The 144,179-nt window shown below is 37.7% G+C and overlaps 2 protein-coding genes, 1 long non-coding RNA gene and 1 other non-coding gene across 5 annotated transcripts; 3 read left to right on the forward strand and 1 right to left on the reverse strand.

The window, feature by feature from the left end:
- The first annotated feature begins 22,610 nt into the window (after positions 1-22,610).
- Positions 22,611-25,416, forward strand: LOC113927855 (THO complex subunit 5 homolog). The gene is given in 4 exon segments (XM_035728326.1): positions 22,611-23,223; positions 23,226-24,448; positions 24,450-24,751; positions 25,401-25,416. Coding segments are annotated over 4 exon segments (2,154 nt in total).
- A 7,323-nt stretch (positions 25,417-32,739) lies between these two features.
- Positions 32,740-62,690, reverse strand: LOC113927385. 2 transcript variants are annotated; one of them, XR_003521607.1, is made up of 4 exons: positions 62,632-62,652; positions 52,786-52,836; positions 46,579-46,618; positions 32,740-33,055 (listed from the first exon to the last, which is right to left on the reverse strand). It is a non-coding gene; the product is annotated as an uncharacterized LOC113927385 (long non-coding RNA). The 2 variants fall into 2 exon arrangements; XR_003521608.1 differs by lacking the exon at positions 46,579-46,618 and having other exon boundaries at positions 62,632-62,690.
- Positions 43,562-44,040, forward strand: LOC113927384 (40S ribosomal protein S11-like). The gene has a single exon (XM_035728638.1). It carries the CDS (start codon positions 43,562-43,564, stop codon positions 44,036-44,038), a length of 477 nt encoding a protein of 158 aa, XP_035584531.1. The 3' UTR covers positions 44,039-44,040.
- Positions 62,691-84,168: 21,478 nt separating the features above from the next.
- On the forward strand, positions 84,169-84,273 carry LOC113928121. The gene has a single exon (XR_003521804.1). It is a non-coding gene; the product is annotated as a U6 spliceosomal RNA (small nuclear RNA).
- The last annotated feature ends 59,906 nt before the right edge of the window (positions 84,274-144,179 follow it).

Consider the following 144,179-nt stretch of genomic DNA (forward strand, 5'->3'; position numbering starts at 1 on the left):
GACACTTGCTATGGAAGAATGTTACTTGCTGTATATTTGAAATATTTCATAACTAAAATAACTGCACTAAAAACAATAAACTGGAAACAATTCTTCAAAAAAAAAAAAGGGTTTCGGCAGGGGCTTTATACAGGGTGGAATTGGATTAAAATATTTCACTTCCTGCTCTAAAAACCTGGGGCCGTCATTTTAAGGAAATCACATTCTTATCTTAACCTCAGTCTTCTGGATAAAAGTTTAGGTCTGTTTTCCCTGACTTTCTGAATTTTTCCAAATGGGATCTTTCAGCAGTAAGGATCCAAGGGTCTTATGATAGCAGCAGAGTCTTCAGACAATGTGATCATTAAGGGAAGGTGAAATTGAGAAGTCAGAGAAAAGATTTCATTAGATTCAAACCAAAGTTTGGATATATATTAAGGAACAAACAAGCCATATATACATACATACACTGTGTGACTGGGGGGAAAAGTTTGTACTTTTATTTATTTATTTATTTTTAGCTGTTTCTGGAGAAGACTTTAAAAAGAACTCTTTATAGTCTCTTTTGAGCATTTTGTTTTCTTCTTTTTTGGGGCATGGTTAACAAATTAAAAAGCCTATTTCCTCTCCACAGCTGTGCGTCATTACCTTGGGGACTATTATGGGAACAGATTCTAAGGGAGTTCGTTCTGCCGTCTAGCAGCAAGAGCTTTTAACATAAACAAGCCTGCGACCTTCCCGATTGTTCCTGCTGGCTACTCCGACTGTCCTGTCAGCTGCCTGGGGTGCAATTCCCTGATAGCAGACTCCCGCCCTATGAAGTCATGGTGCCTGAAGATACCGGATGCAAGGACAGGTCTGAAATAAATTCAGTGAGTTTGCTTACCGATGAGGTCCTGAGGAGGTCATGGCTACAGCATCTGGGAGTTATGGGAAACTGGACTGTTCAAGGAGATTGTATTTTAAGCCTATAGGTATTTGTTAATTTTTACTATTTTCATGAACATGAGAAACTAAAACTAATGTGTTTTTTGGGAGAAAAAAATCAATATTTTCCGGTAGGGAAAATTACATATTTTAAAGTTCTGACTTCTTAAATAGCCAAAATAGACATGTTTTACCAAAGATCCACCCGTGAAATGAGAATTTTATAAAGATTGTTTAAGGTTAACAACGCAATAATGAAGCTGTTGCTGGCTTTGTTTGTAATGTACTGAAGTAATGAGTTTGACTTCAAATATTTAAATTTACTTTGTTTGCTAGACATCTTCACCTTATCAGAATTTACTTAACAAGACTAATTTGGAGAATTGAGAAAGTAAGACGTTGGGAAATGGGACAAGGGCAAGGACAATGTAATTTTCTAGTATATTAACCATTTGTCTGCTTCAGACACAAACAGAATGATGTGGGTGCTTACTGAGGATGAACTTGACTGTGCATAAAAATAATAAAGCATAGGTCCTCCCTCTAACTGACTTGCAACAATAAAAGAATGTTGGTAAATGGTGCTGGCATATGGTCATCTCCAGCTGAGATCACTGAGTCTTGGACTTTTAGAGTTGGAGGAGTTTTTATATCAATAAGGAACTGTGGCTCAGACAGGTTAATGGACTTGGGCAAAGCCACACATCACAATGGTCTAGGTATCCCTTTTTTTTTTAAGATTTTATTTTTTTAGAGCAGTTCTAGGTTCACAGAAAACTGAGAGGATGGCACAGAGATTTTCCATATACTTCCTGCCCCCACACAGGCACAACCTCTGCTATTATAAAATCCCCCACTAGAGTGGTAATTTTTTACAATTGATGAAGCTATATATCGTAATCACCTAAAGTTTATAGTTGACTTTAGGGTTTTTTTCTTGGTGTTATACCTTCTGTGGGTTTGAACAAATCTATAATGACATGTATACATCATTATGATATCATACAGAGTATTTTCACTGCCCTAAAAATCCTCCGTGCTCTATACTCTGACTATTCACCCCCCCTTCTCCCCCTTCCAACCCGCGACCACTGATCTTTTTACTGTCTCCACAGTTTTGCTATTACCGGAAGGTCGTATAGTTGGAATCATACAGTATGCATCCTCTTCAGCTTGGCTTCTTTCACTTAGTAATATGCATTTTAAGTTTCCTCCATGTCTTTTTATGGCTTGATAGCATGATGAGCTGAGTAATACTCCACTGTTGGGATGTAGCACAATTTATCCATTTAGCTTCTGAAGTATATCTTGGTTGCTTCCAAGTTTTGGCAATTATGAATAAAGCTTCCATGAAACATCTGTATACAGGTTTTTTGGTTTTTTGTTTTGGGTTTTTGTTGTTGTTGTTGTTGTTTGTCTTTGTTTTGTTTTGTTTTGACATAAGCTTTCAACACTTTGAGGAAATACTAAGCAGGGCAATTGCTGGATTATATGGTAAGAGTACATTTACTTTGTTTCTTTATTTCTATAAAACTGTCTCCCAAAGTGGCTGTACCATTTTGCATTCCCACAGTAATGAATGAGAGTTCCCGTCGCTCTATGTCCTCTCCAGTATGTGGTGTTGTTAGTGTTCTGGACTTCGGCCATTCTACTGGACGTGTAGTGGTATCTCGCTGTTGTTTTAATTAGCATTTATCTGATAACATATGATGCAGAGCATCTTTTCCTACACTTAGTTGTCATCTGTGTATCTTCCTTAATGAGGTGTCTGTTAAGGTCTTTGGCCCATTTTTAAAGCAGGTTCTTATGTGTTTTTACTGTTGTGTTTCTTTGTATACTTTGGATAATAGTCCTTTATCAGATGTGTCTTTCATACATATTTTCTCTCAGTCTGTGATTTATCTCTCATTCTCTTGACATTGTCTTATGCAGAAATTTTTAATTTTAATGAAATCCAGTTTATCAATTACTTTTGACATGGATCATGCCTTTGGTGTTGTATCTAAAAAGTCATTGCCACATCCAAGGTCATCTAGGTTTTCTCTTCTGTTATCTTCTAGGTGTTTATAGTTTTGCATTTTACATTTATGTCTATGATCCATTTTGAGTTAGTTTTTGTGAAGGGTATAAGGTCTGTGTTTAGATTCTTTTTTTGGGGGGCGGTATGGATATCTAGTTGTTCCAGCACCATTTTTTGAAAAGACCATCTTTGCTCCATTGTATTGCCTTTGTTTCTTTGTCAAAGATCAGTTGAATATGTTTATGTGTGTCTATTTCTGGGATCTCTATTATATTATGCTGATCTATTTGTCTATTCTTTCTCCAGTGCTACATTGTCTTGATTACTGTAGCTTTATAGTAAATCTTGAAGTCAAATAATGTCAGTTCTCCACCTTTGTCCTTCTCCTTCAATACTGTGTTGGCTCTTCTGGGTCTTTTGCTTCTTCATATAAACTTTAGAGTCAATTTGTTGATATCCATAAAACAATCTTCCGGGATTTGGGTTGGGATTGCGTTGAATCTGTAATTAAGTTGGAAAGACTTAACATCTTGACAATATTGAGTCTTATCAGTGAACATGAACTATCTCTTCATTTATTTAGTTCTTTGATTATTCATAGCCTCAGTCTATTTAATTTCTTTTGTGTCCGAGTCATGCCTTGATTAAATGATCCTTTCAACCTGAGACCGTAAATAATGCCCTATTAAAGAGGTCTCCCCAAAACTCTTCTAGAGTCATTCTGAGAGCTACTTTATCCAAACCTCCAAAATTCTTAGCAAGTTAATTGAATAAACTTTTCTTTAGAAATTCAATATGAAAGATATTATGCTCTGTGCTGGAAGTAAAACAAAATAAATCATTGTTCCTCAAGAAGTTAATCTTGATGTTGTAGATGAGAAACTTGTAGAAACCTACCCAAACATTTTTAGGGGTATTTGTGCTCAGGAGATATTGGGAACTTGATTTTTCCCATCTCCTATTGTCTTGAAACAAAGTTATTACAGCTGAACTACAGAGGGATTATTTGTTATTTGAATAAGCACTGTGTCCACATTACATTATCCCAAGTGATATTACCTAAGATATATTAAGGAAGGGTTTTATAATGGGTGGCATCTTGGCTTTGCCTATGGTGCTTTCCTTAATATCTTGGCTGGCTTAATAATCATTGTCAGTTCCTATATTAAATGGTTTATCCTACACAAATAAAGACCTAAGTAGTGCTGGATATACATTATCATTATCTCTTTTTTGGTGTGTGTGGTTGTTGTTGTTGTTGTTTCCTCTACCGTCTTAGGCAGAAATCTGTTCCAAATTAAGATAGACTTCTGACTAATCATTTGGAAAATGGCCTTCTGTTTGCCAAAGGTTTATTCAGATTCTTTTATTGCAATATTATTACCATTTCCATTTTTTTCTCTATAATCCATATATTAAGATTAAATTTACAAAATAGGGGGTTATCCTTGAACTATTAAAAAAGGAAAAAATCCAAAATCCAAGAACATGATTATAACTTGGTCTAGTCATGAACATTCATGCTTCCAACCCACACACAAGACAAAATTTTATTAGTGTACAGTTTGTACTGTATGCTCTCACATTTCAGTCTGTCATGCCCTAAAAATGCTTTTTTACTTGGATAAGTAATAAAATTCACCCAATGGCTAAGGTTGTTTTGTGTCTGATTTCCACTGTGTGGCTGTACAACTTTTGGGAATGTCTGATCAGTGCCAAACAAGAGCAAAATTTTACCAATTGTAGGTCTGTTAGCAGAGTGTTCAGTGTTTGGGCTCTGTCTCCCACTCAGAATTTTATCCTTACATGTAGTTTGTCTAGTTTTTATTTTACAAGTCCAAGTAAAAATTTTATTTTGGCCTAAAGCACACTTTTTTTTTGTATGTTGTAGTAGTTTTCTTAGTGTTCCTTTTGAGAAGACTTTAATGAACCTACAAAAAGTTGATTTAAATTAAAATATACACAACAAAACAATAGTCTTCTAGATATTCAGAATCATGCATTCAGAGGTGATCTGGTTGGTTCTATCACTGAGTAGCTCCCCTGCTTAAGAATTTGCCAGCAGATACCAGGTCTTCTGTTCCTCATTACCATGTAATTCGCTAAAGTTAGAGTCCAAAACCTACACACACAAAGTAAACACTTTTCAAGCCACATAGGTACAAAATTTAAATTGGAAAACCTAGGGGCGCCTGGGTGGCTCAGTTGGCTAAGCCACTGCCTTCGGCTCAGGTCATGATCCTGGAGTCCCGGGATCGAGTCCCGCATCGGGCTCCCCCTTCTCTGTGGGGAGCCTGCCTCTCCCTCTGCCTCTGCCTGCCACTCCCCCTGCTTGTGCTCACTCTGTCTCTCTCTCTCTCTATGTCAAATAAATAAATAAAATATTAAAGAAAAAAAAATAAATTGGAAAGCCTAAATGTGTCATCAGACAATTGCCTTAACCAAGCTCATTACTAGAAAACAGGCAGTATCTTACCAAGTCAATTTTAAACTTCCTGGATATACAAATTCCTTTGAAAGAACTAAAGTACAATATCTTAGGATATGTGAAGAATAGACAGGGCATTATTCTTACATGCACCTGACTAAACACAATCCAGTCTTCTCAGGAGCTGCTTTGCGAGAGGGAGTCCCAGCTATAGGTTGTCAGCTTGGAATCTTCTTTTCCATGAGTACTTTACTCTGCCAGTGGGTGGGCAGCACACGGCAGTTGCTGAGTCAAGTGTGAAGCATACAAAGAAAGACCTTTCTCCAGCGCCAGTCTCAGGCCCCGCGGACAAGAATGGAGCTGTCCCATGGGTGTCCAGCCTCTCAAGGTCATCCTCCATCTCTACTTATGGTAGAAATAAAGTTTGGAAAGCAGTGTGCTTGCTTTCAAGGCTCTTTTTTCCTCTAGCAAATAGATAAACATGTTCGTCTAAAATAACATCTTTTTTCTTCACTTTGCAAACTTGCTATTTTATTTCTAAAATTCTAGGATTTTGAAAACAGATTTAAATGGGGATTTTCTAGCTCCGGCAGCAGACTTAAGAAGAAGTAAAACCCATGGCATCTAACGGGATATATATTTGTGAATAAAAACTGAATGGCTGCTGCTGATGAAAAAGTTTATTAATATGTATTTACAAAGTTGACTGTGTTGCTTAATTAACAATATGGTATTCAAAATTCAAAGACAGGAGGTCATATACTGTGACACGACTTAAAAGGCAAAACCTGAGGAACATCCTTACGCAAGAGTGCAAAGAAGGAGAGCCCAAAGAGACAGAAAAAGACTGCCCAGAGAGGAGATGTAATAGGAAAATTAAGAGATTGGTAAGGGCCATTGATTGTTACAAGTAGGATCCCTTTTCCAGTGACTTAAGATGTGATAAGACAATGAGAAAGAGAGTCAGTATGTACAAACACTTCTTCAAAAAACTATTTGGCTGTCAAAGGGAGGAAAGAAATAGAGTAATAACTAGGGGAGAAAGTGTAAATTGGAAAGATCTTAAAAATGGAAGAGGCTTGTATACTTTTAAAATACTGATGGAAAAAAATCCAGTAGAGAGTAAGGAACTTTAGTTACAGGAGGGGAGGTAGGCAATGAATAGAGTAAATTCCCTGAAAGCAGTTGGGGGTGCTGGGACCCAGACAATGAATGAAAGAATTAGCTTCAGATGGAAGGAGAAGCACCTCTTACACTGGGTGTGTGTAGACATAGATATAGATATGCATATACATCTATTTATCTCTCTACATATGACAACAAGATGGTTTGCAAACGCAGATACGTACGTAATTTTGTTAGTGGGAAGTTCTCATCTTACCAGTAATTTTCATTTTATATCATGATATTTAAAAATCTATCCATAGCCAAGCCTCAATATGATTGTCATTCATACATCTGGTTTTACAACTAATATTTTTATTTAATGTAATTAATGTAATTAAATGAATTTCCTTCTGGATAATTTTTAGAATTTAGCATATTTACAACACTGTTTTAAAATATAAAGTACCCAGGTATATAAACACTTTTCATCACATATAGAATTTTTATTTCTACTTTATGCAGTTTCTATCTTTATAGTATACACTTATTTGGCATTAGGATTTCCCTCTAGTGGATGGAAAATAATTTTTAAATTTTAGCTGTAGCTTTTAGATTTAGATGGTAGTCTGTATAAATAACTTAAGGCATGTAGCTTAAGGAATAAAATAATCGGAAATTCAGGCAAAAGTGTTTGCAAAAGGATGTTTATTGTATCATTCATAAAAAATACATAGAAAAATTGGATACAATCTAAAATTCAATCATAATGGATGAGTATAATTAATAAAATATATACCCATTTATATTATTCACAAAAACTTAAATAATATCAATGTTTATATGACAGTGATTGATAAACAGCATGCAAAATTTATAAATGTAATTTCTTTATTATGTTAATATAACCATGCATTGAAAAAGTATAGATTATTTGATAAGTTGTTATTTGTTTGGATTCTTTGTTTTTTCTACTTCCCTATGTTCTCAAAAATAGAAATGTAGAAGTTTTATAAGCAGAAAAAATTAATATATTTTGAGAAACATGTTATTAGATTGTTCTATTTTGAGGAAAATATGTTTACATTGTTTCTAATCACTAAACTTTTAGATGATATGCCCATCTTGTAATAAAGCTGTTGTTTCATCTTAAGTGTCACACTTGATATTTACCTCGATATCCATTTCTATTTTGTGTTATAAAAATGATGTCAATTACACTTCAATAAAAAATGTTCTTTTTCTTCTAAATTTGCCATCATCTTTTTTTCCTGAAAGTTAAAACATTTGCATATAATAAAGGGAATACAGGCTAAATGCAAATGCAAAAAAGAGTCAAGTCCATTCCATTTAAGATTTGTTGTAGTTAACATAAATCATCTCTCTCTGCCTTTCCTCTAGGTCTTTCCAGCTGGACATTTTTACTTGGTCTGTGCCTTAAGTCAGAGGACAGTATGTACTCTACCTGTACCGGAGCATTTTATTATTTGTTAGAATTTTTCCTAGTGCTAGGTCATTTTGGGCAAGAAGTCATTACCACTTAGAAAAGAGGCAGAAGGCAAAGCAAAAATAATGTACTCTAAAAAGGACAGTACTTGCAAGTTGCATATAACTGTGTCATTTTAAACCAGCAAGAGTTGGGTTTAGTGGTGGCAGCCACATCTATCCTGGAGCTTGTCATTGAAGAGAACCAGGTATTACAGGAACCACAAGCAGACTGTACAATTAGGGTTAGGTGAAAGGATTGGGTAATCCTGCAATAGTCACTGTTACATAACACTTCAGTGGCTGCCCAGGGATATGAGTGGTAACAATATTATAGCGGGAACTGTTAGCTTTGACGAAGCCAAGGGTCACTTGTTGTTTCCATTATAAACCTTGTTTTGGAGTTAGTTGGTTTATAACCCAGACAGTTTAATTCACATCAGGCCAAAACCTGGCATTCAAATTAAAAGCCCAGAGGCACTTTTTTTCCCAATAATAGAATTTTGAGCTAGAAAGAACCAGAGAAATCATTTAGTCCAACTTCTATTTTATAAATAAGAAGACTGAAGCCCAAAGAGGGAGCAAACTGTGCATAATATCATACAGTGACCAAGAGGCAGAGCCAAAACCTATGACAGGTTTTTCTGCCTTCCTGATTAAAATAAAATATAACAAAACAAAATGAACCTTTACTACCCTATGGTAATATAATTTCTTTGTAATGTAGCCACAGGGAACAGGTGCTGGTAATCTTATATATACCAGGGCTCCCCCTTGACATGTTGAAGTGACTTGCCCAGAGATACACAGCATGTTGAATGGCAGGATAGAAAAGAACTCAGGCCTCTTTTGTGACTATTTTGTATTTTTAGATTCTTTTTGCCCCAGTCTTATCAACTGATACTCCGTTGACTCATTCAACATTCCCAAAGAAATGACTGTTAAACCGCTAAGTGGAGCATGAGTTTACTATATTCTCATGGCCATAAAATGAATCAAAAATTGAATTGGGGGACAAAAAGAAGGTTATGAAGCCAGGATCATGTTTCTATAAAACCACAGTTAGTTGAAAAGTGAGTTTAATCAGTCAACTGAACAATCGTTTTATCTCCATAATATCAAAAGGAAATTTTTGTGGTAGATTGTTTTTCTTTCATAAATTTCAACAATTATTTTGTCAATATTAAAGTCAGACTTTTTGATGTAAATAGAGTAAATGGCATTTTCTTGAGCGATGTATTACATCCAGTTGGCTGGAGTTAGATATATACAGCTTGACTTCCTGCATAGCTGGCTTTCCTGAAATCCAACCCAGAAAAACATCCTACATCATTATACCATGGCTGAATATTTAAAAGTGACCTTCTCAAAAAAAAAAAATTTAAAAAAAAAATAATAATAAATAAATAAATAAAATAAAAGTGACCTTCTTTCCCAGATCTGGAAGCCCATTCTACCAAGGCAGTGGAATAGGACTTTTTAAAAGTTCATGGCATAAAATTAGCATTCAAACGTCAAAACATAGTTTTAAACCCAGAATGCAGTTAGTACTCCCACTTCTCTATATCTTCACCTCTTTGTTTACACCCATGACTCCTGAACCTTTTTGGAAAAGGTCTTTTTCCTCTTGTATATGGTAAGTTTTTTTGAGTACAAGGACCATGCATTATTTTTCATATTTACATACACCATAACGTGTGTGGATCCATTTTGCTTTTTGTCTGTACGATCAAAATTTGTATTATTCATGATATTATTTACTTGGAGATATACTTGTGCAAAGTATACAATTATTGAATTAACAGTGGTCATTTCCTGTAGAATATGGTGAGAAATTGAATTAAGCCCAATTTAGAAGAGGAGAAAGGAAAATGCTATGGAAACGGAGACTTTGACTTTTGTTTATGAGAAGTCAGAAAGGAGTTGGAAGATAGAATTCTCAGAGTATAATTCGATAAATTTAACCCAACCAAGAAAATTTATCTCTTGTTTCTTGTACATTTTTCAGTAATTTTGTGTTCTTTTTCACTTTTATTCCCCAAACTAAGATACTGCATTATGATTACATTTTGTTTATACATTCTGTCTGTGGTCACTGTTCTTTAAGTTTATGATACCAACAGCCTGAAATTCCCATAAACTAGGAAAACCATATGGAGGAAGTAGGTGGTAATTGGCAAGAGGAAAGCATAATATGGAGAGAATTAGTCAAAGGCTGTTGTAATAATTTGGCTCAGTTAGGGGAATCATTTCTTTTGCAGTTCTTGTCCAATATATTATAACATTATTGGAGATGACTTCATAGGTCAAGTGTCACTAAGAAACCTCATATTTTTATTTAGCATGAAGAGATCCAAACTTGCCAGAAAGTCAATATTTATCAGGGTCACTTCATTTAATATTTTTATTTTCTCCATAACCTAATCCCAATTTCTGGAGTTGACAACGTTAGTCAGTGGTTTAGCTTTCCACATTTTGCTGGAAATCATGTATGCCACCAACCTAGCTTCTTGTTACTAAGCAGTGAGACTAGGCTAAAGGTGCTTTCTCACTGAGTAGCACGTATCTGTGGTTTGAAAGCATGGGTATTAGCGGACTTCCTGGAACTACTATTGGGTTTCACATATGTTTGGGGGACTATCTTAGGAGTTTGGGGTCATCAAGTTGAACATTTATATCTTGTAGGAAGCACATGTCTTTATGAAAAATCCATGTGCAGACACTCAAATTGCATAATAATGAAAACCTAAGTGTATTACAGAGAGCTTGACAGACAAATGAAATTGTGCTGTTTGGTTATAAAGTCACTAAAAAGGAAAATTGAGTTGAGATGAAATGACAACAATGCAGAATCCTTGTTTCATGTCTGAACTTAAGCCAACCCTTGAAGAAGCTGGTAAAACTGACCCATGTTCTCTAATGACCTTCATTGGTCTCTTGTGTATAACTACCCAAGCATTGCTTACCTATAATCACAGAAGTATCAGACCATGTATGAAACTCCATGCTACCCGTGTTTCTAGCCTGAATGAAATTGCATCTTGTAACTTCTAGGAACCTATGTGATTTCCACAATGCTGAGAAGTAATTCCATAATAAAAGGTGTCTTCTGAAAGAGAAAGTGACTTAGTCAAATTAGACAACTCAGCTCTTCAGTCAGATACACACACATGGACATCCTCACATCTTTATATATTAGGTGAACATATTTGTCCCAATTTTCTGTCCGAATATGTAGAATTCTTCCATTGTATATTATATTCCACTACCTATTACTAATGCCACCTTATATGTGTGTAGTAGCTTAATAGCCAAAACACTTTCACATCCATAACCCAATTTTCATCTCTTTTTGCTTTTCATTCTGGGAGATTTTCCTTGATGTGACTAGGTTCCTCTACCAGGACTATTCTTTTATTCAATCTCTTTATGAATTGTTTTATTTCCACAATAATGGCTTTCACATATTTTTAGAAGCATAGTTTTAAGTTCCAAGAAAGCTTTTGGTTCTCTGGCTTTTCTTCTCATAGCAACATATTTTTGTCTTATTGATAAAATATTCTCCAGAATCTTGTGGAGGATGATTTGTTTAAACTCCCCTTTGATAAAAAATCTTTCTTTTGCCTAGAGTATCAGTATCCTTCTTTGTTCTTTTGGTTTTCTCTCAATACCTGGTGATCTATAGTGTTGGTGTTTGTGTTTTCATTTTTTTTTTATGTATACGAATGAAAGACAGAAGGGAAAGAGAAAGATAAGAAAATAGTATGTTGACTTATCCATTGACCAGGTTCATTATTCCTCCCAAAATTTACATGGTGCTATTTTAATGCTATGGTTCTAAATTTAATGCTAAATACAAAATTTAATACTACAGTATGTGAGAGAGGAAAAATTATGCTTCATACCTGTGGGTGCAGTCTAAAGTAGATTGACTTGACCACCAAAATCTGTATACTTTGATTCATCAGTTTTATTTCTAGAAATTTACCCTAAGGAAATAATCAAGGCTATATTTACAAAGGACTAAGTGCAAGAATATTAATCACAGCCATAACAATGTAAGAATGCAATGTCAATGTCAAGACTGGTGTGCTGGGTAAATAAGTTACAGTGATTAAGATAATGGAGCCCTTAGAAGTTCTATCTTGAAGCACTACTTAAGAAAAAGAGGAAATGCTCACAATGTTTGTAAAAAGAGAAAATGTCTAATAGTCTAAATAATATGATACTATTTAAAAAAATAAAGTAAGGGAAACATTGTGTGTGTGTGTGTGTGTGTGTGTGTGTTTGTGTACTGGAAGGAAATACAACAAAATAGTAACCAAGGTTATCATTGATGGTGAGAACATTATAGTTGTTGTGTTTTGTTTCATTGTAATAATATTGTTCCTCTTATTTGTAACACAAAACTTTTAAAATTTTTATTATATATATAGTGTTTAATATACATAACATATATGTAACATATGTGTAAGTTCTGAAGGATAATAAAATAAACAACAATCAATTTCTAGATTTATAAACTATAAACTAGTTCCAACAACTTTGGAACTACCTGTGTATACTAGTATATTTTTTCATATCATATCTTCCTGTCCCAAAGGTAATCACTCTCCTGAATTTTGAATTTATTATTCATTTTTTAAGTTTTCCAAAATATATTCCTAGTTTTTCTTAGAGTCTTACAAAATTGAATCATATATATAATGTTTTATCATTTTATCCCACATGTGTTTAAAGCCTCACTATTTTCACTCCTGTATAATATTCCAGTTTATCACTATAGCCCTATTTATTTATAATGTCTTCTGTTCATGATTATTTAAGTTTCAAGTATTTTTATTTTTATTTATTTATTTTTAAAGATTTTGTTTATTTATTTGTCAGAGAGAGAGAGAGAGAACACAAGCAGGGGGAGCTGCAGGCAGAGGGAGAGGGAGAAGCAGGCTCCCCACTGAGCACAGAACGTGATGCAGGGCTCAATCCCAGGACCGTGGGATCATGACCTGAGCTGAAGGCAGATGCTTAACCAACTAAGCCACCCATGTACCCCCAAATATTTTTAGAATATTGTTGTTAGAAAATTATTATACTTGTCTCAAGATCCAGAGGTAAAAATGTTACTCTAGACGGTAAATTGTGGAATAGCTGGGGATACTGACATCTGTATAATAGGAAGTCTTCTTTGAACATGGCAAAGCTTTAATTTATTTAGATCTTCTTTAATGTCTCTTAATAATATTTAAAGGTTTCCTCCATGAAGGCCTTACACATTTTCATTGGATATATTTCTATGCATCTTGTACTCTAAGATGACAGAACAAAATGGTATCTATTTTAAAATTTCATTTTTAACACTTTATTGCAACTATATACAGGTTTCTACATATTAATTTTTTCCAAGTACCTGGCCATATTGTCTCATTAATTCTGTTGATCCTTTGGGGTTTTTTTCATCTATGAAGTTATAAAGATTTTAGTTTCTTTCCCCCAAATTTTAGAACTTATCTTTCCTTTTGTCTTACTTGACTGTCTTAGACTTTCATGTTCAAAGGAATATTTTGTCTCAAAGGCTGATGTTTAATATAGGTTTTCTGTTGGCCTCTTTTATCAGATTACAGAAATTCTTTTATTTCTGGTTTACTAAGTTTTTAAGATCATAAATAATTGAATTCTAGCAATTGTTGTAGCTACTGAGATGATTATATGTCTTTTTATTTTATTTTTTTAAAGGTATTATTTATTTATTTTAGAAAGAGAGAGGGAGAGAGAATGGGCATGTGAACAAGGGGAGGGGCTGAGGGAAAGAGAGAGAGAGAATCTCAAGCAGACTCCCTGCTGAGTATGGAGCCCAAGATGGGGTTCAATCTCATGACCCTGAGACCATGACCTGAGCTGAATCAAGAGTCGGGCTCCCAACCTACTGAGCTACCCAGGTGCCCTTATATCTTATTCTTCTAACATACTGAATTACATTTATATTTTTCTAAGCTATTCAACAATGTTGAATTTCTTTTTTTTTAATTTTTTTATTGTTATGTTAATCATCATATCTTACATCATTAGTTTTTGATGTAGTGTTCCATGATTCATTGTTTGTGCATAACACCCAGTGCTCCACGCAGAACATGCCCTCTTTAATACCCATCACCAGGCTAACCCATCCCCCTACCCTCCTCCCCTCTAGAACCCTCAGTTTGTTTTTCAGAGTCCATCGTCTCTCATGGTTCATCTCTCCCGCTGACTTACTCCCCTTCATTCTTCCCCTCCTGCTATCTTCTTCTTTTTCTTTTTAAATTTTTTATTGTTATGTTAATCACCATATATTACATCATTAGTTTTTGGTGCAGTGTTCCATGATTCATTGTTTGTTCATAACACCCAGTGCTCCATGCAGAACGTGCCCTCCTCAATACCCATCACCAGGCTAACCCATCCCCCCACCCCCCTCCCCTCTAGAACCCTCAGTTTGTTTTTCAGAGTCCATCATCTCTCATGGTTCGTCTCCCCCTCTGACATACTCCCCTTTTCTTCCTCTCCTGTTATCTTCTTCTCTTTTTTTTTTTCTTAAAATATGTTGCGTTATTTGTTTCAGAAGTACAGATCTGTGATTCAACAGTCTTGCACAATTCACAGCGCTCACCATAGCACATACCCTACCCAATGTCTATCACCCAGCCACCCCATCCCTCCCACCCCCCACCACTCCAGCAACACTCAGTTTGTTTCCTGAGATTAAGAATTCCTCATATCAGTGAGGTCATATGATACATGTCTTTCTCTGATTGACTTATTTCACTCAGCATAACACCCTCCAGTTCCATCCATGTCGTTGCAAATGGCAAGATCTCATTCCTTTTGATGGCATAATATTCCATTGTGTATATATACCACTTCTTCTTTATCCATTCATCTGTCAATGGACATCTTGGCTCTTCCCACAGTTTGGCTATTGTGGACATTGCTGCTATAAACATTGGGGTGCACATACCCCTTCGGATCCCTACATTTGTATCTTTGGGGTAAATACCCAATAGTGCAATTGCTGGATCGTATGGTAGCTCTATTTTCAACTGTTTGAGGAACCTCCATACTGTTTTCCAGAGGGGTTGCACCAGCTTGCATTCCTACCAACAGTGTAGGAGGGTTCCCCTTTCTCCACATCCCCGCCAACATCTGTCATTTCCTGACTTGTTAATTTTAGCCATTCTGACGTGTGTGAGGTGGTATCTCACTGAGGTTTTGATTTGGATTTCCCTGATGCCGAGCGATGTTGAGCACTTTTTCATGTGTCTGTTGGCCATTTGGATGTCTTCTTTGGAAAAATGTCTGTTCATGTCTTCTGCCCATTTCTTGATTGGATTATTTGTTCTTTGGGTGTTGAGTTTGATAAGTTCTTTATAGATTTTGGATACTAGCCCTTTATCTGATATGTCATTTGCAAATATTTTCTCCCATTCTGTCGCTTGTCTTTTGGTTTTGTGGACTGTTTCTTTTGCTGTGCAAAAGTTTTTTATCTTGATGAAATCCCAATATTTCATTTTTGCCCTTGCTTCCCTTGCCTTTGGCGATGTTTCTAGGAAGAAGTTGCTGCAGCTGAGGTGGAAGAGGTTGCTACCTGTGTTCTCCTTTAGGATTTTGATGGACTCCTGTCTCACGTTTAGGTCTTTCAACCATTTGGAGTCTATTTTTGTGTGTGGTGTAAGGAAATGGTCCAGTTTCATTCTTCTGCATGTGGCTGTCCAATTTTCCCAACACCATTTGTCGAAGAGACTGTCTTTTTGCCATTGGACATTCTTTCCTGCTTTGTCAAAGATAAGTTGACCATAGAGTTGAGGGTCCATTTCTGGGCTCTCGATTCTGTTCCATTGATCTATGTGTCTGTTTTTGTGCCAGTACCATACTGTCTTGATGATGACAGCTTTGTAATAGAGCTGGAAGTCCGGAATTGTGATGCCGCCAGCTTTGCTTTTCTTTTTCAACATTCCTCTGGCTATTCGGGGTCTCTTCTGGTTCCATACAAATTTTAGGATTATGTGTTCCATTTCTTTGAAAAAAGTGGATGGTATTTTGATGGGGATTGCATTGAATGTGTAGATTGCTCTAGGTAGCATTGACATCTTCACAATGTTGGTTCTCCCAATCCATGAGCATGGAACGTTTTTCCATTTCTTTGTGTCTTCTTCAATTTCTTTCATGAGTATTTTATAGTTTTCTGAGTACAGATCCTTTGCCTCTTTGGTTAAATTTATTCCTAGGTATCTTATGGTTTTGGGTGCAATTGTAAATGGGATCGGCTCCTTGATTTGTCTCTCTTCTGTCTTGTTGTTGGTGTATAGGAATGCCACTGATTTCTGTGCATTGATTTTATATCCTGCTACTTTAGTGAATTCCTGTATGAGTTCTAGCAGTTTTGGGGTGGAGTCTTTTGGGTTTTCCACATACAGTATCATATCATCTGCAAAGAGTGAGAGTTTGACTTCCTCTTTGCCGATTTGGATGCCTTTGATTTCTTTTTGTTGTCTGATTGCTGTGGCTAGGACTTCTAATACTATGTTGAATAGCAGTGGTGAGAGTGGACATCCCTGCCGCGTTCCTGACCTTAGGGGAAAAGCTCTCAGCTTTTCCCCATTGAGAATGATATTCGCTGTAGGTTTTTCATAGATGGCTTTTATGATATTGAGGTACATACCCTCTATCCCTATACTCTGAAGAGTTTTGATCAAGAAAGGATGCTGTACTTTATCAAATGCTTTTTCTGCATCTATTGAGAGGATCATATGATTCTTTTTCTTTCCTTTGTTAATGTATTGTATCACGTTGATTGATTTGTGGATGTTGAACCAGCCTTGTAGCCCAGGGATAAATCCCACTTGGTCATGGTGAATAATCCTTTTAATGTACTGTTGGATCCTATTGGCTAGTATTTTGGTGAGAATTTTTGCATCCATGTTCATCAAGGATATTGGTCTGTAATTCTCCTTTTTGATGGGGGTCTTTGTCTGGTTTGGGGATCAAGGTAATGCTGGCCTCATAAAATGAGTTTGGAAGTTTTCCTTCCATTTCTATTTTTTGGAACAGTTTCAGGAGAATAGGTATTAATTCTTCTTTAAATGTCTGATAGAATTCCCCTGGGAAGCCATCTGGCCCTGGGCTTTTGTTTGTTGGGAGATTTTTGATGACTGCTTCAATTTCCTTAGTGGGTATAGGTCTGTTCAGGTTTTCTATGTCTTCCTGGTTCAATTTTGGTAGTTGATACATCTCTAGGAATGCACCCATTTCTTCCAGGTTATCTAATTTGCTGGCATAGAGTTGCTCATAATATGTTCTTAGAATTGTTTGTATTTCTTTGGTGTTGGTTGTGATCTCTCCTCTTTCATTCATGATTTTGTTGATTTGGGTCATTTCTCTTTTCTTTTTAATAGGTCTGGCCAGGGGTTTATCAATCTTGTTAATTCTTTCAAAGAACCAACTCCTAGTTTCGTTGATCTGTTCTACTGTTCTTTTGGTTTCTAGTTCATTGATTTCTGCTCTGCTCTTTATTATTTCTCTTCTCCTGCTGGGTTTAGGCTTTATTTGCTGTTCTTTCTCCAGCTCCTTTAGGTGTAGGGTTAGGTTGTGTATTTGAGACCTTTCTTGTTTCTTGAGAAAGGCTTGTATTGCTATATATTTTCCTCTCAGGACTGCCTTTGCTGTATCCCAAAGATTTTGAACAGTTGTGTTTTCATTTTCATTGGTTTCCATGAATTTTTTAAATTCTTCTTTAATTTCCTCGTTGACCCATTCATTCTTAACTAGGATGCTCTTTAGCCTCCATGTATTTGAGTTCTTTCCGACTTTCCTCTTGTGATTGAGTTCTAGTTTCAAAGCATTGTGGTCTGAAAATATGCAGGGAATGATCCCAATCTTTTGGTACCAGTTGAGACCTGATTTGTGACCTAGGATGTGATCAATTCTGGAGAATGTTCCATGGGCACTAGAGAAGAATATGTATTCTGTTGCTTTGGGATGGAATGTTCTGAATATGTCTGTGAAGTCCATTTGGTCCAGTGTGTCATTTAAAGTCTTTATTTCCTTGTTGATCTTTTGCTTAGATGATCTGTCCATTTCAGTCAGGGGGGTGTTAAAGTCCCCCACTATTATTGTGTTGTTGTCAATGTGTTTCTTCACTTTTGTTATTAATTGCCTTATATAATTGGCTGCTCCCATGTTAGGGGCATAGATATTTACAATTGTTAGATCTTCTTGTTGGCTAGACCCTTTCAGTAGGATATAGTGTCCTTCCTCATCTCTTATTACAGTCTTTGTTTTAAAATCTAATTTGTCTCATATAAGGATTGCCACCCCAGCTTTCTTTTGGTGTCCATTAGCATGGTAAATGGTTTTCCACCCCCTCACTTTCAATCTGGGGGTGTCTTTGGGTCTAAAATGAGTCTCTTGCAGACAGCATATTGATGGGTCTTGTTTTTTAATCCAATCTGATAGCCCGTGTCTTTTGATTGGGGCATTTAGCCCATTTACATTCAGGGTAACTATTGAAAGGTATGAATTTAGTGCCATTGTACTGCCTGTAAGGTGACTGTTACTGTATATTGTCTGTGTTCCTTTCTGATCTATGCTGCTTTTAGGCTCTCTCTTTGCTTAGAGGACCCCTTTCAATATCTCTTGGAGGGCTGGTTTCATGTTTGCAAATTCCTTTAGTTTTTGTTTGTTCTGGAAGCTTTTTATCTCTCCTTCTATTTTCAATGACAGCCTAGCTGGATATAGTATTCTTGGCTGCATATTTTTCTCGTTTAGTGCTCTGAAGATATCATGCCAGTCCTTTCTGGCCTGCCAGGTCTCTGTGGATAGGTCTGTTGCCAATCTAATATTTCTACCATTGTAGGTTACATATCTCTTCTCCCGAGCTGCTTTCAGGATTTTCTCTTTGTCTCTGAGACTCATAAGTTTTACTATTAGATGTCGGGGTGTTGACCTATTATTATTGATTTTGAGAGGGGTTCTCTGTGCCTCCTGGATTTTGATGCCTGTTTCCTTCCTCACATTAGGGAGGTTCTCTGCTATTATTTGCTCCAATATACCTTCTGCCCCTCTCTCCCTTTCTTCTTCTGGGATCCCAATTATTCTAATGTTGTTTCATCTTATCGTATCGCTTATCTCTCGAATTCTGCCCTCATGATCCTGTAGTTGTTTATCTCTCTTTTTCTCAGCCTCTTTATTTTCCATCATTTGGTCTTCTATATCTCTGATTCTCTCTTCTGCCTCATTTATCCTAGCAGTTAGTGCCCCCATTTTTGATTGCACCTCATCAATAGTCTTTCTAATTTCGACTTGGTTAGATTTTAGTTCTTTTATTTCTCCAGAAAGGGTTTCTCTAATAACTTCCACGCTTTTTTCAAGCCCAGCTAGTATCTTTAAAGTCATGATTCTGAACTCTAGGTCCAACATCATACTAATGTCCATATTGAGTAGGTCCCTGGCTGACGGTACTACCTCTTGTTCTTTTTGCTGAGGTGATATTTTTTCGCCTTGTCATTTTGTCCAGAGGAGAATAGATGAATGAGAGAACAAAATGCTAACAGGTTAACAACGTCCCCAGCAAATACACTGTATACAAATCAGAAAAGACCTGAAACCAGGGGAAAAGAAAGGGAAAGAAAGAAAAAAGAAAGAGAAAAAAAAAGAAAAAAAGATAAAAACAAAAACAGAATACAAAAAAAGCAGAATATGATCAAATATGATCAGGCTAGTGCATAGATCAGTGCCACACACTAGATTTTGGGTGTATTTTGGTCTGTTAGGAAAAAGTGCCTCCTAAAATTTTAAAGGAAGAAAGACATATATGTACAAAATAAGTGTTGATACAATGAAGGGATGGAAGATGACTGTAAAGATGAAAATTATAAGAGATTTTATAAAAGGAATTGATAAGTTGTTTGAAAAAAGAAAGAAGAAGATTTAAAAAAAAAAGAAAAAAGGGAGAGAATGTGATCAGGCAGGAGACTAGAACAAAGCCATACACTAGTGATTTAGGGTATATTTTGATCTGTTAGAAGAAACTGTATCTCAAAATTTTAAAGAGAGAACAACTTACATATATATATATATGCCAAAAATAAGGGTAACTACTATGAAGGGATAAAATATGACTCTAAAAATGAAAAATAAAAAATGTTTTTTTTTAAAAAGGGGATTGATAAGATGTTGGTTGAAAAAGGGAAAAAGAAAAATTAAAAAAAAAACAGTTAAAAAAATTAACTTTGATGAACTAATGAATCATGGTAAAAAAAAAAAAAGCCATGAATTCTATGTGCAGTATTCCCCTAGCGCTGGAGTTCTCCTGTTCTCCTTGATCAGTAAACTTGGTCTTGGCTTGCTGGCTGTTCGTGCTGATCTGGGGGAGGGGCCTGTTGCCATGGTTTCCAAATGTCTTTGCAGGAGGCTGAATTGCCCCGCCCTTGTCGGTCCGGGCTAAGCAGGCTGCTCCGGTTTGCTCTCAGGAGCTTTTGTTCCCTGCAAGCTCTCGGTACAGCTCTGGAGGACCAGGGCGAAAATGGTGGCCTCCCAATCTCCACCCAGAGGAGCTGAGAACTCGGGGCCCGCTCCTCAGTGCGCCCCCAGAGAAAAGCAGTCACTCCCGTCTCCCTGGTCTCCGGCTGCACTCCGTGCTCACCCGGCCTGTGACCGAGCATTTCTATGTCTGGCACCCGACCCCGTGTGGAGTCTCCAAACCCAGCAGATCCCTGTAGTGCGCTCCCGCGCCGCTCCTTCCAGGGGAGGAAGGGGAGTCTCCCCGGCTCTGCTGCTTGTTGGGTCCCTGCTGGAGGAGCAGTGGCCCGACTGGGCCGCGGATCACAGTTTATGGCAACCCCGAGCTGAGAGCCCGCGCCTCGGCTCCGTCTCCGCAGCCAGCTTCCCCGCTCCGATACCTGGGAGCTCTGCCGCACTCAGGCTCCCCCGGTCTTTCTGTGACCCCGAGGGTCCTGAGACCACACTGTCCTGGGAGGGTTCCACCCCCCACTTAGCCACTGCAGCGACGTCCCTCAGCGGACTTCTAAAAGGTCCGATTTTGTGCTCCGTGGCTCTATCACTTGCCGGAAGCAGCCGACGGAGGCCCCCCTCCCCCGCCATCTATCCTCCCGAATATTGCCTCGGATTCACTTCGCACGTCCTACCTTCCAGTAAGTGGTCGCTTTTCTGTTCAGAGAGTTGTTGCTATTCTTCTCTTCGATCTCCTGTTGAGTTTGTAGGTGTTCAGAATGGTTTGATCCCTATTCAGCTGAATTCCTGAGACCAGACGAAATCTAGGTCTCCTACTCCTCCGCCATCTTGCTCTGCCACAACAATGTTGAATTTCTTGATCATTATATGATCATGGATTAAGATTCCCAAAATCTTCTTTTGCTAAAATACTGTTTTAAAATACTTGCATATAGGGCCGCCTGGGTGGCTCCGTTGTTAGGCATCTGCCTTCGGCTCAGGTCATGATCCCAGGGTCCTGGGATCGAGCCCTGCATCGGGCTCCCTGCTCAGCAGGAAGCCTGCTTCTCCCTCTCCCATTCCCCCTGCTTGTGTTGACTCTCTGGCTGTCTGTCTCTCTGTCAAATAAATACAAATCTTTAAATAAAATACTTACATATAGGCACACCTGGGTGGCTCAGTCGGTTGAAGGTGGGACTCTTTGACTCAGGTCATGGCCTCAGGATTGTGGGATCGAGCCCCTCTGTGGGCCTTTGCACTCAGCGTAGAGTCAGCTCAAGGTTCTTTCTCTCCCTCTCCCGTTGCCCCTCCCCCCACTCACACACATGCGCAAATGCACACTCTCCCTAAAAATAAACAAAATCTTTTTTTTTAAAGATTTTATTTATTTGACAGAGAGAGACACAGCGAGAGAGGGAACACAAGCTCGGAGAGGGAGAGAGGGAGAAGCAGGCTTCCTGCTGAGCAGGGAGCCCGATATGGGGCTCGAACCCAGGACCCTGGGATCATGACCTGAGCGGAAGGCAGACGCTTAATGACTGAGCCACCCAGGCGCCCCATAAATAAATAAAATCTTAAAAGAAATACTTGCATGTAAGTTCATGACCTCTAGTTTTCCTTTCTCATATTTACTTGTTATGCGTGGTAGGCAGAAAAATGACCCCACCCACCAAATGATGTCCACATCCTAATCTCTGGAATCTATGTTACTTGGGAAAAGGAACTTTGCAAATGTGATTAACATTAAGGATCTTGAGAAGGGAAGGTTAGTTTTGATTACTCAGGTGGACCCAATCTAATCCCTTCAGTTCTTAAAAGCAGAGAACATTCCCCAGCTGTGGAGAAGCAGAGACAGTGTGAGAACTCAGCCCACCATCCATGCCTTTGCAGATGGCGGAAGCCATAAGCTTGTAAACACAGGTGAACTCTAAGCCCCAGAAAGAAACAGCTTTGCTCACACCTTGATCTTACTCTGGTGAGATCTGGGTCAGGCTTCTGAACTCTAGGACTCTAAGATAAAAATGTGTGCTGTTTTAAGCAACAAAGCTTGTTGTAATTTGTTACAGCAACAACAGACAGCTAATATATCTGGTTTTATTATTAAGATAATATTTGACTTAGCTTGCTGTGACTGGTTCGGGGCTCTGAGCGGTCTCTGATGTTTCCTCCTGACCTCACCAAACAACCATGTCATCAGAATCAAGCAAAGAACGGAAGACCAAAGTGATCCGAAGTGATGGAGCTTCAGATGAAGGGAAGCGTAACCGTTCTGACACAGAGCAGGAAGGTAAATACTACAGTGAGGAGGCTGAAGTACAGCTGTGGGATCCTGGCAGAGACTATGAACTGTACAAGTACACATGCCAGGAGTTGCAGAGGCTCATGGCTGAGATCCAGGACCTAAAGAGCAGAGGAGACAAGGATGTGGCAGTTGAGATAGAAGATCGGAGGATCCAGAGCTGTGTGCATTTCATGACTCTAAAGAAGCTTAATCGATTAGCCCACATCAGGTTGAAGAAAGGAAGAGATCAGAACCATGAGGCCAAGCAGAAAGTAGACACTTATCAACTGCAGCAGCAGAACCTGTTGTATGAGGTGATGCACCTGCAGAAAGAGATCACCAAATGTCTGGAGTTTAAGTCAAAGCATGAAGAAATTGATCTGGTCAGTTTAGAGGAATTTTATAAGGAGGCTCCTCCAGATTTTAGCAAGGCTGCAGTCACCATGGGAGACCCTCACCAGCAAACCCTTGCACGTCTGGACTGGGAGCTGGAACCGTGGAAAAGGCTGGCAGAGAAGTATTGGGGTGCCTGTCCAACAAGGAGAAGATCCTTAAGGAGATTGAGGTGAAGAAGGAGTACCTAAGCAGCCTCCAGCCTCTCCTCAGTAGCATCATGCAGGCTTCCCTCCCCATGCAAGAGTACTTGTTTATGCCGTTCGGCCAGGCTCACAAGCAATATGAGACAGCTAGACACCTGCCACCTCCCCTCTATGTCCTCTTTGTCCAAGCCACTGCATATGGGCAGGCCTGTGATAAGACCTTGTCTGTGGCAATTGAAGGCAGTGTGGACGAAGCCAAGGCTCTGTTTAAGCCTCCTGAAGACTCCCAAGATGACGAGAGCAACTCGGATGCTGAGGAGGAGCAGACCATGAGACGCCGGCGACCCACACTGGGAGTTCAGTTGGATGACAAATGCAAGGAGATGCTGAAGAGGCACCCGCTGTCTGTCATGCTGGACCTGAAGTGCAAAGATGACAGCGTGCTTCACCTGGCTTTCTACTACCTCATGAACCTCAACATCATGACGGTAAAAGCCAAAATGACGACTGCCACGGAGCTGATCACCCCCATCAGTGCAGGTGACTTGCTGTCTCTTCACTCAGCCCTGAGCTGTTTGTATCCAGGGGACCACGGAAAGAGAACTCCAAATCCAGCCAATCAGTATCAGTTTGATAAAGTTGGCATCCTTACTTTGAGGGACTACGTATTTGACCTAGGTCACCCTTATTTGTGGGTACAAAAGCTGGGTGGCCTCCACTTCCCCAAAGAGCAGCCCCAGCACACGGTGACTGCTAACCACTCACTGAGCACCAGCCACATGGAGACCACCATGAAACTGCTGAAGACCAGGGTGCAGTCCCGCCTGGCCCTTCACAAAGAGTTTGCATCCCTGGAACATGGCATGGTACCAGTTACCAGTGATTGCCAGTACCTCCTCCCTGCAAAGGTTGTTTCCCGCGTGGTGAAGTGGGTGACGATTGCTCATGAGTATTACATGGAGCTGCATTTCACCAAGGACATTGTGGTGGCGGGACTGGCTGAGGACACCAATCTCTACTACATGGCACTCGTGGAAAGGGGCACAGCCAAACTCCAGGCTGCTGTGGTGCTAAACCCTGGCTACTCCTCCATCCCACTCATTTTCCAGCTCTGTTTGAACTGGAAAGGGGAGAAAACCAATAGCAACGATGACAACATTCGGGCCATGGAGAGCGAGGTCAACGTGTGCTACAAGGAGCTGTGCGGGCCCCCAGCCCAACCATCAGCTCTTGATCAACCGGCTGCAGCGCCTGTGTGTGCTGCTGGATGTCTCCCTGGAGACTGACAGCCACGATGACAGTGTGGAGGGGCCCAAGGAGTTTCCCCAGGAGAAGATGTGTCTGCTGCTTTTCAGCAGGATGAAGCCATTTAAATATAACCATCCTCAAGGATTCTTCAGCCATTGCTGTCCTCCCACTCAGACTGTTGTTTCCCCCTATGCCCGAAGTGCTGTGCCTCTATTTTCTGCTTTGGCCCACGTGTGGCTCTTGATATTCCCCAAAGACAGGTTTTTTTATTTTTTATTTCTAGCCTATCTATTAAAGTGTCACTTGACCAGGAAAAAAAAAAGATAATATTTGACTTATATGATGAAATGGGGTTCTTTTCCTTCCATTTACATTTTCTGGAAGAGTCTGTACAAGACTGTAGTGATATTTTAAAAGACTTAATAAAACTTAAAAAAATTATCTGGGCATGCTACTGGCCTTGTAAAAGTTTTTCAAAAAATACTGGTTCACATGAGAGACTGTGGCCTCTGAAAAACAAACTGAGGGTTCTAGAGGGGAGGGGGGGTGGGGGATGGGTTAGCCTGGTGATGGGTATTGGGGAGGGCACGTTCTGCGTGGAGCACTGGGTGTTATACACAAACAATGAATCATGGAACACTACATCAAAAACTAATGATGTAATGTATGGTGATTAACATAACATAATAAAAAAATTGGTTCAATTTTAAATTGTTGTAAGATTTGGAGGAGAAGAAAAGATTTTCCTTGACCTTCTTAGGGTCCCTGGCTAAGTCTGAAAATTTAACTGACCAAGACAGATTAGCAGGAGAAAACATACAAATTTATTTAATATAAATTTTATGTGACATGGGAGCCTTCATAAAGAGATGAAGATAAAAAAATAAGAATTGAGTGCATTTATTCCAGGTTTGATGAAGAGTAGGCAGTAGCATAGAAATATGATAGGTTAAAGAATCTGAAGAAATTGTAGTAAACTGGGGAAAACAGTAATTCCTGTGTTTGGATTCTTCCTGGCATTCTTTTGTCTTTGGAGATAAGGATGCTTCTTTCCTCTCCGTATAGGGAAGGCACATCCCACGTGAGGGTTTTATGACCCATTTGGGGGAGAAGGGAGGGTATGTCAGAGAGACTGTCCCACTTCTGCCATTTTCTCAAGCTCCTTCAGCTTAAAATATTTAATATGCCAACATGCCATATTTTGGGGTAGAATGTCCTAAAGCCCATCAGATTATTCTTAACCTTATTATTAAATTCTTCTTATTATAAGATTATTCTTTTGTTGTGCAACTTTTTTCCCCAAGAATTTAAAATTTTCTTCTATTTAAAGGTTCATAGAGGGGAGCCTGGTGGCTCAGTCATTGAGCGTCTGCCTTCGGCTCAGGTCATGATCCCAGGGTCCTGGGATCGAGCCCTGCATCAGGCTCCCCGCTCAGCGGGAAGCCTGCTTCTCCCTCTCCCACTCTTCCTGCTTGTGTTCCCTCTCTCGCTGTGTCTCTCTCTGTCAAATAAATAAATAAAATCTTTAAAAAAAAAGGTTCATAGAATTCTGATATTATCTTTTTAATCTTTAATTATGTTCTCTTTTCCACTACCAATATTATTTAGCCCTATCTCCTTTTTATTTTTCTTGAATAATTCAGTAGCTTGACTATTTTGTACACTTATATTTGTGCAATTTCTTTACTTTTATGCATATTTGATCTTCCTTTTGAAGTAATTTCCTTTTATGTTGAAGAACACACCTTAGAAGTTGGCTTACTGAAATTCTGCTAATGGTAGAAACTCTTAGTTCCTATTTATGCAAGTATGTCTTTATTTTGCCCTTGTTACTGAAGAGAGTTTGGCTGGTTATCTAATTCGAGGTTGACAATTTTGTCATTTCACTCTGTCCTGGCTTCTGTTATTTCTGTTAAAAAGGCATTTACTGTTAGTTCAATTTTTTGTTTTTGAGAAAATCTGTTTATTCTCTCAAGTTGCCTTTATGAACTTCTCTTTGTCTCCAGAGTTCTAAAACTTTCATGAAAGATACATAGTCATAGATTCATTTTTATTTATGCCATTTGGAATGCACTATACTTCCTTTGTCTATAAATTCTTATCTTTCATCATTCCTGGAAAACTGTCATTATCTTTTCAAAAGTTAGCTCTGCTCCATGACCTCTATTCTTGTCTCAAACTCTGATAAGACAAAGTTTAGGTCCTTTTATTCTACTTTCCCTATCTCATCACCTAAGAAATTTTCATTTTCTTTTGCCTTTGTGCTGCATTTTTCAGTGTTTTTGTGATGAAACTTTCAGTTTACTTATTGATTTTTCATCTGTGTTAATCTGATCATCCCATAATTTTTAATTTGAAGGTGATATTTTTATTCTTTGAAGTTGTAGTTTGTTGAAATCCACCTGCTAGTTTAAGAAATATTTTACCCTCAATTTTTAAAATATTTTATACATGTCTTACATCTCATAATTTTCATATCTGCAGTCCATGAGATCTATATTGTTTGTTGATTCTATTGACTCTCATCAATGCCAGTTAGTTCCATTTTGCTGTGATCTTTGATCAGAGGTAATATTTGACAGACATAAATAAATAAAAATCCTGAGGACCTGAATTTAAGTCAGAGTGGATTAATAAAATAATAAAGTCCTGTTTTTACCCAATTAGTTGAGTAAAAATTTTAAGTGAGAATACCTGTTACTGATACACATTTTTCTATAGGGGAAAAACTTGAATAGTTAATGCTCGTTAGAATTGAATATGTTAGGGCACCTGGGTGGCTCAGTCGGTTAAGCATCTGCCTTCGGCTCAGGTCATGATCTCTCTGGGTCCTGGGATCGAGCCTGGTGTCAGGCTTCCTACTCAGTGGGGAGTCTGCTTCTCCCTCTCCCTCTGCCCCTCTCTCCTGCTCATGATTTCTCTCTCTCTCTCAAATAAATAAAGAAAAATTAAAAAAATAATTGAATATGTTAAATAACAAAATTTGTTTTAAGAAAGATTTGATAATAGTAGAAAGCTAAACAAAAATTCTTAGTGTGAGGGTGACTGGGTGGCTCAGTGGTTAAGCTTCTGACTCTTGACTTCTGCTCAGGTCATGATCTCAGGGTCGTGGGATCAAGCCCTGCATTGGGCTCCTCGGTCAGTGGAGAATCTGCTTGAGATTCTCTCTATCCCACCGCCCCTCCCCCCCCCCACACACATGTATGTGTGCTCTCTCTCTCTCAAATAAATAAATAAATAACTTTTTATTTTAAAAAATTCTGTGTTTTTGATGCTACTAAGTTCAAGCCACTACCAAGGCAGTTATGAATAAATGAGTGAGGTCTTAGAGTGAGTTAATTATTATGTCCAGTGGGTAACCTCAATCTCATACAAGAAACATAACTAAAAACAAGGGAATACAGTGTTTTACAAGAAACATTAATAAATGTACTATCCTATTTAAAAAAATATACTTGGAATTATAAGTGAAAAGTCCTTAGAATCTCTTAATAAAGAAAAAAAACTTTGTCCTTTTTAAATAAACTTTAGACAAAAACTCAAATTTCATAATGATGAGATACAGGCTAAGTGTAGACTTTTAAATTTTATGGAAACAAGCATGTAAATATTTCCTAGCCTTCTCTCATTGTCCTGATAAAATATAATGGTTATATGAGAGCTTTTTCTTTTCAAAGCAGCTATATCAATGGTCTAACCATTACATTTAAGGTTTTTTATTAAATTTGCTATAGACTGAATGTTTGTGTCCCTCCAAAATTCATATGTGGAAACCTAATTCCCAATGAGATGGTATTTGGAGGTGGGACTTGGGGAGGTGCTTCGGTCATGAAGATGAAGCCCACATGAATGGGATTAATGCCCTGATAAAATGAAACATGGAGAACTCCTTTATCTCTTCTAGCATGCGAGGACACAGTGAAGAGTTGACTATCTAGGAACCAGGAAGTAGGTCCTCACCAGACACCGAATCACTCAGCGCCTTGACCTTGGACTTCCCAGTCTCCAGAACCATGGAAAATAAATTTGTCATTTATAAGCCACCAGTCTGCTTTTCTCATAGCAGCCCAAAGGAACCAAGAAGTTCTAATTAAATTCTATAGTTTCTGTGTTCAGTTACTTTTCTAGGAAAGATTAAAGAATATGAGGCTTATCATTTATTTTTTTTCCACATTAGGAGTGAGTCATTCTTGGACACACCTGTTCAAAATGTTACTATTAACAGCCTCTTGGTCTAGAAAATAAGCAAAATATGTTAAATTAAATACATCTATTCCTACCTAATCATTCCACCTGGGAAATTATCCAATAGAAATGAACAATACATAAGGAATATTACAGCAGCTGGTACTGCTTTTTTTTATTATGTTATGTTAATCACTATACATTACATCGTTAGTTTTTGGTGTAGTGTTCCATGATTCATTGTTTGCGTATAACACCCAGTGCTCCATGCAGTACGTGCCCTCCTTAATACCCATCACCAGGCTAACCCATCCCCCCACCCCCCTCCCCTCTAGAACCCTCAGTTTGTTTTTCAGAGGCCATAGTCTCTCATGGTTCATCTCCCCCTCTGATTTCCCCCCCTTCATTTTTCCCTTCCTGCTATCTTCTTCTTCTTTGTTTTCTTTTTAACATATAATGTATTATTTATTTCAGAGGTACAGGTCTGAATTCAACAGTCTTACACAATTCACAGCGCTCACCATAGCACATACCCTCCCCAATGTCTATCACCCAGCCGCCCCATCCCTCCCACCCCCACCATTCCAGCAACCCTCAGTTTGTTTCCTGAGATTAAGAATTCCTCATATCATTGAGATCATATGATACATGTCTTTCTCTGATTGACTTATTTAGCTCAGCATAATACCCTCCAGTTCCATCCATGTCATTGCAAATGGCAAGATTTCATTCCTTTTGATGGCTGCATAGTATTCCAGTGTGTGTGTGTTTGTGTGTGTGTGTGTGTGTGTGTGTGTGTGTATTTGTATGTGTATACACCACATCTTCTTATCCATTCATCTGTCGATGGACATCTTGGCTCTTTCCATAGTTTGGTTATTGTGGACATCACTGCTATAAACATCAGGGTGCACACACCCCTTCAGATCCCTATGTTTGTATCTTTGGGGTAAATACCCAGTAGTGCTTTTTAATAAAAGAATGGCTACAAATGGGGGAGTGGAGAGTGGGAAGTTGAATACATTTAAGTACATCCAAACATGGAATGTGTTGGGAAACAATTTTCCATGGGTCTCACCGTTTGAAACATCTTAAGAACAGAGGCATTGATTTTTTTCTTCTGGACTATCTTTTTAAGGATGTTTGTATAATGAACAACTTTGACGAATAGAGATAGTGTTTTCCCCTGGAACAAATTGCAGGCATGCTTACTGTCTGCTATAATAAAGATAATTATCTCCTTTTCGATTAAAGAGCAGACATGCTTACTGCTCATTATAAAAATTGACATTCTTTATGCTAAGTGTTCCTCACCAGGAATGCAAAGTACTGCATATGTAGGCTACATCTGGGCCCATCTCTGTCACCTCCCTAGGGCTTGGGAGCAAAAGGAACTCTCAAAAATAGGTTGATGTTTGTGTTGCTTATCATGCTTATCAAGGTATCCCTTAGTCTCCTCCATCAAGGCCCCAACCCTCTGGTCCTACAAGAATATTACCCCTATACCCACCCCATACAAATTCTAACTTGTTAACTTGCAAGTAAGAGAATATATCAGACCCTGCACAATTCCTTAACAGTTTTGTTTACAAGGATGGGATTCTGACTTCTGGAAGAGAAAGGACATTCCCAGGTCTGGGAATGTGACAAGACTCTCTAGGATCTGACAGCAAATGCTGGGCAAGGGGGAGGTGGTGTGGTAAAGCCCCTCCTGTCTTGCCTGTTAATAAATGTTTAGAGCAGTGAGAGGTAGAATTGAACCAAGCTACCCAAATGGTGTCTTGGTTATTGCTCACTCTCCTCTGGGAGGGTAGATGAGCTAATGTTACTATGACAATGGGACAGCAAGGACTACAGCCTCAGCTAAAAGGTAATGAGGCTACAACTGATGAAACAAAGAGGCACCAAAGCCAAAAAACTGGTGTCAGCACTGAGGACTTTGCTTCTCGACACAGAGCTTTGGGCAGACCAAACTCATTAGAAGTTCTTTTTATTGAACTATAAGCTAGTACGTGCTTAAAACCTGCTCAAATTGAATGCAATACTTTTTTTTACTGGCATGGAGCCTCTTTATCCCTCCATACCCTCTGATTACTCTTTTCCTTTCTGTACTGATCTCAGCTGCTATACAGAGAGGTCTTCCTGTCCCCAAAAGAGGCCAAAGATCATACACATCAGTCTCACTCATTATACTGGGGAACTCTGCTGGATACAACTGTCCAAGTCACTATCTTACCCAGTCTTGTGGAGTGAGTGGGCACCCAGCTTCAGTGAATGGAGTTTGGGCAGGTTTCACAGTGGGAAAAAGAAGCTAATAGGACTTTGGATGTGGAGAAATTTGGACCAATTCAGTGTACTGTTCTTGTTGCTTTTATATCTGAATGCACGTCCTCATCCCAAAAGTGCTACGGGGATTCTCCCAATCATGGAAACCACATATAGATAAGTGTTGATAGAACATACCACCCTAATGACACCTTTGAGCTCAAGTTTCATTGACAAGTTTCAGGCAATTGGGGTTTCTGGCAAAGGGAGGCAGCCTCTATCCTGAGGGACACTGGGGTTTCAGACTCATCACCCCTGTGGGATAGCTATCAGGTATGGCTTTTTGAAACCAGTTACAGCTTGCTACTGGGCTTTTGGCAAAGCTGAACACTGGATCCATGGAAGCCTTGTGACTCTCTGGCTTGATAGTCTCACTTTTTGGGTGGGTCAACTGGAACTCAATGACTCACATGGTGAGAATGGCCTAATTAGCCAAGTTTGTCAGGTGAAAATTATATATTCAGGAGCACAGTCAGCCTGACCTGGCTACCACTCAGCTTGATATGAGGGGAAATTTCATTTCCCAGTTGCTTTCCAAAGTCACACCATTGGTTCAAAGGGGCCCTCAATTCACAGAGGTTCTCCTAAATGCCTGGTCTGGTACCCTGATGGTGAATCTATATACATTATGTTTTGACCTAAGTAATTCAATTTCTAATAATTTAGAGTACAAGTATGTTGATATGTTTGCATACAGTTATGTCTGTAGGGATGTTTATTGCAACATTGTTTCTTATAGCAAATGACAAGGAACTATTAAAAAGTCTCTAATTTAGGGACTAGACAGATAAATTAATTGTTCCATACAAACCATGTCAAATTATCCCAAAACATGACAGGTAAAAATAATGTTAGTAACTTTTTGTTTTTATAGACAGTATTTTCTCAGTGTTATGTAAAGTGTGAATAAGAACATGGTTCATAACCTTTTCCATTTATTGATCAGCTACATACAACCTAACAAATAACAGTGTGCTTGCTTAGACAGGCAACCTTAAGGCAAATCCCTTCCACTCCTCCCTCAAACCCCAAGCCCTCTGGTCCCCCAACAATATCACCTCTATGGTCCCCCATACAAATTCTGGTTTCAAGATTTATTGTTACATAAAAAGGCAAGGCATTGAAAAAACATAAAATTTATCATTTTCATGCAAAAATAGCACATATAAAGATGTTTGTGTGGACAACCTGTGAAAGAAAACACAAGACACTGGTAATAGAGTTGCCTCTGAGAAGAGACCAGGGGAACCCTGAAAAGTCTTTGGTGAAAATAAGACTTATTTTCATTGCTATGTATGAAGAATCACACTTAGGTTAAGAAGTATTATCTCTGGGTGGTGAAAATCCAAAAGACGATTTATTTACTGCCTGTAACTCATTTTGCATTATTTATACAAGGAACTTAAATTTATTCCAAAGACCAGAAAAATTAGAAATATTTTGATTATGTTTAAAGAAAGGATATACCCATAATTTGGTAGCTGGGAGAGCAACAAAAGTTGTTGTAATCTCTGTTGCTGAAAAGAAAAATACAATCCTGAGTCTAAACCTGGATGCTGACATTAGAACAGGGAAGAAGTAAGAATGTCACACAATTAGTAGGCAAAAGGCTGGTAGAAAAAAAATAAATCTAGATGCAAAATTACCTATAAGAAAATTGCACAGATTATATGACCATATGAAAATTCAAAGACCAATCCAACAATATCTTGCTTTTATTATTTATTTTGATGTCTTCTTAGGTCCAAGGATATGACCAATCGAAGAAACAAACAGTATTGTAACAAGAAAGTCTCTGTTCCATTCATTAGGTTTCAATAGCTGAGTTTCTCCCAGAATCCTATCTGGACTAGCCTCAGTCATTACCATACCATACAGACAGACAGATCTCTCTGGGGCTTTTGGCGGGGATTCTTTTATTTCCACAGCACTTTGAAGGATTTGAGATGGAGAACGCTGTACCATTGCCTTTGCACGTCTTCCAGACAGTGGAGAATGTGTTTGGGAGCAACAGATTGAAGTTCATCTTCTGGGGCCTGTGAAAATATCTTTTGCTTTTGTAGGTTGGTGAACCAAAAGAAAAAAAAAATACCCTCAGTCATTGGATTGGTATTATATACTACCAGTACTCTTCTCATGGTAATGGTCCCACACAAACCAGTTTATAAAACTCCAAGAATGTGAGATAGATCCTTCATCTTTTAGGAAAACAGCATCTCTTAAAACAATTATTTTATTTCATCCATGGGTTGTTGCTAATGGCAACAGAAAGAATGCACTGGAGTGTCATAATAATCCTCCATTAAATCCCTGGTGTTTAAATTTTAATGCTATAATTCAAGAGCTGACAAAAGCCCATTGAGTGCGTCTATGGAGAGGAAAACAGGCGGGCCCATTTTCTCAGGGGTGATGCTATAGCAACATGGAATGAATTTGGGGTCAGGGAACAAGCAGTCTCCAAGCTTTGTTTGCATTTCCTGGCTAAAAGTAGAATTCAACATTATAAATTTTACCCAACTAAGCAGTTATTTTGAGCAGCAGGAAGATAGCTCCCTTTGCACCGCTGTTTACATTGAAAACAGAGAGAAGGTAACAAAACCAGAACTGGAAGAAAGACACACCGACAAATATATTATGAAATGACTCTCAAAGTGGCCACTTTAGAAACCCCAAAACCCCCCTATGCTTGATGCCCAACCCTTCCTTCTCCCCTGGACAAATGATGCTTTCGAACATGGAAAAATATCACAGTTCCCAAAATACCTTTTAAAATAAGAAGACAAAAAAGTCTGACCAGCAGTTCCTGAATGGGACCCCCTTCCAGTCATGCAAGACATGGCAAAGTAGGGTGCTGTTGATTACATCTTGCTCTTTATAATGGTACTTTTGTTTCAGTGGGAGGATTTTTTTCCATCAGAATAAATAAATATACTTGAATCACAACTGCCTTTTGTACAACATTAGGCAAAAACAAACAAATAAACAAACAAAAAACACTCTACCTAATTCCCAGAGGTTTGTGCTGCCAACTTTTCTTTCCCTAAGCATCTGTGTTTTCACTTTTGGTTTTAGTGTTACACATTAGCCTACTGAGTCAATAATATAAATTAATATGTTTGAGGTGGTCATCCAATAAAGGTGTATCTGGTTACAGACTCTATTTAAATGGCTCACGATATGTAGGAATGAAGAATGTTAAGTTTTCAAGTGCTACGTCATAGACAAATACACCTGTAAACCATGTAGCTCAACAAAACTCAAAGCTGTTCCTTCCTTTCCATCCCCTTGTCGAGGCCCTCCCTGTCTCACCTCAACAATGAAAACTCCTTGCCCCTCCCAAACTCTCATGACCTCTAGTACCCACCTCTTGCAATTCATCCTATGCCAATATTAATCATCTTCTTAAAACAAAAAAATTCTCCCTTATTCAAAAATCTTTGATGCTTATGGAATCAAATTCACACTCCTACAGATGAACTCTGCTGTTTATTATAAGTAAGGAAAACTGTATAACTTGCTGTTCCACTAATATGGCTTAACTTTCCTCATAATATATTTAGTTAATGGACCCTGCCTAGAATTTCTCTAGCATAACTCTGTTCACCTTTCAAGCTCAATTTAAATGTCATCTTTTCCAGAAAGCCTTTCAGGATCACTCTGTCTAGAAAAGATTTCTTCTTCTTTTTTCTCCAAGTTCCCATAGCACATGTAGAATTGTCTTTCAGAATTTTTTTACTTTTTTCTAATAAACTGTCTGGATATTATTCCCTAAGGACAGGGACTATATATTCAACTTGGAAGGAAAAAAAAATTTTTTAAAGATATTCCCTAAGCTGCATTGCTTACCCGGTTTTGCCTATTAGGTACACCAAGTATAGTCTTATCTTTGAGAGGAAGCTATGAAATAAAAAAAAATATTAATAAGTAATACATTATTATCAAGTATCTTCAATGAAAGAATGGCTTAGCATAAAAAGCAAAATAAAGGATTAGTTTAGGTTACTCTACATGAATAAACAACCTTAATATCTGAGAAGCAGATCATGATAAAAATGAATTTTTCTCATGTTACCCACCCATCGAACATTGGCAAAAAGATTCTGCTCATCATAGTCATTGAGGGATCCAGACTGGTGGAATCTCCTTCTCTACACATGCTTACACAATCACTAAGTCAGAAGAAGGGAAACTGGCAAGCTACAACACACTGGCTTTGAAGATTTCTGCCCCTAAGTGACATACATCTCTTCTGCTCACACCATAAGCCAAAGCACGTAACACAGCCAACCTGACTTCCAGGGGACAAGGAAGTGCAATCCTACATGTATTCAGAAATGGAGATATTTTGAAATGTTTGGAGAGTAGCATTTGTGAAGACTGCCCCATATTTTCCCAAGAGTTGAAGAAAAGCAAAAGCAATAAATTTCAAAATTTACTTAAAATAGCAAAATACTAAAAGTAGGAAACTCTCTAAGGTTGTTTAAAGATATCTTTCAGTAACCTAGGAAACTGTTTCCCTATGGTGAAATTTTAGATATTTTCCCCTTAAGATTAGATTAAAGATAAAAATGCTTATTATCCTTGCTTTTGCTCAATACAAACTGCAAGTCCTGGCCAAGACAATAAGACATAAAAAAGAAAATGAGGTACAAACTTTGGAAGAAAAGAAAAAACCTTCCACTTCCAACAGTACAATATCAATTTGTTGATACTGCTTATCTTGATTTTTTTGGATTTTTCTATCAGAATAATTAATAATCATGAGCAAATTTAGCACAAAAATTACTTTAAAAATCAAAAGCAAAACATCAGTGACCTGTACAAAAGCAGCAGATGAACTAACAGTTGTGTAACTGGAGTCTTAGAAAGAGAGGAGAAGAGATAGTATGGGGCAGAAAAATTATTTGGGGAAATATTGGTTGGAAAATTTCAAGATTTTATTTAAAAATCCACCCATAATTATAAGAATCTAAGCAACCACCAAGCAGGGGGAAAAAAACCCCACAGGCACATGATTTTAAACTGCTGAAAGTCAAAGTCAAATAGCATATAAAAAGAACAGGAAGAAAATATACCTTAAATATGGGGATCCACAGTAAGACGGCTGACCCCTCATCAGAAACAGTGAAAGAAGACTGGAACGACATCTTTAAACTTACTAAAAAAATATATAAACCTGTTAACCTGGGAAAGTATTGATCTGCAGCAGATATGCGCTACAAGAAATGCTAGAGGAAGTTTTTTGACTGATTGTAAATGATGCAGGTGAAAATTTGACTATACAAGAAAAAAATGAAACATTAAATACTGTGATAAATTTCATGAAAAAAATTAAATCAGATGAAAGGGGTAAACTTTTTTTTGAGAAAAACACCAAACCAAACTGATTAAAATGAAAGAAAAAAATAGAATAGTCCCATTAAATAAATAAAAGTCATAATTAAAAGGTAATCAAAAAGCACAAACTTCCAGGTATAAAGTAAGTACTGGGAATGTAATGTACAGTATGGTGACTATAGTTAATAGTACTGTATTGTATATTTGTAAGTTGCTAAGAGCTAAGTGTGGTGATAGATGTTAACTAGATTCATTGTAGTGATCATTTTGCAACATATATTAAATTACTATGTTGTACATCTAAACTTCCAATAAAATGCATGTCAATTTTATCTCAATTAAAAAAACAAACCTTACCTCCAAGAAAATGCTGGGCTCAGATGGTTTCACTGGTGAATTTTATTAAGCACTTAAAGAAATTATCTCAATTATATGTAACTTTTTCTGATTTTTTTCCCCATAGAAATGTGCACTTAAGGGAATAGTCTGAGTTTATTTGCTGAATGGGGATAGTTAGAACTCAGGTCTGGCCAATAAGGAATTTGACTATAATTTCAAGTTTATCCATTTGTTCTTCAGTTAACATTTGACACTGACCCTTCACTTCAGCCAGTCCCTCTCCACTCCCACCCCCAACAGAGGCTGATGCACAAGAAGAGAAAAGACAAACGTAGGAACCTGACACTGCTGTTGGACAAACGAATCAAAGTTGGAGTCTTCTTGAAGGTGATTAAAATCAAGATTGACATAAAGTCAGTGTGTTTAAAAGAAGAAAAAAAAAAAAAGGAGCACTGGTAAATTTGAGCCTAGATCAAGGTGAGTTTTGCATTTCATAAACAAAAATGCTTCAGGCCAAATATCTGATGGACTAGACTAATTGCAATTCCTTTCAATCTTTTTATCACAGGGTACTTGCTGCAGATAAAAACGAAGTAAGAAAGGACAGCCTTTTATGTGCTTTTCTTTCTCTTTCTAACAATTGCCATTCTGGCTTCTAGCAGAAAACTTCCCCAAACATGAAAGAGAAGAGGCAAAAGCGAGGAAGGGAATGCTGTGTGTCTGTGAACAGACATTGGAAGGTAAGCTTTCAAGGAAGAAGGAAAGTTCTGGCAAGTTTAAGCAGCATACTTTCACTATATCTTGAGGGCCTGGACTGCAGTGCATGTACTAATGTTGCAGGTCAGGTTCCCCAGAAAGTTGCCTAGGAGATGGAACTTAGTCTACAGAAGGCTTTGGGGGGCTTGCTGTCAAGATCAACACCTGTGCAGGATGGTAAGGAAGCAGAGTTGGGCCAAGGGAGAGGCTGAGCTGCAGTGCAGTAACAACACATAGTGCAAGCCCAAGGAGAGCCCTGGGGTTGGAAATGTCCTTTAGATACATCTCGAGTTGGGGAAAGGGGACCCAGCCTTCAACCAATCTGGGGATGCATCTTGCCCTCTGGAGAAAGAGTGATCTCATCCAATGTGCCTCTCCTCAGGGGAGAGCGAAGCCCAGAGATAGCAGCTGGCAACATACTCAGCAGTTAAGGGAATTAGTCCTTCCTTCTTGGAAGAGGAATCCGGGCAGGGTAGCCTGGCATCCATTACTGTCCACTTTTACGTGTCTTCGCTCCTCCTGCTTTACCTAAGCCCTAAATATCATTCCTCCAGGACTCTGGTGATTGTTTTTCTTACAGCAAACTTATTAAAGGAAAATTAACAGAGAAACCTCTAGCTCTCACAGTTGCAGCTGTGATAAGTTACTGTCTCCTTATTCCACAATCTATCCTAGATTCTCTTCTTGGTGGCTTAGCTGGTGGGGCAACCCAAAGTCATATCTGATTGCCTAAACCCCAAGTCATTAAGCCCTTTTGAGACTGGGCTACTATATTTGTCCATTTACCATCGAAACAGGGCAAGGAAGTACCAAGAGATAACCATATACCAAACATATTTCTCCCTGTCTCCAATGTGTCATAACAGCCTTCCTCCTGATGTTCAGACCAATTGCCTCTATCAATATGGCACTCCTGTCCTTGACATTGGCTCCTTAGCACGAGGAATATGAAGTACAGAAACATAAATCATACTTTGCATTTCCATGGTGGGTGTTTTCCACCTTAGGAACAAAAACCACTAAACACACAGAGGTCAGAATTTCTGAAACAGGAAGCAGAAATTCCCTATGGGTCATTCTTACTTTCACCCTTTGATTCCTGGCACCATGTATTCTAACTAATGAGGCACAGCACCATATAGTAGTCATTGATTTGAGTATATACTGCATCCTGGAAGATGACTCCCTATCCTTGCATGGTGTCATTTTTGAGCCTTATCTGTGACAAATATAAGCTATTCTATTGCTCTTCAATGCCCACTGGTATGCAACAAGACCTGTGGATCTTCGGGTTGTGGGCCCACTGTTGCACCTCCTTTGCCATAAAGTGAGTCTCTTAGTCCAGAGTTTTTGAACAGTGGCATATTGACATTTTGGGTGAGATAATTCTTTGTTACGGGGAACTATCCTATACGTTGTAGGATGTTTAGTAGCAACTCTGGCCTCTAGCCACTAGATGTCAGTAGCATCCTCCCAGTTGTGCCAACCATCTGTGTCTCCAGACTTTGCCAATGTCCCCCGGGGGGAAATCATCCTTGGTTAAAAACACTATCTTAGTCTGATGCAATGTTATTGGGAATTCCTGTGGATGAATTAAACTTTCTGTAATCCCACAGATAATGATGCTGTCTGAGGTTCTTCAAACAGGAAAGGCAAATCCATACCTAGAATATGTGTAGATTCAAAAAGTGCTAATCCAAAATGAATGGAGGTCTCTTCCAGGATGGAATGAGTCCAATATATTCAACTTGCCAGTAGATGGTTGCTTGGCCTCTTGAAGGAATGGTGCTTATTTGGGGGTTAGCATTGGTCTCTTTTGCTAACTGTTGGGTCATTTGGCAGTGGCAGAAGTTATATCAGTCTTCATAAATGGGAGATCATATAGCTGGGCCCATACACAGCCTCCATCCTTCACACCATAGTTACTTTGTTTCTTTGTACCCAGTGAACACTGGGGTCTCTGATGACAGAGACAGTTGGCTAACATGGACCAGGTGACATTTTGTCTACTCTGCTTACTTGGGTGTTTAGTGCTTGTTCTAGGGTAGATGTTCTCTTGTGGACACAAACATGCAATACAAAGATCTTCACACTTTATGCCCACTCCCATGAATCCATCCACAGATCTTGACTGCAGACCTTCCTGTCCCTGATCTTCCCACCTTTTTCCTTCCAAGCTATTTGTCACCCATGAATTTACATAGATTTTAATCCTGGGCTATTTTCTTTCCACCAAAAGAGGAATATCATTTGTACCACCTGGAGTTCTGCCTATTGAGATTTTCCCCAACTAATGTCTTTCAAGGTCACCATGGAGAGGGGCTATAGTGAAGTCCCAATCCACTTTTAGCTTGCACACTCATACTTAGCTGATAGTTCATAAATCAGCTTTGCTCTTTATGCTTCATACAACTGTGGTGAATGAAACGTAAGTCTAAGCCTCCAGACTCTGCTGCTTGCTTGGGCCTTCTGATGCTTCCTGTGCCTAATCCTCATATACCATTTTTATCTTAAGACCTGGTAGGTCTGATGAAGTGTAATTTGACCTCTTTGACTATTATTTCTTAATCTCTAGAATGAGAGGTTTAATGAAATAACATCTCTATAACATCTTTTCCAATTCTAGAATTCTATGAGAGGAAGCATAATTTTGTATTTTGAAGGATGATTAAACATTGGCAGCTATTGTACCCTTGCTTTATGACCATGGGTCCCTCACATGGTTTTATCTATGAATACCTCAAATGCCCCTTTTTATCACCATCCTGACCAGTTACATCATCATTACTATGAGAAAACCAATGTTTCCAAAGCCAATAAAAATTCTGTGCCCACAACAGCAGCATTGCTTCAAGTGTTCACCCCTCAGTTTCTTGCTCCAACTTGCACAATCATCTATACACCCAATTTATAGTTAATGCTACATTTAGAATTATAGACTATAGGATATCTCTGGGAGAAACCTTAAAAATGAACTACTTGAGCCTCCTAGCCACATATAGCCTAATCCGTCAGAGGGAAAACTCAGGTTCATTGGCCCACTTGGGAGCTCTGTGGTCTTTAATACTTTGGGTGCACTTAGTCAGGTCTGCAAAGAAAGAAGATTCAAGAATGGATTCACTAAACAATCAGTGAGAGCTATTGACTGAGTCAGAGAGAGACCTTGAAATGGGGACTGTGAGGCATGAGGATTGCTGCTTAATTTATTTGCAATGGGAAAATGATTTTAAGGTTAATTAAAAACACTTTGATATGATCTGCAAAGAGTGAGAATTTGACTTCCTCTTCGCCGATTCAGATGTCTTTTATTTCTTTTTGTTGTCTGATTGCTGTGGCTAGGACTTCTAGTACTATGCTGAATAGCAGTGGTGATAGTGGACATCCCTGCCGTGTTCCTGACCTTAGGGGGAAAGCTCTCAGTTTTTCCCCATTGAGAACGATATTCGCTGTGGGTTTTTCATAGATGGTTTTTATGATATTGAGGTATGTACCCTCTATCCCTACACTGTGAAGAGTTTTAATCAAGAAAGGATGCTGTACTTTGTCAAATGCTCTTTTTGCATCTATTGAGAGGATCATATGGTTCTTGTTCTTTCTTTTATTAATGTACTGTATCACATTTATTGATTTGCGGATGTTGAACCAACCTTGCAGCCCAGGAATAAATCCCACTTGGTCGTGGTGAATAATCCTTTTAATGTACTGTTGGATCTTATTGGCTAGTATTTTGGTGAGAATTTTTGTATCCATGTTCATCAGGGATATTGGTCTGAAATTCTTTTTGATGGGGTCTTTGTCTGACTTAGTCAGAATGGCTAAAATTAACAAATCAAGAAATGACAGATGTTGGCGAGGACGCGGAGAAAGGGGAACGCTCCTACACTGCTGGTGGGAATGCAAGCTGGTGCAGCCACTCTGGAAAACAGTATGGAGGTTCCTCAAAAAATTGAAAATAGAGCTACCATATGACCCAGCAATTGCACTACTGGGTATTTACCCCAAAGATACAAATGTAGTGATCCGACGGGGTACATGCACCCCGATGTTTATAGAAGCAATGTCCAGAATAGCCAAACTATGGAAAGAGCCCAGATGTCCATCAACAGATGAATGGATAAAGATGATGTGGTATATATATACAATGGAATATTATGCAGCCATCAAAAAATTTAAATCTTGCCATTTGCAACAACGTGGATAGAACTAGAGGGTATTATGCTAAGCAAAATAAGTCAATCAGAGAAAGACATGTATCATATGACCTCACTGATATGAGGAATTCTTAATCTCAAGAAACAAACTGAGGGTTGCTGGAGTGGTGGGGGTGGGAGAGATGGGGTGGCTGGGTAATAGACACAGGCGAGGGTATGTGCTATGGTGAGCGCTGTGAATTGTGTAAGACTGATGAATCACAGACCTGTACCTCTGAAACAAATAATACATTATATGTTAAAAAAAAAAAAGAAGATAGTAGGAAGGGAAAAATGAAGGGGGGGAAATCGGAGGGGGAGACGAACCATGAGAGACTATGGACTCTGAGAAACAAACTGAGGGTTCTAGAGGGGCGGGGGGTGGGGGGATGGGTTAGCCTGGTGATGGGTATTAAAGAGGGCATGTATTGAATGGAGCACTGGGTGTTATACACAAACAATGAATCATGGAACACTACATCAAAAACTAATGATGTAATGTATGGTGATTAACATAACAATAAAAAATTAAAAAAACAAAACTACTAGAGATTATTCATTATGATTCCTGCTACATTACTTACTAGAGTTTCATTTTATGGAAACATAGTAACACTGCAAATATTTTCACAAATTGACCAAAAATATAATATTTATTGTTGGGCAACATAATAGTAATAAATATGCTTGGACAAAAGGATACCAGAATCATTTATATGAGTAGTTAATAATTGAGTTTTTATGAATATTTAATAATTGAGTATAAATCCAGAATTTATCACTGCATCATTTCAGACTGTTAATGACTTTTACAAATGCCACTGAAAGAATTTCTCTATACAAAATGGGAGAAGTAACTGACAGCAAGAAACTACCTTAAATGGAAATTGTCCTAACCCCAAATACCTGTAGGAAACTTAATTTTCACTCCAAAATTTGAAAATAAGTAATTTTCAGTAGCAATTTGACATTATAAACCTTAACTTTGGTGACTTCTACTGGACACTTTTTAAAATTAATCTTTAATTTGGGGATAATTCACAAGCAATTGTAAGGGATAATATAGAGATCTCATGTAACTCTTACCCAGTTTTCCCCAAATTATAACATCTTGCAAAACTGTTATACATTATCACAGCCAAGATATTGATGTGGACACATTAAAATGCATCACATTAAACACAATGAACCAAAACCTTTGGGATGTAACAAAAGTGATTCTAAGAGGGAAGTTGATAGCAAGACAGGCTTACTTCAGCAAGCAAGAAAAATCTCAAAGAAACAACCTAACCTTACATGTAAAGGAACTAGAAAAGGAAACACAAACAAAACCCCAAACCAGCAGAAGGAAGGAGATAATAACGATTAGAGCATAAATAAATGATATAGAAACTAAAAAACAATAGAACAGATCAATGAAACCAGGAGCTGGTTCTTGGAACAGATCAACCAAATTGACAAACCTCTTGCCAGACTCATCAATAAACAAACAAAAAAACCCAAACAAATAAGTAATAAGAAAAAAAGAGAGGACCCAAATAAACAAAATCACAAATGAAAGAGGAGAAATAAAACCCAACACTACAAAAATACAAATAATTGTAAGAGAATATTATGAAAAATTGTATGCCAACAAACTGGACAATCTAGAAGAAATGGATAAATTCCTAGAAACATATAATCTATCAAAACTGAAGCAGGAAGAAATAGAAAATTTGGACAGACTGATTACCAGCAATGAAATTGAATCAGTAATCAAAAAAAGTCCCAAAAACAAAAGTCCAGGACCAGCTGGCTTCACAGGTGAATGCTACCAAACATTTTAAAAAGAGTTAATATCTATTCTTTTAAAACCATTCCATTTTTTAAACTATTCTTTTAAAACTATTTAAAAACTAATATCTATTCTTTTAAAACTTTTTTGAGGTGGCCGGGAAGATGGTGGACATTCAGACTGAGTGCGCCTACCAAAAGCAGCCAACCATCTTTCAAAACAAGAAGAGGGACCTGCTTGGAGAAACTGGCAAGGAGAAGCTCCAGCGATACTACAAAAATATCAGTCTGGGCTTCAAGATGCCCAAGGAGGCCATTGAGGGCACCTACATTGACAAGAAATGCCCCTTTACTGGTAATGTCTCCATCCGAGGGCGGATTCTTTCTGGTGTGGTGACCAAGATGTGGATGCAGAGGACCACTGTCATCCGCCGAGACTACCTCCACTACATCAGAAAGTACAACCACTTTGAGAAGCGCCACAAGAACATGTCTGTGCACCTGTCCCCCTGCTTCAGGGATGTCCAGATCGGTGACATCATCACAGTGGATGAGTGCCGGCCCTTGAGCAAGACTGTGCGTTTCAACGTGCTCAAAGTCACAAAGGCTGCTGGCACCAAGAAGCAGTTCCAGAAGATCTGAGACGAGACATCTGTCCACACCCCTGAAAAAAATAAAGTTATTTTCCCACTCAAAAAAAAAAAAAAAAAAACTATTCCAAAAAATACAAGAAGGAAAACTTCCAACTTCATTCTATGAGGCAAGATACCCTGATACCAAAACCAGATAAAGATACCATAAAAAAAAAAAAGAGAACTATAGGCCAGTGTCTCTGATAAACATAGATGCAAAAATACTCAACAAAATACTAGCAAACAGGATCCAACAATACAGTAAAAAAAAAAAAAAAAAAAATCATTGACCACAATCAAGTGGGATTTATTCCCAGGATGCAAGGGGGTTCAATATTCACAAATCAATGTGATCCATCACATCAATAAGAAAAAGGATAAAAACCATATGATTATTTCAATAGATGCAGAAAAGCATTTGATAAAGAACAACATCTATTCATGATAAAAACCCTCAACAAAGAAGGTCTAGAGGGAACATATCTCAATAAAATAAAGGCCTTATATAAAAAACCCACAGTGAACAGCATATTCAATGGGGGAAAACTGAGAGCTTTTCCAAGGATGTCCACTCTCATTGTTTTTATGCAACACAGTACTGGAAGTCCTAGCCATAGAAATCAGACAAGAGAAAGAAATAAAAGGCATCCAAATTGGTAGGGAAGAAGTAAAACTTTCACTATTTGCAGATGACATGATACTACATACTACATACAGAAAACACTAAAGACTCCACCAAAAAGCCACTAAAGTCAGAGGCTACAAAACTAGTAAAATTTCAGGACACAAAATCAATGTACAGAAATCTGTTGCATTTCTATACACTAATAATGAAGTAGCAGGTAGAGAAATTAAGAAAACAATCCCATTTACAATTGCACCAAAAATAATAAAATACCTAGGAATAAACTTAGCCAAAGAGATGAAAGACCTGTACTCTGAAAACTATAAAACACTGATGAAAGAAATTGAAGATGAACCAAAGAAATGGAAAGACATTCCATGCTCGTGGGTTAGAAGAAAATATTGATAAAATGTCTAAAGTACCCAAAGCAATCTATAGATTTAATGCAATCCCTATCAAAATACCAACACCATTTTTCACAGAAGTAGAAGAAACAATCCTAAAATTTGTGTGGAACCACAAAAGACCCAGAATAGACAAAGAAATTTTGAAAAAGAAAAATAAAATGGTAAGCATCACAATTCCAGACTTCAATTTATATTACAAAGCTGTAGTTATCAAAACAGTACGGTACTGGCAAAAAAAAAAAAAAAAAAAGGATGCATAGCATCAATGGAACAGAATAGAAAACCCAGAAATAAACCTATAATTATATGGTCAAATAATCTTCAACAAAGGAGACTAGACTATGCAATGGGAAAAAGACAGTCTCTTCAACAAATGGTGTTGGGAAAACTGGACAGCTACATGCAAAAGAATGAAACTGGACCACTTTCTTATACCATACACAAAAATAAACACAAAATGGATTAAAGACCTATGAGACCTGAAACCATAAAAATCCTAGAAGACAGAACATAAGGTAATTTCTCTGACATTGGCTGTAGCAACATTTTTCTAGATATGTCTTAAGGCAAGGGAAAGAAAAGCAAAAATAAACTATTGGGACCTCAACAAAAGAGCTGTACAGCAAAGAAAACAATCAATGAAACCAAACAGCAACCTGCGGAATGGGAGTAGATATTTGCAATTGACATATCTGATAAAGGGTTACTATCCAAAATATATAAAGAACTTGCACAACTCAACACCCATAAAACAAATAATCGAATTTTAAAATGGGCAAAAGACATGAAGAGACATTTCTCCAAAGACAGATAGCCAACAGACACATGAAAAAATGCTCAACATCACTTATTAGGGAATACAAATCAAAACTACAGTGAGATATCACCTCACACCTGTCACAATGGCTAAAATCAACAATGCAAGGAACAACAGGTGTTGCCAAGGATGTGGAGAAAGGGGAACGCTCTTTCATTGTTGGTGGGAATGCAAACTGATGCAGTCATTATGGAAAACAGTATGGAGGTTCCTCAAAAAGTTAAAAATAGAACTTCCCTACGATCCAGCAATTGCACTACAAGGTATTTACCCAAAGAATACAAAAATACTAATTCACAGGGATACATGCACTCTGATGTTTATACCTGTATTATCTACAACAGCTAAATTATGGAAACAGCCCATGTCCACTGACTGACGAATGAATAAAGAAGATGTGGTATGTATATACAATGGAATATCACTCAGCCATAAAAATGAATGAAATCTTACCATTTGCAACAACATAAATGGAGCTAGAGAGTATAATGCTAAGCAAAATAAGTCAGTTAGGGAAAAGCAAATACCATATGATTTTAAGAAACAAATGAGCAAAGGGAAAAAAGAGAGAGAGAGGCAAACCAAGAAGGAGACACTTAACTATAGAGAACAAACTGATGGTTACCAGTGAGGAGGTGGGTGGGGGGGAATGGGTGAAATAGGTGATGGGGATGAAGGAGGGCACTTGTTGGGATAAGTACCTGGTGTTGTATGGAAGTGTTGAATCACTCTAGTGCACACCTGAAATTAATATTACACGTATGTTAACTAACTGAGAATTTAAAATAAAAAAACCTTAATATACAGAAAATAAACAGGATTTATTGATAAAAAAAGATGCAGCACATTTCCATCACCACAAAGATCTCTTATTTTGCCCTTGTATAGCCACCTACTTCTCTCCTATCTTCCTTTCCCTCCCACCTATTTCTAACTCTGGGAACTACTAATCTGTTCTCCATTTTTACAGTTTTGTTATTTTAAGAATGTTATATAAATGAAAGTATACAGTGTGTTACCTTTTGGGATTGGCATTTTTTAATGTAATATAATTCTTTGAAGATTCATCCAAGTTGTTATGTGTATCAATAGTTAATTCCTTGTTATTATGGAGTTATATTTGGTGATATGAATATACCACAGTATTTTTAATCATTCATCCATTAAACAATATCTGCCCCCATCCCAGTTTATATTACATATGATACTCCTATGAACATTTGTGTACAGGTTTTTGTGTGAACGTAAGTTTTCATTTCTCTGGGATAAATACCCAGGAGTACAATTGCTGGGCTGTAGGGAAGTTACATGTTTGGTTTTTTAAGAAACCAATAAACTGTTTTCCAGAATAGCTAGATCATTTTAAATTCCCACCAGCAACGCAGAAGCAATCTAGTTTCTCCACATCCTTACTAGCATTTGGGTTGCCACTATTGTTCTCTTTTAGTCGTTTTGATAGGTGTCTAGTACTATCTCACTGAGATTTTAATTTGCATTTCCCTGATGGCTAATATTGTTGAACATCTTTTCATGTGCTTATGCGCTATCTGTGCATCCTGGCCAGTGAAATGTTTTTGCCTGTTTTCTAACGGAGCTGTTTTTGTACTAAGTTTTGAGTCTTCCCATATTCTAGATACCTCTTGTTAGATATGTGGCTTGAAATTTTTTTTAGTTTGTGGCTTGTTTTGAGCATCTTAACAAGGTCTTTTGCTGGGCAAAAGTTGTTGTTTTATTTTAAATTTTGATGAAATCAACGTATTACTTCCTTTTGACCATGCTGTTTGTATCAAGCGCAAGAAGTCCTTGCCTAGTCTTAGATCCCTAACATTTTCTCTTTTCTCTTGTTTCTTTTTTTTTTCTTTTTAAGATTTTATTTATTTATTTAATTGAGAGAGAGAGACAGCGAGAGCAGGAACACAAGCAGGGGGAGTAGGAGAGGGAGAAGCAGGCTTCCCGCCGAGCAGGGAGCCCGATGTGGGACTCGATCCCAGCACCGTGGGATCATAACCTGAGCCGAAGGCAGTCGCTTAACCAACTGAGCCACCCAGGCGCCCCTTCTCGTGTTTCTTTCTAAAAGTATTATAGTTCTATGTTTTACCATTAAGTCCATGATCCATTTTGATTTATAGTTTACATAAGATACGAAGAGGAGGCTGAAGTTTATTTTTTTTGCCTACGGACATCCAATCACTCCAGTACCATTGATTGAAAATCAAGTTATTTTTCTTCCATTGCATTGCTTTTGCCCCCTCATCAAAAATCAGTTGGGTATCATTGTGTGAATCTATTTCCAGGTTCTTTATCCTATTGCCTCAATCTCTGTGTGTATTCCTCCACCACGATCACACTATCTTAATTGCCATCACTATATAATAAGTCTTGAAATCAAGAAGAGGAGTTTCCTCCACTTACTTTTTTTTAAAAAATTGTTTTAGCTATCCTAGCTCCTGTGCCTTTCCATGTACATTCTAGAATAATCTTTCTCTCACTACACAAAAACTTTGCTGGGATTTTGATAGAAATTGTGTTAAACCTGGATGGGAATTTGGGGAAAACTGACATCTTTATTATGTTGAGTCTTTCAGTTCACAAACACTGCATGGCTCTATACTTATTTACATCTCCTTTGATCTCTTTCATCAGCATTTTACAGTTTTCAGCATATGTGCTTGTTAGATTTATACCTAAATTTTTCATTTTTTTTGAGTGAACAAAAATGGCATTGTATTTTTAATTTTGATGTCTGTGTGTTCATTGTTAGTATACAGAACTACAATCCACTTTTATTTTATTTTTTAATTAAAAAGATTTTTTTTTAAGATTTTATTTATTTATTTGACAGAGAGAGACACAGCGAGAGAGGGAACACGAGCAGGGGGAGAGGGAGAGGGAGAAGCAGGCTTCCTGAGAGCAGGGAGCCTGATGCGGGGCTCGATCCCAGGACCCTGGGATCATGACCGGAACCAAAGGCAGATGCTTAACGACTGAGCCACCCAGGCGCCCCTAATTAAAAGGATTTTTATTGCATCATTTCCCACCTGCAGCGGGGCCACTGCTGTGGACACCGCTGACCCCGCTGACCTTGCTAACCATGCCTGACACCTGTGGGAGACCTGCAATTAACTTGTATGTGCTTATCTTGTATCCTGCAATCTTGCCTAACTCACTTATCAAGTCCAGGAGTTTTTATAAATTCCTTGGGATTTTCTGCAGAGACAATCATATACTTTACAAATATTAACAGTTTTATTTCTTTGCTTTATAATCTGTGTGGATTTTTTTAAGATTTTAATTTTTTAGGGCAGTTTTAGGTTCACAGAAAAACTGAGAGGAAGGCACAGAGATTTTTCATAGACACCCTGCCCATACTCATGCATTGCCTCACCCATTATCAATATCCCTCACCAGCGGGTAACTTTATTACACTAGATGAATCCACACACTGACACATAATTATCACCCCAAGGTCCATAGTTTACCTTACGGTTCACTCTTGGTGTTATACAGTCTGTTGGTTTGGACAAATATATAATGACTTGCATCTACCATTATAGTATCATGCAGAGTATTTTCACTGCCCTAAAAATCCTCTGTGCTCTGCCTACTCATCTCTCTATTCCCCAATGCCTGTCAACTGCTGACTTTTTTACTATCTCCCTAGTTAGTTATTTACAGGATGTCATATGGCTGGAATCATACAATATGTAGTGTTTTCAGAATGGCTTCTTTCACTTAGTAATATTCATTTAAATTTCCTCTATGTCTTTTCATGGCTTTTTTTTTAAGACTTTATTTATTATTTGTCAGAGAGAGCACAAGCAGGTGGAGCATCAGGCAGAGGGAGAGAGGGAAGCGGCTCCCCGCTGAGCAGGGAGCCCGATGAGGGGCTCGATCCCAGGACTCTGGGATCATGACCTGAGCCAAAGGCAGACGCTTAACTGACTGAGCCACCCAGGTGTCCCTCTTCTCATGGTTTGAAGCTCATTTCTTTTTAGAGCTGAATAATATTCTATTATCTGGATGTACCACAGTTTACTTAACCATTCACCTCCTTAAGGACATCTTGGTTCCTTCCAAGTTTAGGCAATTATAAATAAAGCTGCTATAAACATCTGTGTACAGTTTTTGTGTGGACATAAGTTTTCAGCTCTTTGGGTAAATACCAAAGAGTGCAATTGCAGGATTGTATGGTAAGAGTATGTTTAGTTTTGTAAGAAACTACCAAACTGTCTCCCAGCGTGGCTGTGCCAGTTCTCATCAGCAATGAACGAGAATTCCTGTGGCTCCACATTCTCACCAGCTTTTAACGTTAGCATTCCTGATTTCGGCCATTCTACTTGACGTGTAGTGGTATCTCATTGTTTTAATTAGCACTTCCCTGATGACATATTATATGGAGCATATTTTCATACACTTATTTGCTATCTGTACATCTTCCTTGGGGACATGTCTGTTAAGATCTTTGACCCATTTTTTAATTGGGTTATTTGTTTTCTTACTGTTGAGTTTTACAAGTTCTTTGTATATTTTGGGTAACAGTTATCAGATGTGTCTTTTGCAAATATTTTCTCCCAGTCTGTGCCCTATCTTCTTATTATCTTGATATTATGTTGTGCAGAGCAGTTTTTAATTTTAATGAAGTCCAGTTTATCAATTATTGTTTTCATGGATCATGCCTTTGATGTTGTACCTAAACCACACTCAAGATCATCTAGATTTTCTCCTATGTGTCTTCTAGGAGTTTTATAGTTTTGTGCTTTACATTTATGTCAATAATCCACTTCAAGATAATTTTTGTGAAGTGTGTAAGGCCTATGTCTAAATTTATTTATTTATTTTTTTGCTCGTGGATGTCCATTTGTTGAAAGGACCATCTTTGCTCCATTGTATTGTCTTTATTTCTTTGCCAAAGATCAGTTGACTCTGTTTATGTGGGTCTCTTTCTGGGCGCTCTATTCTGCTCCATTGATGTATTTGTCTAATCTTTCACCAATACCATTCTGTCTTAATTACCGTAGTTTTATAGTAAGTCTTGAAGTCAGGTGGTGTCAGTCCTCTAACTTGTTCTTTGACACTGTGTTGGCTCTTTCAGATCTTTTGCCTCTCCAAGGAAACTTGAGTACCACTTTACTGATAGCTACAAAATAATCCTCTGAGACTTTGGTTGGGATTGCACTGAATCAATCTATAGGTCAGTTGGGAAGAACAGACATCTTAACAATATTGAGTTCACAAATATGGACTATCTCTCCACTTAATTCTTTTTTTTTTTATTTCATTCATCAGAGTTTTGTAGTTTTCCTCATCTTGCACATATTTTGTTAGCATTATACCTAAGTATTTCACTTTTGGGGTGTAATGATTTCTATGGTTTTTATCTCCTTTTCTTGTCATATGGCATTGGCTGGAATTTCCAATTACTATTTGAATAGGAGCAGTGAGAGCCGACATCTTTGGATTGTTCCTGATCTTAGGTGGAAAGCATTTGGTCTTTCATCATTAAGTCTATCTTTGCTGTAGGGTTTTTATTTTTGCTTTTGAAAATGCTCTTTATCAAGTTGTGGAATTTTTCCTCTATTCCTAATTTTTTGGGAGTTTTTATCATGAATAAATGCTGAATTTTTGTCAAATGCATTTTATGTACCAACTGATACCATTATTTGATTTTTATTCTTTATACTGTTAATATGGTGTATTACATTACTGATTTTCCAATAGTAAACCAGTCTTGCATCCCAGAAATAAACCCTGCTTTGTCATGACATATAATTATTTTTATATATTGCTGAATACTATTTGCTAATATTTTGTTAAGGATTTTTACTTTTTATTAATGAGGGTTATTAGTCTGAACTTTTCATTTTTGTACTATCTTTGTCTTGTTTTGGTATCAGGGTAATATTAGCTTCATAAAACTAACTGGGAAATGTTTTTCCTATTCTTTTTGGAAAATATCATGTGTATAACGGATGTTACTTTTTCTTTAAATATTTGTATAATTAGTTTCAAAATTATGAATTCAGTTCCCTTAATGGTTCTAGTGTTATTGCAATTATCCTCATTATCTATTTCTTATTGAGTTGTGATAGCTTGTGCTTTTTGCAGATTTGGTCCATTTATTCTAAATTATCAAACTTATGTGTGTAGATTATTGATTTGAGACATCTTCTCTTTCTTAATACAAACATTTAGTGATATAAGTTTCCCCCTTAGAACTGTATTAGCTATGACCCACAAATTTTGATATATTGTATTTTAATTTTCATTCAATTATATATATACATATATATATATATATATATATGTTTTTAATTTCCTTGAGACTTTCTCTTTGACCCATGGTTATAAAAGTGTTGTTTAGTTTCCAAATGATTAGAGGTTTTCTTGTTATCTTTTTGCTATTGGTATGTAGTTTGATTCTAGTGTGGTCCAAGACCACACTTTGTATAACTTCAGTTGTTTTAAATGTGTTCTAGTTTGTGTTACTGCCCAGGATATCATTTATTTCAGCAAAGTTCTATGGATCTTTGAGAAGAATGTGTATTCTGCTGGTGTTGGGGAGTTTTCTATAAATGTCAATTCAAGCCTGTGGGTTGATGGTAGTGTTGAGTTCTTCTATATCTGTGCTGGTTTTCTGTCTGGCTGTTCTATCAATTATTGAGAGAACAATGTCGAAATCCTCAACTATAACTGTGGACTTGTTTATTTCTCTTTCCAGTTCTATCAGTTTTTGTTTCCCATATTTTACTGCTCTGTTCTTTGGTGCATATACATTTAAGGTTGCTAGCTCTTTTTGGTGAATTGACATTTTAACATTTTGTAATGTCTCTCCATGTATCTGGTAATTTTATTTGCTTTAGTTTTATCTTCCTCTGACAACACTGTGGCAGGTGAAGTGTGGGCATTACCTCATTACTGCTCGATGTGTTTCTAGTTTCCCTTTCAGCCTCTGTTGACTCCTGAAAAGAGAAGGCACTCTTTATTACTGCTAGATATGGGTGAGAATTCAGACGCCCCCAATAAGCATCCTCTGATACCACCCTGCTGGTAGAGAAAGGAGTGCATCCTACTGCTCTGCATGTGACACTAGAGAGTGGGAAGATGGCTTCATTACTGCTGGATGGTGGTGAAAATCCTGATGCTCCACTAGGCTTTCTCTGACCTTACCCCAGTGTTGGGGGGCATTCCTCATAGCCTGATGATGGTAGAAGTCTAGAACCTCCTGTCAGCATTCGCTGGCATGGGTGAGGGCAGGGCCAGATTTTTCTTTCCTATGGTATTTAGCTAAAGTAGAGCAGCTATTGTCTAAAACTCTTCTTTCTTGCTAGGCCATCCTATTCCTGGTCCTTTAGCTAAGGAGAGCAGGCTTTTGTTGGGGTTTTTTGGTCCATATCCACTTGTGTTTCTGAGTTACCAGTTTCTTTAGGTCCAAGTCTGGGACATATGAGGCAAAAATAAAATACAGGGAATTCACCACTGTGTCATTTCTTGGGTCCTGAGTTTCTACTCAGTCTGCCTTCTTCTCTCATCTTTCAGTCTTCCTATGTTTGTTTTGTATATAATGACCAGGATTTTTAGTTGTCCATAGTGGGAGGAATAAGGAAAAGTATGCCTATTCCATCTTCTCCTCTCACTGACAATTTTAATTGAACTCTTACCTCTCTCTATAAGCATTTGCTTTTCAAAGAGATAGTCTGAAATCAGCTCCATTGACTGTATTATTTCAGTATAAAATGATCCCTCTCTATATATGCTTGGATGTAAAAAATGTGAATCATCTTAATTGCAATCAAGTTTAGCCTGTTGTCTTTGGAAGGATTCTACTGGATCAGCAATGCATAATCATAGACAAGCCCCAAACCATGCATATATAGCATCTTCTGATCTAATGATAATATAGCAAATTCAGCCACTATGTAAAAGATGCACATTATTAGCTGGCCTTTCAGGAAATTATTTGTAGGAGGAAATAAAAGAAAAACAGAAAAGATTTAGTTCATGAAATTTACAATAGAACAAATAGTAGGTGGGGGAAAATGCAACTTCTAACACCAACCACAACAGCAGCCTTTGGGAAAGGTTTTGTGCCATGTCACAAAAGTTCTCCAGTTCGTTCACTGGAGAAACACAAAATTTCTAGTGTTTTGAGGGAACCCTACTTTAAAATATGTATCTTTAATGTCATTATATAAATTTACAATATTAATATAAGAAAATATTTCTTTATTCAATATCAAAAACCAGCTCTGATTACAAGAGGCAACAAACAAATAGTTCTAGTCCCATTTTCACAAAATTTTTTTCTTTTAAGAATACTTTTTTCTAACTCTATAATTATTTTATTACAGCACAACATAGGGTTTTAAGAAATATATCTGGAGGGATACTTGAAATTAAAAAATTCTGTCCTTTTAAATTTTGAAAGAGCAATTACTATTTTAAGAAAAGAATGGCTTAGTTCTTCACACATACCTAAATGACTTTGTAGCAAGCCACAAAACTGAAAAAGCCACGATAAATTAATTGTTGTTTGATCTGATTCTCAGTGTCAATTATCAACTTGAACTAGGTCTATACATTTAGTATTGTGCTTTGGAATGACAATGTGGCCATCATAGAAGGAAGGGAGGAAGGGAAGAAAGGGAGGAACAAGGAAGGAGGGGGGAAGTATGGAATGACAGAAGGGCAAAAGGAAGGAAAGAAGGAAGGGAGGAGGGAGGGAGGGAAACTAGAGAGGGAAGAAGGGAAAAAGAAAAAGAAGTTTCAAATATTTCAAATAATTAGCACTTGTAGGGAAAACTATTATTTTTCCATGCATATACTTCATTGGCTCTAACTTAAGAAACAAGGAAAATAAATAAAAAGCACTGGATTTTTTTTCTTGCCTTCTCAAACTTCATTCCCATCTGTCTGCTAATAGTTCCCCAGTTTTACTATGGAGATCTATGCTTCTTAAGGGATGTGGTAAGCCCATTACCCAAGCCAGGTCAATCAGTATGTATAATAAAGAATAAGACCCAATAAAGCAACAATGTTTGTCTCTACCTAAAACTTTGTTCATTAGACTCATTCAACTAAAATATAGAGTCTATAATCATCTTGAATAAAACCCATCTGAACGTCTAGATTGAATGATGACCATAGTTTTGTAGAATATCCACCAGTATTCACTTGAAAATGCCCAGGTTCCCATATGGACTTCATATACATAAGAATGTTTACTGCTTGAAAAATGACTTTCTCCTTGAAAAAATTCAACCAGACTGGTCAAGACAAATGTGCTCTTAAAACAGTTAAGGCGATTGGTCTGCCTTAAATGGCACAGGCTACAATTTCACAGACAAACCACTGTCAGAACTCTCTACTGGATAATTTAAATAGGTAGGCTGTTCATGAGACTTGCATATAATTTGCACTATGATGCAGGGGAATGTTTGTGGTCTTCTGTAGGCTACTTTATAACATTTTTCAAAAAACTTCTAAGAAATTATATCCACAGGAGGTATTACTTGAAGGTACTGGAAGGCGTCAGCCTTTGATTACAGGGAAAGATATTTCTCCTGAAATACACTAAAGAATAGAAAAATATAGGGGTGCCTGGGTGGCTCAGTCCTTAAGCGTCTGCCCAGGGTCCTGGGATCGAGCTCCGCATGGGGCTCCCTGCTCTGCCGGAAACCTGCTTCTCCCTCTCTCATCCCCCCTGCTTGTGTTCCCTCTCGCTGTGTCTGTCTCTGTCAAATAAATACATAAAATCTTAAAAAAAAAGAAAAATATATAACTTCTAATGGACTGAAGGCACATTCTACAGTTCATATTGAAAACTGGGTTATGTCAGTTGACAATGAGAAATAGGGTATACATTAGAGTTAAGCATTCTGGAAATTTTCATGGTTTTACTCCTTTCACAGAGAAAGGAGTGCATCTTACTGCTCTGCATGTGACACCAGAGAGTGGGAAGATGGCTTCATCTTTATTTTAGAACTAAATTGACTGAGTATGATGACATAAAAAGTTGGGTTAAGAGAAAATATACTCAGTTATTTGGTAAATAGTTTCACATGAGGTATTTACTATGATTAATACTAGAGCCTGAGGATTTAAAGCAATATCTAAGAGTTAAAGAAATGGGCATTTGCATGAGACAACCTAACACACAGAAACCCATAAAAGCGATGGTTCCTAACCCACATTTGCTTTCATTGTTCTGTTCGTACCACATATTGGTGCTCTCTATATTAAGCAGCAATCAACTTAAACCTTGCCAGATCGAGCCATTTTTGAGTCATTAAGGCAAATGTTTGCATCTGAAATGTCACTTCAAAGTGAAAAATGTGATTTGTGACATCTGTCAGTATGAATACATTTCTAAACAGCTATCTGGTTCCTTATATAATGTAAGCAGAATAGAAAATACATTTTTTTATGGATCACCAGAATACGGTATGAATGAAATACAGTCTCAGGATAATAGTATTTTAGACCATAAATATTCCAGTATAAATCCCTCATGACTAGATGGTAAAGAACAGAATCAGAACTCAGGTTCCTGGAAATATGTTCTGCCTTAACACACTGCCCCTTCCAGATATATATATATATATCTCAACAATACAGAAATAAAAATCATAAAGATACCCTCACACATTAAGTTTAGAAAAGTGACAGTTTTTAAAAATCTCTGAGATTTTTAAAATAAAATAAAAAGATAAAGACTATTAACAGTTTGATGGTGTATTTTTATCTGATTTGTTTTTATTCTAGCTTTAAAAGAAGTCATAGTTGTACTAACGTAGCATCATATAATTTTAAAGATTACTTTTCCATTTAATTTTATAAAAAACACATACCAGAGTTTCAAAACTTTTGTAAATATGCCTGGGTGGTGTTTCATTGAATTGGATGTTCCATAGTTTAGAAAATGATTTCTATTTTTGGTCTAATTTTGGAGTGAAGTCCTCCAGATTTAAATACTTTGCACTGATGCCTGAAATTAAAATCATTTTGCCTTACGTTTCTTGTGACTTTAGGAGTGCAGTGTTCATTCTAGTTAAACTCAATCTTTTTCAAGAAGAATCTTAAGAAGAAAATCTCAATGGCTAAGTGTGAACAAGCAAAAGATCTGCCAATAATGGTAATAGAGCTATCCCCATGATGTTGTAATTCTCAGAGCCAAGGAATAAGTCTTGGATATTTTGGGATTGGTTTGCCCAAATATCGGATGTGAAGAAGTCTTCAGGTTCACATTTTTCCTGGATTAGCCAATGTTCAACTCTTTATCCTTATATAGAAATGGCTGGACTGGTCACATTTTAAAAAGAAATGAAGAAAAAATTTTTCAGGCCAAATCAAATTTTATGTTTCTGTTTCTCCCAAATTATTTTCAGATGCAAGAAAAAGCAAACCACACAGAAGAACTGCACACTGCAATGAAGTTGGAATGCAAGTCTTCATCAGAAGGGAGGGAACAAACTTTGGATAATTCAACCACAAAATATGTGAACCACAAACAAGTGTAAACACACAGGTAGACACAACACACACACCACACACACACACACACACACACACACACACACACACACACACTAACACAGGTTCGCCCTTTTCCCAGGAATTTTCATCAATGTAGTGTTTTTTTTTTAAAGCTTATTAACAGCCTAGTAAAAGTATATAAAAATTTCCTGTCTGTTTCCATGTTTAAATGCTTGGCTTTACAAATATTGCGAATATACAAAAACAAAACAAAACCCCAAAATAAAAAAATACAATCCATGGAATTCAGTTTCTTATGATCAGACCATACATAGCTGATTGAAATAAAAAATAAATTACTATGCTTCAAGTCTTCCTCTAGGACCCAGGACCCAAATCTTTTCCTAAAATATAGGCATTTTTACCACAAATTGTCTCTTTTTTACCTCTTTCATTTAGGCTTATTTATGTAGAGGGCAGAAAATTTCTACAAAATAAAGTTAGGGATTAAAGACACCCATCAGGTTGTCTTTTTCTTGGGTGCAAACAAGTTAAAACTAGGCAATTAAAGAATAGTGGCCTGATAGCAAATTGTAGTTTCTTTGCCAGTTGCCATACATTTTTGAAAGTATCTAGTTATGCATAAGTTATAGATTTTTAGAAATATTTTGACTTTTTAATTTTTTCAGATAATTAAGATTTTCACCAGGCTATGAAATCTCTTTCAGGCATCTTTACAGTAAAATGAGAAACTTTATATGACATCCAAATCTTTTGGGGAAATAGTAATGTCTTACATTTCTTGATTTTGTAGTTACTTTTCAAAGACCTTATGCCATAAGATTATATGATTAATTCCATTCATTTCTTCCTTATTCCTTCATTGCCTTATATGTGTCAGGTATGCGATTAAGTTTTAGGGATTTCTACATGCATAACATAACACATATCCATAAAGGGCTTTCATTTGTCTACAGGTAAACAGGTAATTTAAAAGATGATTGGGCACTTTTATTTTTGAAAATATGGTAGGATAGTTGTCCAGAAAAACTCTTCCAGAAAATAATACCTACAAATACTGAATAACTTTTTATAAAATGATATATTTTTGTTTTACTTGTCTGAAATGATGAAAAAGACAAGGAAATCTTAATAGGCAAATAGTAAGAAGGTATAAATACAAAGAAGCAGGCAAGTTCCAAAATCACTGTTTGTCCTGAGGGCATCTGCCATACCTGGTGGCCCACAGCTGCATGGGCAAAGTAGAGACAAAGCCTGGAGTCTATGCAAGGGGAGATATAAGAGCAAAAAAAAAAATCCAAAACCAAAAGCCTCCAAATGGTGACATCCCGGTAAATGAACTGAGAAAGAACATTCTCAGAAGTATATTGAAGGCATACAAGAAACTGTGAATGAGAATCACCAAAATAATCAGACTCAAAATATTGTAGGTTTTGAAAAGACACATATAGACTATGAAGTGAATATCAGTCACGTGTTTCAAATAATGAATCTGAAAATAAAGGCTTTAAACAGAATATAGTACAGAGACAAAGAAATTAAAAATATGAAATATAGTTAAGCAAACCAGAAGATGAAGAAGGTAACTGAAGTATTAGATGGATAAAGAGAGACAGAGAGACAGAGAGAGTGAGGGAGAAAGATTGTAAACAAGGAAACATTCAAAGTGTTAATGATTTAGAATTTTCTAGTATTACTGAAGGATATCAACTTTTAGCTTCAGGAAGTCCAAATATAAAAAGCACATCCAGGTATACTGTTATAATATCAAAGATAAAAAGATCTTAAAAGAGAAACAAGATAAAATAACTTCAAACAAATAAAAATTAAACCAAAGCAGACCTCCCAATAATAACACTGGAAGTTAGAATATCTTCAGAGCTCTGAAAGTAAATTCAAAAAGAAATGAAGAAGCATCAGCTTAGAATTTTATACTCAGTAAAACTATCTTTTGGAAATAAGGATGAAATGAAAACATTTTTTTTTTGTATTCCAAGGAAAAACTACTTGAATACAGAATACTGGAATTTGAGACATAATCCAAATTATAAAAATAATCTTACATTTTGTTCTGCTTTGTAATTTACAACATTCTTTCATATTTCTTTTCTTGCCTGAGCCATAGTAATGTGGTGATGTTGTTGCCCCAAATAAGAAGTTACATTTTTCCAAAGTTTGAAAAACAAGTTTTATTAATTAACTTTAAAATGACAAAAAAATATGTAATCAATCTAGCTGACTTGGAAAACCCTGAAAAACATGTAAAGGGGAAGAAATCAAAATCATCCAGTATCTCATTCCTCAAAGATAACCACTGTCAGTTAACATTTTGCTCAAAAACCTTCCTATAATTTTCTACACAGATGTCTTTTTATAGTGTACTTTTCCTTTGAAAATAGATCATAGGCATATTACTATGTCAATCATTTTTTTCTATTATGTTATTATTTTTTTAACAATAGATAGCCTTTATAATATGAATCTTGCTTAATCATTAAAACAATACTTAGCTACTGTGGATTATTAAATAGCAAATATTTGCTTCCCTCCCTCCTACAGCATATGATTTTCTAACACTGTTGATTTCAGGCTTGGCCATGGAACTTATTTTGGCCAATGGAAGTTAATGAATTTTATGCAGAAATGATAATTGTGCTTGCCCAAACTGGTTTGGCTCTGATGCTTTGATGACTCACTGTAGAGAGTTTGGGACCCCCAAAAAATACGCACATCTGGAACAAATCTGAGCCCAAACTGGACCTTAGAGCCAAGTACTGTCACCACAGAGCAGCCCAGTCAAGCCAATCTAAATCAGCCAATTGTAGTTGATCTGCAGACACATAAGCATTAGAATAAATGCTTGCTATTGCAGATAACAGAGTTTGGAGATGCTTTCTTGCATGCATTAATGTGTCAACATCTGATGAATACAACTGGAATTGAACATTGAGGTCGTTTCCCGGTTTTGCTTTTATAAATAGTGCTTCAATGAACACGTTACCAGGGCTTTTTAAAAAAGTATAATTATTCCCTTTTCACAGAGGAAGAATCCTGGGTTTGGTTTAAGTGTGTACCAATGGTACACAGCTATTAAGTGGCAAAAATATAATATGAATCTGCGTCTGTCTGATGCAAAAGCCCATGTTTTTTATAAGATGCTACATTGTCAGTCACTGACATATGTTTACTCTTTGGGATAAATACATATTAAAATAAGTCTAGTGTTTTATAATAGCATAGAATAGCTTTGACTGGCAGTGTAAGTATTAACTGATTTTAGTCTCATTTTCATTTAAAATTAAATATTGCACTGAATTCTTGTTACATGAAACACTAAAGTCTATAGCTATCATTTAAAGCAACTTTAATTTGGTACAATGTGTCTTTTTTTTTTCTGAAAGTAGACACTAAATCAGACAATAATTTGTAATGGAAATTGCAGGTTCAGTATGAGAATGAGTGCCTTACTAAAACTTTCATTTCTTGGTTCCCCTCTTTAAAATAGGCATTACTGGGGCACCTGGGTGGCTCAGATGGTTAGGCGTCTGCCTTCGGCTCATGTCATGATCCCAGGGTCCTGGTATCAAGCCCCGCGTCAGGGTCCCCGCACAGCGGAGAACCTGCTTCTCCCTCTCCCTCTGCTGCTCCCCCTGCTTGTGCTCTCTTGCTCTCTCTCTCAAATGAATAAATAAAATCTTTTTAAAAAAAAGTAAAAAAAAAGGCATTATTTTCTTACTATCACTGAAGGTTTATGCATATTTTCATTTATTTCATATTTTCATATTATCTCACATACACAGTGAGATAATACTTGAAGGAATGTGATGGTACTTTTTATTAGAAGTCAGTAATGTTCACATTATTCATGTGGCACAGGATCATAAGGGAGTAATATACATCTTATGAACAAGCAGACATTACAAATTAGTAGCTGCCAAAAGAAGCCACGTTCCACTTATGTTTGCTAAGTTCAACATGTTTGATCTTTACGTGGTCCATTTAGAATTAAGGGTATGTCTATAAGTCCAGAGAATACCATTCATTTTTTTTATGTTCAGCAAATATCTAACTTTACATCATGAGCTTGAAAAGTAAGATGAATTTAGTTAGAATAATTCCAACAGGCCAAAAGCATTTTCCTTGTAAGCCCTCTCTACAGGAGATACAAATCTTTTTAACTTGGAGGTTGAGGGATATTATTGTCAAAAATATGATTTATGGCACTGGGGACCAGTTTGCAAATGCAACCATTTTTGTATATGGCCCTTTTGTTACATGACTACAAATATGCACATAATGTTTTGATTGGTTGGGTTCAGTCACAAAAAGGGAAGTCGAGTTAACTCAGTAAAAAATGCAGATCAGCTCTTTCACAAACAAAATCGCTTAAAATAAAAGCTAACAGGTCATTTCCAAAATTTAACATTTATTGAAGTGCACACCCAATATCTTCGAGCATGTATCCAAAAGATGATGACACAAGGAGGAATGGAATGTAAAATGAGAGACAGAAAAACATAGTCCTGAAAGCTAGCAGAGGACAAAGTCATTGTCTAGTTAAATCTTTCAGAGAAACTTAATCATATCTTTTCAGTCGTCTGAAAGGAGAATTACAGAGAGTAGTGATACTGGGCTGAGGTAGTAGTGCAAATGCAGAATAAAGGCGTGATAGAAGGAAATAAGCCTAGTTTCGATGCCATGTAGGATCTTGAGAGCGATAAGAGCTAAAAGAGCTATAGGAAAAGTAGATCAAATGTCCATGAAGGATGATTTTATGTATATATATACCTGAGTATGAACATGTATGTGTATGTATATGTATATCTGTCTATATCTGTACCTATATCTACTGAGCTGAAAGTGTATCTTTCCATATAATGCTCAAAATATTACAATCATGAAGGCTTATGCATGCAGATTTAAGAATTTCCTGAATTTCTTTTTTTCCAGAGCAAGATTGCATTCATGCCTATGCATGTCAATACTATGACAGGGAATTAATTGGCACCAGTGAAACAAGGCATTGGTGTCTTAGCATTCAGACTCCTCATGCAAACATTTTCCATTAAAGAGTTCAGTTCAAGAGAAGCTCCTCCATATTAGCTGTATTCACTCTAATGTGTTAGAAACATGTGGGGCCAGTATGGGGCAGATGTTTCCAACTCCTCCCCAAGAAAACTCATGCTGAAGGGTGTAGGCCTGGGTGATGACCAACTATTTCTCAGGCCTTAGAAACTGCTTAAAAACCATTGTTTACTCACTGAGCATCCAAGACCATGGATGTCTGTGGCATTTCCCCTCACGCCAGGGATTCTCAGATCTTCTTGGTCCATGAATTGTCCATAAAATGATGTCATAATGAATTCACTGATGAAGCACTGTCAGATGGTGCTCACAAAGATAGGACAGAATCACAGCACTGTCAAATGTTTTCCTGCATTCCCAGCATCAGTTTTGGATAGTCTGTATCAGCCAGATGTGAACTTAATCCACTGTAGTCAGCTAACTTTGGGATGACTCTTCTCCCACATTGCTGACCATAATTATTTCCTGCTGTAAGAACACTACTCTCACTGCATGTGAATCTTTTGTTAGTTTTCCTGCATTGGCTATCATTTCAGGTTAGAAAACAGGTTTTTTTTTTTCAAAGTATGAAATCTATAAGATCTCTATAAATGTAAGATGTTAATTAGCATCCCCAAACCCTTCCTCCGTGATGTTTATCCAGGGAAAGACTTCTCTTTCAGTATTTATAAAATAGTGTTCAAGGTCTCTGTTATAGGCCAAAGAAGCTGATCCCCATGGACAATCTAATTTAGCTACAAACCACATGACTAACCACATCCTACTTCATTTAGCACATACATGGAGGGTAAGAAAAGGTCCACTCCAACAATAAGCACATGGTGCTCACCTCCAAAGTCTTCCCATCCTATCTGAATGCTGCTCTCATTCCTCCTTCCTCAACAATCAAATGGTATGGGGGTATCTAACAAACAGAGGTTTCCTCTTGGCTCAGAAAGAATACATTCTTTATCTGGTCAAGAAATTTATACTAACTATGGGAAAATCCTTTTTGACACTTAAGAGTTCTACCTAAAGATGCATTCAAGTTTCACTTCACTGAAGGAACTTGGTGCATCCCATTACACATCTAGGTCAAAGTAAGACCTGATGCTGTCTACATGTCTGATGGCCAGTGGCTAAATAAGCCATTTCAGGCTGAAATGAATTCTTCTGTGCTGTTTCTTACTCCAAAACAGTGGCTCCTAAACTTCTCTTTTCGATGACACACCAAGCAACAACATGTTTGTGCTCAATATACTCTCATGGGCATATGTGGATTTTCACATCACCCACAAACTTCCCTTTGTCGAGCACTCCAAAGATTCAGAATCTCCACAGTTGTTAATGACCCACCAGAAGCAGTCTCTCTCACTTGGTTGCCAGAGGCACTGTGGTGAAAGTGCCACATTCTGTTCAATCTCCCCTGAACAATCTGCTTGTGGGATGGAGAAGTCAGGAGACACAGGAGATATATTAGAATCCCACTCGGTCTGATAATGGTGTAATATAGATACAAGTTTGTTAGAAACAACAAAGATTGAGGGAAATCAGAATAGTGATTCCGCTTGAGGTGAAGAGTACCACATCTGGCTTCTCAGCCAGTTTCTCTTAAGTCTGGGGCATCACAAATGCCAGTGAGAAGTTGAGAAGATCTGTTACTTGTACAATATAAATGGGTCATCGACCAGGAACATAAGAAATGGGTGATGGTTTCTATTGTTGAGAAATTTGAGATTCAATTATAAATTAGCTATATTAAAAGTGTCACTGACAATGAAAAAAAAAAAAGAAATGGGTGATGGTCCCTGTAGACATACGGGCTTCGGGACTCCTGAAATTCTTTTGGCCTGAACGTAATTTGTGCTCTCTCTCTCCCCCTGTACCTTCTTGTCTCTTGATCACTTCAGATCTAAAGATTCATTACATTTATGAATTTTGAGTGAATTAGTGCTCCTGTGGGATTAAATGATGGGGACTGAACTTTGCAAGCTACTTCTTTCTCTGCGGCAGACTCCTGTAAAAAAGCTGATTGGAGATATCAATGCATGGGACCCCAGTTCCAGTCATCTAATCCTGTGAAGTACAAAGAAACTTTTCTATACCCCTTAATGACACCACAAAGCAGATTCTCAGAGATGAATTTACTCTAAGAAGCCACAACAAAACTTCTGGCTACAACTGCACAATTATGCATGCTCCTTCACAGTGGCCTTGCCCCAACATATGAAACAGATGCTGGTGAACTTCGTGTTAGTTTAAGTTTTATAATTTCAATACAGGGCCCCACAACCTGAATTTATTGAAGAGACTAGTCTAGGGTAAAAACCCAACTGGTCATCATAGCCACACATATTTTTTGTGTGTATTTTCTGGAGTCTGGAATCTGATGACAAATAACTTTTAAAGAATAATGTGCACAGTAACTCTTTATCCTACTTGAATGAGAACACACTGAAATGGCAGTCTGAAAATGTCATAATCTAGTCTTAAAATCAATCTTTTCAAGACTCAGTTAAAACAAACAAGAAAAGCCTTTTCCTGTCTCTAAACCAAGTCTGATAAGCATCTGGGACAATTTCTCCATAAAGTCTTCATAAAACACATCACACATCCCGAGATGCTTTCATGAAACCATTCAAATAATTGCAACCATTTTCCTCCTTCTATTATTATATTCCTTAATATGCACACAGACACAAACACAGTCCTGCACACACTCACATACACATGCACACACATACATGTGCACATGGTCCAGAGGTATTTGCTATACAAACATCTCAATATCCTCACTTTTCTTTATCTTGGACTCGGGCATGCAACATTTTTCAGACTTTTCAATAATGTGCTGATAGTGAATTAGGCTTTTATATGATCTATGGATTATGTTCTTCCAGGAACTGCCAATTTTACTCTAATATGATTCCAGTATGCTGAGAGAGTTATTCCAACTAGAATGTGCTGAAGAGAAGAATGTGGCTTCCACGCAGGGCATATTTCAACTTTTCCCAAATAACATTCTTGTAGAGATTAGAGGATAATCTGGCAGCCAGACCTAGCCAATTAAAACAGTAATTGAAATGGTTGGAAATGTTTTCCTTGGCAAAATTTGGTTATTTTGCTTCATTTTGGGTTTCCTTGAATAACAAAAAATAGGGTCAATCATAAGACTGCTAATTTAGTTTCTTGGTTATCTTCACTCATCAAACAAAAAAGGGCTGCTGTGTAGCTGAAATGAAAAATTGAACACTGTGGCATAGGTTCTCATAGAACCCATAGAACGATTCTTAAGCTAACACCAGTAAATCCATTCTCAGCATAGAATATGTGGAAATTTCTGTTGTGGGTGGAAGGGGTAAAATGTGGAGGGCGATTCAGTAGGAAATAAAAATACACAAGAAGCATCCTTGGATTGGTTTACTTTTCCCCAGATCAATAGATACTTAAAAATTGAGACTTCTAATTTAAAGATATCGGAGATGAAGAATTAAAAAATCAATTTGTGTGCCATAATTCTCTTCTGCTGAAATCATTGTGTGCTACTAAATGTTTAATAGTCATCTCTGTGATCTGAGAGCATCTGATTTTTTAGCATTCGCCAATGTCCATGATGACTTTTTATCGTGGCTGATTTCAATCTACCAACCCGATGTTCCTGAACATAAGACTTGGAAGGAAACATGCACAGTCAACTTTTGCAAGCCACCATACACTGTTCCAGCACATCACAGAGTGAAGTCATAGTTTTACAAAGAAGACAGATATGAACATGCAATCTAGACTGACATCTAGTAAAAATACTGATAAAAGAAATTAGTAGGCAAAAAGTATCGGCTCACAAATTAATGAATTTAAGTTTTGCTGATTGAAATGGTAAAACTTGAGAAAATCCAAATTGTGGAATTGATTTTGAAAGGAAAACACCATTTTTTCTTATCTTTTTTTATGTTGTTAATCACCATACATTGCATTATTAGTGCTTGATGTAGTGTTCCATGATTCATTGTTTATGTATAATACCCAGTGCTCCATTCAATACATGCCCTCTTTAATACCCATCACCAGGCTAACCCATCCCCCACCCCCCTCCCCTCTAAAACCCTCAGTTTGTTTCTCAGAGTCCATAGTCTCTCATGGTTCGTCTCCTGCTCCGATTACCCCCCAAAATGCCTTTTTATGTCAATCCATGCTTCTTCCCTTTCAAACCCTGCTTGTAAGCTCAAATCCTCTAAAGAAGTCTGAAAATAGGTGGTGTATCCATTTTAGCATCCTCTTGGACTTAAGACCAATTCAAAATGCCATGTACTATCCAGGCTAACCCCACACCCTAGAATCACGTGGGGAGCTTCCATAAAGTACTAATTCTTTGATCCCACCCAGGACCAACTAAATGAGAAAGCTTTGAGGGGTGCCTCGGTGGCTCAGTTTCTTAACTGTCTGCCTTTGCCTCAGGTCATGATCTCAGGGTCCTGGGATGGAGCTGAGCCCTGTGTCCAGGCTCTCCACTCAGCAGGGAGTCTGCTTGTCCCTCTGCCCCTCCCCCTGCCCATGTGCTCTCTCCTCTTTCTCTCAAATGAATAAATAAGATCTTTAAAAAAAGGCTTTGAGTGAGGCAAGGCATTGATAGTTTTAAAAACTCCCCAAGTGTTTATTTTGCAAGCAGCGTTGAAAACAACTGCTCTATATACTTATTTGTCTACATTTTCATTGATAATGCTCTGTAGGGTAGCTGTATTCCATCCCATCAAATTATGAACCCTGCTGGACCAGATATGTGATTTCTTTTTCTTTCTTTTTATTCCTTCTCTCATCTCCATAGTATCAGTAAAAAAACACTTTGATTGTTTTGGATGGACTAGAAATAGGACACTATTCTGTTGGACTCACATTTATCCTTACTTTCTCATTTTTAGGTTTCAAACCAAGCTCAGAAATTTTTGAGATGGATCACATTCACCAGAAGCATGTCATAATTAATAATGATTTTCAGTGATCTCAGGACACACACGCAGAATAAATCACTTTTTTACCTAGAAATAGAATCTAATTATACATTTGATTTATTGAATGATTAACACATAGGATTTATCCACATATGTGCTGGTATGAATGTCAGTATATAAAGCAAAAAAAAGGGAATAAATGTTCTTGCCTTTAAAAAAAATGTAAAAATATATTAAAAATATGGGTGAGGTTTTAGTTTTTTTCCCGGAAGGACAAACTATATGATGTTATATCATAATTTTATATGATTCAGTTATTTGCACAATTACTTTGAGAAAAAAAAAATCAAACGATCCAAAAAAGAACCTGGCCTATTTTCCAAATGCACAGTCGTCATCGTTAGTGGCAGCCTTGATCAAGTTTGAGACTCTTGGAAAGACACACTCCATGTGTAGAAATCTATGCCACCTGTAGGCATTGCAGTGGAGCCAAGAACAGCAGGGAGCAAAACAAAGAGCAGCTGGGGGCTCTTCACATGTGTGATACCATTTAGGCTGATGCCCAGGATATTGTATCATTTGTCCAAAGGGTGCAGCTGCACCAGCTGGTAGGCTGGAGAAGGCGGCACAAACACAGAAGGCAGAAACTGGCACCAAGCCTCACTTCTCCCCACGGCCACTCACTTCCTGAAGCATTACTCTGGGCCATGTTCACAGAGTGGCCAGCATGGGGGCAAAACCCATACTATAATTCAGCCAGAGAGTAAGTGTCATCACGCGACTCTGTCACTGGTCAGTCTTCTGTGGAGGTGTATCTGAAATGAAGCATATTGGTTCACCTGTTACGCTGCAAACTACCCCCAAACACAGAGTTTTCAAACTGCCATCATTTATTATTATTTACACCTATGTGAGCAGAATGGGTTTCAGAGGATGGCTTTGTTATTCACTGCGTTTCTGTGGCTTGACCCCAAGGCAGCTCTGGCCTATGTGTACTTGTTCTGGGACCCAGGCTGCAGGGGGCAGGAGCAACCTGGGAGGAAGCTTTTATCACAGCCATGGGAGAAGAGCAACGGTGCAAGTGGAAATACAGGACTTTTAATGCCTAGACTTAGAACTGGCAAATTGTCACTTTTACTCCTATGCTATTGACCAAAACAAGTCAGATGACCGAGTTCAAATTCCAGCAATGAAGAACCATACTCTGCCCTTGAAGAGACCATGGCAAAGGCATAGACACAGGATGGAATAAAGAATTAAGTCCAATGGACAATCCATCACATAAACCTGTCAGTTTTTTTGGACAAGAATAATGAGAATGAGAATGATGATTCTGATGCTGATTATAGCAACTATCTTTCATTATGCATTTCATTAAAACGGCCCAGGCACCATTCCAGACTCCCTGTCTCTATCTATCTATGTCTATATATATATATGTATATAAAATCTCATTAAATCCTCAGGATAATCCTACAAAATGAGTACTGCTATAGTCTCATTTTACAGACAGGGTAACAGAAGTTAAAAATCTATAAACAAGTAACAGTAATTTAGATTGTAAAGTACTGTTAACAAATAGGAGGATATTGGCTAGGCAGATTTGTGAAGTAACAGAAGAAAAAGTACACTTCACCTTGAAAAAACAAGAGAAGGTTATTCTTTTTTTTTTTAAGATTTTATTTATTTATCAGAGAGAGAGAGAGCACGGAGAGGGGGTTGGCAGGCAGAGGCAGAGGGAGAAGCAGGCTCCCCACTGAACAAGGACCCCCGAACGGGGACTCTATCCCAGGACCCTGGGATCATGACCTGAGCCGAAGGCAGACACTTAACCGACTGAGCCACCCAGGCGTTTCGAGAGAAGGTTATTCTTGAATTTATGTTCAAAATATACATTCAGGAATGTTTTTGGAAAACAGTAATCATTAATAGAATTTAAAACTACATGTGTCAGTCTCAAATCACTTAATGGTATTCAGTCAAACATAACAAATTTGAAAACAAAACTCATTCATTTTCTCTCTCATTTGTTTAGCAATTTTTTCATGACAACCTATGACTGCCAGGCAGTATTTAGATGCTGCAGAAACAGCAGCAAACTAAGCAGACAAAATCCTAGCCCTCAGGGAACTTAGTTTTAGTGTTGAGATACAGACAATAAAGATGTTGAATAAATACATTACATGGTACTTTAAAAGAACATAGTTACTACAAAAAATACAGTGGATGAGGAATTCTAAGATGTAAGCTTACAATTTTATTGTTTAATTTAAATCTTTTTCAAGTTTTTATTTAAATTTCAGTTAGTTAACATACAGTATAACATTAGTTTCGGGAGTACAATATAGTGATTCAGCACTTCCATACAACAACACCCACTGCCCATCACGACAAGCGCACTCCTTAATCCCCATCACCTATTTTAAGCTTGCAATTTTAAACTGGGTAGTCAAGGTAGGCCCTACTGAAAAAGTGATATCTCAGTCAAGACTTAAAAGTAGCAAGGAACAAGGGTGCCGGGGTGGCTCAGTTGGTTAAGCATCTGCCTTGGGCTCAGGTCCTGATCCCAGGGTCTTGGGGTCAAGTCCCACATCAGGCTCCCTGAAAAGTGGGGAGTCTGCTTCTCCCTCTGTCCCTCCCCTCCATTCATGCGCACTCTCTCCCTTTCTCAAATAAATAAAACCTTTAAAAAAAAAAAGTAGCAAGGAACAAGCCAGGGAGATAATGGAGAGGAGAATTTTCCAGGTACTGGAAACTTGTTTTGCAAAGACCCTGAGGCAGGAATGTGCCTCATATGTTCAAGGAAGGAAGGAAGGAAGGGAGGGAGGGAGGGAGGGAGGGAGGGAGGGAGGGAGGAAGGAAGGAAGGAAGGGAAAGAAAGGAAATAACTGATTTAAGAGTTAAATTGAGGAGGTAGCTAAATAGTAACAGAAGAGCCGGTATTTCTAGTTTTTTGGATTCTTTATATTTTATTAATTTAGTTAGCTAATTAACCAGCTAGGTAGGTAGCTAATTTTAAGGAGCTAATATATGCAAATAGTAAATTTCCAGTAGTACAAAGGAGTCCATTGAGAAGTAAGCCCCTGCCCTGCCCTTACCCAGAGTTCCCAGCTCCCATCGCAGAGGAAACAAGGTTACCAGGTCTTCTATGTATCTTTCCAGACATTCAGTGACTTTTTCTACTATACGCCCCCAAGTGAGGTAATTTGGAAAAGCAGAATGTATCTCTGAGGGAGATCTGGACAAAGTTTGCTTTCATAGATGTACCTTCATCTTTGTGCTATAATTATAGGCCCCCAACGAGGATGGCAGCCCAAGTCATGCTCATCCCAGATGGGTGGGGTGGGGCCTATCTTGTGAAGTCACCAAGTCACCTCATGAAGAAACTACCTGTGTGTGGCCACGATTTATTTTGAGAACTATTTCTGTTCCCACATCCAGAGGAAGATTCCATGACTGTTGTTACTTGTGTCATTTTCTCCCAAGGATAAGGAGTGATTTCACTTAGCACTTGAAAACAGGTGTAATGAAGTGAAAAAACAAACTGTAACAAAAAAAAAAAAATAATAATAATAATAATAATAAAAAGTAAAATAAAATAATAATAAAGTAAAAAATAGATGGAAAAATTCTGTGTTTCACCAATGGGTACAGAAAGGTGACAATAGGTTCTTTGTTTGATAAAAGTTAGAAGGTGCAGGGCAATCCAAGATTTTCCTCTAAGTGCAGCCAAATTATGTGTAAGGCAGGTGTGATCACCACCATACTATGGAAACCAGCCAAATTATGCATAATGCATACTTCAGACTTTCAGACATTTTCCTTGCAGGTAAACAAATGGGAATCCATAAAACTCCTTGTATGTCCCTGATATCGCAATCGGTCTGCTCTTTTAACATGGCCCTCACAGTCTGATTCTGCTCAGTGAGATGTCCTGTGTAATTTTCTAAAAGCGTTAGGAAAAGTGCTATATGATCATAGTACCTACTGCTCTAATCTTAGTAGGATAAAGAAAAAGATGCTTTATTCTTCAGAGAGATCCTTATGATCGTAGCATTTGCCAACAGTGGCAACAAACAAACTCTTTACAATTACTAGTGCATAAAGTTTCTTGATCCATGTAATCCCAGGAAGAGGCTAAATAATCATCACCACCACCACCATCATCATCACCAAAAGGTAAGGGTAAGAATGTTACCAATTGAACTTAACTTTGGGTATTTTTTGTAAAGTCTATGGCAACATGTCTCAAACTTCTAAAGGCCACTAGAATGTAAGCCCCATCAGATGATGCCTATTTCCATAATGTTTAGACCTGTGCCTAGCCCTCATGTCAGGGTTAATTTTATGCATCAACTTGGCTAGGCCATGGTACCCAAATATTTGGTCAAATGTTCCTGTAGATGTTTCTATGGAACTATTTTAAAAGTAAGATTAACATTTAAAACAAAAGATTTTGGGAAAGCAGATTACCTCCATAATGTATGCGGGTCTCATCCAATCAACTGAAAGCCTTAATAGAAAAAAAGACTGACCTGCCTGAGCCAAGAAGCAATTCTGCCAGCAAGACTAACAGACGCATACTGTAACTCTTCCCCGGGTCTCCAGTCTGTAAGCCTATCCTGCAGATCTTGGACTTGCCAAGCTTCCACATCACTGGAGCCAATTCCTGAAAATAAATGTCTCTTTATAAATGTAACTGACAAGATATGTACACATCTAGGTAATTCCATTTCTCTGAAGAACCCTGACTAATACAATTTAGTAGGTACAGAGTAGTTCCAAATAGCATTTGTTGAATGAATGAATGAATGAATGAAATACTAATTCATAACCAATATATGTACGTTTCTTCGGTGGATGTGTTTGGCATGTGTTCAAATTTTTTTATGTCAAAATAATCATTAAAACTGTTATTGTAGAAACTCTATAATTTAGAAGTAAAATTTAACTGTTACAACTCTTGCTACTATTTTCCTGATAACCTAAATAGATGGTATCCAGCTTTCTCTATTGGTAAAAGAGAGGAGTGATAGCTTTATTTTGAATTACACCACTCAGTTCTGGACACAGTGAAATTGCCAGAGTTTAACCAATATCCCAAATCAAATCCAAAATATAATCTTCTAGAAAATAGTGGTTGCATATCACTAGATTGTCTCTAATCTGCTGGGCATAAACAACCATTTATAGCTGCCAATGATCATTTTTCATCAAGTAAAAATTAGGAATAAAATGCATAGCTCAAAGTTTATCTGTGTCTTCCAAAATCAATTTCAACACACATACACACACACACACACACACACACACATATACACACACAGTGCTCATGTACTAAAATGCATTTTGTTGCTTTATCTGAAAAGAACAACAATGAAAGCAAGGCCACAATGGTCTCTTCCCTACTAGGCTGAGCTGATACTTATTTTTCTAACAGGTTATCTCTAGAATTAAAATGTATGGTTACCTTGTACTAGTATTTCGTCTTCTCATTCCAACTTGTTTTTTCTTAACTTAAAAAATGACCTAAATTCCATTTTCTTTTACATTCTATGCCTTGCTTGCCTCCCCTGACATACATAAACCATCATAAAATTTGACCACTAACCTTCTTCTTTTGCTTTTCAAAATTTTTACCTAATCTAATGCACATATACTATTCTAAAAGGACCTCTGGATCTAGCAAACTCTCATTTAATGATACACATTTCAGACTCAATCTGAAGATTCAAATCGATTAACATCAGTGAAGACCTTTGAGAAAGAAGTCAATAGATGTATTGAGGATGCCTGAAATACGAGTAACAGCCTCCCAAAACAGGGAAAGAGAAAATGGTGATTTATTCATGGTCTATTTGGCACCTTCTCTTATTTGTACCTTAATCTTCCACTGCTATTGTCCAACCTGGGCTTCTTTTCCCAGCATAATCAATCTAGACCATGTATGCTTACTATAAACATATAACCCTCTGTCCCATCCTAATATTCAAGATATAAAGCTAAGGTGCTCATGGGTACTAATGGGTTAATACTTTGACCCTGCCAGGTGCCAACCAATATAGTGTTTTAGAGATGATGTCTTAACCTGAACAATGTAATCCATTAGTTGGAATTTTAGTTTCCCATTGATCAACAGAAAAAATATTTAGGATAAAAATTGGCTTTTGGAACCCCTGAAATCAAACCAACTAGGAATGTGCCTATTCAAACTTCATGGGGAGTTTACTAAAATTATGATTTTGTTAGACACCCAAGAAAGAATCTAAAAAGACCAAAACAGGAAAGAAGACAGATATTATGATATTAATATCAGCTTTAGAAGATAATTTTATCATTTAATATAATTATTTGACTTCCTGTGTTTTAAAAATGCTGGCTCCTAAAGTCATTCATAAGTAAATGAATCTGAGAGGCATGACTTCTGATCAATAGTAAGATTGAGGACACACTTCAAATGTAGCTTCCATGTAGAAAACCAAAGGGACAATTTAACTGGATTCCTATGTAAAATGGATAGATTACCCTCCAAGAGGAAGGAGGGAAGGAAGGAAGGAAGGAAGGAAGGAAGGAAGGAAGGAAGGAAGGAAGGAAGGAAGGGAGGGAGGGAGGGAGGGAGGGAGGGAGGGAGGGAGGGAGGGAGGGAGGGAGGGAGGAAGAGAATTTACATCTTAGAAATTAAAGCTGTTGGATGTCTTCTAAAATTAGTCAGCATTACCCATTTAAAGAATTATAAAAGAAGAGAGAGGTAAAATTAGGTTCAATTTTGCATTTGTGGAGATGAAATAGAACTTTTTCTAAGAGAAGTTAATAAACTCAAGATTAGATATTAAAACAAATTCCTTAGTTGGAAAGATGAAATGTATGAAACAGATTTGTTTGGGGAGTTGCTGTGTAAAGCCTCTGATGTTGGGCGAAGTAAAGGAAAATGTTGTTGGATCTTGAGTTTAATTTTTTAATTTTTTTAGTGAGTAGAAATGAACTCATCTCAATAGCATTTCCTCTTTTGTACTCTGCCTAAGCTATTCTTCTAAATTGTAATATTTAGCCATGCCAATTCCCAGAGATTCTCATATTTCTGTCTCGGTGCTGCTCATGAAATAAACAAAATTCCTACAAACTGGAGCTACATCTTAAATCGATTTATCCTATTAGTAAAAACTATGGTGTAGTAAAGCACACAGCACAGGGAGCTAAGGGGGTCCGCATTATAGACTCAGCTCTTCTGCTGGCTATCTGCCGATGACCTCTCTGGGCCTGGGTTTTCTCCTCAGTAAAACAAGAGAGATGTAATAAATAACTCCTCACCTATCTTCCAACCAGCAGAATTTGTCTTTGTCATACAAAAGTAGCCTGATCATGAATAACAATCTTAATAGCAGTGAGAAATGCATGGAGTCACTTTTCAACAACTTCGACACTCCTGTGTCTTGAACAAAAGCTTGGAAATCCTATAAATCTGTCCCCCATCTTCAGTCAGAACTGCATCTTAACTATTCAGGTGACTCTTAAGAGATTCTCCCCAAGAGGCAAACCTCACCAACTTCTTCTGTAACCTTAAGGCCAGAAATGCTTCCTTCCTTCTGGTCTGAGTTGCCTGACTGGATTTTCAACTTAATGTCATGGATTCTATCCTTAGCAGGGAGGGAACACAATGGGCCTGGCCATTTACGTGCTATCTGTTATTAATCTGAGCCATGGTAAATTTGTTTGTACTAGAGTTTCTGTGGTCTTACATTGCATTCCAGTGAAATGATAGAACCTGATCTCCTGATGGAATGTTCTCTTGCAGGTCTAAAATGACTGGATGATAAAGCCTAACAGGCTGGCAAGAATACTGAGCAGTTCTTGATAGGGGACACAGGGAAGGACATTGTTTCTCTCACTGACCAGTCTCCTAGCAGCCTAATGCACAGTGGCTCTTGACATCATGCTCTCTAAAAACCCAAATTTGGAAATGTTAAATCAATTCTTCTAAAATGAAATATGGACTCGGGAAATTGTGTTTTTAAAATATGGCTAAATTTCTAGTAGTCCCAGTGCTTAAAAGAGGAATTTGTTTTTCTTTTTTGAGAGAGAGCGAGCGTGCACGTCAGTGGGGGCAAGGGGAGAGGGGCAAAGGGAGAGGGAGACAGAGAATCCTAAGCAGGCTCCACGCTCAGGGCATAGCCTGACACGGGGCTCCATCTCAGGACCCTGAGATCATGACCTGAGCTGAAATCAGGAGTGGGATGCTCAACCGACTGAGCCACCTAGGGGCTCCAAAAGAGACAGGTAAATGCGATGAAAAGAAACATAACCATATTGTGTATCCCCACCTCCTGCTTTCTAACAAGTAAGCTCTTAGGATGCCCATTTTATAGACAAGGCCGATAAAATGGAACAGGAACCCTATCAAAAATGAATGCACCAAGAAATAGGCAATGCTAACAATAGAAGCTATTTAAGAAGGAACCGCACAAGATATTGAAAAGACAGTGAAAGCTGTTTTTCTTTGCTGACACCCAAAAAGTAACCTGAAAGAGCTTCCTTGTCCCCTTTCCTCCTCCTCTGAGTTGTGCAGCTCTCCTGTGAGAAGCCTGGGGGAGGGCAGAGTGGTATTCCCCGAGGATGGGCTTTCCCAGCCCCTTCCAGAGCAGTCCAGGTCTGTGAATCAAGGCCGGGGGTGGGCCCAGCACAGTTTTCCTTTCCCCACGCAGGCCATGATTAAGAAGGCATCTGTCTGTCAACAGAGGCTTTCAGCTGTATTTCCAGCCCAGCTTCCTCCCAACTGACTCATCCAGTGATGCCACAATCTAATGTTTATGACCTAACAGTTGATCACCATGGAAGGAGCACAAACCTTAGACTGTTGAGGAGCAAAACCAGTGTTGAGATGCTGGACAGTTTCGGAAGAGGCAAAAGAAGACCTTTATTCATCGAGACCACATGTGAGGACTGAACACCCTATTCCTCATGTGGGCACTTCCACCGGTTGCTAAAACTGCTATGTGGACGTCTTCGTGCCTGTTGGAGTACCCGAATAAGGCCTTCGGGTGACTGAGGACTAACAGATGCCATGGCATTTAGAAATGAAGAACAAGAAGCCGAAGGGAAAATGTGTATGTAGCCATGTAATGAGGTTTGGATGACCAACTCGGTTTCCTTACCTTTTTGCCAGCATGTGGCGATGGTTTTAAAAGAGAAAGAAAATGTACTGAATGCCAGGAAAAGACTAAGAGCCCCCAAAACTCAACCTCACAAACAGTCCTGCTGGTAAATTCACAAGCTGGGAGTATCAGGATCCACTTTCTGGTTATTCTGGGAACCGCCCCCCCCCCATAAAAATAAAAGCCAAAATGAAAAAGCAAGCCAATGGAATAAAATAACTGCTTTTGAGTAAGGATCATTGTATCAAATGCGATGAGGGGCAAGAGGTCTTGGCACCCATGTGGTAACTAGATGAGGAGGGTGGCGCGGTCAAGGTGAAGTGAGTTTGCCTTCCTGGACTGCCCTTCCCAGACTAATAATCAAAAAGAGCTGTCCTTCCTCAGCCCCAAACAGCCCTGAACGAACAGTGTCTTCCAGTAGTGCTTGTGGTTTACAAGTAATGTGAGAGTCTTTTTATAACTGTTGAGGTTTAATTTAAAAGGAAGCTTCAGAATCAGCGGTAAAGGGAGGGGAATGTTGTGAACTACAGACCATCTGAAATGGGGAAAATCATAAATACCAGAGTGTCTGATTATGTGAGCGTCTCTTGAAGTCGAATAATGAACCTTCTTCATGTTCTGCTTTTCTGGACTTGGCTCCCTCTGACAAATTTGCAGGCATCAGGGTCTGTCTGGAATTCATTCCAAGTTGGAGGGATATTTTTTCCCTTGACATTTTGCAGCTGAGACAGCCCCGAGCAGGAAGCTGAGAAGCGTAACATTACCAAATATGTCCTTTCTCCTGCCCTTATATTTTGTTTCCACAGGAAAAGAAGGCTGATGAGGGCCAATGAGAACACGGCCACAGGGGCGGCCTCTACTGGAGGTGGGGAAATTGATCAGATGCCATTTTTCACCAAAAAAGAGAGATGCTTCTAGGTACCACCAGTTGAAATGTGTACTATGCTGGAGAAAGACGTCTGACCGTTTCCTACAAATTGCCCAGCTATTTCTGGGAAATATTTATCACCACTTTGGTCTCATTTTCTCGTGTAGGCCTTTGCTAAGAAAGCAGGCAGTGTGGTATATTGCTAACATGTCTGTGCCTTTGACCAGATCACTTGACCTTGAGGGGCTTCAGATTCTCTATTGGTAAAAGGAACTTTGGATGTGATGATTTCCCAGATCTCTCCAGGTTCCCATGACTAAAGTCTGCAAGATAGTTTGAGCACATGCCTCAATCACTAAAATAAGTTTGAATATCCATCTAGTTACATGTGTATGTATATGTACTGCTTTATAAGTATATTATAAACTGACAAAATATATAAAACATATAAAATATAGATTAAAAAGGAGACCAAATATGTAAATTCTAGTATTTTCTCTCTAAACCTCAATAGTTTCTCTTAAGCACTCCCTGGTGTCTCTTTGGAGATCAGTGCTCTAAGCCACATTTCAGCTCTGCTTTTCTTTATGGATGTAAGACATTAAATCATCATTTCCACAGGGACTAAGAGAAAACATAGGTCAGTATGTGTGACTGCAGATTACATACCCTTTGCTTGCATATTAAATACATAAAAGTTTTTTATTATTTTTTTAAATTTTTATTTTTATTTTTTTAATTTAAGATTTTATTTATTTATTTGACAGAGAGAGTGAGCACAAGCAGGGGGAGCAGCAGGTAGAGGGAGAGGGAGAAGCAGGCTCCCTGGTGAGCAGAGAGCCCAATGTGGGGCTCGATCCCAGGACCAAGACCTGAGCAGAAGGCAGATGCTTGGAGGGCCTGGGTGGCTCAGTGGTTAAGTGCCTGCCTTCGGCTCAGGGTCCTAGGATGGAGCCCCGCATCAGGCTCCCTGCTCAGCGGGAAGCCTGCTTTTCCCTCTCCCACTCGCCCTGCTTGTGTTCCCTCTCTCGCTGTGTCTCTCTCTGTCAAATAAATGAATAAAATCTTAAAATGAAGAAGAAGAAGAAGGAGGGGGAGGCGGAGGGAGAGGAGGAGGAGGAGGAGGAGAAGAAGAAGAAGAAGAAGGCAGATGCTTAACTGACTGAGCCACCCAGGTACCCCAAGAAAGTTTTTTTAAACCATAATCTTCTTTGGTTAATCTTATTGTACTACTTCTAAAAGAGAATAGTTACAGAGAAATTTCTTTACTGAGAAAAACAGCAGTGTAAGTTTGTTGTAAATGGCAACTGACAATCTTGAGTCAGGGAAATATTTGGGAGCAGTAGAAAGTGGGGTAATCTGGAATATGTATGTTGTGTCCAAAGACAGAAGCTGTTTTTCAGCCCCAGCAAGCTTTCGTCATGCAGGAAGGGAGGCCGAGTGCTGCCAAATGTGATTTTTCAAAAGAATTGGGAGATCCAGATTTTAATGTGAAATTAAGTTAATTTCTCAAAATAATGTTGCTCAAAAATTTTAGAGCCAAGCATATGATAACGATGAACTATTCTCAGCTAATGGAAAGGCCCTTGGTGATCTCTGACCTCATAATCAGCTGATTTAGCTCTGTAATTTTTTTTTAGATTTTTATTTATTTATTTATTTGAGAGAGATAGAGAATGAGAGATAGAGAGCACGAGAGGGAAGAGGGTCAGAGAGAGAAGCAGACTCCCTGCTGAGCAAGGAGCCCGACGTGGGACTCGATCCCGGGACTCCAGGATCATGACCTGAGCCGAAGGCAGTTGCTTAACCACCTGAACCACCCAGGCGCCCCAGCTCTGTAATTTTTATGATAATATTGGCACTGTATTCAGATATCCAAGTCTCTGGGCAGGGTGGTTATGTATGCGTAAGAGAGAAAGACATGAAATGTCATTTCGTTAAGACAATAATGTTTCTCTCTCACCAGCTTTTCAAAAGGGGTCACTTCTTGGATACTTTTAAGGCTGCACCATCAGACCAATAATCTATGTTGTTTAGTCATAAAAATAAGGAAAATACTACATTGTTCTTGATATACCTGTTGCTTTTGCATATCGAAATACCATAGAAAAGAAGTATTACCTTAAATTTTGATGTTTTATTGATTAGAGATTGGCAAACTTTTTCACAGATATTTTTCAGTAAAAATTGAAGCCCTGTGGGCCATCTGGTTGCTGTTGCAACTACTCAGCTCTGCATGGTTGCGTAAAAGCAGCCATAGACTATACATTGCAAACATATGAGCCTGGCTGAGTTCCAATAAAACTTTATTTACACTAACAGACTGTGGGCCAGATTTGGCCTGTGGGCTGCGGTTTGTCAGCTCCTGTATTAAATCATTAGCTCTTCCAGGGTATACTCTGTGTCTGATTCAACTCTGTATCTTCAGTCCACGCAATCCTGGTACAGAGGAGGCACTCCACGAATATTTGCTAAAATAAATTGAAGGGTGTGGAGTTTAGCAATTTATGTCAACAATAATTAACTTCCCATTTGGGAGATAGAAAACCCACAGAAGGGTTTATGCGTTGTGTCCACCATGAGGCTTACATCGGCGTATGAATTCTCTCAGGGAATTTGTGGCTCATCCAAATGTTCTGAACAAGGAAAAGAGGTACTCAATCATGTTAATGAAGCAACCTGAGACTGCTGAGACCCCACACAGACTGAAGGGCCAAGGAGCAAGAGCCACAAAAAGGCCTCAGAATTTTATAGACAGGCTTCTTCCAAATCTTTCCTCAACTCTTCTTTTTTAACAACTTAAATGACCAAATACTAGGCATCTATTGTGTTCTTATCTGTAGTGCAGTTCTTCTCAAAATTCTGGTCATGACCCAGTGGCCATACACTAAAATGTTTCCCAAAACAACTCTTACTCTTTCTCTCCCATTTCTAAATTTTGTTTTTATGAATTGAGGTATAATTGACATACAACATTAGCTTCAGATATACAACATAACAATTCAGTATTTGTGTATATTGTAAAATGATCACCACAACAAGCCTAGTTAACATCCATCATTGTCAGTTGTCATATGTTACAACATTTTTTCTTGAAGTGAAAACTTTTAAAAGCTACTCTCTTTGCAACTTTCAAATATGCAATGCTGTGTTATTAATTAGCATTGCCATGCTCTACATTACATTTTTCATGACTTATTTATTTTATAACTGGAAGTTTGTGCCTTTTGACCCCCTTTACCCATTTCTTCCATTTCTCAACCCCCGCCTCTAGCAACCACCATCTGTGCTCTGTATTTATGAGCTCAGTTTTTTGTTTTTTCAGATACCTCATATAAGTGAGATCATAGAGTATTTATCTCTCTCTGTTTGACTTATTTCACTTAGCATAATGCCTCAAGGTCCGTCCATATTTTCACAAATGTCAAGATTTCCTTCTTCTTTGTGGCTGAATATTATTCCATTAAATATATACATATATATATTTTTTTCTTTATCCAGTCATTTTCTTTATCCATTCATCCACTGATCAACACTTAGATTGTTTCCATATCTTGGCTAATTCTTATTCTTACCATGAGCAATTCATTGGGATAGCCTCTCTTTGTTTATATTTGATTTATTTTTAGTGTGGGTCACAACTTTCTAAATGGATTTTATCACCCACTAGATATGGCATTTGGTTTGACAACCATAGAAACACTTAGTTCTTATTCTAAAGGAATTTATACTCTAACTGGAGAGATAAGATATGTATATACCAACATCTAGGGAAGAGGAGATAAGTTAGGGCATCTGTGGCACTTGGGGCTCTTCACTGGTAGTAGCTGGGGTTTTGGAAACCATAGATGAGTGGTGGTATTGGTCTAGGCTGGAGGCTTGATACATGGAAAATTTATCTGAAAGAAGGACTGGGGGAGAAATAAGTGAACTGGGATAAAGTTTCATTTTGAGAAAAAAAATAAGTCTTCCAAATAAAAACGTAGCCGAGGGCAGTTTCTTTTCTCCTGATTCCATTCCCAGGATGAAGGAAAAGAACCTCAATTAAAATTTAGCAGGGATTTGTTTACTGGAACAGTATGTGAGAGGATTAAAGAAGCATGAGAGGGCCACATGATTCATTTACAAAAGCCAAATGGAGTCATAGAAGGGAATGGTCTGAGAAGAGTATGATTAGAAAGATCACTTTCACTTAGAAAAAAGTGAAGATAACTCTTTGGAGAAAAGAGAAGACAAAATTTGAAGATTGGTGGGATCAATCTAGACACGCAGTTAGAAAAGAAAATAGTATTTTTATTGGCTATTAAGATTTTTATGTTAGGTAAATATAGAAGTACTTTGGTAGTTTTCTTTGGTTGGGGCCCGTAGTTTGTCAAATCTGGTGTGGTTTTAGGTAGATAATGGGGAAAAGAACCAAATGGGTAGTCAAATGGTCAAGCGGATTAATTAACTTTGATAGCTGTATTTAAGTTATGAGTAAAAGCACACTGATTGTAGGAGTGAAGAGGCAAGGAATGAGAGGGACGGAATTGGCAGAGGGCCCAATAACCAAACATATAAAGCAATTATGTAGATTTGCATTAACATAAAGAAATTAGAAAGCAAGGGACCCTTGTCAGAAGAGTTCTGAACCAAACCAAGTTGAAAAAAGTAAAATAAATAGAAATGCCTACAAAATAGCTTGGGACAAATAAGCCCAAGAGAGACAAGCATATTTGAGAATGAGAAAACAAAAGACTGTATACTATAATTTAAGAGAAAATGACACAAGGCATGGAAAAAATAGAGGCTTAGGTTGAAACTGGAAGAGGAGAAAATAATGTAAATACATGTTGATTTTCATTTTTAGGTATGATTCTAATTTTATAATAAGAGAAAAAAATCATAAAAGTAACAACGTATTTAAAGATCTTTTCCACTCTGTTAATTCTACAATGGGGTTTTCAATCCAAAGGGCTTTATGAAATAAACAAACTAAAGAAATAAGAAAACAATAATGAAGGCAAACAGATGACGTTCTCTCTATTACCCAGACAATGGCACCCTGGAAATCAGAAGTCTGGTTTATAAGATGCTTAAGGGAGGGTGTTTATAATTATCTCCCAATGATGTGAACTGCCAAATTTTTCTCAAAATATCATTAATTTTAAACCACTTTTAAAAAATCTTGGACGTTATGAATAAATCTAATGCTTCTAAGTTTATCAGAAACCAGGCTTCATTTACTTTACTGACATAATATGCTTCACAGAACATGTTTAGGAAAAACCAAACATATTTTTAAAACCAAATATTATATTGTCTCTTAAAGTTTATCATTTTCCAAGTGGTTTATCCTACGTTTCCAAAGCATGTCTGGAACAAACAATCTTTAGAAGTGATATTATGGTTTCAAGGGCAAGGCTTATTGAGCTTGGTTTCAAAGAGCTACTCAAGATCCTTTAACTTTTCTTCAGAAGAAAAGGCCTAAGTCTTTACCCTAAGCCTAGTTAAGAAATAACAAAGAAATAACAAAACCAAGCAGCAGGACAGGCCCAAATAGTTCTGGGCCTCTACGTAAAGGAGAGGGTAGGGGCTCCCATCCTGGAACCTGGTCCTTTGTTAGTGGGGGTGCATCTAAATAAAAGAGGGGCACCTGGGTGGCTCAGTCATTGGGTGTCTGCCTTCAGCTCAGGTCATGATCCCAGGGTCCTGGGATCGAGCCCCGCCTCCGGCTCCCTGCTCAGTGGAGAGTCTGCTTCTCCCTCTCCCACTCCCCCTGCTTGTGTTCCCTCTCTCGCTGTGTCCCTCTCTCTCTCAAATAAATAAATAAAATCTTAAAAAAAATAAAAAATAAAATAGAAAAGAGTAGCAGGATGCATAGACTATCTATCCTAGCTTCAGGATGGGGTCCCATCTTTGTCATTTGCCCTTGAAGACCAACTACTATCTTCTCTCTACTCCAGGCAACTTACCCTAATAGATGGTTTTCACTTAAACTATTATAGAAAAATTTTCCTGGGCACAATACAAGCTCCCAATATAGATTTAACATATTTTGTTACATCTCTTCTCTCTATCATAGTTTATTTACAGAGATAAATTCATTATAAATATATATATTATATATGTCTGTGTATACTGACAGACTAATTTGACATCCCATTTTATTATCCCCACACACAGTGCATAAGCAATACTAAATGAGGGGTGAAGTTATTACAAAATGTCACGGACAGCAAGCAGTGACCTTTGAAAAGTGAGGATTTCCCTAAGTCTTTCTCTGCACAAAACCAGAATTTATTCTGCATATGTTCTGTATTGCAACTCATGGCGCGGAAATTTCAGTGACAAAACTTTGTAAGAAGGCAGAACATAAAAATGACTGACTTTTTTCAGGAAGAGAAAATCCTCTTTAGAAAGAAACTACGTCACCAGAACCAAAGGCATGTATCAATATTTTCTGAGTGAATAGTAAGTTATTTTCAGGCTAAGATGATATAACTTCTTTTCCTTCTTGAAATGTCACTATGAATAAGCCAGGTCACCTAACTCTGGTCAACTGGATAGTGCTGGGTCAAGTGTGGTAAGACAGGCCCAGGAGTAAGGGTTGCAGGACTCAAGATAAGAATAAAATTGGAGTGACGTCTGGGTCATTATCTCAGGGTCCTGGGATCGAGTCCCACATCAGGCTCCTTGCTCAGTGGGGAGCCTGCTTCTCCTTCTGCCTGCCACTTCCCCTGCCTGTGCTCTCGCTCTGACAAATAAATAAAAAAAATGAGTAAAATCGGAGTGCTCGCTTTGGCAGCACATATACCAAAATCGGAACGATACAGAGATTAACATGGCCCCTGCACAAGGATGACAACACAAATTCATGAAGTGTTCCATATTTTTTTCATGTTTTCTGCATGTTAAAAAATCCTATTGCACCAATTGGTAAACCAATACCTATAAAATGAAAAAAAAAAAAAGTAAAATTGGAGGTCAGTATACCGAATGTCTCTATATTTAAGTTGTAAATCAAGCTAACACACTGTAAAAAAATATGTTTTATTCTCTTATTTTGACATATGTCACTGTCATTATGACAAAATTGGAAATATGTCCAAATCTATGGTTTTTATATGACTGGAAGTCAGCAAATTATCAAAGACAAGCACATTAATTTTTATTGTGCACATCTCTGTGTTCTGTTGATGGTCCAATGATACATGGATGATTAATGCAATGGGTATAGAAATTTAATAGCAATAGAGTAAATATTCTATAAACTAAAAAATTCATAGTACTATGCAAAATGTTCCACAGTCACCATATACAACTGCTATGAATACCGTGCTCGTCTGAGAGTAATCCCTGGAACCATGAATCAGAACCACAAAGAATAGCAAGAACAATAGCTGCTCTACTGGGAAAGCACACTTCGTTAGGAAAGAATGAATATGCATTCCTATTATCTGCAAGGAGGGACTTGATAAATCACTCCATATATTTTCTCATACTCAAGGGTTTCTGCTGTTCAAAGCCTGCCTTCACTCCAAAGTGGTTTCTTTCTCCAACAGCAACAGAGAACCAGATATAATCACTTTTTTCTGGGACACAGGGCACAAAATAGGCACAAACATTTCCCTCGAGCCTGAACAAGGTTAGTCCCAGCGGGAAAGTCCATGGTTCCAGGTTGTTCTGTGTCGGGGCTGAGTGCTGGATCCATAGTAAGGGCACCTGTGTGTCCTTACAAAATTCCTTTATACTGGGTTTGTGATAGGCAGGGCCTGAAGTGCAGGACACCTTTTGCTCGCATGTGAACGCAGTGCTGGATTTAGGTTATTTCCGGAGCTCTTTCAGAGATGTGCAGAATCTAAAAAGGCTTAAGGCATGAACAAGCTCCCACAGAAAGCTGTTATTATGGGGTTCTTTGGCAGACTAGAATTTGGCGATTGTATGTATAGATTATTGAGGTGGTCATTATTGCCACATAGGAATACAGTTGTAGAGTCACTTCTAGCAAAAGGGCTTCAGCAATACTTTTTTCTCACGCACGGTCAAGTCTATTCCAGGGGAAATCAGGTTTTCTCCAGTGTTTTGTTTTGTTTTCTTATGAGAATTCCTGATCCAATTGAACTTGACAACTCCTTGATCTTGAGTCTTGTTTTCTTACTCTCCTACCTCTATATCCTTTCACCCAAAAAACCCTCTGTCACCACTGGTTTAATTCCAGTTTAATTACAAGCATTTCAATTTCTGATCCATCAAAAATTTGGTCTTCCCTAAGTATGCATTTCCCACTGTAGTCTCATAACACTTTATAGGCTCTGAACAATGGCTATCTGTTCCCTCCTGCTAGGTTTCCAGAAACAGGCTTTAGAGAGCTGCCACGTGTTTATCTTTCTTTACACTTCAACAAGCACCCCTCCATGACTCACATACACAGAAAGCCAAAAGCCCTGAATGGTTGTTTACTCTCACCAGCTGGATGACCCTGCACGTGGCTCTCAGCATGGGTGAGAATTAGAGACTCGGGAGAGGTGTGGCATGTAGATTTAAGCACACACAAAACTGCATCCACTTACACTTTGCTTAGATCCTCTAAGGAAGCTCAGAATTAACCAGGAAACTCAACTCAGCTTGTCATCTTTGTTTTTCCCCATTTATGCTCAGATGGGAGAGGAAGGATCAGATAGGATGGCCAAGAGAAATCCAAATACAGTGGGGACTTGTCATTTTCAAGCGCTTACAGCATAATATTCAGCCTTTAGAACTGATGCTCAGTGGATAGGTAGCACATGACTCCTGATGGCCTGATTAGATCAACTCGCTACACCTGCTTCAGAGGTGGACAATCTTTTACTCCAATCATGAATTACATGTGAGCTCTAGGAATTGTTCAGTTTAGAGCTCCTCAGTCATCTGGTTATTTTCTGCCTAGTTTTGTGGAGTTTTATCCTATGCATGCCCAGTATTCAGCAACAGACACATGTTGGATTTCAGTTATATAAAGATCATCCAGTGGCATGTCCAATAGGCAGCCTGGATATATGACCTGAAGATGAGAAATGTTTGGAGATTTGGAGGTCATCAGTGTATGGTCCTCGAAGCTGTGGTTATGGAGAATATTGCTCAGGAGAATAAGCAAGGATGAGGGTACCAGTATTAGTGGGATTAAACAGTGAAAAACATAGAGACGAGGAGATCAAAAGGAAACTGGTCCCTCAGAAGTCATTTTGTTTATTGGAGATACCCATCAATTCTGGTCTGAGGGAGAGTATACTGCTGTCCTTGTGGAGGGTAACAATTTTATCCTGCCCCTTCCTCTCAGACATCTGAAGAAGGCTGGGTAGGATCACAAGATAAATCATGAGGACTAGCCTATGAGAAAAGGAGCACACACTGGATGAAAATGGAGAAACTTGTGGAAACAGATGGATCTCAAAGATTTAATGCAACCAAGTCATGTTCACTCTTGTTAACTTTGGTTATGCAACATTGTTGTTTAGCTTTTTTTTTTTAATTTTCAAAGTAATATATAAAGGAATCCAAAACAAAGCCATGAAGATTACAACTCCTTAAAATAAAAAGTTGTAAATAGAAACCCATGTAGTTTACCAAGAGTACTCACCAGTTTTAAATGTACTTCTCTGAGTTTGACAAGTTTATGGAATAAGGCAAAAGAGCAACAGTTTTGTTTTGTTTTGTTTTGTTTTCCTCCTAGGAACTCATCCTCTGTGTACTAAAAAAATGTAACCAGAAATTGCCATTATAAGAATGGTGATTTGGTGATTCCTTAGTGATTTTTCTTTATAGAATTACAAATGTCTTCAAAACAGGCAGACTCACAATACTTTAATGCCAGAGTGCAAGGCTTTTAAAGAAATGAAGTTTGGGGTTGGCTTCAAATAGGTTTAGAGGAGTACAACTAAACTAAAAGGAAAGTTATCTCCGACTGTCAACCACAAACTACAGTTTTAGGTTTTGACATGCAAGCTGGCAAATGCAGATAGATGCAACCAAACAAATTACAGCCTAGACAAATTCAATATTAATTACCTTGACATATACATGTAAAGACAATCAACATTAGAAATGAATGTATTTGAATATGTAAGTTTGGGGGCTGTTTTCCTTTAGAAGTGAAGATTATGTGTAGGATTACAAGGATTTAATGAGAGAATGCACATAAAGTACTTGCCCTGGGGCTTGGCAACTAGAAACACTCAAATGAGAACTATCGTTATTATGACATCATCATTCCAGCCAAGCCAATTCCATTATGTTATCCTTATTATAAATACTGTGAGATTTTATTTTTGCTTTCACTGATATGGTCTAATGATTTGTCTCTAAAGACGGGTAATATCAGCAGTCCGTTTGAGTCTAGGAAGTGGCAGATGGAGTTTAGCAAACAAAGAGTCTCTCCCTCAATAGTCCTGGTACTGAGAATGAGTCAAGAAATGTTGAGGCTACCAACTGAAGGGAGCTCTACAGTTGCAATTACTATGGCAAAGAGTCCCCAGTCTGCTCAGCACTACCTGTCTAAACCATTTCGCCCATCCCACCCCCTTCTACAGGTAAGAGGAATCCCAGACTGTGCCATAGGCAGCCAGCTCTCCTTGACAACTCATTAACCAGTCTCAACTAACTGTCTCTTTCCAAAGAGTGTAAAATAACTTGCCATCTCTTCAGGCTCATTATTATTCCCTCTTTTGGACCCTTTGTACTGTTAGCTTTTATAGCCTTCTCTTTATCCTTACCCTGTTTAATCTCAATTCTAAATGAGATGTTCTTTTTCTGATAAAAGCCTAGAAATACTGAAATGGCTTCAGAATATACATCAGTGTGGGTCACAAAAGTCCTATAAAGTCTGCTCTCGCTCATTTTAATTTTCAGGGTTTTTTCCCCCTTGAGGTTCTTTTACAAGGTTTGATAAAGATTGAATGCTTAGTGATTTACCAATAACATTTATTGAAAGAGGGTTGACCTGCTACTTCTGTGTCTTTGTTGCCCTGATGTTTCTGATTGTCCATTAAATTTTGTGTACTTCCATGCTCAATTCTAGGCTCCTTCATCTTTTCCGTTAAATTCTCTCTCTTGACAATGCTCTCCTTCTCCATGTTTCAGTTATGATCTATATGCTGATGACTTCAAGATATTTCCATTCAAATCCAATATCTAGAGCACAAGGTACGTATTACCAGTTATCTTACTGTTCTTGGATATCCCACGGATACCTTGACCCTGATCCAATCATCTTCCCCCAACAGCTTGATTCTCTGTAGTTCTATCTTCAGTGGAACCACTGAATTAGTCCACCGGGAGTCCAAAGCAGAGAGAAAAATATCATCTCTGTTTTAACCCATACATAAGTTAAGACCTACTGATTTTACCTCACATATTTTCTTAGCTTTTCCATCTGTGTACAACACCATTGCCTTCCCTATTCTTAGCCACTAAGATCTCTAACCTAGATTCCCTGAAGAGCCTCATAACTGGTCTCACTGACTAGTCTTGCCCTTCTTTATGCTCAAGTCACGATGATCTTTCCAAACGTTTGTGATATACAGTAACAGAAAGGAGAGTAGAGAAAATGGGATTAATGCCTACTGAGAAGCAATACTGAGGGGTTTATTAGAGCTTTAAGATTCATCAGGTCATTTTGGGGTTCAGGAATAAAATTAGCTCAGATTCACTGAGGGCTCTTCTTAGAACTGCTTGTAACGCTGACAAAAATGATGATGAAGAAGATGATGATAGTGAAGTTAAATAAAAAGATGACTTGTAAGTTCCTGACTAATGTGAAGAGACCAGTGGGAAAGTAAATAAATGGGGAAGTAGCAGGGTAAGGCTCACAGAAACCAATTTATCTTCTCTAGCTGGCCCCAGAATGGGTGGGGAGGCCAGAACAAGTCCGTGTCCAAACAAGCAGCATTCAGGCAGCTCTCAATACTCAGGAATGGTTACCTGCTCGCGGGTAACTAGGACAGTGGAGATGTCACAGGCAGTACAGAGGAAGAGGGGAGGACAGTATTCTTGTCCTGGATGTCTGATAGATCTGGAGGACGAGGACTAATAGCAGTGGGTATCAGGGTCATAGCAAAGCAGGCCGAGACTTATGGTAGGGCTGTACCTAGAGCATAGGACACAGAGAATAGAACTACAATTTAAAAACTAATGCAAAACTAAGTTGTGAATACTGAGCAAACAGCTCTCTTCGGACACACTGGATACAGACTGAATGAAAGAAAGAGTGGCCTGGCCACCTGGTCTAAATGTAGTGGACTTCAGTACCTGCAGCTGGATAGAAGTGGGTAGAAGAGAGACTAATGGAGTAACAAATCCATTCTTTAGTCCAATAAATGTTTCTTGAAAGCCACTGCATAAAAGACACTTTATTGTCAATAATGCACCAGGCCCTGCCTGGGGTTAGTACTTCACATATATCTTCCCATTAAATTCCTACAAACTTAAACATAACATTCACTTCTATGGCTTTGCGTAGGTTTACATCCACCATGTAAATGGGCAGTACTGATTTCAAGTAACATGGCAATAGTAACCAATGTTGTCTTGGCATCTAGAAAAATGGCTGGCAGCAAGGATGATGGAAACCTCCTCTGAACAGCTGCTATGTTACTCAAAACCAAGTGAAAGAGGAAGTCAGAAACACAGTCACACCAAAAGATACCTTCAGGGGGCGCCTGGGTGCAGCAAGCGGTTAAGCGGCTGACTCCTGGTTTCAGCTCAGGTCGTGATCTCATGTTCTCTGGGGTAGTGAGATCAAGCCCAAGGTCAGGCTCTGTGCTCAACAGGGAGTCTGCTTGAGATTCTCTCTCCCTCGCCCTCTGCCCCTCCCCCCCGTTCGTGCGCACTCTCTCTTTCTCTCTCAAATAAATAAATAAATCTAAAAAAAAAAAAAAAGATACTTTTAGGCATCAGTCCTCACAGTGTGGTTTCCAGACCCGTAAGTTTCTGGACACCCTTTCAGGGATCTGCAATGTAAAAATTATTCTCATTATAATATCTGTATTTTTTGCTCCTTACATTGTGTGAACATATTCAAAGTGTAAAAACTACTGGGTTAAAGTTTCTTGTGCTCTAGCACGACTCAAAGGCCATGGACTCAGACTATGCTGGCAGTGATTCTATCTTCACCATTGTGCCCTTGCCATTTAAAAAAAAAAAAATCTAGTTTTGCTTAATATTTTTGATGAAACAACCAAAAGAATTAATGTTATTAAATCTAAACCCTGAAGTACATATCTTTTTAATATTATGTATGATGAAATGGGAAATACGCATAAAGTACTTCTTGCTAAAATATGCTGGTTGTCTTCAGGAAAAACGTTTGTGATCCCTTTTTGAGTCAGAGTCAGGGAACATGATTTTCATTTAAGAAACGACTGACAGACAAGCTATAGTTATTCACACTGGGGCACTTATCAGACGTTTTCTCAAAAATGAATTGAAGTGATCCTATTACTCCAGGTAAAACAACTGGCAGTTTCTGATACCAATGATAAAATCAGAGTGAAAGTGAAGATTAGGATTTTGGTAAATTTAAATTTGTCATTTTGAGTTTGACACTTCTGAACACATTAAGACTTCTGATGAGATGGGTGGTGATATTAACAAAGGCAAGATATATATGTAATACATAGTTAAACATAATATTTAATATTTTAAATACAATATTTAAATAACATACATAATTTTTAACATATGTATATTTATAAATAAAACAATGAAACGTGTCAATATTTGTAAGATCTATATAACTCCATTAACTAATATGTTCCAAATGATATATGTGTGATTCTGCAAAATAAGCCATAGTCAAAATACAGGACAGATTTTAAAGTAAGAGTATGAAAGTTCATTGATGAGGTTTAAGATCTCACATTGTTACTCTTAAGAAATTACCATTTCTTGATTTTTGATACAGTATCAGAGAAGAATATCCATGACTATCTAAGACCACTACTTAAATACCCTTCCCAAAAAATGAAACAAGATGAAACCAGAGAGGGAGACAAACCACAAGAGACTCTTAATCTCAGGGAACAAACTGAGGGTTGCTGGAGTGGAGGGGGGTGGGAGGGATGGGGTGGCTGGGTGATGGACATTGGGGAGGGTAGGTGCTATGCTGAGTGCTGCGAATTGTGTAAGACATGACGCACAGAACTGTACCCCTGAAACAAATAATACATTACAAGTTAATAAAAAAAAAAAAATACCCCTCCCTTGGGGTTCCCCGGGTGGCTCAGTTGGTTAAGCATCTGAGTCTTGATTTTGGCTCAGGTCATGATCTCAGGGTTCTGGGATCGAGCCTCACATGGGGCTCTGTGCTCAGCGTGGAGTCTGCTTGTCCTTCTCCCTCAGCTCCTCCCCCCCACATGCTCTCTCTTTCTCTCAAATAAATAAAATCTTTTAAAAATAAATAAATAATATAGAATACCCTCCTTTTTTCCATCTACATATTTGTGTGAGGTCAGATTTTCTGTATGTACTTTAATTCAAAGCATCATATCACAACAGATTGAATGCAGATACAGATGAGTATCCAGCTATCTTCTACTGATCTAGACACCAAGGAGATTTGCAAAAAATTTTTATTTGGAAAATATAGTTAATTTTCATAAAGATGGGTTATTTGTATATAGTAGATTTATGATTTTTATTTTAAATGAGTCAATAAACATTTTTTCTTTTCTTAGTTTTCACATCTAATAGCAATAGATATAATAACAACAATAGATATAACCCACATAAACAAAAGCACTTTGGGGTTCTCAATAACTTTTAAGACTATGAAGGGATACTGAGACCCCAAATTTAAGAACCATTACCTTTAAGCCGTGAACTCATGAAGGCTAACCAACATGGCTGGCAACATGCAGAGTGGCTCAATTTGAACAATATGAACGAATTTGAACAAAATGAAGGAAGGAGCTCCAGGAGTACTGTTGAAAAATCAAGGACCGTTCCCATAATCAGGCAAAGTCAGTAGAAAATGCTCGATCCTCTCATCCTACTGGTACGACCCCTTTCACCTGCTCATGTGACCAAGAGCATCAGTATGGCACTATCTCCAAGCACAGTGACCATAGATCCATAAACAACCTTCCACAGCTTTTGGGAAAGTCAGCGATGTTTACACAGGGAGAGAAAAGAGTACAAGAGTTTTTATTTTGCCAGCACTACCCAGAAGGTGGGGGCGTAGAACCTTATGTGAAATAATGCAAGAAGGTTCCTCTTTCAAAGCTGCGGGACCACAAGTGGAGTGGGAAAATGGGAAAAGGGCATATGGAGGGAGGCAACAATCCAAGGGGTGCTATTTCAGAGCACAGAGATGTAAAATATACTCTCTAAACTCAGTGATATTGTATGGCGTCCCTTGTCATCAGATCAGGACTGCCTGGAGTACATTTTTAAGCGTGCCATTTACAATAGTTGCCGAAATGAGTGAAAGTAATCTTATTTTTATTCTATTTAAGTTGTGTACATAAATAGTATTTCTTGGAGAAAATTTCAGAAACTAGAGCAATCGTTCAAGCCAGATGGCCAATACTCTTACTACCACTTCAATTTCATATATTTAACCACTACGCACAACGTTTGAGTGCATCCACAATAAATAAAAATATAATAATAATCAGGTTTACTGAAGATCAGGCCAACTTATATTCTATTTGACTGTCTTGTTTTTCAACTCATGCCTATTAACAGTATGATGTGAGTGTGAATTTACTGAAGCACAAGTCAAAACCTGGGATCTGTGTTGTAACTGTGGGAACTGACAGACTCGCCAAAACTTGTACCGACTGAAATTCAACTCTTTCTTCCTAAGCAGATTCAGCAGTCCTGGATATTTTGAGGTTTCCACTTTCAAGCTTCTGCAAAGATATTCCCCATGTCTGAATAATCGTGCTTCCCATGCAAGTAAGTGAAAAGTAAGATTGTTTTCTTCAGAAGAATGGTAGGCAAGCCACTATAATACCTCAGAAACCCAAGATGTCAAAAATCTGATGAGATCATGAATTTGGTCAGCAACTATTATGCACCCACCGCACTGTATGGGTGATCTTAGCAGCTTATTTTCATTTGGCTCTTAGTTTTCCCATAGGGCATATTCTTTCAAAAGTACTTGCATTTTGTTTTGTTTTTGGCTATTTTGCTTTTGGTTTTAACGCTCCCCCCCCATGCTTATTTTCTATGGGTCCCAGGTTCCGATGCTGTCTTGGGTATCTGACAGTAAGTAGAACACTACGCTTTAGAACCCAAAGGAACAAAATTCTTACTGTTTTGCGGAACGATTAAGAACAAAGAAACTAATTTCCAGATCATTTAAATATATATATATACTTTCAGAGGTATTATGTTCTCCCAGATAAAGCATTCTCATTTTTATTCATATTAATTTCTGAAACAGAGACTAAAATATCTCAAAAAGCTTTCCAAGAATGTTATCTATTACACTCAACTCAAGCATTCTTTGCCAACTACAAAGCTTATTTTCAGAAAATAAGCCCTAAATGAAGGAGGCCTATGAATCAAAGCAATTAGGTAGCATTTAGCCAGTTAGCCCATATATGTTTTCCTCATCCCTGCTTTAACTCACTTGTCTGCTTCAAAAACAGTGAGATGTGAAAAGAAAACACAGATAGCTGATAGACCCTTATGATTCTGTCCAAATGATTCACTGATCAGTAGCCTTCATTTACGTTCTATTTCTGTTCTAATTCTCCCTCATAAATTTTTGACATTACCAAAATTTCCTTCTATGATTTATTGTTCATGAAAACTTTCTCTACACTCATGTTTTATTGGATCATGTCAATTAGTATCCTGAAGTTCTAAGAAGCTGTATCTACTAGCGAAACTCCTTTGTAAATCACCAGCATTTCTCCCTTTCGCCAGCTGAATAGCCTGAGGCAGCAGGAGGAGGCCATGAGTAGTGATACATGGCGACACGTGCATCTGTGAGCTTTTAGCTTCAGCATCTTAAAGAATGCGGACATGGGGAAATATCTCAAAGAAATTGTGTGGCCTTCTGAGGCCCAGTTCTAATTGTTCACAAGGTATTAAAATGTTTCCCATCAGTTTTCTTAACAATTACTAAGCACCCTCCATATTCCATCCAGGCTTTTGGCTGGACTCCAGGAATACAAGTATGAACGATATGAATAAAATAGAGTCCCTGATCTCAAGATGCTCATAGTCTAGTAAAGAGAGACACACTAAAGAGAATCAACAGAGATTGGGAATATCATGCATTCGCTCACACATATTGAGATCCTCCTACACCACTCACTGAGTTGATCATGACAGCAGAAGGGAACTCAGAGGAAAGGCCATTAGCCCAACTGGAGATTTCAGGGATGTCTTCCTGGAAGAAATCACATTTGAATTGTTGTTATATAGATGATGACGGGGCAAGGGCATTCTGGGTAAGTAAAGGGCATAGTCAAAAGCAGAGTCATGTGAAATGTCATGGACAATGCAGGAATCTAGGCTACTAGCTATCTGCAGAACATTAAATGCTAGAATTAGAGAAATGACAGATGAGATTGGATTTCCGTGAAGGAGGAAGAGCTGGGCTGGAAAGAAAGAGCTCATCTTCTCAAAGTCCCTTGCCTAGAAGGAACTTAGAAAGGGTGAAGGTATTCTCTCAGCAAGGCATTATAAACTCATTAGGCTAACTTACTACAACTGTAAAGAATTTGGGTAGGAACTTCCTATCATCTGGTACAGAGAGAAAAAGCAGGTTAGATTTATACTATGGAAATAAACAAGAAGGTTAGCTGGACCGAGGAATCAAATTATTCACAGACATACAGCACATCAATTCACATACACACATCAACACTGGAAGAGCAATTTATTTGTATGAGCTAAAACATAATTACTTAGAATGTAGTATGTCTAAAGGCACTACCCAGATCTTGATTACCCTGAAAGTAAGTGAAAACAGTCTAACCAGTTTAAACCAGAGTCCTGCTCACTTTAGTTTCATGTAGTCTCCCCAGCATCTGCAACTTCTAAGACTGGAGATACCCTGCTATATGCTTCTGTGGGGAGGTTAAGGAGAAGACAGAGAGGTATTATCTCTATATTGCCCACTTTTTCCTAATCCCTTTCTAGCTTTTCCTTCAAGGAGCTGAACAAATATCTGTTCTGCGATGTGAACTGCATACAAACTATTCACAGTTGACCACATCCGCTGGGCAAGACTCACCAATCCCAAGGAATGTACAAACTCAGGTTCCAAAACACAGGCTGACTGATCATTCTGGCCGACTAAATTGGGAACTAATTAAATGTTTTAACTGGAAGTCTCTCCTCACTGCAGCAGAACAGAGTCATTTTGAAGCAAACATTTCAATGAAACACTTCTTAGCGGGAATCCAACTTAACTACAAGAAACAACGGCTTCTGGTTGGCAGCCCAACATATTCCCACTTGATCTGCCCTGCCCACCATCATGTAGACACACGGGCTAAATGTCACTTATGCTCAGAAGGACAGCCACAGAGAAAGAAAGATATTATAGCTCATAGACATCAAAGTCATCAGAAACAGTCTGTTCTTACCTATGTAGGGTATTAATCCAGTCCACTGAGGCTGATGAAAGATTATATAAATTATTTACATAAAGGAGATTTTAGAGGAATATTTAAACATGTTGGGTGTTGTTTGAATGTAGTAAGAGTGGGAGGTTAAGTCATTCCTTTCATTTCCATTAGTAATTAGATGTTGGTTGAAGCATTCTCCTGCCTGGCAATCCCTTAAAGAAGTATAATGTTTTGAGGCAGCAGAGCACTCATTCCCTCCAAGTGGGGAGTCTCCACATGAACTTACAGCTCCAGCGTCTTTACAGGGGCAACTGGAATTAGATCAGCCTATGTGGATCTATGAAGGGAATCCAGTCAGAGACTCTGGAGGCCAGAAAGAGGAAGTTGCTAAGTGTCCTGAAGGGAGAAGTCTCCTCTTGGACTTCGGGCCCAACCTTCCTTAGAAAATCAGAAACATTCCGCATGACAAAGTCTCCCATGTTATTATTAGGTATCATCCACTCACTCATTCTAGATGCAAAAATTAGTGCCAAACATGAAAATTGCTGCAACAAATACACAAACAAGACTTCAAGTTGTTTAGCAGCTGCTCTTGGGCAAGAACTGTCTAGATTGGAGATTGCCATCAATGTTGAGTGACTTAAATAGTTAATATGAGTCAGAAACTGTGCAAGGTGATGGTGCACAGACATGAAAAAGATGCATAAAATGGGCAGATATATAAAAAGATAACTTCAGATACTGTAAGGTAAATTCCAAGACAGAGACAAGCATAGAGTGGCAAAGAAGGCATTCTAAAGGTAGGGCCCCAGGGAAGAAATTCTGAAAGGAAATCACGTCTAAACTAAATTTTGCACAACGAGTAGGAGTGGGCCAATTTAAGAAGGAAGGGGATGGGTACTGAATTAGAGGGAGCAGAAGAACCAAAGTAACATGTGTATGGTTTTCCTAGAAGCAGTTTAATGTTACTAGACTTCAAACTGAGGAATGAAGGTTGGTCAGTAATCAGAAGAGAGAGCTACATAAAGACAAATATCTGTCTCTAGTGAAAAAAAGAACTCTTGTAAACCAGAGAAGACAGTCAAATTTTAAATATGGTCAAAAGATGTGAATAGGCATAGTACAAAAGTGAATATCTGAATATCCAAGAAACATGACTATTTGATTGCCTCACTAGTAATCATGGAAATGCAAAACACAACTTTTATGCTATGATAAGAAACTTGGACTTTATCCTCTGGATAATGGTAAGCCATTGAATAATTTTGACAGAAAACCAGGAAGAAAAAAAAAAAACAGACAATAGAAATAGTTCCACAGAGGATCCAGATATTGCTACGCTAGTTATATGGAAATGTAAAGGGCCAAGAATAGCCAAAATATTCTGGGAAAAGAAAAATAAAGTTGGAGGCCTCACTTTACCAGATATTAAGACTTATTATAAAGCAACAGTAAGAAAGACAAAGTGTAATGATAGACAAAGTAAACCAATGGAACATACTAGAGGGTTGAGAAATAAACATACCTATATGAACACTGTATTTTGGTAAAGGCAACACTGCCAGGCAGAAGGCAATGTACCATATCTCAGTAAATGATGCTCCTGTCCTCTGGAAGAGGACATAGAAAAAGAAAGTAAAATTTGACTCCTACTTCATATCGTGCACTAAGATCAATTCTAGGTATACTGTAGAGCTAAATGCAAAAGGTAAAATAATAAAGCTTCTACAAGAAAAGATAGGAAAATAATTCATGATTTGGGGGAAGGTAAAAACATTCTTTAAACAGAACTCATAAAGCACTAGTCTTAAAGGAAACAATTGATAAATTGGATTAATTAAAATTAGAAATATCTGTTCATCAAAAGACTATTACAGAGTGCAAAGGCATATATATATATATATATGGATAAATTATGTTATATTCATATAATGGGACACCACACAGAGATGAGAATTAGTGTTCCATAACTATATGCCAACATCTGGGTGACTTTCACAAACATAGTATTAGAGGAACAAAGTTGGACCAAAAAAAGTATATTTCATATGTCACTTTCATAAAATATAAAAGTAGGCAAAACTAATGTATGTTTTTGGAATCGGGATACTAATTATCTTTGGGGGTCAGCAGTGATTAGGAGATGGCAAAAAGAAGACTTCTTTGGGTGTTGATAATATTCTGAGTTTATGTGAGTGGTCATTATACAGATACAGTCAGTTAATGAAAATGATTTGCCCATACACTTATGGTATGGGCATCATTCTGGATACCCTATATATGTGATTCAACATAAAGGCTAAAAAGCACCAATAAAAGTCAGGCAGATAAAGTAAATGAGAAAATCAACTTAGGTGTAAGTTAAGTGCTGCCTAAACATGCTATGGTTTGTGCTTAACAGCACCTTAGACTGTCTTCTTTTGACAGACATGTTTGCATATTACATACCTGAGAATATTCTTTATTTAAAAAAATTGAACAGGCTGTTTGGTCCACCCAACAGCATTGCCAAATCTAACATAATGTTAAGTAGAAGAAGTCAGTCATTCCATGTATATAAAGTTCAAAAACAGGTAAAACTAATCTATGGTATTAAAAGGTAGTTTGGGTAGTGTTTGGGGACATAGTGGGGAATTTTAAGATGCTGATAATATTCTATTGATTGGGTGGTGATTACATGTGTTTACTCTGTGATAATTCATTAAGGTACATACTCAAGGTCTGTGCATTTTTTGTGTGTTATTTGTCAATAAAAATTATATTAAAACACAAAAATATAGAATACCCGTGTAAGAGAGTTGGTGAAGGATATAACATCATTATTTAGAACTGAGAAAAAGGTCGGAAACTGGCAGAAAAGGCAGAAGATCTGACCCTGCTAAAAAGAATACTGTTGGGCTCATATTACATTGTCCCTGTCCAAGGTCATTCGTGATCTTTGACCAAGGAGACTTTTAATAATATGCTCCCCTTCTAGCTGCAGAATATCAGCCTGGTGCATTCTTCTGAACGGAATGTCTGAGCCTCAATGAGCCTTCTTTGGGAAATATGCACAGAACAAACTTTCACAGGTAGGAATTTTTATTTATTTACAATCTGCTTCAATCCACTGACTATATGTTAGTTTCTATCCCAATGCTTTTGTTTTCTAGCGAAACTTCCATCTTGAGACTTAGCTTTCTTTAAAGAAGAGTTAACAATACATTCTAGGCATTTTGCAATACAACCGTAGCCTGCGATTCCAAAGTGTTCTGTATTTCAGCGTGGTTTGGCCGATTCTTATTCTTTCTTTTTTTAATTCACGTTTTTGTTTTTGTGTGTTTGCTGTTATACTTTGAGTGGCTCAGGTAACTCACCTCCAAATAAGCATCTTCTTTGTGGATCGTTACACCTTGAGCTTAGTGTTTATCCTGCTACTCCTCTTCAGCAGTTCCCCAGCATGGTCAAATCTTTTGGAACTATGCTTCATATAACCACAGATGATTCTTCACTTTGTCTGCTCTGCATGCCCTCCTTCAGAGCATGACAGCTGCTTAGAGTTGCTGCTAGCCTACCTTCCTCATATATATTGGCCCTAGAAGACAGAAGAACAAAGCTAGAGCAAAGGCACAGCAGGGGCAATGCATTTTTTGCAGCCCAAAGTTGAAGGTGGCAATGTCCTTAGTTATTTTTTATGTATCACTCATAGTCCTTTTGAGAAAGCCCTTGCATAAAGAATTTTTCAGGGTAGCAAATCAAGCAATTGCCCTAGTACCATGCTTTGGAGACCCTGCCCTGCTGGGTGCTTGTGTCTGATTATTCTTTCCCAGCAGGAGGGAGCCCAAGTAAGGGCTAGGAGGGCTGAGAGAGTAAAACCAGAAGAGTAGTAAGCATGAGTCATGTCCTGGAGTGGGGCCAGAGGCTGACCCTGGGGTGGCAAATCTGAAAAATGTCATCGATGCAAGTGATAAGAGAGGGGAAGCTGAGATCTGTATGGGAATCCTAAAACAGGGAAATCAGAAATGAGGAGGGGAGTAGACAACCAGAGGTGGTGCGCTAAATTGCTAGTTAACAAAGCTGCTGTGAATTAGGATGACCTGAGCACTAAGAAATCGTGGAAACTGGGTCCCCACCAATACATGCACTGAATGAGAATCTTCAGAATGAGGCCCACGCATCTGTCTTTTTTTGTAGCTCACACATATTTTCTGATTTCCTATGTCAGTGGAGCTGTGTGTTAGGGAACCACCGATCTGGAGAAACCTGAAGGCCGAAGTGGGGGCTCTCACTAGCTTTTTACAAAACTCCAGCATAGATCACTCTGGGACTCTAGGGTTGTTTAAAGGGGCCGGCGTGAGGTGAACAGTTGGTTAGTGATTCCGGAAAATGGCATCAGGAGAGAATATGTGGTTCACAAACTAAGAAGGAAAGCCAGGTTAGTACTAACCTCTGTCATGGGAATGAATCTAGAATGTTGCCTGTCTTTTCAAAAATGATGGGAACATTCCTAGTACATCATTTCCCTCTCGGTGGCAAAGATACTTCCTGCTTCAGGTGAAACATTCAGGAAGCAAAAGGAAATGACGATACGCACTCTGACCACAAGCTGAATATTTGCTTCTCTCTGGTTACTGTCACAGAAGTTGATGATACTTGCAATTTGGAAAACGAAGGAGGGGGGTAAATAAACTAACGTCCAAGGCAGGTGCACTTGGGTTGGCCTACGCGAAGCTCCAGAGGGAGCCTCACCGGGAGCTCTGAAGGCCAAAAGAGAGGAAGTTGCAAAGTAAAGTGTCTCATTCGGGGATAGAATAAAGCACCAATGCTTTGTTACCTAGTGATGAGGGTTCAGCAAATCCCAAACACGTCTTGGGATGACAACACGAACTGCCTAAAGCAGGACAAGAGTGTGCCTGCAGGTCCCTGGCTTGGCTCTCCCTTCTCCAAGGCCGGCATTGTGTCAGTGCTATTGTCCACTTCGCTAAAACAGAATTAAGGGAGCTGAGGTAAGCCATTGCCCAGTGTTTCCTCAGCTCCTGAGGAATGTTTACTGAGGTGTGGTGTTTTTTCAAAGCCTTTAATAAGAAGTACGCCATGTCCTCCGTACCTTTATTTTTCTAAACGTGTGGGGAGGACATACTGTTTTCACTCCTTTGCCAGCATTCCAAAACATTCTTGTCACTGCGAATTCCGTGGCACCCTCCGAGGGTGGACAGCATGATGAGAACTTTGTACTGCAATAATATACTCAGGTTTTCCAGAGAAAAGAAACCGGACTCTATAGAGACATCCTAAATTAAGGTCCCTCAAAGGTGTAAAATGGAAATCTTTTTGCAGCAATGCATATGGGAATAAAAATAGAACTCACCTTTGCCTTCAGGATTATAAAACAGAAACAGAAAAAAAAAAGTGCTTTATTTAATATCTTCTTGGCATTTTGTTCCCTCCTGAAATCACTATCAATAATTTAGCCAGGCCACCAAGCAGTGCATCAGAAAGCAAGCTGTGCATTTAATGATATAAATATTTGTCTTCCTAAGGCAAGTGCTGAAATTTTACTGATTTTACTACTCTGCACCAACCTCTGTGACACAGAAAATGTTCTCTCTTGCAGAACGACTAGCCGAGCATGGGGCTTTTCCTCTCTGCTGAATAAAAAATATACGGAAGTACCTTTCACCCAGATGACAACAAGTAAAATAGGAGACATGGCAGAGAAGAAAAAACACTTTGTGTCTCTGTTAGTTGAGAGACGGAGGTTTACCAAGAATCCACAGAGGAGAAGTTTCTCCGCTGAACTAAGAACAGTTTGCAGACTCTATTAAAATGCTCCTGAACTTTGAAGGATATGAGAAATTTTGAACTCAGTGAACTGAAGGTGCCCATGTTTTGGGAATTATAAGCGTGTATCCTGATTCCGGATTTCTTTTCAGAACATCCCACAGTTACACTCAGGCATCGTTTTCCAAAATGGGGCTGCATGGCGCACTGTGGCTTGGATGTTAACAAAAATTAATGTCTGGAGCAACACGAAGGGAAATCTCTGTAGGAACTACTACAGTTGAGGGGCTGGAGGCTTCATCATCCAAAGAACTATCTTTTTATTTTTTTTAAGATTTTATTGATTTATTTGACAGAGAGAGAGAGCACAAGCAGGGGGAGCAGCGGAGGGAGAGAGAGAAGCAGACTCCTCACGGAGCAGAGAGCCTGATGCAGGGCTCCATCCCAGGACCCTGGGATCATGATCTGAGCAGAAGGCAGACGCCCAACAGACTGAGCTGCCCAGGCGCCCCAGAACTATCTTTTTAGAAGCCAAAGTTGGAGCCATAGTTTGTGAAAGGGATGGCCCAATGGGTTCACTGGACATGAATGTTTCAAAGAATTGGCAATAAATAGTAAATACCGAAATTGCCTTAAGAGCGGGACTGTACCTTTAGATCTTAAACATCAAAATATGCAAATAGAAAAGAAAATTGACGATAAAGAAGAGTACTTTAATTTTTCAAAAATTAGATAATTAGGATGGATGTAGAAAATTCAGGAAGATAGCTTGCTGTATAAAACACACATATGTAAAAAAACACACATATGTAAGAAAAGCAAACCATTATAAATGGTCCTATTTTTTTTAATAAAAGAGTTTTAAAATACACTCCTCTATTAAATTAGCATCATCAGGGCCATTTTACCCGTTAGTCATTTGAGCCCAGTGCCAATGGGCTATGAGATTTTTAAAGGTCTAGAAAAATGATTGAAATTTGAAAAAAAAAAAAGAAGTATTGGCTCCAAACTACAAAATAAAAGTTGCAAAATGAAAATTAATTAACTTAATTAAATGTCTACAAAAAAATAACATTACATCAACCAGTCAACTGCAACTCTACTCTCGTAACTGCAGTATAAATTATATTTACTGCAGGATATGGGTGGATTTTAATTTGCCTGATATATTATACGTGCAGGGCAGCCAACAGTAAGATGAGAAGGGCTCAAAACAACCGTGAATAACATTAATATGAGCAAAATGGCAGTCTGCTTTCCTAATGGCACGGGAAGTTAAACAAGGGAAAACGGAATTAGGAATGCCAATATTAAGTACCAAGACAGTGGGCTTTAGAGAGAATAATGCCACTCCTCCCAAGAATAAGCAATATTGGCTGAAATCTTCACCTCCTTTCCCCTGAATTCAGGCACTGCTGTATCATAGTGTACCATCACATCTTCTTTGTGTGTGTGTGGGGGGGGTGTTTTTAAATGGCAAGTTTTCCTTAGAAGAGGTAAATATGCCATTTATACCTTACTGTGCACCATACTCAGAAAAGTTAGAAAATCAGTTCAACACCATTCCCTGAGGGCTGATATCTAGAGGGAGTGTGCAGGCTGGCAGGGGAATGGGGGTGAATTTTAAAGATGAAAGAAGATCTGGTTCTAAGCAAGGCAGGCCTGGCTGAAATGTAAGATTAATAATGTCTGGGCTGCAATATACTGGGTAAAGCAGTTTAGTTTGGGACTAATCTTAGATGTTGTTATCTTCATCTGATCTTTCTCGTTGAAGGAAAATGATCTGCTTCTTATTATCCTCTTTTCACCCAATAAATATAGCAATGTATCCATTGATACCATAGCAATATAATCCACATTCAGTGGACATAATGGAGAAAGCCCAAAATATTTTCCTTAAAAACTATTCCTTTAAAGCCTTTGTGAAATCTGTCTCTCTGTCTTTCTCTCTTTCTCTTTCTCTGTCTCCCAGTCTCTCTCTCTCTCCACACATGTACGCGCGCGTGCACGCACACACACACACACACACACACACAGGAATTATGTCAAAAATTATGTGATGTTTATTGCTAAATCAGGAGCTATAAAATTAAGCTGGGGAACCTAGACAAACAGCTCACAGCTAAAAACCTTGTGATTTGAGGAGTTATGGTATTTTATGCGATATTAAATCATACAGACTATCATGGAATAAATAATTTTTAGGTTTTTATTAATTATTCATGAAGTAGCTTTGGACCTCTTAAATTAGGAAGGGCAAAAATAAAACCAGGCCAGGAGGTAAATGAGGAACCAAAGGAGCCAGGCCTACAAAGCAGGGTGGGGATTACAGGGAAGGAAGTTACTCAATTAATTTAACAAAATTATTTTAGATTTCTCAATAACTCCTTGTGTTTTTTTTACATAACAGTTCTCAACTTGGAATGGTTCTGTTGATCTGCAAAGAAATCAGGATGAGGTTCAGAGGTAATTTAAATTTTTTTTCACTTTTGCTTGTTTAAAAAGCTGATTACTTGGACAAGTTCTTTCCTATAACCCTAAAGTTTTCAAAAGCAGCTCTTTAATTAAACTTTATTAAAATAAAAAAAAAACAAGACCTGTAATTTACTTTGGATGAATGAAGCCTTATGCTTTTCGCTGAGAGAATAGAGAGAAAATATTATTTTCTTTGTATATGGTTTTTGAGAATTAATTTTAAATAAAATGAATGCCCACCTGTTATAAACCAGTCCAATGATATAGAAGGGAAAAGTAGGGGCGCCTGGGTGGCTTAGTCAGTTAAGCATCTACCTTCGGCTCAGGTCATGATCCCAGGGTCCCAGGGATTGAGTCCTGCATCAGGCTCCTTGTTCAGTGGGGAGTCTGCTTCTCCCTCTCTCTCTGCCCCTCCTCCTGTTCATGCTCTCTCAATCTCTCTCAAATAAATAAATAAATAAATAAATAAATAAATAAATAAATAAATAAATAAAATATTTTTTTAAAAAAAGAAGGGAAAAGTACAAGTTCTCCTGTGCCAGGCTCTTCACCCCTTCTCATCCCATCCTCTCATGTACCATCATTACCCCCACATTCTCTACATTTTTCTCTGTTGTGAACAGTATAACAAAGATTTCTGCTTCTCACAAAATAGCAATATGGCCCTATCCTGGATAAGTAGAACACATTATTTTCTTTGGTGCCCTACACTTTTCCTCTGACTTGAGTTTTTTTCAGGATCCTGAAGTACATCCCACCACAGAAACACTCACATCTGCATAAAAGACTATGCATCATTGTGTGAAACACTGCAAATTTGGAAGTGGCTTCAAATGTCCTATCAATAGAAACAAGACACATCTATACTAATGATTAGCAGTCATTAAAAGGATGAGATAAATTTATATGTGCTGATATGGAAATACATTTTGTGCGATGACAAAAGCAAAGAAAAAAGTGACCTATTTTTTTTTTAACAGTTATTTGAGAGACAGAGTGTGCACGTGAGAGAGAGAGAAAGAGAGTGTGAACAGGGGGAGGGGGAGAGGGCCAGAGAGGATCTCAAGCAGACTCCCCGACACGGGGTTTGATCCCATCCCCCTGAGATCGTGACCCGAGCCAAAATCAAGATTCGGTCACTTAACCAACTGAGCCACCCCGGCACCTCAAAACATGACCTATTGACTGCCAAAAGCAAATTACTGAGTATGTACTGAATGATTACACACAAAACCCCTGCAAAATGAGCCTAGTTTATTACTGTGATTCCAAGCTTTGCTCTGCATTTACATGATCTCTGCATCTGGAACATGGTGGGATCTCAACAAAAACATACCGAATGAAGGAACAAATCTTCCTGCTCTCATATTAGGAAAACTGCACATGATAAATGATGGATGGTTTAGGCCCAAAGTACAGAGGGAAAAGAAATAGTACTCTATTTGTAAAAAGAAATCTATAAAAGGATATAGGAGGGGATCAGATGGTGAAGAGATAAAGGAACCATCCTGAAGGTCCATGCCACCCTTTCCCAAAGGGGAGTCTTATAGTTGATGGGTTCTGCACTCATACTCTTCCAATTATGAAGAACAGCATAAAGGGATACAGTAGTATTAGTGATTCAATTCAGAAAGACAACTTAGGCATTGCAGAACAACCTCTATATTGCGGGGGCGGGGACATAGCCCAGGAAACCACAGTTTATATTTGTTTGAATATAATCTTAGGTTCCAGTTGTAGGTGAATACAAATTAGACACTCTCCTTCTTTCTCTTTTAATGCTCATTGACTTTCTTTAGTTTTTGAATAAAGAACTTATATTTGGGGTACAATTGAAGAATTTAAAGCTTAAATTGGTTGAATTAAAATATATTCAAAAGGGCAGGCATGATATGAATAAACTGGCCATAATGCATATCTATTTTTTCTGATGGTTATTGATCTAAAGTTCAATCTGTTATTAATAAATAGATTACTTATCCTTCTCAAAGTCCTTAGTTCCCTGTAGGACACTTTCTCCTATGACTAATTAAATTTATACAGTAGAAATCTGGATGTGTGTAATCTTTTACAAATTTTTAGGGACACTTATTTTATAATTATTTACAGTTAACCCTTGAACAACTTAGGGGTTAGGAGCTCCAATCCCCCATGTAGCTGAAAATCCATGTGTAACTTTTAACTCCCCCAAGGATTTAACTACTAATAGCCTGCTGTTGACCAGAAGCCTTACCAACAAATAAACTCTTGTTTATGTATATTTTGTATGTTATATGTATTATGAACTGTATTCTTATAGTAGAGTAAGCTGGAGAAAGAAAACATTATTAAGAAAATCATTAAGTAAGAGAAAATACACTTAGACTTTAATTAGGTTGGAGGCAGATGTATTTATAGTACTGAACTGTATCCAAAAAAAAAATCCTACATAAGTGGACCCACAAATTTCAAACCCATGTTGTTCAAGAGTCAACTATACTTAATTCTTTTTTCAAATATGAGTTTTTGTTCTGATAAGATCAGAGGTACAGGGCCTAGGCAGCACCAAATATTTTCACAAAGATATGCAGTGTTGAAGAATAAGAGCTTACACTTTATGAAGCCTAAGTATGTTTTAGTTACACTCAGCTATTAAGATGAACCATGAGAGACTATGGACTCTGAAAAACAAACTGAGGGTTCTAGAGGGGAGGGGGGTGGGGGATGGGTTAGCCAGGTGATGGGTATTAAAGAGGGCACGTTCTGCATGGAGCACTGGGTGTTATATGCAAACAATGAATCATGGAACACTACATCAAAAACTAATGATGTAATGCATGGTGATTAACATAACATAATAAAAATAAAATCAAGTTAAAAAGAAAAAAAGATATATCTGAGCTAAAGAACTACTACATTAGACTTGGACATATGATTCTCTGTGGCTAAACTGATCGTCTGTTCCATCTGCCTAAGACAGTTCCTGCTTACTACTATCCTCCTGGTAAAATTATTAATAGGGTCCCCTTTCAAATCTATCCAGGTTTGAAAATTAGTTACATGGTTATCTTCTGCTAAGTAAAAAATGGTTGGCCTTATTTCAAATTTCTGTCTTTACTCCCTTCTACTCCATATCATATCTTATTTTCAGATGCCCAAATCACAGGACATTGGTTGGATAATGATTGAAAGATAATGATATCTGAACCTCCCCCAGGCTGTTGGGGAATATGTTAAGTTGGGCTGCCAAAGGGTTGTGGCAGTTCCCAGGCAGAAATTCAGAGCAACTATTTCAGACTGTGCTTTTGCATGAAGAGAGTTGCTCATTATTGGGCCTTCTTATTGAAATGAGACAGTCTGTGCTTCTCCCTGTCTCTGCCTCCCCAAATTCCTCTGACTAGGACAAACAGCATTATAACAAGGGAACTGCTAGTCTACTCCCTGCACCTCATAACAGATAAACTGAAAATTCCAGAGCAGTGAAATAATTTGGGCTTTTTCTTGAGATAGCTTTTAACCTGCACAACAAAATCAGTTCAATAGTTTGATAAACTTACACCCTAAGTAACTCTGGTCCTATGTAGGTTTCTGAGCTTATCACTCTACCATTTCTGATTCTGTCATTAAACGAGCTCACTCATCTGATATTCTTAAGGAGCCCCTAACATTCCCAGGATTTTTTTTCTACTTCATAATCACTTTCTAGTTCCAATCTTTTAGTTGGATGCTAATTTAACTGACTGGCACTCTTTAATTAGGATGGAGGCATGTATTATTCAAAGCAAGAAAAAAGTGAACTAAATTGGAAGGCACCATAAAAGGTGGCTCTGTGTTTTTTAAGAAATGGTGGTAGTAGGAATAGAGGTGGGTTTTGATTTGATTTGACTTTTTACCTGTTTGTTTTTATCTGTGGCTACTACCTTGGCTCAGATCTGATAAGCCATGCTAGAAAGCAACCTCTTCTTTGTCCTAAGAATTCAGTGAGCAGTTGACATTCTTGTACAAATATTTAAAACTAAACATTCTTTAAGTTAAAATAGCATTGTTGTATTAATACCCCGTAGAATGTTTATTTTGGCATTTTGGATTCCGATCATCAGTAGTTAAAAAAAAAAAAAAATCATTGACTCCTACTTTATTTCCCTTTCCAAATATGTTTTGAATTTTATTCGATTATAAGCATCTACATATATAATTCTGACTTCAAAGAGACCAAATTCCCCCTGCCCATGTCCTCATTGGCTACTGAAAGCATCTTGCCTTGGCAGTTTTTAGAGGGCCATCTTCCTTACTTTTATCTCTACAGCAAGCCCTGCTGCTGGTCATCTGCATCTGGGCTTCTCCTCCGGCATGCCTTTTGGCCTCTGCTCTATTTTATGCCAAACTCACAGATTAACAAGACCATTTGATATCCCTCAAAGCTGCAATGACAAGGTGTCCGAATATGATCCAGCTGAACTAAAAATACCTTCTTTTAATGGGAGGTCTTCTGAGAAGAACTTCCCATACATTCTTGTGCTGTTAAACCACACCACAAAAGCTGGCCTGAAAGTGAGGGAGAAATGTTGGCAGCCTAGTAGCAACTGCCATAACCCAGCTGAGCTATTGTGTGGACCTGCCCTCTCAATCCAGATCCGCAGACACAATTCCCAGGCTTCTGTCTTCATTCTGATTTTGTTCGCGTCTTTTCTCATTAATCTGAAATTGGAAACTTAATCCATGGCTAATCCCCAAACTCTCCTCTGGGCTGACTTCAAGTCTAAATGTCGCACCCAGCCACCTCCTCACACCCAAGACTCTACTGAGTTGTCCATTTTGGCCTGATATTATAGACCTCTGATCTCCATTCATATTCAAGACTCACATCACTTGAAAAGAATTATCGTTTCTAGAACCTTCCATCAGAAGCAATCTCTAAATCTACCCAAGCTATTAATGACAGCTGAGGCTCTCAAACTTGATCTTCTGATATAGTCTTCTTCCATAGTAAATACGAATATAGGGAATGATAGAAAAATCAAAGATGTTTCAACTCTCATGAATCATTTCTCTGCTTAATAACTTCTGGTGGTTCCTCATAAATGATAAGCAAATTGCTTGCTTTGCTAGTTAAATTGCTTAAGATCTTATTTCAAACAACCTCTCATCTCTAAACATCAGCATTTTATAACTATCCCTATGTGCCCTATACCTTGGATCCTAATTAAGCAGGACAACTAACACTATTCCCCCAACTTATCATGTATTTCAATACCTCATGCAATTAATTATTCTTTCTCTTTGATTGGTCTGGAACTTCTACCCATCTTTTTCCCAGTGATCTCTACTAATCCTCTATAGACCCACTGAATTGTCACCTCTTCTAGAAAGCCTTCCCCAACCCATCCAGAAGGTAAAAACTGCTTATATACCACTTACTACAGTGTGTTATTAGTGTTCTTATGATTTCTCAAGCTATTGTTACTTGAGGGAAAAATATCACAACTATAAGATATATCTGTACTTGCCAAACTAGAAAGAACAAGTTAGAATATTGGCTTATAGCATAACATATAGAGCTGTCGAATCACTGTCATACACAGGAAACTAATGTAATGTGTGTCAACTATATTTCAATTTAAAAAAACATAATAAAATAATAAGAAGAATATGGGCTTTTAAGCCTGCAAAGATCATTTGTGCTTCAGCTATGATGTGTGCTTTTCACTAGCTCTACTCTGAAAAATCAAGACCTCAGACAGGAGCAAAGACTTGCAGTATGGAAGAGGCATTATTGGAACTCTCTGGATTCCTCAAGAAAAGGAGCCTTCTCTTGAAATCCCGGTACCTTACAGAATCCTATATCCAAAAGCCTTCTTCTACTTTCCATCAAGAAAGTAATGACAGCAGAGCCCATCTTCCATGAGATCAACACCCATGTTTCTACTCTGCTATTTTTGGAGAACCATCTGTCTATACTCTGAGGAGTTGTTCTCAGTGTTCTATACAGTAATTCATTCATTCAGTAAATAGATCATTAACCAATGGCTAGGCATTGTTAAAAAGAAAGCCATAGGCTCAAAATGGAGTCACTTACGCTTGGCCATGCCACCAAACCAGGCCTTCAAATACCTAATGTAATTGCACTTTCAGCTTCACCCCCCCCAGAAATGTAGTCTCAAGCAGTCAGTCAGGAATTTTCTGGTCAGCACCAATAAGGTCATCTGTCACATGGACCCTCTCCATCCCCCCAAAGGAAGGCAAACTCACCTGAAATAACCCTTTCTTCTGTTTATGACTTTCTTGTCCCACCTTTAAAAACCTGTCCCTTTCTATAGCCCTCTGGAGCTTCCCTCTACTTGCAAGACGAGATGCTGCCTGATTCATGAATTAATAAATAAACCCAATTAAATCTTTAAAATCTATTTGAGTGAATTTTTGTTATTTAACAATTTTGGTGACAGCGATGGGATCCCGGGTAAACCCCTGATGACATTCGGGGATAATGAGAAATACAGGTGTGGTGCCCCATAAACCTTTTGAGTTCACTGTCTTTATCACCATTTCCCAGGGCCACTGGTGAGCTTGTCTCAGTTGAGCTCCTCTAGGGAGCTCTGTGATTTTTGCATTCGAGCTTCTGACCTAACTGGCTTTCTAGTCCAAGGTTAACAGGTCAGTCTAGACTAACAAGGGTCTAACGGAGCACCAGTCCTTAGCCCTTGGTTCAGTCCACAATTCCACACTGGAATCCCTTCCCCAGTTCCAGTCTGCAGTCTCCATAATAGAGTCTGCTGGCTTGGTCCACACTGGGAATTGCTGGTGGTGAGTACAGTCTTCTCTTGGCCAGTCCACAGTGACATCTTTTGGTTACTGCTGGCGTGTGGAGGTGAATGTTTGTTTGTCCTGTTTTCTGTTAATAAAGGCTATTGCCTGTGGGGATCTAGGAAGTGTAAAAAAGAAAACCATAGGCAAAAATTGGTGAGCACAGGTCACGCATTTAAGAGCTGTTAGAGTGCTTGCCATCTAACTCAAAGACTCCCGTGTTCCAGTAAGTTGGTCACTGAACAGGTTAGATTGATACTAGGTTACACCCGTCAACCTCAAGGAAAATTTTCAGTACACTGCAAAACATGCATAATCTCCAACCCAGTGACACATTCTTTCTAGGTATTAGTTTGGCTCTGAGCGACCCAAAGGCTGACTTAATAGGATCCTTAAATTCCAAAGAGTTGACTGTGCCACCTTCCAGTGCACCTGCTTCTTTTATGCTAAGAACTGTAGTCCCCAAAGTCACAGATATCTAGTAATATGGCAAAATCTTACTAAAAGCAACCTAGAATTATAGTGGCCATTATGCAAAATGTTACAATTAGATAATACCATTTAAGAATTGCACCTGAAAGCAAGGGTTCCTAAATGAAACAGAATTAGATATTTGTTCTAATCAGCAATCAGAACTCTTCAAAGATTTCAAAATTCCAAGTAGTTTTCATTGAAAGATTTGTTGCAAAAGGCTAATGAAAAATTAAAGATGTAAGAGGCCTAAAACAAAAGACTAAGACTGACATGACCCCCTATTTCTTCTCTCTACCCTCCTTTGAGTAATCCTGTCTCAGTTGTTTTTCCACTGTGAAAAAAAAAAAAAAAAGCTACACAACCATAAACAGAAGTCCATTAAGTTAATTGTTTTTCAGACACCCCATATCTACCTTCAGAGAAGGGCCCTCCAATGGGCCCCTGCCAGAGTTGACGAAAGTGAGGAATTTTCTGGTAAAATGCTTTATTATTCCCTTAAATAGCCAATGGGAAACTGGATATCAGAGTCTGCAGAGGGGATCCTGGAAAAACTGGCAGAAGCCAGAGGAAGGTAAGGTAATTGATTCTTTCCAGAATCAGTTCTTCCAAATCTGTCCATAGTGCCCAGTTGAGTAAGGAAAATAAAATTTCACATTGTGCCTTCCTTTCCCAATATAGACCCACTGGTTATTGATCCTTTCTCTCCTAGGGACAGCTTCTGACTTCTTCCTTATTCTCATTTTGCATCCTAAGAACTGGGCTTGGTTTTCTGCCTGTCAGGACATAGAGCTTGCTAGTTCTTTCTTTGGCTGTCTTTGAGGAGTAACTCTCGAACTTGGGAAGATAGTATCCTTTCTACCCTCTTTGGGGAACCCTCTGACACCCAAGGGGGCTTAGTCAATATTGTTTGTGCTGGCTGAAGATTGACAATATATTTAAGCAAATTTTTTGAAAAGTGTTCTGTAGTCAAAAGATTGGTCAAACTGATGTTCAGAGGCTGACAGGATTTTTTTTTAAAGGCCTCTCCCCTAAGTTAAAGTTAGAGCTATGTACCAGATAGAAAGAAGCAAACCGAGGATAAGGTTGTTGGATAGGTGGATTAACCTATGAGATCATTTAGATTACAACCCAAATCTTTGAAGAATTGAGAACAACTGTTCTTACCTTACAAATCTTCTGCAAAAGTAGAAATGTATCCCTAGAGGAAGTTCAAATTGTACCTATTCCTTTTCACCAATCCCAAAACCTCCCCTCTTTATCTCAAAAGGTTTGTAACCTCTCTGGAAACTTATCTAGATCATCCCCAATTCCTAAGACTGGAAAAACAAACAAACAAACAAACAAACAAGAAAAAAAGAGGACTTTTAAAAAATACAAATGGCTATAAAATCACCCTTGCCCAAAATCTAGCCCACGGCTTCTATAAGGTTACTTGTTAAGCACAAATGTAAATCTTAAGTGTCTTCTCTACCAATATTAGTAGGAAAAACTTTAGCCATCTGAGCAGATAAGCTTAACTTATTCCAATTGCCAGAAGAACAGTTTGGATCCCACTGTTCTTTTATGAACTAGTGAGTTTTGCTTTATTATACTTCTTATGGCTAAAATTTTTTAAAACAATAAGGTGTTTGCATTTGTCTGTATGTTCATGTGTGTCCCTATATATGCGTTGTAGATGTGTGGTATTTTCTACCTCGGGATGGTATTGCCAAAATTCATTTGCAAAAGAGCTCTATTTAATTGGCTTAAAAAATTCATTGCTTATACAAATTAGACTCTCAGAAATATAATAGAAACTTAGCCCAAATGTTTTTCAAGTTCATGTGATCTAGGATTAATATTTAATAAATAAAACCTAATTGAAGTTTGTTGGTTTAACTAAAACAGGCATGTTTTAGTTTTCAGCCTTAAATATAATACTTTTGGTCTACCTAATTCACTATAAGTCAAATAAGCTCATGTTCTATCACAGAATTTGTCAGCAAGAAAGGTAACTTAAAGATGGTGCTTAGCTGCTTAATGTCTTGTGATGTTTTAAGACTAATCTAAACATATTTAAACAAATGAATTAAACAGCTATAAGATAAAAGCTTATAAATGATTTTTCAACAACATTTATCTCTACTTAGTTTTCCCAGATTGTTTTGGTATCTTAAAACTTTAGAGTTTTGCTAAGTTAAATTAGATGATGGATAGTCATTAAATATCTAGATCATTTCCACATAAGACAAAATACTGGGTCACCTGGGTGGCTCAGTTGATTAAGCATCTGCCTTCAGCTCAGGTCATGATCCCAGAGTCCTGGGGTTAAGTCCCGTGTCTTGCTCTCTGCTCAGTGGGGAGCCTGCTTCTCCGTCTCCCTCTGCCTGACACTACCCCTGCTTGTGCTCTCTCTCTCTCTCTGTCAAATAAATAAATAAAATCTTTTTTAAAAAAGACAGAATACTAAAATTAATTACTGAACAGTTTATGTACTTTGGCTTCTTATTACAGAGAAAGTGGAAAATTGGAAAAAGCATATGCTTCTAGAAATTATGAAATGTATTCATGAATTTGCAAATCTAAAGAATGCTAGTATAACAGTTCATATTTGCTTATACTTAGCTTTCATTAGAAATTAAGGTTTCTAAGGGTTAAGAAAAATTCTAATATATATAATTAAAGCCACTAAGGTTTGTGGAAAAGGGATCTTTGGAAAGAACTTTTAATATGCAGTCAAGCTGGCTTTCAAGCAAAGACAGTGGCAATAGAATCTATAAAAATTGTGGCACACATGGATAAAGTCCATTCTGCTCCTCAAAAAAACAAACAAACAAACAAACAAACAAAAAAACACTTCCTGGTGCCAGACTTTTGCCATCCTAATGTCCTTGCAACATGGTAATAGTCTGCTCCTGAATCAGAGAAACTAAGATGGGTAAAGAAAGGTTGAAAATTAACAGCTGGGGCTATGGGAAACCCAAGATAGCTACTTGGCTCTTCCTGGATCCCTGGAAAATCCCATTTTTCAGCATTTGCATTCCTTCACCCACCACAGTACATTTCAGATGACTCAAATTATGAATAGACATTGGTGGGGAGACTTCTATAAAATTGCAAAAACAGTCTACCGGCAATGCCTGATCTGTAAGGTCCATAATCATGGAACAAGCATTTTTATCCCCACAGGCCCCAGACCTCTTCCCTCTGGACCTTTTAAAATCTGCAGCTGGACTTCATTCTACTGCTAATGAGTACAGGTTATCAATATGTTCTAGTTATTGTACATATGGTTTCTAGATGGGTTGAAGCTTTCCCTGCCCCAAGGCTGATGCCCTCACAGTGGCAAAGAAAATGTGTTTCCCATTTAGGGGGTACTCTCCATGATCTTCAGGGATCAAGGAACCCACTTCACCGGGCAAATAATATAATGCTCAAGCCTGTCATCAACAGGTTAAAGAAGCCTTTCCAGATCCCAGTTCAAAGGATCTTGCTGGTCACAGTTTAGAGCCTGGTAACTGAGTATTCGGGAAATACCATCAGTGGAAGACAGCCCTGAAGTTCCATCTGAAGGAACCTTACCAAGTGCTCCTGACCACTGACACTGTTGCAAAACTAGAAAGTACTGAGCCTTGGGTACCTATCACACAGCTAAAGACTCCACCTGACATTTGGTCTTGTTCAGACACTGCAGACCTCTGAATCAAAGGACAGGGAAGAGAAGTAGTTGACATTGAGGTAGACTGCTTCCAGTCAAGATGAGGAATCAAGACTTCGTGCTTAAACAGAACATGAAACACTTTCTCCTTTTCCCTTCCTTTACTCTGACATTGGCCTTGAAAGATAACACCCTCACTGTATCGCCTAGGCCATTGCTAGGGGGTGTAACCTCTAGAATTTAGAACAACCTTTCATTTCAGGCTAGGAGAAAATCTCACTGAGCCCTTCACTTTTCACAAGCAAAATAAAACATCTCATTGGCTGACTCCCCTGAATTTACATCATCGAGTTAGAAAGGACCTACTAGGAGGATTTCATGATTCAGATTCACTTCTTTTACCTTGTTAGTGATAAATGTAAATGAGGCTAAGATCAGGAATTTCTCCTTAATTCTTGAAATTATTGAAAAATCCACTGCTAAAGCAGTAGCTATGCAGTAAAGATCCTTAGACTCTCTGGCCAAAGTTGTTCTTGATAATAGAATAGCCCTTAATTATCTTTTAGCTGAGCAAGGCAGGTGTCTATGCTGCGGCCAACACCATCTAGCTACACCTGGATTAATACTTCCAGGGAAGTTAAAACTCAATTACATAAAATCACCGAGTAAGCCACTTGGCTTAAAAAAAGGTGAGTCCTTCAACAAGATCTTTCTTTGACTTATTTTTGATTGGCTTGGGTCTTGGGGACCATCACTACAAAGTGCATTACAAACACTGAGAATTGTTCTGTTTATAGTGATCATAATAATCTCCCTGGTGTGCTATATTCTCTCAAAGGCTTTAAGTACATGTTTGCAGCCACCAACCAAGTAAATGATCTCTGTAAGCCTGGCACATCGGAAAAGGAACTAAGAGAATGACCAAATTAAAAAACATAAACCTGAAGCCATGACCTGTGAATATCACAGAGGTTAAGCAAAACATCATGACTATGACATCACACGAAGGGAATAACAAAAACTGCAAGAACTCCAGAGAGGTAGCAAAGAGTGGCACCAATGCTTCAATTTTTTATCACATCTCTCAATTAAGCTGAGAGTCTGATCAAAGCAGTCGGCGGCGGGGGGGGGGGGGGGGGGGGGGGGGGGGGGGGGGGGGCGGGGGGCGTTGTTAAAAAGAAAACCATACATCCAAAATGGAGTCACTTATGATCAGCCACATCACCAAACCAGGGTTTATATATCTAATATAATTGCACTTTTGCCTCCCCCAGAAATGTAGTCTTAACCAGGCAGTCAGGAATGTTCTGGTCCGCACCAATGAGGTCATCTGTCCCATGGGCTCCCTCTGTCCCCCAAAGAAAGGTATATTCACCTGAAATAATCTTTTCTTCTGTTCATGACTTTCTTATCCTGCCTTTAAAAAAATCTTCCCTTTTTGGAGCCCTTTGGAGCTCCCTTTTACTTGCTAGATGGGATGCTGATTTGTGAATCAATAAAGCCAATTCGAGCTTAAAATTTACTTGCCTAAATTTTTGTTATTGAACAGCATTAAATAAGACAGATTTGCTCTTTGCCATCATGGAGTTTTAATTTTATGCAGAAGGAAAATGTTAACCAACCAATTCTTTTTAAATTTCCATTATCATAAGTGCAGCAAAAAAAGTAGTACAGGCAGCTATGGTTTTGTATATTAACCCCAACTGATCTTGTTTGAAGAGCAGAGAAAGCTTCCCTGGGTAAGTTCATATTTATTTAGTATTTGAATATTTTTACTTAAGCTGAACCCTAGATGTTGGCCTCTATCTTCACGCTAGATTCTTCTAAGTTTTATCTAAGAAGGCACAGAGGAAAATAATCCAGACTCTCATTTGTAAAGATCAGGCATAACTTGAGGTTTGCTTTTCTTATTTTCTCACCTCCTGGTCCGTTATAAATGGTGTCCTTCCTTTTTCAAATTCTGTTATATTTTTGTTACTGTAATTCCATACTAATAAACAAGTAAATTAGAAAAATCAATTAACTATGAAGCATTGTTATAAGGGAAGAAAGCACCAAAAAAGAGCAGATATATTGATGTTTATTCTCTATTTTGTACTGTTGTTCAGCTAGTGGTTTTAGGAAGAAAGATCTCATTCTACCAACATGATGAAATAGTCAGGATTAGGGTCATGTAAAATCTGTTCTTTTTCTTGAGTTTAGGGGGTATCCAATACAACATCATTTTTATAAAAAATGTGTAGGTCATAATGTCAGAGTTTTCTGTATCACAAATCATGCAGCCTAGAAAAAAAAGTTGTGGCAAGTGAGAAAGTGATTGTTTGGGGTAGAAGAAACATTCCCTCTAGCATAGCGATAATATTTAAACCATACAAAAGCCTGACTTCTTGAAAGTCCACCATATGAAAGCCAACACTCATTTTAGGGCAAACAATGGCTTCCCCCATCCTATGTCCTGGCAAGCTTTTCACATTCCAATTAACTTTGTTGGGGATAAAGAGAATTCTGGCCAAATTTACCCTCTGAGTATGAGAGGGCAGGAACATTTGCCTCTGATTATAAGGATGTGAAATGTCTGTCCAGTTCCTCAAATCTTTTATTTTGCTTTGATCTTTTTCAATGAATTTGTGAGGAAGGTATTTTTTTTCTTATTTTAAGTTGGTCAGATAAAAATATTTCTTAAAAATAAAAAGCTTTTTGGCTGTGTGGCTATAGCTATTAGCTTATACCTAGTTGTGATGATGACATATTTTATCCCTTAAACAGGTTCTTAGGAAATTATCAGGTTGCTCAGTAAAAGATGGCTTCTCTTTGTATCAGGCCTGATTAAGTTTATACATACATATGCACATACATGTTTATGTATGGTATGTGTACACATATGTGATATGTGTGTGTATGTATATACATATATTTAAAAGTCTACTCTGTTCCCTTAATACATTCTTTATTCTCAAATTGGAATAACCCTGAGCCAAAGAGAAGTAGACACACCATTAATAAAAAATTAGTGGATTATCTGCTTTAAAGGCACATTCTATGCTCCTAAGGCATTCTGGAAAACTGCTCTTGTGTAGTCTGTGAAATCTACCCTGCCTTATTTAAGGCCAGCAAATGACTAACTTGAAGTTTGATCTTTGAGCTAGTCATGTGGCTTCCAAGGAAGTATGACTTGAAAGCTCTTTGTATAAATACAGAGGTAAGCCTTGGCTTTTCCATGTAAAACTGGACATCATTCTATTGGGAAGGAAAATCACGACCGTGATCATGATTCAGAGCTTCTACTTCAGTTACCAGCACCCCTTGCTGTTTTTTCAGAGCTCTGGCATTTTCAAATGGACACTGCTCCACCCACAACTCTATCTTAATTTCTTTCCCAGCTCTAAAAAAAATCCTACTTTATTTATATATTTAATCTGTTCTGATTTTTTATCCCCATCGGGAACCTGAATGTCCTACATAAGTTCTGCAAATATGATTACTCGTACCCCAGGGTGTTATGACTTCATTCTGGGGATAACTAAACATAAGGAACAAAGGACTGAAAAGTTTGTTTTGTGTATGCCATCATCACAAGTAGGTATAAAAATCTGTAGGTCATTTGGAACATATTCTTGAAGAGGGAAGGGTTAAAAATCAGACATTGTATTAGTTAACTATTGCTGGATAAGATAACACTCCAAACCTCAGTAGATTGAAACAACACGGATTTATTTATTTTTTTTTCATAATTCTGAGTGTTGGCTTGGTGGTTCTCCTGCTTTCACCTGTGGCTGCTTTCAACTAACAGGATGGCTGGGGCATGACTAGAGGTTAGACCATAAGTCCTCATAACATGGTGATCTCAGGGTTCCAATAGGGCCAGCCCTAGTGCACAAGCATATATTAAGCCTCTACTTATGTCACATTTGTGGATGTCCAATTAGATAAAGCAAGGCATGTGTTTAAGCCCAGAGTCAATGTGGAAGGGACTATGTAAGTCATGGCTACTGAGAGGCAACAGTCCCTGGGGCCATTATTATAACAACCTACCATAAGTGGTAGTAACATGAGAACCCATTTGATATTCACACTGAGACAGAACCTTAAGGAATAATGACTTGTATTCCAGATTTACCACAGTTGCATACCTGGAGAGAACCATAAACTAATCTGTGGGTTGTCAATATAAGAACCAGGATTACTGATTAAAGGATTATTGACATAATACTTACTAGATAAAAAGACATGGGTTCTCAGATTGCAAGTTTACATCAAGTAAAATAAAGGCAAATTTTCTAAAAGTTTTTAATGAAACAAAATGCAGAAAAGAGGAAAAATAAACAAAATGTATGGAAAATAAAATCAAAGTAAGATGTTATAATCAGTAAACATAATAAATGCAAATGTGTCCAACTAATATATTAAAAGAAGACATTATTAAATTGATTTTATAGAAATCCAGCAAGTCTATTTTAAGAAACATACCTAAAACAAAGAAAACAGAACTTGACAATAAAGGGACAAAGATATGTTACAAGCATATGAAGATGCAAAGCTAACTTAGCAATATTTAATAAGTTACATTAGAATTTAGAGTAAAAATTGATAGAAAAATTCACATAGATGCAATAATCAACAATTAAATGTGAATAAAGACAAATATAAGAAAAGAACTTCAGGAAAAATGGACAAATCCACAATCAATAAAAAATTGTAACATACCTCTTATTAGAAATATGCAGAAGTAAAGCAAAAAAAAGCAGATAAAAATTAGCAACTATATGGAAGAGTTCGGTGACATAATTAATAATCTTGATCAACAGAACTCCTGGATCCAATAAATAGAGAGTACACATTTATTTTAAGCATAAAAGGGACAGCTAAATGATTTGACCACAAATTAAATGACAAGGCAATCTCAATAAACAGTAAATAATCTATAGCATATATTTCATCTTCTCTGGGCAATCATATAAGAAACCAACCTTAAAAATGTATTCTTAAACCATATAGAAATTAAAAAACATACTTTCTAGTTAATGGTTTGAAGTGGAATTCACACATGAATATTATAAAATGTATAGGATTGAGCAAAACTTGGTGTGTATCAAACTTGTGAGATGTACCTAAGTGATTTTCAAGGAACATTTATTTATAGACATCAATAATTTTATTAACAAATTATAAAGATTAAGCATAAAGGAGTTAAAAATTTGACCCATAATGCTGGACAATAGAAAATACCAAAATTAATAGGATACAGGAAATATTAAATAGAAAATGGTGAAATGGGGCTTCTCTGAAAACTAAGAGTGGCCATATAAATTATGACCACCGGAGTATCATAAGTGTATGTCCTTATAGAATGTAGGCCTCTCTTCCTCCTCTCCATAGTCCTTCCAACTGGCTGGAATGCATATGAAAAAACTGGAGTTAAAAAGGCTACCTCTGGGGGCACCAGAGCTAACCAGCCGGTTAAGCCTCCGACTTTTGGTTTCCACGGTTCAGGTCGTGATCTCAGGGTCGAGAGATTGAGCCCCATCTGCGGCACTGCACCGAGTTTGGAGTCTGCTTGAGATTCTTTCTCCTTCTCCTTCTGCCCCTCCCACTTGTGCTCATGCTCTCTCTCTCTCATTCTCTCTAATTAAATAAATAAAATCTTAAAAAAAAAAAAAAAAAGGCTATCTGACCAGCCACCTACTTGGACTCACATAAGAAAGAAACATCGCCCTTACATTTCTTATAGAAAGAAATAAAGATCCACAGAGAAATCTAACCCTAAAAATAAAGTGATGATTTATCTCAGAATGTAATATACTCCTTAAAAAGTAATTAACTTATGATATTCCTAATAAGTGATGAAAATTTATTCAATACTCATTCATGATTCATGTAGAAAAACAAAACTTAGCAAATAGGAATAGAAGAGAAACATGTTTAAACAGATAAAGGATTGTTATCAAAATCCAGCAAATATACAAGGAGACCTCCCACTATCTCTTGTATTCAATAAAACATTAGATACGACAGCCAATTTAATAACAGAAGACAATTAAATAAAATGGCTTACACCATAAAGATAAAAACAAAACAAACTTTATTTGTAAATGGTATGGCTGTCTACATAAAAAATCTGAGAAAATCTATACATTATTAGACTTGAAAAGGAGTCTTGTAAGGCTGTGAGAGAGCCTGAGAGTTTTCTGGGACAAACCATGGCAACTTTTCCTACAGAGGGAACCTCTTGGTATTTGGTACTGTGAATTTTTAAATGGATAAGGAAACTTGGCCACTTTGCAAATCAAACTAACCAATCATATTTACATCGGTATTTGTTATATGAGAAATGTCTTTGTCAGTCCATGCTGTGCTGAAAAAATACCATAAACTAGGTACTTAAACAAGAGAAATAAATTCTCTCATAGTTCTGGAGGCTGGGAAGTACAAGATCAAGGTCTGTCAGAGTCTGCTCTCCTGTGAGGGCTCTCTTTATGGCTTATAGATGGATCCCTTCTCCCTGTGTCCTCACATGGCAGGGAAAGAGAGAGAGCACAAGCTCTCTGGTGTCTCTTCTTATAAGGGCACTAATTTCATTATGAAAGCCCCATTCTCATGACCTCATCTAAACCTAATTATCTCCCAAAGGCCCCACTTCCAAGTATCATCATATCCGGGGTTAGGGTTCCAACATATGGATTGTGGGGTAGGAGGCCCACACAATTCAGACCATAGCAACAAATCTTCCCATTTGCATATTATTAAAGTTTTCTTAATATGATACAGGAAACAAGAGAGAAAAAGGGTTATCTCACCTGTGATAAAGGTGTGCATGTTTGCTTTTTTCCAGTTTCACTATTTCCTATACAAAATAATTCCTCCTTGAATAATTTCATCTACAATGGGCAAAATCGGACTAGGTGTGAAAAGAAATTCATATTTTTTAAAAAGGCTTGAGGGAAACGTGACAGGAATCTCCTAGGGAAAAAAAAAGATATCCTACAGAGATGTCTACAAAGGCCAGGCATATGTTTTTGCAGTCTTGTGCCCCGTGGATATTTGTAAAAGAAGAAAGTTACTTTCACCTCCCAGACAGGCATTTATGGAGCACCTCAATCCCTGCATCGTTTGGATGTTGATGAGACTCACTGCCAGCAGCAGGCGCCTAAACAGGATGGCCAGAAATCCCAAGAAAATAATCAAGATAGAAAAATATACCATCATCAGCTTCTGAATAAGAAACTGGCTCACATTCACACACCAAGCCATAGACTAAATAGAAATTTCCCGTCCTAAAAATGAAATGTGTGCAGAATTCTTGGCAAGTGATATCCAGAACAACATACAGTTAATATCATCATTATTTGCAAACATACTCTGAGTTTTCTTTGTAGGAACAAGCCTCCTTCATTAAGATATTACCGCTGGGTGAACGGGAACATCTCCTAAGGAGAAATGTGACGCCTGACAGCAAAATTGCATAGCACTGATACTAGAAAAACCACCTATTTAGCTCAGTCACAAAATTCTCATTTTGCTAAAAGAATCAGGGATTTCCCAACTCAACTGCTTTTTATGTTAGCTGGAGATATCCCAAAACATTCTTAGCAGGGGGAGGTCTAAAGATGCAGGAAAGATCTTGTATAGGGAAAATGTGTACATGTGTTTCTGTATGTTTCTTTACTCTGCGTTTCTGTGTGTACACAGAAGAATAAAATATGGTATTCTTCATTTATAAATTAACCCTACTGACTCTCTTATTTTCTAGCAGTGATGGTCTATTTATAATCTCAAATTGTCTTATGAAAAGGGGAGGAAATAAAAGACCAGGGAAACCCAACATTCACAAACAAAAACATCTGCAATTGTCCTATCCAGTAACTGAACCCAGAAAGTCCGGGTAAGTTTCAAATGCCATGTCTACATAAGTCAGTATTGTGTTAAATTAAACTACTTCAAAGTCAAGGGTACAACGTAGTAGCAATGTGTGCATCTAGACTCTGATTTCAGTTCTGCCAGTGACCAGGATAAAGTAACTCATGCCCTTTCTGCTCGGTTTCTAGATCTGTAAGATGACAAGGAGAATGACAGAAAAGTGAAAAGAAGTTGCAGAATATGAAGTCAGAAAAACTGGGTTGAAATTCAAAATGACTCAACTCTCTTGAGGCAGAACACCTTCAGGGTAAGTACGTACTGAACAATTCCCAGGGCTTCAGCCCTGAGCTAAAGCCGATGTGAGGACGGGGTGTGGAGAACAAGGCTCCAAAGCTCTGCTCCAAAAAAACACATCATATATCCTTCCTCCATGAGGTAAGTCTCTTACACCAGACAACAGTTAGCAGAGTGCCTCATATTACATATTACGACATTTTTAATTTAGGCATTTTACAATCAATGTGTTGGCCCTACTTTTCGGAGAAATCATGCTTCGAGGGAATCTGGTACTCTGAAAGTGTGAACTTAATGATATATTGATACCATTATTTTTTCCTGCGATTTAAAACTACATATGCCTTTTAAATAAACAATGCCAGATCTTCAAATGGAAAATTTTATAAGGGAATCATGGCACCCCAGAGCTCTCAAAAAGGAACTGTAGATAATGTATCCCAGTGACATTGTTTACATAAATCTCAGCCCAGCACTCGTATCACCAAAGACAATAGTCTTTCACATGAATCACTGATGCTTGCCAGTTGCTGACAGCCTACTTTGTTCTGATCTCTCTTCATAAAAAACACAGGATAGTTTAAATCTTCCAAGATTTTTCATCAAAACAAACAAGACAAAAAGACCTAACCAACAAAACCAATGAAAACCTGATAGGCTTAGCACACAACTAGTAGAGTTATAAAGTTATTTACTATGTGTTTTTATGATATAATGAAAAGTAAAACTTGTATTTCAGATAACAGAACCTAGTGGTCAAAAACATATATTCTGGAATCATAAAGATTGGTGGCTCTGTCTTTAAGCCTCCATTTCACACTGAAGAATGGAAATAATCACACTAGTTACTCTTAGAGGGTTGAGAAGATCATGTAAGATAATCAACACATACTCAGGTGTGTGGCTAATGTAATACACGTGCCATTATTATAATTTCCTGATAAATATTTATCCCTTTCTATATTTTAACACTATCAAGTAAAATAAACTTCCTTAAGTTGATGTTTAAAGTCACAACAACAAGCTTTAATTCGTATGTATACTATTTCATTTGATCTACTCAAAAATCTGCTAAGATAAAACCCAGAATAACCTAGAGGTTGATCTGGATTTTCATTCTCTGTCATTCTGAAGATGTCTGCTACACTAAGGTAGGGAAACAGACAGCTTGGGAAAGACTCTCAGACCTAAGTCTCAAATTCATTAAACAAACTGATCTAGATTGAATAATCGTTTCCCAGTGTAGGTCTGATGGCTCAGCAGTGCTGGATTAGAAGAAAAGTTCCTCCCTGTTGTTGTGCCCTGGCATGAAGAAGAGATGTTATTGATAACAAGCACCATCCTCTACTGATGGGTTTCTGTGATGCTGAGAGCCTCACAGACATGACCTCGTCTCTGCAGGAGAGCTCAAAATATCAATTTAAATAAGCACTCATAGAGAGGAAGAAGTATATTTCTCATATACAATTTCAGCTAGGAGATTAAGTTTAGCTATGAAGGCAGGTTTAAAAGAAGGAGAAGGGAGGGAAAACTGAATGAGAAGAAATCAGAGGGGGAGACAAACCATGAGAGATTCTGAACTCCGGGAAACAAACTGAGGCTTACAGAAGGGAGGTGGGAGAGGGGTAACTGGATGATGGGCATTAAGGACGGCACGTGTTGTGATGAGCACTGGGTGTTATACGCAACTAATGAATCACTGAACACTACACCAAAAATGATGTACTGTATGTTGGCTAACTGAACAGAATAAAAAAAAAAAAAAAAGAATGAGTTACTTTAAACAGACCAATTCCCACTGTACTAAATCCTGAATCAATGAGAATATGTCAATGCTTCATAAATAAAGTAAAAAATGCAGAGAAGAATGTCCCCCCTGATCAGTCATCATTCTTAACTACCTAATCCTGTGTCTTGGTCTGTTTTTCACAACACCAGCAACACCCTCCTTTTAATCTGAATGGCTAAACTTTCCTAAAAATATCCAGCGACTTTAGTCTTCCTGGGAATAACCAAACCAGATGAACCTAAGTACTTGTAATACTAAGATGCTGTAGCTTCTTTACGGCCGCTACATAGCTACGGGGCCACAAACTTGATAGGTCTAGAGACTGCCAATGGACAACATTGCTCTAACACTTTATAGACATGCTTTCCATTTGTAATGTTTGCTATTGATGTGCATTTCCCAATGAAGGGTACCCTTGGACAGGGAGACAGGAAGCCACGAGAAGTCATTCCAGTTCTGGTATAACTGGCTAAGTTATTAGGTTATTTCAATTAGTGTGTCTTGCTTTCTTCATCTGATTAACAGCTTAGACCGAGACCTTTAGGTGTCCTGTATGGGTCAAACATTCTATGATTCTGTGTAGGTTATCAAGAGTTATCATATCATGGGCACCTGGGTGGCTCAGTTGGTTAAGTGACTGCCTTCAGCTCAGGTCATGATCCTGGAGTCCTGGGATCGAGTCCCACATCGGGCTCCCTGCTCGGTGGGGAGTCTTCTCCCTCTGACCCTCCCCCCTCTCATGCTCTCTCTCTCATTCTCTCTCTCTCTCTCTCAAATAAATAAATGAAATCTTAAAAAAAAGAGTTATCATATCATTTACAATGTCTTCTTGTGCTTGTTGGCGGGGGGGGTTGTTGTTATTTTGTTTGTTTCTTTGTTTTTGCTTCAGTCTTTTGATTCTCAGTAATTGTGAGGCATACAGGGTTAGGTTGAAACTTCTCTTATGTCTTTAAACAAGCAGGGCAGTCTCACAAAGGGCTCAGACTTTTGTGCCCTGGAATAATGTTTTCTCGAGTCAGAGTGAAAGCTGAATGGTAACTGGCTGAGAGATGCAGCTGGGAAAATTCAGAGTCCTCTCACATACTTTTACATTATTCTCCAGGGTGCCTTCAGTTCTATTTATTCTGCAAGCACTGAAATAACCCCAGCATATTTCAGCAACAGCTCAAGAAAGAGCATCTTTTTTACTTCACCATGTATGGTTTCAATCCAACTGTTTCCCTTTTCACATCACATGCTATTCCTGAGCTGGGTTCTCACAAACCTAACAGACAAGCCACATCTCCCCCAAAAGGGCAAAGGATGCTTGCTGACAAGAGGCACATAGAAATTCCAACCAATCACTTGAAGCTTTTATTCTTAAACCAGCACTGAATAGTTTAATAGCTCATCTTGCCTGTTATAAATAGGTTCTGGTGCCTATCACTCTAGCTCATTGGGAAAGAACGCAAACAGTCCTAGGAATGAAATACTCAGGAAAACTGTCCGGCCTGGTCAGAGCTATTTTATTTTAAATGACAAAATTTTCCTCCAGACACGGAGAAAGCCTTACATTTTTAGCCTGTGAGTTTCTCATCCTTAGGAATGATGTGACGTTTTGTATGAGAGAGAAAAAAAAAAAAAAAGAAAAAAGAAAGAAAGAAAGAGGGAGGGAGTTGCATCAGTGGTAAAAATGTGCTGAGCAAATCCTTTCTCTCTCAGCTGGCCTTTAAAGGAATGCTCATTATTTTGACCAAATCTGTGTGGTCATGCTGCATTCTCCAGAACAAATACAGTTCACGTAAAGGTCTGTTCAGAAGGACATCTAGAAAGCCAACAGCAAGCAGCAACAAAAAAGACATACAGACAGGGGCAACTGGGTGGCTCAGTCGTTAAGCATCTGCCTTCGGCTCAGGTCATGATCCCAGCGTCCTGGGATCGAGCCCCACATCGGCTCCCTGCTCGGCGGGAAGCCTGCTCCCTGCTCGGCGGGAAGCCTGCTTCTCCCTCTCCCACTCCCCCTGCTTGTGTTCCTGCTCTCGTGGTGTCTCTCTCTGTCAAATAAATAAATAAAATCTTTAAAAAAAAAGACATACAGACAACACCACGTTGAGTCCATAGAATCGATTCAAAAACAAAAACAAAAAATCTCAGGAACAAAGAAAATGGACTTGTTCTTTTTTATCCCTGCAAAGAAGTGAGTGTGAGAAATATTCTGTATTATTACATACATAGGTATTTTTTTCTTTGAATAGAAACCGATCCGTTTTGCATATAAGAAACAGGTACATGAAGACAGGTACAACTGCAAATTTTTCTGGTTTAATTATCAGCAAACTAAACTATTATATTTGTAAAGGGGATTTTGAGGTTTCAATTTCTGAAACCTCATTCCTGTTACATATTAAGAAGAAAGCACATGATGAAAACTTAGGTCTCTTTACTGTGGTAACAAAATACAATTTTAAAGGAGTTCCATGTTTTTTAAACCTAGATAACTTGCCTTTGCCAAGATTGCCACACCTCAAACTCAACTGCACATGACCGTGATCTCCAGTTTTGTGTGGCTACAATTCTTTTCTTGACCTGAATTTCTAGATCTGCAGCTGGGAGGTTAGATGCTATATGATTTTCCAAATACACAGTTTTAATGACTCTAGATTGGAGAGTCTTTGAATAAATAAACCTGTTCAGAGCTATTGATACAGAGAAATAACTGGATACACAATAGTGGTGCTATATGATATTTACTTTTGAATAGTATGTTACAGAATATAGAATTCTAGCCCCGTCCATATTTACAGCGCAAATCAGAAATAGTAGCTTAAGTCTATAATGTTGTTAAACGTTTAAACAAGGAGGCCAGCACCCTGAGGTGTCTCTAATGCAGCAGTAGCCTGCATAAGTGAACCAAAGTCTGAGCCAGACTCAATGCACTTGAATCCAAAACAATGAAACTTAAGAACAACCAATCACAAACAGTGAAGGAGGTTTTCCCAAATAAGGCAACCACTTAAGCAATAACCAATCAAACCAAAATCTTTTTGCTGTGGTTCAGTGTCTTCTCTAGAAAAACCTGTCCCTCACTCCTATGGGTAGAACTCTTCTAACCATATTTGGTTTGGCACTGCCCAATTTGAATTAATGCATGCTCAAATAAACTTGAAAATTTTTAATGTGCCTCAGTTTACCTTTTAACCATGAATAACCAATAACTTTTTTCCTGAAATCAGAAATAGGAAAGTGATTGGAACAATTGTGCTAAGAGGTTTTTTTTGTTTTTTTGTTTTTTTAATTTGACTCCTGTCCTAAGAAATATAAACCTATCCCAAATCAGGGAAACATGAGCATAGGAGTCATAGTGTTGGAGTCATGAGACCCTCCAAAACAGTTCGTTAGATTTTTTTTTTTTTTTTGCTAGATCAAACTCTGTGTCAACAAACCCTAATGACTTGTACGCACAAAGGTTTTATTTCAGGCATTTAAATTTTTATGCAAAGTTCACAGAGTGTCTAAATAAAGCTGTTTTTATATTGAATTTTCTAAACTGCTTTTACTTCAAAAAAATTCCTTCCTTCACCCTTTTCAAAATGAGAATATCCACGTCAATTCTCATTCTTACCAAAATTTAGCAGATATCCAAAAGGGCTATTAAAATGCTTATGTAAACTGACTGCCCCTGTAAGAAGCATATACACATGACTGACTATATTTTTTCTAATTTAAATATAGTCTTCAAAGAATTTTTACTGGGGGGGTTATTTCAGCTTCTTGGCATTTGGGATATTTCCCATGACCCTATCAATCTAGCCCAAAGAGCCCACCTTTCTCCTGGCCAATTAATCACTCATCAAAGCTGTGTCATCTGCCATCAAAATCCCCAGATAAAAGAGAAAATTGGTTAATTGCACAGAGCATAATTAGTCATGATATTTGTGATGTTAACTCATGTACTTATAAAGTCTAAGTCTGAAGAGTGGAACCTAAAAAAAAAATCTGACCCATTTGTTTTTAAAGAGGCCAAGGCAGTTCAAAAAGCAGAAGAGGTAGAAAATACAAAAGGTGAAGGCAGGGTTTTGAAGCGGCCCAGAACCATACTTGGGCCTCAGTCTACCTTTACAATTTCCACATACTAAGGAAAATAGAGCGAAATCTTTACTTCATTTCCCATTGTCAAAATAGGTAGAGTTCATTTAAGATCTGGACAATTACTCTTTGATGTTTTAAATCAAGAAATGAAATCTTTCCATCATGGCTACCAATAATGTCACATCTTGCAGTGTGACAAGTACAATAAGACATATTAGAAGGTTCGGTGTAGGGGCACCTGGGTGGCTAGTCCATTAAGCATCTGCCTTCGGCTCAGGTCATGATCCTGGGGTCCTGGGATGGAGCCCCGCATCAGCCCGCAAGCCCACATTGGGCTCCCAGTTCAGCAGGAAATCAGCTTCTCCCTCTCTCCCTGCCCCTCCTCTTTTCTCTTCCCCTCCCCCCCTCCTGCTATCCCTCAAGCGCTCTCTCTCCCAAACAAATAAAAAAAAAACTTAAAAAAAAAGGTTCAGTGTATAAAGGTACATGGAGATCTGAAAAATATACTGTCCTTTCTAATTAGTATTACAGTAGTCCAGATGTAAAACAAATGGACCTCACTGCTAATTATCACAGTACCAAGTTAAAAGATAAGTGGTTAAACTTAAAGTGTATTTTTTCACAAATGCAGACATTTCAAATCAATGTAACTGCAAACAAGGCATGAGTCAGTAGAAAGTGAATAAAAATTAGAAAATTGTCTTATATTAAAATTAGAGCAATTCCCAAAGCCTCCATTTACTTTATACTTAGAAACGATGAGCTTTGATCCTAGCTTCAGTGAAAAACCACTATTCCAGGTACTATTTCCTTTTTCTTTAGTTTGAACTTTTTAAAACCAATGTCAGCAATTTCACATCCTCTCCTGCACCTGGAAAAGTGCTGTTTCAGACTTATAGGTTATCCTTCAATTCCCTATTCATTTCAATCCTTACTCTAAGTGAAAAGTGGGGGGAAATATTCTCTCCTGTAAGACTACCTTTCGTATACTCTTTGTTTATCCCTCTCATTATGGCCATAGAGTTTCCTGGATTTGTCACCCCCAGATGTTAAAATTGTCAAAATCTTTAAACTACAGACTGTGCTCTTTGCATGATGAGAAGAGAAACCATACAAAAAGTGTTTCCAAAAGAAGCATTGACATCTGGTGGGCAGAATGTTGTGTAAGTTTCCAAACAGGAAGGCAAACTTTCCTTTCAGATAAGTTTGAATATCATTTGATTAAGACATAGCATTAAGATATGACAGGTTATAAGAATGATTTTGACAAGTGATTTTAATTTTTAAAGATCAAATAGGAAATGGATATGAAAAGTATCACTAAAGGAGTCAGTGAAACATAAAAAAAAAAAAAACCCACACCTTCTCTGACAACAAACAAACAACACTGCCAAGTACATTTGTTTTAAATTTTAGCTTTACTGAAGTATAATTGAAAAAATGGTAAGATGTTTAAACTGTACATCATGCTGATTTGATGCACATACATTGTGAAAGGGTACCCCCATCTAGTTAACTAACACATCCATCACCTCACCTACCTACCTACCTTCCTTCCTCCCTTTTTTCTTTTTTCTTTTTTTTCTTTTCTCTTTTCTTTTCTTTTCTTTTCTTTTCCTTTCCTTTCCTTTTTCTTTTCTTTTCTTTTCTTTTGGTGAGAACATTTAAGTTTCACCCTCTTAGCAAATTTCAATTATACAGTATAGTATTATCAACTACAATCACCATGTTATACATCAGATCCTCAAACCTTACTTATCTTGTAGCTGAAAGATTGCTTGTACCCTTTTACCAACCTTTCCATATTCACCCCCCAATACTTGACAACCACTTTTCTACTCTCTGTTTCTATGAGTTTGACTTCATATATATATATATATATATATATATATATATATATATATATATAATATATATATATGATACCATACAGTACTTGTCTTTCTCTGGCTCATTTCACTTAGCATAATGCCTTTAAGTTCCAACCATGCTGTCACAAATGGCAGGATTTCCTTCTTTCTCGTGGCTGAATATTACATTGCATAAAAATGGCACATCTTCTTTATCCATTTATCCATCTAGTGACAGTTAGGTTGTTTCCATATCTTGGCTATGTGAATAATGTTGCAATGAACATGGAAGTGTACACATCTCTTCAATATCCTGTTTTCATTTCCTTTGAATATATACCCAGAGGTGGGATTACTGGATTTTTAATTTTTTGAGAAACCTCCATACTGTTTTCCATAGTGGTTGCACCAATTTACATGCCATTAAGAGTATACAAGGGTTCCCTTTTCTCCACATCCTTACCACTTATCACTTGTCTTCTTGATAACCCCTTCTAACTAGTGTAAGTAATATCTCATTGTGGTTTTGATTTTCATTTCCCTGATGATTAGTGATGTTGAGCGCCTTTTTATGTATGTGTTGACCATTTGTATGTCTTCTTTGGAAAAATGCCTATTCAGATTCTCTGTTTTTAATGAGACTTTTCTAAATATTCTAAAATTAGTACTTACTTATAACCTAAGTCCTAAATTTTTGTTAATAAATGGGATGAATTTTGTCTAAGCTAATATCTTATTCTAGTAGCATAAATTATCCTGCCTAATACCACTGGATACTTTGTGCTATTATTAATTTCTGTTGGAAAATTATTCTATGCATACCCCTACAGAGACTAAAGTTATATATAGACTCAACAAAAATGTATTTATTCACTCCTCATTCATTAATTCCCTCATTCCACATTTACATTACTCTGTGTCAAGTGCTCCATGAGGCACTGAGGGTGCAAAGAGAAAAGAAACAGTCCTAGACTTCGATGAGTCCAGTGGAAAAGATAAATATGTAAACAGAGAAAAACCATGTGAAAGAAGAAAATTCTACAGCACTGCCTCTTTTAATAAGGAAGATGGTTTTCTTTTTAGCAGTTTCTTATCAGAGATCAAAGTAATACAAAAGACATAGGCATTTCAGGATGTCACAAGAGCAGGGTTTCTATGATACCTCGATGCTGGTTACCAAATGTCACAACATCATAATGAACAGGGGGCTCAAGCTGTTTGATCTTGGAGCCTCTGTACAGGCAGGGATGGTGGACAGAGTATCTGGAAGGAACAGATGTGCCCTAGACACCTGTTCCAGTCTTGGCAGAAAAGGATAACAATGAGATACGTGCTCTTCTGCCCCCAGAAACTCCTGGAAAATGTCTGGTGCATCAACTGATGGGTCAGTGTTAGCCTTAGTTTCACCAAAGGCGGGTAGGTCTAAATAAGCAAAGAAAACTGTGTGATGTTATTCCTTTAGGGCACCTTTATCTTCTATCGGTCTCATTTAATAGAGTAACTTAATGAAGGTAGAGAGTTAGATCAAGAGCCTACCACTCTCAAGTTATCTTACCACATGGTTATTGAGGCTGGTATTTTAATGGACTCAAATCTTTCCATTAGAGATAAAACCAAAGGTTTGAGTGAAGATGCTTACTTGAGATAATGCACATTACTGAAATTCATTCATACCCATGTAAAGTGGAATCCATCAACCACACTATAAAGGCCGGTATCTCTTCTGTTTACACACGACGGGAGAGCTAGAAAGCAGTTGGAGAGAATGTGCCAAGAAAAGTCGAGAATGTGGAAGCTGAGGCCTGCGAAAATGGAACACAAATTTCATCAACTTCATAGTTCGGTTTGGGATTGACCATGCAGCTCTGAGTGTGTGTTAAGTTGATGCTGTTTGTGCAAGCTGAGTATTGTGTGCGGCTGGATCCCAACAGTTAAGTAAGGATCACATCACGTTGCAGAAGTGAACCCTGCTATGCATAATTATAAAGATTTCATTTGCTTCTTTTAAACAAAGGACTGTGTTAACTCAAGATTATTTACAGACAAGGAATGATGTTTAAAGGTAGGGAGGGCCTCCAAAGAGGACCACTTGAGTTCAAATCCTAGATCCTTCTCTTCCAAGGCTGTATGATTTTGAGAATGCAACCTGACTACTCTGTGCCCAGGTTCTCACTTGTAAAAATGAATGAGACAAACTGAGGGTTGCTGGAGGGGAGTGGGGTGGGGGGATGGGGTAACTGGGTGATGGACATTAAGGAGGACACAGGATGTAATGAGCACTGGGTATTATATAAGACTGATGAATCACTGACCTCTACCCCTGAAACCAGTAATTCATTATATATTAATTGGATTTAAATAAAAATAAATAAATTTTAAAAAAATGAAAGAGACTAGTACCTAACTTAGAGGAGGGCTGTGATGGTTAAAAGAGACTACAGAAGGGCTCCTAATACAAAGAAAGCTCTCAATTCATATCTGTTATAATTATTTTCTGTACAAGACTGCAAATGTCATCCAAAGTCATGGAATTGACTTACTTGAGACAAAATTAGGCATGTTCTGGTAAAAAGGAAGACTGGCCAACTTAGTAGGATAATTAGACATTTACATTGTACTCTGCAAGCTATTCTAGAATATTTTACACTTTTACAAGCGCCAAGAAGTATGATATCAGTATCAAACCCTAGAAATATCTGAAGAACATGCTAGCATCACAGGAACCTTCTTGAAAACTTACAAAATGAGCTGCTCAAATATTTATATCAACATGTCTAAATAGTAGAGGAGATGGAAGGTAGGTTGAGGTAAAGTCCAAAGAGACCTGCGGCTAGTAAAAATTTCTTTCATGTCTCCTTTATGAACACTCTGTGTTACACACCAATATGTAAATACAGAAAGTTTTCACAAAAAATTTCAAGATAGATGTTCCAGGAAATTTCACTTTGTTCATTCTGGTGTATCACCCACCAGCAACCTGGCATGGTTTCCCAAAGATTCAGTTACTCCAATTTGAGAAGCATGACAACAGGAAATATAAACAGAATTCCAATTATCATACTGCCCCTGAGATAGATTACATAAATTATTTAACACACAGTTGTGAAATAGGAGGCCAGTGGGGATAAACCTTGAATATTCTGGCTCTCTGATTATTCTCATGTGTATCAACAATTTCAAAAGACTTAAAAGGTAATTCAGTGTACTTTTCACCTGCAGAATTTTATTTTTTAATGTATTCAGAAAGTTATATCTGATTCTCAACATAACCGAAAGCTATCATATTGATCCTCAATTAATGCCTCAGGCTGCCCAAATTACTCTTTTTAAAGTTTTCAGGTTTTTGTAGAAAGAACATTTTACAGTATATAGTTTTAAAATATATAATAATTTGCTTTTTTCTTTAATTTTTTAGTTGATCATGTTAGACCATGGAAAGGACAGGGAGATATGGGACATACCTAAAAGAAATAAGCAAACCCCATTAAGTTTTGACATTCTTTTACAAAGCAGGGGAAAAAAAGCAGTAACTGGACAATAATAACTTTAAAAAGGTAATTAACAAAGTACTGATAAAAACAAAACCAATAACAAAGTACTGATTATAACAATTTATATATTTCTCCAGCTCTTTTGAAAGACCCTGCTCATATCTCTCAATGAGAAGCATTAAATATCTGCTCTGATCAGTTGGTCCTTTCCTAACTCCTTGTGGAATTATGCAGGGTATGTGGTATCTCTTTGGGCACATAAAGAGTCTTGGATGATTTCCATCAGTACTTTCAAAATACGAAAATGGACTAGTTTAATTGCAGAGTTAATTCATGGATATCATTTTGGCAGGGGCACAAGAGTAAAAAATAATCTCTCTCCACGGAAACCAAATACAACAAGGAAATTCTAATTGAATCATGTGTCACATGGATATGAGCCACATTGTTTTGGTCATGGACATTTATTTTCATCACCTTTTTAAAAATAAGGTATCACATTACAGTTAAATTCCAAAGGTGTTTCTTCACCACAAATCAAATTAAATAAAGTTAATTTATCAAAATAACCATATGGATTTCTGGATAAACATGTTGAGTTAAACACACAGGTTTATCATTGCTTCAACCCAAAGCGCCTCTAAACTATCATTAAAGGACATAAACAAGCATAAAGGCATGAGGATAAAAATAAGAGAAGATTAAAATAGATGAGAGATGGTACAGAACTGAACCATCCTTCCAATGGCTTAGACCCAAAACAGCATTATCCATGGGTCCACTGTTTTGCTTCTACTTATATCCTATCCGTCGGGAACTCCTGTTGGATCTACCATCAAAACATATTCTGAAGTTTGCCATTTTTCACCATTTTGACTTCACCATTTGACTACCACATTAGTCAAGGCGACCATCATATCTTGCTTAGATTCCTGGAGTAATCTCTTCCCTGGCCTTCCCTGACCCACTATGGCACATTCTCAGCATAGCAGCCAGATTGCTTCTTTCAACAATGTCATGTCTTTGAACAACATCACTCGTGTTTAAACACTCCACTGTTCCCTTTCACTGAGAGGAGAAGCCTAGTTCTCACAATGGCCCACGATGCCTTACCTGGTCTGGACTCCCGTTACTGTCCACCTCGTGACTTTATCTTCCCACCCTTGCCCTTGCTAGCCCTCCTGGGCCATAAGGGCCTCCTGCCTCCAACATACTGGCTACACCCCTGCCTCAGGTTTCATGGGCTGCTCCTTATTCCTGGGGTGCACTGCTCCCCAAAATTACACACTTCAAATGTATGCTGTAACTTCACTTTCTCATCGATACTTTTCCCCACACACCTGAAGTGCAATCCCAATCTTTATACATCTGATATTCATTAATCCACTTCATTTCCTTTCCATAGTATTTAACATTCTCTAACATACTATATAATTTACTTATTATGCATAATATCTGTCTTACCTATAGAACGTAAACTCCTGAGAGCAGGAATTTTTGAACACTTTTCATCTCCACTGCATCACCTGTTATCTACAACATTTAACCCAACAGGTACTCATAATAACACTGCCAGGTAAAATGCAGGATGACCAGTTAACTTTGAATTTCAGACAAACAGCAGGTAATGTTTTAGCACAGATACATCCCATCTGCCGTTTATCTAGAATTCAAATTTAACTGGGTATCCTGTGATTTTATTTGCTAAATCTGGCCATCCTAACTTAAAAATGTTTGTCAGATGAATGAAGAAGAATTTTGGAGGCCAGAAAGCTGAGGGAATAATGGTAAATAACTAAGCAACTTACAGAAAATCAAACGTTCAATGACAACAGGGCTGGAGTAAAAGAGAACAGGAAGGAGGAAGCCATGAGAGAGAGATGATCTGTGGCACAGATTCCTGGAAACTATAAGGAATTAAAGGCATTAAGTGCCCTCAAAGTGGGGGGTATAAAAATGCATGGGAGTGGACAGTGGGGGAACTAAAAACAGGAGGATTAGATTGAAGTCTTTAAAAGAAACAGACATTTAAAAAACTACCCGCATGCTAACGAGATAGATGACTGCCTGTTTTTCTCAAGCACAGAAGTAAACATTTACCCTTCAGAGAGAATGTATTATAAAAGTACAACAGACAAAACAACTGAACAGGAATTTTGATAACATGTAAGAGAAATTCATTATAAAAACTCTTAGTAAAAAATGGACAGGGACTTCCTTGGCCTGATAATGGATATCCACAAAAACCTATAGTAAGCATAATACTTACTGGTGGAATAGTGAACGTTTACCTGAGAGTTCAGAAATAGAACAAGGGTGTTTGAAAAAACCACATCTATTCATATCCAGTAAAACAATGAAAGAAAAAAAGAGTAAAACATATAAGAACTAGAATACATGATTGTGAATGTAGAAAATCTAAATGTTTATTGATAATTATTGATAGCATTAATAAGTCACTAGATATAAAAACCATTTGTATTTGCATATGCTAGCAAAAATGGAAAATGCAGTTTTAAAAAAATGGTAACACAAGAATATAAATTGAATATGTAGGGATTATATTATAACAAAAGATGTGTGAGACTGCTATATAATACTATAGAATATTGCTGAAATTTAAAGGATTTTAATGAGTACTCATGAACTAGTAGAATCAACACTGTAAAACTTTCAATACCCCTAAATTAATTTACAAATTTAATAAAATCCAAATAAAATCGTAATAGGTATTTCAACAGAAATTGCAAATCTGATACTAAAATTTATATGAAAACATAAACGGTCAAGAATAGTTAATTCTTGAAGAAAAATAAGGTTGGGGAACTCACACTACCAGATGTCAAGATTTCCTGTGGGGTTATAGTAAATAAGACAGTACGGTATGGACACAAGAACAGACCAGCAGAACAAAAGACAGAAGCTAGAAACAGTCAAATATATGGTCTCTTGATTTAGGACAAACAAAAATCAGTTCCATGTGAATAGTGAGTCTAAATATGAAAGGCAAATCCATAAAGATTTAAGCAGATAACATAAAAAAATATCTTCATGAATTAAGGAGGGATGGGTTTCTTAAACAGGACCAAAGAAAGCCTTCACCAATAAGGAAAACAATGAAAAACTGAATTTCATTAAAATTAAGTGATTTTATTCAACAAAACAGCATTAAGACAGTGAAAAGTCACAGAGTGGGAGAAGATTAGATATATATTTGATGAAGACTTCATGTTCAGAAGAGAAAGAAACCTAAAAAGTAAATAAATGAATAAATAAGCAAATCATCTTCACTAGACCAATTTTTCTCCATTAAAGAGGATAGCCAAGTGGCTGTCTAATAAGCATCTGGGAAGGTATTCAAAATAATTAACCTCCAGAGAGATGTCAGTTAAAGCAGTGAGTTTACTTCTCACTCATCAGAATGGCTAATATTTAAACAAACAAGCAAGCAAACCCGGTAATACCAAATGTTTGGGAGGATGCAGAGCGAATGCAACATTCCTACATTACTAACAGGAATGTAAATTAGGACAACCACTTTGGAAGAGCTAAAGAACATATACATACCCTAGCAATTCCTGCTTATAGCTATATACCAATGGAATAGAGAGTTTTGTAAGAATGTCCATAGCAGCAGTATTTGTGATAGCCCCAAATTTGAAACAACCCAATTGTCCATCAATAAACAGACTGGATAAATAGTAGTATAGTCATAAGTTTTTTTAAAAAACTACTATACACATGAAAACATGGGTAAGGTTCAGAAATACAATGTCATGCAAAAAAAAATCCACAAAGGATATATACTGTCTGATTCCATGTACCTAAAACTGAAAAACAGGCAAAGCTAATTTATAACCATAGAAGTCAGGATCGAAGTTATCCTAGTCAAGTAGCTGATGCCTTTAGAGAGCTTCAGAAGGTTTCTGGGGCTTTGGTAATATTGTCTTGATTTAGGTGGTAGTTCTGTGCACATGTTTAGTTTGTAACAACTCATCAAGCTGTGTACTTAAAATTTGTGCATTTTTCTGTATGTTTATTATATTTAAGTAAACATTTTCCAAATGAAAAAGTATTGCTGAACAAGAAAGAAAGAAGGAAAACCACCCGGGGCCAACAAGGAAGAGGAAGCAGTGAATGGAGGGATAAATGAAGGTTGAAATGAAATCTTCCCCTAAGGGCATTTGCTCATCCCAGGAATTTAGAGTGCAGTGACTTTTAATTTTAGATACTTGCAAGATGGTGAGTTAAAATGTAGACCCTGGCCATAAAGCTGGACCTTTCAGGGTTGGGGGCAGGATAGAGTGTCTAGAAAATATTTATCTCCTGATAAGTATCAAGCAAACTTCGTGGTCTTTGTGTGGGTACTGGGGGACGGGGGGAATATTCAAACTACAGGTTTAGGGTTCAAACTTTTTACCTGTGGGATCTAAGAAAGCTCAAGCTAATTAAAGCATTACTAGGTAAATAATGTCCCAGGATGTTGGGCTAAAGCAAACAATATCCTATTTGAAGGAATACACACTCATTTCAGGTGTCATAAAATTATGCAGATAAAAGTTCTACGGAAGGACTGGTGTGACCTCTGGGCTTGTCGGCATGGAGCTGGTGTTCTCTTGTGCTATTTGTACAAATAAACCTGCTGCAGAATTTGTAGGGGAAAAAAAAGGAGGAAAGTTAAAAAAGAAAATTTGTCTAAAATTTATAGGTAAATTCCACACATTGATATATAAATCTTCAGTTGATGTAGGTGGCAACAGTTGCATGCTATGTTCTTAAGTAATATGTGGGAAACTGGTTTCTTTTTAGAGCTAAAAAATGAAAAGGGTGAGTCAAATACATAGGAGACAGATATAACTCACAACTGAAAAATTCTAAGAGCATCTATTCTACTCATTAGGTAGATGGAGCTTGGAAGACCTTGATATGTTAGAGTTGGAAAAACCAGTATCTGGCCAAATGAAAAGGCAAGTTATTAGGAAGGTGATCATCCAATAAAAGTACAACCATATATTCTTGGTTGTCATACACATCTTTCTAGAACATATTCCTTATAAGACCTTTTAAACCTAATAAGTCACTGTGAATGAATTTTTGTTATCTCTAGGTAACACAGAAAGCCACTCTACATGGCTTTTATCCCCCCTTCCTATGAGAATAGGCTTGCCAACATCTGAGCTAACAGAAAGTGACTAAAAAAAAAGTACCAGTAAAGTTGCTTAGATGCTAGGGGTAAACATACATAAACTGTTCTCTGTTCAGCATGAATGACCATAAATACACACTGCACTACAGAAAGCTAAAAGTGTGCATTATAAAGATAGCAGGACTCTTGAAAGGTGCAAACAGCTGTGAAGTACACTTAGCCACTGGGTCAAGACTATTTTATACCATGAGGTCTTTCTTGTTCTTGTTCCACTGTTAATAATTGAAGGCTGCTTGCCTTACACCAATAATGTGCACTGTCCTAGGGTCAAACTATGTTACTATTATTTAACCATGCTAATAGTAACATTATTCTAGATGAAATAATGACTACTTTTTATTTTCCCAAGTTTGAAACATTTAGGCAAAAGGTTTTCAACTCAAGAATATTATAGGTTTCTACCTAAACTCAAAATTATTCTTAAAAAATTTAATATCCTTTTGTTCTTGAGTTTTAAGTCTTTTCAACGATTTTAACCCTATACCAAAGGATTTTGTACATAGCAAAAAAATAGGATATTTAAAGCAAAAGTACAAAGTTAGCTAAATAAATTTCTCTTGAAATCCGAATTCTTAAAAATTAAAGCTGAAAGTTCATTAGAAAATTAGTTTGGAGAACTGTCAAACCCAGATCAATTTCAAAATAATATGAATAGTCTGAATTCAAACTTCCTCTGCTTTGATTTAGTACTGGATTAAGATTATTAGATCTAAAAATCGAGTTGTGTTTCTTACCCATTGTTTTACAAATAAATGTTAATTTCATAAATATAGGACTGGATAAATAATGGATAAATCTGTTCCTAGGAATTACTCCAGTGGGACCTGGAGGAACACCCACACTTTCATATAGACAACTTAGAGCGAGAGAGAGAGAGAGAGAGAGAGAGAGAGCATGCACACACTACTCTGTGGATCTAACACATACAGTGAATATTGTATGTATATATCTTCTATTTGCTCTCTGATTGGGAAAGAGAGCAAATAGAGAGCTGATTGGGTCAGGTCTCCAACATCCCTCAGCAATGCACAACCTCTGGCATCCCTGTTCAGCCCTGTAGCAGATTCCCGGTAGGTTTCATGGAATCTTGCCTTATACAAACCTGGCTAACCCCCAGGCAAAGATCCAAAGTGAATCTTCAGACAGATTGGCTTGCAATTTCCAGCTGCTTCAAGCAGCCCCAAATTCCAATCTCTGCCCCCCAAACTCAGCAAGACTCTATATCTGCTTGGGCTCCCTATCCTGTGCCACAGCAAGAATTTGTCCCAGGCCCCAAACTGGGGAAATAGTAGGGCTCCTCCTTACCTCTTTTCTTTATCTCAGCCTGTTCTTCATCGCTTAGAAACGCTGCTCTCGTGTATTTACTTCGGTGTTAAGAGTTTTTAGTAAGAGGGCAATCCACTACTAGCTGCTCTATCGTGGCTGGAAGGGACAATCTCCCGTGTTTACTGATTTTATTAATAGTTATAAGAATATTAATGTTTTTTGTATCTTCTTGAGTCAATTGTGGTTTTCCAGGAATTTGTCCATTACATCTAACTTTCCATATTTCCTGGCAAAAAGTTGCTCATAATACCTTTTTGTTTTCATTTCTTTTTTTTTTTTTTTAGATTTTATTTATTTATTTGACAGAGAGAGAGATAGTGAGAGCAAGAACACAAGCAGGGGGAGTGGGAGAGGGAGAAGCAGGCTTCCCGCATAGCAGGGAGCCCGATGCGGAGCTCAATCCCAGGACCCTGGGTTCGTGACCGAAGGCTCCGCTTAACTGACTGAGCCTCCAAGGCAACCTGTTGTTTTCATTTCAATGGGTGCAGCATCCATTCATTCCCAATAGTATTTTTTTGTGACTTCTCTCTTTTTCTTAATTTCATCAGAGGTTTGTCAAATTTATTAGTCTTTTCACTGAACTGATCTTTTCTTGCTGTGTCAGTCCTTCATATATGGAATGTTTCTCTACTCTTTTATATTTTCTGCTCTTCTCTTTATTGTTTCTTTCCTAAGCCCTTCTTTGGGCTAATTTTTTTTGTTCTTCAAGACTATGTATAATTCATTAGCAGCTCAGAGTGTCATTTCTTTGGTAGTATGTGATTGACTGTTCATGTGAAAAGACATATTGGGTATGCTATCCATGAGGGCAGAGATAATATCTGTTTATCTTTCTCTTTCCAGTGCCTAATAATCCCCAGTACATAATAGGCCCTCAAATAATGTTTGTTTTTTAAGATCTGGAAAACTCCATCTTAATATGATTAATCCTTGGGAAAATACAAAACATTTGTACTATGTTACAAAATTCACTCACAATATAGTCTTTAAGAAATCACGGGGGTTGTTCAAAGCCATGTTATGAAACAGAACATGGCATCAGTTTTGGTCAACCCTTAGATCACAGTATTGTCTATGTCAATGGATAGAAGTAACATAGTGAGCCTTGTTAAACCATTTGAAATCAAGCATCTTCTGTCATATAGAGTATTTGATCCAAAGTGTATATTCTATTACTGAATATGTTGAATTTGTTTACAATGAATTTGAATTTGTTTATAGTGAATTGAATTTGTTTACAATGTCTCCAATTTTCTCTCAAATATCTCTTGAATTCTTAAAAGGTTAAATAGTGTGTTTTTAATATACTGTTTCTTCTAGCCTTCTCTCTGATTTCACTTAGAACTGTGGGCAATATCTGACAAATTGGCACCCGCAAGTAATTTTAAATAACAGTAAGAAATCAAATAGTCTATCTTATAAATACATCATTACATAAATTAATCTGTTGCCATGCTCATTTATTAACTGTTACTAACAACTAGATTTTAGTTTTTACAACAAGACTCCTATAAACTCACCCTGAGTGTTAAATGCATATGGTTTGTGTCAACCTTACATCAAGCATAACATAAAAATGCAACATCTGACACATAATTCATTTTTTAAATACTGTAAGGGGAGAAGATGGAAAACATAGTCCACAGACCCCAGGACTCAAATATCTTCTCTTTCCAAACTCATTTCCAAGCCTTTCTATTCTTTAGCTGTTAATGAATTCTCAGATATCCATGTATGGACAGAAGGACTCACACAGAGCATTCAAAGTTCTGAATGCTTTGAAAACTACAAAGATCTCAGAAGCAAAAATACTGTTCTTTTTTTTTTCCTATCCAACATTAAACCTAATAGGTGAGTATTTGGACCTCAATTTTACCTTCTATTTACATTTTGACTAGAATATTAAAATCAGTCTATATTAATTAAACAAAATCTTTGATTTTGTGACAGGCATTGTATAGACATGCCTCTTTAAGCATCCAGAATGATGCCTGATGGCAGAGGCAAATCATTCTAGGGTCCATGTACATTTGCTCAGATTATTCACAAAAAATATAATAGAATATACATTTTGGATCAAATACTCTATATGATTGATGATGCCTGATTTCAAACTGTGTTTACAAGGCTCACTATGAAAGACTCAAGAGACAATGAAGCGTGATTAGCTTGGTTCTCTTCTGAAGCTGTAATAAGACTTTACTGATGCTGAAATAACGTTCTAAATCTCAACCTTCACTAAATATAGTTTTCCTGGAAAAGAACTGTAAAAATATCACTTCCAAATCTTATGTGCTTCTGCTTAACACAGTGTTTTCCTAGTAGATAACCAAGGCTATACACAAAGAAAGGAGATTAAAAAACAAACAAACAAACAAAAACATATGAATCTGAATAGTCAGATCATTCCACATACATTCTAAATTATTTAATTAGAAACAACCTAATAGTTGTTCAACAGCTATGAAGGTAGCTCTGGTGGTGAACAATTATCTCTCTCGGGCCTTCGATGCTTCATAGCTCAGTGGGGTGCACTGCTGAAATCTAGAAGTGTAACTGAGTTGATCTTTTCTGATTCCTTCCTACATTTCAGTCAGACAAATATTTCTTTTCCAATTTATTAATGTGACATAAAACAAAGAAAAGTTAAAAAATTCACAATCCTCATTCAAATACTATATTCTTTTTTTCAAAAAAGATTTTATTTATTTATTTGAGAGAGAGAGAATGAGAGACAGAGAGCATGAGAGGGAGGAGGGTCAGAGGGAGAAGCAGACTCCCTGCCAAGCAGGAAGCCTGATGCGGAACTCGATCCCAGAACTCCAGGATCATGACCTGAGCCGAAGGCAGTCGCTTAACCAACTGAGCCACCCAGGAGCCCAAATACTATGTTCTTTTGACTTTATGATTTTGCTTTAAAAAAAAAAAGTGTGGCTAATATTTTAATAAAATAGAAAACTACCCAATGAAATACTTCTAAAATAAATGTGGAAGATAACACTTCACAAAGCAAAAAAGGCTTAAAGTCAAAGAACATTTTAAATAGGAATATTACGGGTGCCTGGGTGGCTTAGTTGTTAAGCGTCTGCCTTTGGCTCAGGTCATGATCCCGGGGTCCTGGGATCAAACCCCGCATTGGGTTCCCATCTCCGTGGGAAGCCTGCTTCTCCCTCTCCCACTCCCCCTGCTTATGTTCCTGCTCTCTCTGTCTCTCTCTGTCAAATAAATAA

The sequence above is a fragment of the Zalophus californianus genome, chromosome 7, assembly GCF_009762305.2.
Source record: "Zalophus californianus isolate mZalCal1 chromosome 7, mZalCal1.pri.v2, whole genome shotgun sequence".
Classification (NCBI taxonomy): Eukaryota; Metazoa; Chordata; class Mammalia; order Carnivora; family Otariidae; genus Zalophus; species Zalophus californianus.

Excerpts from the sequence above, each read along its gene's own strand:
- LOC113927384 (XM_035728638.1), top strand. The coding sequence starts at position 43,562 with ATGGTGGACATTCAGACTGAGTGCGCCTACCAAAAGCAGCCAACCATC.